Raw genomic sequence first — 121896 nt, 5'->3', positions numbered from 1 at the left:
TCACCATGAGTTGGAGTCCAGACTATGGCACCTGATAGAGATGATGGGGCAGGAGAAGGGCAGAATGACTCCGAACGGAAGCAAGGGGCAGGGGTGTCCCATCTTCTCTTGGCTCTGCCCCAAGCCCCTCGTTGTTCCAGTCTTGTATAAGAGGCACATCCAGAAGCCAGTGCAGCTTACACTGTGGTATGTCCTGAACACTTGCTGAATAAAGAAACGATGATGAGAATTTCTCCAAAAGCCCCATTTGACCTTGAAATCGTCTGAAGCTGCCCCAAATAGCTCCGACTTCAGCCATTGGCATCCCAGCCCCACCACCAGCATCGGCACTCCCGACACTGCCATCGTTGCCACCATCAGCACCACCCTCACCACCGTCATCAAAGTTCCTAATGCCATCATTCCCCGGGCACCCCTAACTCCATCCCCCATTGGTGGGTTTGGGATGCTGGGAACCAGGACTTGAGTCAGACCTCTGGGTGCATCACCTATAGACCAGAGTGTCTCAGTGATTTTGCACACCGCCCTCCCCGCCCCAGAGACATTTGGTAGTTCCTGGAGACATTTTTGGTTGTCACACTGGGGGACTGCTGCTGGCATATAGTAGATAGAGGTGAGGGATGCTGTGTGGCATTCTGTAACGCACAGCATAGCGCCTACAACAGAGTTATCCAGCCCGAGGTGTGCATAGTGCTGAGGCTGAGAAACCCTGCCTATAGATCCTGCATCCCTTACCCTGGCTCTAGCTTTCTCAGGCCCTCACTGCAAAGATGTCTACATCACACTTGGTTCCCGGACAAGAAGTAATCCTTGCCAATCCATCTTACGGCAACTTTGTTCTCTCTTATCGCATGTACTCCCTGACCTCCACTGCTTGTATGAAAAAATCAATAAGATGAAAATTGTGTGGGAAACACACAGGAACAATGGATGCATGGAGCACAGGGTACATTGGGATTGCGGTCATGCTTGTCCAGGGCAAGGAGGCAGGAACTGGGTGAGTCCCTGGGGTATAAAGGAAAAAGGGCTGCTCAGGTTGTCACTCCACTGCCACGGCAGGACTTGCAGTCTTTTCCTCTGTGGCAAGCTGGAAATTGGCATCATGAAGTGGATTGTGGCGGCCTTGGTCTGCCTCCAGGTCTTGGAGGCAGCAAAAGTCAAGTGAGTATGGGGCCCGGCTGGTGCAGGGAGCCTGGGCCAGAGACTGGAACCCTACAAGGGACAGCCTGGCCAGGGGATGTCCCACCTCTCTCTACTCTGGAATTTCTGATAGGGGCATGGAAGGCCCCCTTTGCTGGTGTTGAATGGGGTTCAGAGAAGGGAGGGGACTTAGGCCCTGCCCTGGGGGAACTCCCAATCAAAGGGAGAGGCACAGCCCCTTCCCTCATCTGAGGAGAAAAGATGGACCCAAGATGAGAGATACATAAGCCAAAGGAACAACTACGCCTGTGCCTGATTGGTGGGTGTGGTTTCTTCCCGCAAAAAAGAGCAATTATTTTTGGATATGGGAGCGCTTTCTAAAAATGTCCTTACCTCTAACTCCCTAACAAGTTGCTGTTCTGACTCATGGCGACCCCATGTATGTCAGAGTAGAGCTGCTCCTTAGAGTTTTCAGTGGCTGGTTCTTCGGAAGCAGATCGTCAGACCTGTCCTCCTAGGTGTCTCTAGGTGGGTTCAAACCACCAATCTTTTGGTTCATAGTCGCGTGCGTGCAACCATTTGCACCACCCAAAGACTCCTAAAAAAATGACCTTAGTGGCCCAAAATGTAATTGACCACTCTGGCAGATCCCCAAAACATCTAGGCAGAAACACCAGTAAATGTAAATCTCTGTGTGCTGAGGTGTCAAGCAAGAGAAAGGGAGTGAGGCCACCAACTCTGGTGGAGTAAGTGGCATCAGGGCTCACAGGGCACCAGGAAGGCTCCCAGCCGGCCCTGCTGCCTGTTATTCTACCATTAGAGAGTGACTCCTTAGGCTAAGAGATGGCTCCTCTCTGAACTTCTTTTAATGTGCAAATTCTGTAGAGGTGGTTAGCACTCTCAGTCTTCACATCTCAGAGTGAATGGGTTTATCAAAGAATTTGTGGAGGACTCCAGGTCCTAAGGGGATGGGAATTACTTAGATAGGGAAGGAGTGAAAGGAGCAGGAACCCCGAAGCCTGGATCAAGGTCTGGGTGGACTGCAGAGATCTTAGGCAATGGCAGCAAGCAGGTCTAGGAGGTGGATGGAGGGATTGTGCATACTGTGACGTGGTCAGAAGCTCACAGTTCCTAGGTCCTAACTCCAGAACTGATCTGGGCTTGAGATCACCCAGGCCCACATCCCCATGGTCCTGGCTTCCGGAGAAGAGCAGTGGTCAGCCCCGAGCCGTACAGTTAATGGCAGGGGCAGAACTAGAACTGTGTCCCCAAGTCTTGGTACAGGGCTGGTTCCCCACACTTGGCATGGCCACATCCAGCCAGGTGCCCAGTACCCACCACAAGGGGAGACTGTCTTTGGGGTGAATGCTGCCATCTCTGAAACCCTTTCAGAAAACCCACATATCCTGAGAAGGGCACTTCCTCTCCCTTTGCTGGGAAGGCATTTATGGGATATTTGAGATTGGAAAGCCCAGCGTTAGGAGGCCTCTGGGGATGGGGTGGGGGCATGCATGGGTGAAGGTAATTGTTTTCTGAATCATAGAGCAAGCTCTTAGAAGGGGTTAGAAAGAGGAGAGAGACAGAGGGAGAAGAGACAGAGACACAGAGACTGACTAAGACAGGGAGAGACAGAAAGACAGACACACATAGACACACACAAGAGACAGGCCCAGGGAGACAGAGCGGCAGAGAGACTGAGGCACACAGCTAGAGATGGAGAGACAGAGACAGGACTGTGGCTCTCAGAAGTGCTGTAGGAAGGAGAATAGGCACTGCTTGACTCTCAGCCCCTCTGCAGAATCCCCCTGAAGAAAATGAAGTCCATACGTGAGACCATGAAGGACAAGGGCTTACTGGAGGAGTTCCTGAGGACCCACAAGTATGATCCTGCCCAGAAGTACCGCTTCAGTGACTTCAGTGTGGTCTACGAGTCCATGGCCTACCTGGATGTGAGTGCTAACTCTCTCCCTGTTGCCAAAGGCTGGGGGCCAGGCCCGGGCTGTGGGCAGCAGCCCTCCTTGATACCACCCACCGCTTCCTCTCTCAGATCTCTCAGCCTGGACTTCACTGACTGTGGGCAACTGTTAGGGCAGAGGGTGGGGAGGGGCCCATGCTGACCCATCAGCCAAGCCCACAAAGACCTTTACAGCTGCCTTGGGCAAGCAGAGACTGAGGGGCAGGTGTGATGGTAAGACTTGGACTCCTGCTTCTCGTGTGGGCTGTAGGGCAGGGGCTGGTCCCTTTTCTGCATGCCCATGGAGGAGCCTGGGCCCCATGCTCCCCGGGGTCCTTCCAGACCTAACAACCTACCTATGCTCTCCTCCCCCTAGGCTGCCTACTTTGGAGAGATCAGCATTGGGACCCCACCCCAGAACTTCCTGGTCCTCTTTGACACCGGTTCCTCCAACCTGTGGGTGCCGTCTGTCTACTGCCAGAGCGAGGCCTGCTGTGAGTGCTGGGCTTGACAGGGAGGGGGGGCAGGCAGGGCAGGAAGGGACCAACTTCACGAGGGGTCCCTGGGAGGAGCTTCAGCCCGGGAGAAAGCTGGGGACTTCTCCAAGAGTACATGGCATGCCTGAGCCAGAGCGGGGAGGCTCTGCCTTGTAGCTGGATGGCCCCTTTGCCTTCTCTGCTCACAATAGTACCAGTTGACTCCACCGCATCCCTCTCACTCCATTCTATTTTGTTCCCCTGAACTCCAATCTGCTTGCTCCAGGCAATGCTATTCCATCCCACATGAATAATTTCCACTCTATTCCATCTCACTGAATTCTACAAGGTTCTATTCGAGGCCACTCCACTATTTACTAAATTCTCACTGCGTGTCTTCAAGGGACATGAGAGATAAATCTAGGATGTGGTCCCCGTTCTGTAGTCACATTGGGAGATAGGTGATGTTCACTTCCCTAAGGTTGTGCTGGCCCCTTCTAAATCCTTGGGGTTTGGGTCCTGATGCCTCTGGTCAAAGGCTTCCTTATTGGCCCCACCCTATGTTATCACAGGGTCCTGGTATGACCAGCTTCTCGATAGGGAGAGAGTTGGGGAAATGCTGGGAGGGACAAGAGGTTCATTCATTCCATTATCTGATGAGTAATTATTTGGCACCTGCTGTGTGCCAGGCCCTCTGCTGGGGGTCAGGGATATGAAGATGAAGTTTCTGTAACCCTGCCCACAGGGAGGTCACAGACCTGGGACAGCCCAAGATTCTGTAAAGCTCCCATGGGCCTTCCAATGCAGGGAACCTCAGCTGGCCACCCCCGACTCAGAGAGGGGCGGTGTGCTGAGGCCCAGAATGTGAGCACAGGCTGAGGCAGAGGCGGAAAGCCCTCTACTCACCAGCCTGACCTTTCGGTGTTGTCTTCTCCTTACCCCTTGCAGCCAACCACCCACGCTTCAACCCCCGTGAGTCCTCCACCTACTCCACCGACTGGCAGACCTTCTTTCTGCAGTATGGCAGTGGCAGTCTCACTGGCTTCTTTGGCTATGATACCCTGACCGTGAGTGGGCACTGCCTCCTGCGCCCACCATAGGATGTGGGGAATGTAGTCTGGGGCTGGCGGGTGAGTTCTAACCAGGACGTCAGAGTCATGGGGAGGCTTGCATGGAGAAGTGAAAATTGACAGAAAAACCCGGGACAGGAAATCAATACAAAAAAGCCGCTTTCATTTACTCGCTTAACACTTGCTGAGGGCCGTCACGTGTCCCACTGTGGACATGGCGATGAATGAGTGAGACAGACTTGGTCCTTATCCTTAAAGAGTTTAGAGCCTGCGGAGTTCAGAGAAGAAGGGGATGGGCCGGGGCGGGGGGCGATGTTGCTTGGAAGAGAAGGTGGCTCTTACAAGACTTGTCAGAAAAAGAAGAAGAGAGAGAATGAAGAATGGAGCCTTGGCGGGGGCCCTCGGGAGTCTGAGGAGGTGGGTGGAGTCAGCTTTGTCACCTCTCCTCCTCTCTACCCCCTCCAGGTTCAGAGCATCCAGGTCCCCCACCAGGAGTTTGGCCTGAGTGAGGATGAGCCGGGTACCAACTTTGTTTATGCAAAGTTTGATGGCATTATGGGTATGGCCTACCCTGCCCTGTCCATGGGGGGTGCCACCACAGCCCTGCAGGGCATGCTGCAGGAGAACGCCCTCACCAGCCCCATCTTCAGCTTCTACCTCAGCAAGTGAGGAACCACCCAGCCTGTCCCCACTTCTCAGCCTACTCCCCCTGCTGCCCTGGATAATCCCTCCCAGGCCCCTATGCCCCCCATCTGTCTCCAGTCCACTCCCACTTGGCCAGGACAGAATCTCTTCCCTTCTGTCTGGTTTACTTCCTGCCCAGGGCCCCAGTTAGTTCACTTCCTTCTGTCCAAATGTTTTCTACCTGTACACCTCTTTTGTACAGTAATCTATTGCTTCATCTCCTTCGATCTGTTGTTCTAGCCAGATCCTGGAGTCTTCTGGTCTAGGTCCACAGTTAACTTCTAACAAATTGTTATCACCACCAAACGTAAGCAAACAAGTCCTTTAGTGCCAAGGGGCCATGAGCCTGGGTGGTTGGAGGGGGTGAGCAGCCGGGGACGACTTTCCTCTCCAGAGTTAGCCAACTATCTTCAAGACACGGTTAGCATCTACTGTTGTCGTTAGGTGCCGTGGAGTCAATTTTCAACTCATAGTGACCGCATGTGACACAGTAGAACTGCCCCATAGGATTTTCCAGGCTGTAATCTTTACAGGTGAAGATTGCAGGTCTTTTTCCTGCAGAGCTGCTGGCTGGGTTTGAACCGACAACTTTTTGGTTAGCAGTGGAGTGCCTAACTGTCGGCCACCAGAGCTCCTCTAGCATCTGCTATCTGCGGCTTAATCACTTCCTTGAATCTAGCTGTCCACAACTCTATCCTGTTACTATGTTGCTGACTTAACCTCTGCTTCTGTTTACAATGACTCTGAGTGTAGCTTTTAGAAAGCCCACCCAGTTCTGCATTCAGATTCCCCTACCAGGGAAGACCTCTGAAAACACCACGGAATGGCCCTCCCTCTCCTCCACCAAGGCCCTACCTCCCCCCAGATCCCAGGAAAAGAGTAACAAGCTGGGCCCAGAATGGGGCTCCTGGCGACATGTTCCACCAGGAGCATGAAGTGGGAGGCATGGGACAGCTGAATGTGGGCAGAATGGGGAGACTCGACTCTGTGGGGCAGCATTATTTGGTAGCTGAGACACAGGGAATTCTGAGAAGCCCAGGCAGGGAGCCCTCGTCTGAGGAGACACAGCCCTGCCCTCAGGGAGCCCATTCTGAGGCGGAGACATAGCCCTGCCCTCAGGGAGCCCCATTCTGAGGGGGACGCACAGCCCTGCCCTCAGGGAGCCCCAGTCTGAGGGGAAGAGACACGGCCCTGCTCTCAGAGAGCCCCAGCCTGAGGGAAGACACAGCACTGCCTTCAGAGAGCCCCAAATCTGGAGCCAGGGCCAATCGCTATATGTCGACTCCAACTCATGGTGACCCCATGTGTATCAGAGTAGAACTGTGCTCCATAGGATTTTCAATGACTGATTTTTTAGAAGTAGATTTCCAGGCCTTTCTTCCAATGCAGCTCTGAGTGATCTCAAACCTCCAACTTTTGGTTGGCAGTGAGCACTTTAACTGTACCATCCAGGGACTCTGGAGCCAGGACTAGAGTTCTATTTTACACTGTTTCACTGTACCCAGCAGGAAAGTCCTTTTCCTGGGCTACTTGCTGACCCACCCTTCCCTTTGTCTCCTGCAGCTATCAAGGCTCTCAGGATGGAGGAGCCCTCATCCTTGGGGGTGTGGACGACAGCCTGTACTCGGGCCAGATCTACTGGGCCCCTGTCACCAGGGAGCTCTACTGGCAGATTGGCATTGAGGAGTGAGTCTGTGGCGGGGCCCTGGTGACCTAGGACAGGCTTTGAGGCACCCCATGTCACACATACATCCAGGCAATGCTGGGTGGGTGGGGATCAGAGGACCCTCCACCCCGCGCTCCCAGTCTGCCCCCAAAAAGTCACAGCTGCCCTTTGCTGAAGTGTCAAGGCCCAGCTCAGCCTGGAGAAGATAGGTGGGGCGGGGACAACATAGGGAGGGCCAGGACTTGTAATCCTGAACATTAGAGACCATGTAATTGAACTCTGGAGCCCTGGTGGCTGAGAGGTTAAGCGCTACGGCTGCCAATCAAAAGGTTAGCAGTTCAAATCTACCAGCTGCTCCTTGGAAACCCTGCGAGTCTATGAGCTGGAATTGACTCAATGGCAACGGGTTTGGTTTTAGTCCAACTCCATGGGATTACAGATTGGAAATTGGGGTGTGTTGGGGGACCAATTTGTTCCAAGCACTTACAGTGAATCAGTGGTCCTGCTTTTGATGTTTCTAGACCCTTCCTTGGAACTTTTTAGAAGGAGGATCCCACGGCCATTTAGGTGGCCTTGGGTAGACTCTGGTATGATGTGAGGCAGGAGAATGGCTGGATTGACCATTCAGAATGGTTACCTTTCTGAGGTACACCATGGTTATGTGGCAGTAGCTATCTTTCCCTCATCTGTCCTGAGCTGGTGGGGTGCTGAGGCTGTTCTCCCTCCTCACCACTCAGGTTCCTCATTGGCGGCCAGGCCTCTGGCTGGTGCTCCCAAGGTTGCCAGGCCATTGTGGACACAGGCACCTCTCTGCTCACTGTGCCCCAACAGTACCTGAGTGACCTTCTGCAGGCCACAGGGGCTGTGGAGGATGAGTATGGACAGGTGGGTCTGACAGAGGTATCCCCTTCTGCAGAAGAAACTGGGGTTTCTCCAGGGAGCATAAGAACAGATTAATTCTTGGGTTCCATGCCTCTAGTTACTCCAAGGCACTGGAGGTGTGTGGACTAGGGAAGACCGGGGTCGGGGCAGGGCTGGGGACTGGGGGCCGGTTTAGGTGGGGCCAGGTTTGTGCTGAGGGGGCAGGGGGAGATTATTACTAGGCAAGAATTTCTTCCGAGCTGCAGTCACTTGGAGGAAACAGATCAAATGCTTGGTGGGCTTTGGGATAAGAACAAAATAACTAGAATGCAGGGCCCTTACCTTCTTCACCTCCCTCACCTCTACAGGTCCCCACTACCCGTCTCTCTTGTGCTCAGCAAAGGGTTTGCCTAGATAACACATTCCCACTAACTCTGGAGGACCCATGGCTACTCTTCCTACAGATCTGTGTGTTTTAAAGGACACTTGCAGGGAAAGGGCAGAGAGAGTGAGCCTCTCCTGGGGGAAATTCAGGCCAAAGCAGTGTTTTCACAGTGGAGCTGGAAGGGGGGTAATGCTCAGGGCTCCCCAAATCCCTCCCACTGCCTGTGTGTCCACATGTGTCATGCACGGAGTTCCCTTGGTGCTGCACCTTCCATTCCAAAAGCAAGCCTTGGGGCTCAGTCCTGGGACCCCAGAGGGGTACTCTCAGGTGGGGGTTGAGCTAATCTGGCTCTTGTTCCTCTCTGCAGTTTCTCGTGAACTGTGAGGACATCCAGGACCTGCCCACCTTCACCTTCATCATTAATGGCGCACAGCTCCCTCTGCCACCCTCCTCTTATATCCTCGACGTGAGTCTTGGTCTATCTCTACAGGCTGAGCCAGCAAGGCACTGTGAGGGTGGGGGGAGGAAGGGGTGGGGAGCCAGGAATGGCACAAGTCCCCCCCCCATCTTGAGCCATTTCCCGACTCCTTGCAGCACTGATTTATTTGTCCCACTGATTCTAAACCCCCTCCTCTAGAACAAGGCTGTGAAAACGATGGGTGTTATCTCTTATTAGTTATTATTATTAATCGGTGGGGTGAGGCATTGGGCTGTATGAGTTAGCCACCATGCGAAGCACTTTGCCTACGCTATCCCGTTTAGTTTTTCACAACATTCGAGGAGGGATATAGTTACTTCTCTTTTACAAAGGGAAAACATGTAGATTCAGAGAGGTTTACGCAACCGACTCCAGGACGTACAGCTAATCTGGGTGAAGCTGGGGCTTGAATCCACGTTGGTCTGGCTCTAAGGTTTAACCACCAGGCCGGCCTGCTCAGGAAGGGAGGTCCATGAGAGAAGGTTCCCGTCACAGTGTGATGGGACCCTGCAGAAGGCCAGTGCAGCCCGCGTTCACCCATTTCAGAAATCCCTACCACCAGCCTTTGCCCTGGTGGCTCGGCTGATCTGTGAGCCCTCAAGGGCAGGGGCCCTGACTCACTCATCTCTGCATTTGTGATCCTGACCTGGGGCTCAGGGCTGAGCAGCACGTCAGTCCATGTGGGAGTGAGCGAATGAGTGCTGTCCTTCTCTGTCAAGCAGAACAATGGTTACTGCACCGTGGGGCTCATGTCTACCTACCTGGCATCCCAGGACGGCCAACCCCTATGGATCCTCGGGGATGTCTTCCTCAGGTCCTACTACTCTGTCTTCGACATGGGCAACAACAGGGTGGGCTTCGCCACAGCTGTCTAGGCTCACTTGCCTGAACTCTCTTTTTCCTCTTGCCCCCCCACCCTGTGGGGGCAGTGTCTCTGTGCTTCCTTTCTGGATTCAGCCTTCCTTTTCTGGACTGTGGACTTTCTCTAACAATAAATAGTTCTTCTCCATATTGGCCAGCCTGTTGTTTTTGGAGAGGGGACTGTGGCCTGATCTCAGGGAATGGATCTTGGGATGGACCCTCTACCCCTGAGGGTTTGGAGTCTGTTCACAGCTTCCCTCTGGAGAGGGAAGACAGTGGTGTAGCTGGGGCATCAAAGGCGATCTTCTTTTGTGACAGGTAAAAGGGCCCAATTGTGACAACCTGAAGTGCCCAGCTGACTTAATTTATCAAACTAGCACCAGAACAAGTAGCCCTGGTGGCACAACAGTTTAGCACTTGGCTGCTAACAGAAAGGCTGGTGATTAGAGCTCAGCCGGTGCCTCCATGGGAGAAAGGCCTGATGATCTCCATAAAGATGACAGCCTAGAAAACACTATGGGGCAATTCTACTCTATCACGTGGGGTAGCTATGAGTCGAAAATCGACTCCTCGGCACCTAACAACAGCAACAACATCAGCACTAACCCCAGTGACCTCGGGACACACATGCATGTCTACTAGCAGTATGACTAGGGATCTGACACATCCTGGCTTGAGGTCTGAGTTTCCTCATCTGTTGATCAAGCTTAGACTAGCACTATTCTCTGGAGAGCTTGGATGGCCTCTGTGCACTTGTAGGAGTCACATGATTCTTTAGGGAGGCGGGTGATGCAGCCAGAATCTATTTCCAGCAGGGCTTTAGAAGGGTCGGGCTGAGTAGAGCTGATAATATTTTCACGCAGACCTCTATGTCCCAGAGCCTATATTTGAAAGGCTCTTTGCCCTCAACTGTGGACAAGAGCTACTTAAGGCACTTGGAAATCAAGCTCACTTGCTCTGACCAACTCAGCAAGAGTTCTTGTCTCTCTGGACTGTATTCCTGTCCTCCTTAGGGACCTCCTAGTAAAAGACCTGGAAACCTGGGGCAACATGGTGTGGAGGAGGAGGAAGCAGAAAGAATGATAGCCCAGTACTCTGTGACTTCTAAAAGGGGGAGATGACATAAAAGAAAATCAGAAAAATTCTGTCTGGCAATGTGGGGAGGGAGAGTACCAGCAAGCTCGGATGATGAGGCTTAGGTGGGGAGGGGGTTTGTAAATGGAAAGCCTGAAATGGCGGGGGAGGTGGGCTCCATCCTAGAGTCATATTTCACTCTGTCCTTCACCAACATAGGAGCCCTGATGGCAGTTGTTAAGCACCGGGCTGCTAACTGAGAGGTGGGTGGTTGGAATCCACGAGCTGCTCCATGGGTGGAAGATGTGGCAGACTGCTTCCGTAAAGACTTACAGTCTTGGAAACCCTATGGGGCAGTTCTACACTGTCCTATGTGGATTTGACGTGATGGCAACAAGTTTGGTTTGGTTTTGGGTTCACCAGGCTGATCCAACCTTGCTCCATCTGCTCAGGGGCAGGGGGAAAAGCCTAATATCTGAGATCCAAGTTCCGCACCCCACTCCAAACAAGGAGGGCAACTGCGGTTTTCCATGGAAGAGTTTCTACGCCAACGCACACCATCAGAGACTCTGCATTTTTCCTAGACTCCCGGAAAGGCAGCCTGCTGCAGGTCACTCCTTGAGGACAGGCCATAGGCTGTATTGCAGTGAGCTCTGGTTCGGAACATCACTGACTTAGAGGAAAAAGAACACCTGCAAAAGGGACAGCAACGAAGTGAAACCAAGGTTCCAAGTCAAACACCAAGGCTCTGCAGGACGAGGCCCGAAAAGCGAGACTACAAGTCCCGGCGTGACTAGCGGCGCAGCAGAAAGGACTACGTTTCCCAGCGGGCGCCGCGGCAGACCGGTGGAGGGCGGGGCGGGGCGGAGCCGCGGGGGCGGGTGCTGCCCTCTGCCGGGCGCAGCGGGAAGTGGGCGCGGAGTGACAGCCGAAGCCCGGGCGCGGGGCTCGGTGACAGCGGAGGCGGCGGCAGCGGGCGGGACGCAAGGATCGGCAGCGGCTGCGGCGGCGGGAAGGGCGGACGGGGTGGGCCACCCAGGTGGCGTGGAGCCGGAGGAGGCTGGGAGCGGCGGCGGGCACAGCTCCTGGGCCGGGCACCTGAACTTGGACAAGTTGCCGGAGACGCGGGGCGCGGGCGGCGGACGGATTGACCTTCAGAGCGAGGTGAGGGGGGCCGAGGGGAGCGGGAGCGCGGAGGGCAAGGGACCCCCGCCGCAGACTCTCCCGACCCCATCCCGTGGGTCCTGGAGACAGGTGGGTGGGTGGGTGGGGGTGCCGGCTGAAGAGGGGACCAGGACCCAGTGCGCCGCACCACCACCCGCCCGCTGCCGGTACCGCTCGGGACGCCCGGCGCGTGGCAGGAACGGCGCTGCAGGCTGAGCCCGGGAGCCCCTCCGGCCCCTCCCTTCAGGCCCGGGCAGGGGGCGGCTTCTTTGCGACCTTATGTAACCGGGCGGGAGGGGCCGGGGCTGGCATGGGCCTTCCTGGCCCGGGAGCTGGGAGTCGAGGGGCGGGAAGCATGGAGGTGAACTTGTAAGAAGTTTTAGGGATGCGTGGGCCTTGCGTCCCCCCTCCGCCAGCCACCGGACGCGTCCTGGCCGGGTGATGCGGGGGAGGGGGTCAGGGCAGGAGCGGTGTGCGGGGGCTGAGTCCGGCCCAGCCAGGCCCCGCTTGGATGGTCCCGGGGAGTGGGAGGGCCACAGCGGCGCCACGCCCCGGGGGCTGGGTTGGGGCTGGTGGAAGTACCATCCCTTCTTCCCTTCTTGTCCCTTCCTCCCCCTCGGAGAAGGCGCCCATGCCCCAGTCACCTGGTGTCCCTGAGCGCAGCCTTTTTATCTCGCGCATTATTCCATGACCCTATGGAACCCAGCTCCCGAACGCGCCCTCCGCGCGTACCTCTTTCTGCTTTCCCCGCAGTTCCCAGCCACCTGCCCCCACCCCAGTCATTTCCCCCGCCTCCCTCTCTGTCCCGAATCCCGGAAAACACGCCCCCTTCCCCCTCTCCTCAGAGTCCGCGCCGCCCAACCCCAGGCTGTCGCGTCCCCGAAATCAGCGCCTCCTCATTCCCCACCCCTCCCAGCCCAGTACCCCGACCTGCCATCGGGCCGCAGCGAGTGCGCCAGCCTCCTGGAAGGGAGTGGGCAGAATCAAGCCAGGCCCCCGCCCTTCGACCCCCTCCCGGTCCGGGGTTCTGGCTTCACGCACGGCTGCCCCGAGCTGCTCTGGGCTGCGCGAGCAGGTTCGCGCCGCAGCCGCCTGGCGCTCCCGGCCCGCGCCCGGAGGAGGAAGGGAGGGCGCCCAGGGCGGGGCTCGTCTGCGCGAGCGCCTGCTCTGCCCAGCGCTCGCCCTCGACTCCATTCCCCGCCACCCCCTCACCCCGGCGCCCTTCCCAGACCCCGTCAGCCCCAACCGTCGTCCTCTGGTTCTGGGGACGGTTCAGCGGCGACTGTTTTTAGACTAAGCTTGATTGAGCGCAGTGCTTTGGTTTAGAACTCGCTGGGGGAAGTGTCACGTAATTACCACTCTGCCGCCCAACCCCGAACCGGGTGAGAGGGTGCTTAGTGGAGCGGGGAAGGAGGCAAGGCCGGTGCAGGCCCCGGTGACAGCTCCGGGATGTGGGCTCATGCCCCTGCACCCACCGGCCGAGATTGCACAGGCCGCACTTGGGCAGTTGGGGACTGGGGGCTGGTCTCTGTTTTCTTCCCAGGGCCTGGGGCTTCGAGGGCAGCCAGATGTGGTTGGGCTCAGATCAGAACTTTTCAGAGGCCTTCTCTGTGCCCAGCCTGGAAGGCACCCCCCGCCCCAGGCCCTGCCCTCAGGGAGCTCACAGTCTGATTAGGAGAAAGCTAGCAATGGAGCTGCAGGGCCGCCATAAGAGGCAGGGGAAGAGGAGGGCTCCCTGCCCTGGGAGCAAGCTTGGTAGCCACCTTGTGTGGTTTTCCCACTCCATGCCTCAGTTTCTCCAGCCCCGGACGAATAGCAACTTGCTTGGCCCCCTTCTTTCTGCCTCCCTCCTGGCCGCTGAGCCTGGGGAGAGCTTGGGAAGCGGAGGGCATCGATGAGGGCGGAGTTGTTTCAGGGTGATTAGTGCTCTGCTTTTTCCTAGGGGAGCCAATATTGCTTACAGTTTACAAGGCCTGCTGGTACAGCTGCAGTACTATTTTGTACTCAGCTCAGCTCTGTGAGGTGGTGCCAAACGGGAACTCCAGTCTCCTGGTTCCTGGTGCCATGGAAGGGGTAGGGGTGTGGGGGAGCAGGGAACATTTCTCCAGGTTAGCACTGACTCCAGGGAGAGGCAGCCGAGCTTCTGATGGATCATCTATGGCTGGATGAGTCACAGTCACCTGTGGGCAGGGGGTGTGCTAGGGTAGGCAGGAGCCCATCTAGGGGCCTGGGTTGGTGAAATGGGGATGCTCTGCCTACTGCTAGTCAGGCCTCCCTCTTGGCCTATTTCTGGGAAGCTGGGAAGTAGGTGGGAAGGAACTCCCACCTCTGAAGCCTAGCTGCCTTTTGAGGGTCTGGCTTCTGGCCCCATCCCTCCTGGGGCCATATTTACTGCGGTAATCGCATCATTAGCCAGAGTTTATAGAGTTACTTAGCACCTGCCCCGACAGGGAGTGGCTGGGCTGCCCCCCTCACCTCCTGGCTTCTGTCTCTTCCTTTTCAAAGTCAACTTGGTTTCTGCGGCAGCAGGCAGGGGTTTCCCGACCGCAGCTGGCATGAAAATCAGGCTGGGCCTTTGTCCTGGGGGTGGAGGGCAGTCTGCACTTGGGGCCCTGCTTGGGGCAGCCCTGGGGGCTACTGCGGAAATTGGATTGGCCTCAGATACAGAGGGAAGGAGTTCAGGCTTCCCAGAGCAGCCAGAAATGACTGCATCCCAGGATGCAGAGATTGTATATACATGTACTGTGTGTATCCTCCTTTGAGAACAGGGAGATAAAAACCCACTCACCTCATGGGGTTGGTGCGAAGATTAAGGGTAGTGAGCAGTGCATGGCAAGCATATGAGTAACTGCAGAGGAGTTGCTCTGTGTGCTGGTGTGGGGTTTGTGTAGTTAAGGTGAGTCTGTGTGTGTGGTTACAAGGTTCCAGGTATCTAGGTACATGCGTATTCATGAAATGTGTCCATGTGTGTCTAGGAAAGTGTATCCATAACACAATGTAATATTAATAGAATATTTGCCTGTTTTCTTTGTTATAATAAAACCATATTATAATAAAATTTAGTTGCTAACCGTAGTTGCCAACATTTATTGCATGTTTACTCTTTAGAGTGAGGTAAGATTTATTGTTTTCATTATACTGGTTATACTAACCACTTCATTATACTGATTCAGAGAAGTTAAACAAGTTGCCTAAAGTCACGCAGCCTGAAGGTGGCAGGACTGGGACTCCAACCCAGGTCCAACTGACTCCAAAGTCCATGTTCTCAATCCCTAAGAAAGACCACTTCCGGGTTTCCTAGGAGTTCCCTCTAAAAAGGTGGGAAGGGGGTCTAAGAACCCCTCTTTTCCCCATCCAGAGTCTCCCACTCTGTGCAAGGGTGGGAACTGGCTGAGTTCCCTGCCCCAGGACCACACCTATCTCCTTGGTTTCTTTCCTGAGCTGTCAACACACATGGGATGATCAAAGGACCCCCAGTGAGAACCTGCCCTGGCTGGCCAGGGGAAGAGATGGGTTCAGACAGGGCTTCCTGAGCCTCCTTGGAAACCTCAGATGCCCCAGGAAGGGAAGGAAGCACCCTTTCCTGATGGCCTCTGTGCCTGGCTTTGTGGCATGAACATCACATCCATTAGCTTAGCAGTGCACCCTCTGTAGACCTGTCTGATCAGATGTGGGGAATCGTGGGAGAGAAGGGGATAGCAGTGGAAGTCATGAGCAGAGCGCTGGACCGGGAGTCCGGGGACCCCACTCTGCTCTCACTGGCTTTGTAGCTGAGGCAGGTCCCCTGGGGACCTCAGTCTTCATATCTGTGATCCTAGATCATCCATGGTGTCCCCTCCAAATTGATGGCAAAAAAACCAGGATGGGAGAGGCTTCAACCAGGCAGGTTTATGGGTGTAGGGGGAGGCTGGGGGATTGATGAAGTCCACGGACTTAAGTTTTAGCTGAAGGCTAGGGCTAGTCTTGGCAGAGGAAACCCTGGTGGTGTAGTGGTTAAGAGCTACAGCTGCAAACCAAAAGGTTGGCAGTTTGAATCCACTAGGCGCTCCTTGGAAACCATATGGGGCAGTTCTACTCTGTCCTGTAGGGTCACTATGAGTCAGAATTGACTCAGTGGCAAGGGGTTTGGTTTGGTTTTTTGGTTAGCCCTGGTGGAACAACTAGGCCATGTTCCTTGAGACATAGGCACAGCCACCATGAGGCACTGTGCCTCAAGTTCCCTCTGGACCTTGGACCAGGCTGCCTGACGTGGAATCCCAGCTCTACCACTTAGTTGCTGTGTGATATTGGGAAAGCTGCTTCACTTCGGTGTGCCTCAGTTACCACACTTACAAAGTGAGGGTTATGGTGGTGGCGATGGTAGCTGCCGTTGAGTTGGCTCCCAACTCATGGTGACCCCATGCACAACAGAATGAGATGCTGGCTGGTCCTGTGCCATCCTCATGATCGGTCAGGGGTTGGGCCGTTGTGATCCACAGGGTTTTTGGTAGCACCTACCTAATAGTGCCCTAGTGAGAGCTAAGTCCCATCCATATAAGCCCAGCACTTCAATAGTGCCAAGCTCAAAAAATGTTAGCTGTTATCACAATTAACCTTTACAACTTGGCGAGGCTGGTCCTTTCCTTCTTGTTTTCAAGTGAGCAAATAGAAGCGTAGAAAGTTCTATGAAGTAAAGACCTGTGGGCTGCAACAGACCTCCTTGGTGTGTCTAATATCTTTTTTAATTGTCATACCTCAAACGTCATACCTTCTCAGGCTAGTGGCCACAGCCCCCATCACCCCCTGCTGCACCACACCAGCCTGGTCTCCTTATCTAACAAGATGGCATAGGAGAATTGGCATGTCCACAGCACCTCCACCACCTCTGCTCTGCCTCTTGGGATTCCTGGCCTGCAGCTCCCCACCCTCCTGCTGCCTGCCTCTCCTGCACTGTGCCCCAGAGATACCCATCCCCTTGGCCAGGATGTCACTGAGGGCAGAGATAAAATCCCAGCGATAGGGCAGGAGCAGGGACTTATTGTGCCCACAGGAAGTGCTTTGCCATGGGGGTGTCAGGGGTGGGTGAAAGCAGGGGGCGGTCACCAGAGGCAGAAGCAACAGGTGGGGACATCACCAGTTTTCTTCTCTGACTCTTAAGGGCGGGCATAGGAGGAGGAGAAATGAAGTCTGGCCACTCCCACCCCCTGCCCAGCTTCCTTGGGGGTTGGCCGGCTTGCTGGCTCTTACCCACACAGCGGAGGTCCCTGAGTAAGATGTGATGCCATGGGGATTAATCCAGGAATTCCAGCAGGCTCTGGCCAGAAACCCAGGGTACACATTCCCTCCTCCCAGCCATGTTCATGCTGGTCCCTCTGGCAAGCCTTCCCCTGCTGGCCTCGCAGTAACCAAATCCTATTCCCCATCAAGGCATACCTTTCCAGGAGACCAGGGGGCTGTTCCATCTGACTATAGCCCTCGCTGGATGTTATCATGGAAACCCTGGTGGTGTAGTGGATAAGTGCTACAGCTGCTAACCAAGAGGTCAGCAGTTCGAATCCACCAGGTGCTCCTTGGAAACTCTATGGGGCAGTTCTACTCTGTCCTTCCTTTAGGGTCGCTATGAGTCAGAATCGACTCAACGGCAGTGGATTGGGCATTATCATCATCTAGGGAGCTTGTGAAAAAATAACATTGTATCTGAATCTCTAGGAGAAGGGCCCAAGCACCAGTATTAAATTAAACAAAAAAATTGCCCAGATGATTCCAGTGCCCTTTCTTTAGGGCCAACCCAAACCAAACCCATTACTACTGAATTGATTTGGGCTCATGGCGACCTCATGCAGTACTGAGTAGAACTGTTCTATAGGGTTTTCTTGGCTGTAATCTTTATGGGAGGTACTTGGTGGCATAAATGGTTTGCTCTAGCCTACTAACCTAAAGGTTGGTGGTTTGAACCCACCCACCCAGTGACACTTTTGAAAAAACGCCTGGCCATCTGCTTCTATAAATATTTCAAACCAAACCCATTGCTATGGAGTCAATTCCGACTCATAGTAACCTTACAGGGCAGAGTAGAACTGCCCCATAGAGTTTCCAAGGCTGTACTCTTTACAGAGGCAGATTGCCACAGTTTTCTCCTGTGGAGCAGCTGGTGGGTTTGAACTGCTGACCTTTCGCTTAGCTGCTGAGCTCTTAGCCACTGTGCCACCAGGGCTTCTTCTGTAAAGGTTACAGCTAAGAAAACCCTATGGAGCAGTTCTACTCAGTAACACATGGGGCTGCCATGAGTCAGAGGAGCTGCCGTGTGGCGGGTTCTAACTGTCGGACTTTAGGCTAACCGATTACTAACTGCTTGCATCGCCCAGGCTAAAACCAAACCCAATGCCATCGAGTTGATTCAGACTCATAGTGACCCTGTAGGGCAAATTAGAACTCCTTGCAGGGTTTCCAAGGCTGTAATCTTTATGGAAGCTGACTGCCGGATCTTTTTCCTGCTGAGTGGCTGGTAGGTTTGAACCGCAGACCTTTCGGTTAGCAGCCAGGCATTTAACCACTGCACCACCAGGGCTCCTTCTCTCTGGTGCCAAAACCAAACCAAACCCGTTGCCGTTGAGTTGATTCCGATTCATAGCAACCCTACAGGACAGAGTAGAACTGTCCCCTAGGGTTTCCAAGGAGCACCTGGTGGATTTGAACTGCCAACCTTTGGGTTAGCAGCTGTAGCTCTTAACCACTACGCTGCTAGGGTTCCCCTCTCTCTAGTGCAGTGGTTCTCAGATTTGATCGTGCATCAGGATCACCTGGAGGATTACTGGGCCCCACCCCCAAGCTCCTGAATGAGCAGGTGTGGGGTGGGGCCAGAGCCCTGGTGGTGCAGTGGTTAAGATCTTGACTGCTGACCAGAAGGTTGGCAGTTCGAATCCACCAGGTGCTCCTCGGAAACCCTGTGGGACACTTATACTCTCTCCTATAGGGTTGCTATGAGTCAGAATCGACTGGAAGGCAACTGGTTTGGTTTTTGGTTTTGGGGTGGGGTCTGCATTTCTGATAAGTTCTCAGGCGGTGCTGAGCTGCTGGCCCGCAGACCACACTTTGAGGACCACCATGTTAGGGGCTTGCTGCTTCACAGCTATACTGGCAGGACTTTGCTTTCCCTTAGGAAAGCCATCTCTGATGGCTTTGGGCCTTTATGAAGCCAGGTCTCAGGGGCAGCGACCACTTCTGAGACCATTTGGTGTCCCCTGTACAGTCAATCCTCCCCTCTCCCCACCTGGCCTCTACCTTCCCATTAGTGACCACTGTCCAGCCCTGGGGTTCTTGGTCCCTTCCCTGGGACAAACCCATTGCCATCAAGTCTATTTTGACTCATAGTGACCCTATAGGTCAGGGTAGAACGGCACCATAGGGTTTCCAAGGTTATAAATCTTTACAGAAGTAGACTGCCACATCTCTCTCCATGGAGCAGCTGGTGGGTTTGAACTGCCAACTTTTTGGTTAGCAGCTGAGCACTTAACCACTGTACCACCAGGTCTCCTTTCTCTAGGACAAGTTCTTAAGAAATATTTGCTGCTTAAGACAGGGCGAGGTGAGCAAAGAAAGACAACATGGGCCCTGAGAGTCGTCAGGACACAGGGCAGGGCTGGAGCTCTGTAGCGGTGCTTGGGGCAGAGCAGCATTGTTGGGATGGCGGGGAGGTGTCTAAGGAGGCCCTGGCTTCTGTTATTTTACTTTCAGACCACGTGTGGGGCAAGGACTTGATCAATGTTTGAATCACATTTCTTGTTAATAAAAGTGATGAAACAGGCACAAGAAGAGGCTGTTCCCTTGTTTTTGTGCCCAGACTGGAGATGTTTGGGGGACAGTGGAAGCTCATCCTTGGAGGTCGGGGTCGTTTCCATCATCTTCTCAGCAGCCCGGAGCTTCCAGGGCAGCAGATAGCTGGGGAGCCTCAGGCTGCGGCCTGAGGTGGTGGGTTGGAAGCTGGAGGAGTTGAGGTGAAGCTGGTGGGAGGTGAGAAGAGACGGTGGGTGATCTCCACCCTGCAGAACAGGGAGAGGGTGAGCATGGAGTCCAAGCCAATCCATCAACAAATGAATGTAAGGCTTGAGCAGTGGCACGCAGAGGGCAGGGGTTTTGTCTGTTTTGTTCCATGCTGTATCCCAAGCGCCTAGAAGTTGTTAGCTGCCCTCAAGTCAGCCCCCGACTCATGGTGATCCCATGCACAGCAGAACAAAGCGCTGCCCAGTCCTGCGCCATCCTCTTGATAGGCTGTGGATTCAGCTGTTGTGACCCATAGGGTTTTCATCAGCTGATTTTCAGATGTAGATTGCCAGGCCTTTCTTCCTAGTCTTTCTTAGTCTGGAAGCTCTGCTGAAACCTGTTCAGCATCATAGCAACATGCCAGCCTCCATGGACAGATGAGTGGTGGCTGCTCATGACGTGCACTGGCCAGGAATTGAACCTGGATCTCCTGTATGGAAGGCAAGGATTCTACCACTGAACTATCGTTGCCTCACAGGGCTTAGAAGAGTGCCTGATATATAATGGATGCTCGATAAATCTTTGTGGAATGAATGAATGTGAATCGAACCACTAAAATGTGCCCAGAAATGAGGACACAAAAAAGCTTACCCATGGTCTCTACCCTGCAGGTGCTTCCCCATCTAATACCCAGGGACCTGGCACACAGCTGGCAAGGTCCTGAGCCCTCTGGCCCTGCCCTGACCCTTCCTTATACTCTCTCCCAGTAACCCAAGCCCAACCTCTCTCTGGCTTGGGGCTCACAGTCTGCCCCTACTCGCAAAAAGCTTGCCAGCACCCCTGGTGTCTAGCACTCCCTCCCACCACCAGTTCTACCAGTGAGTCTGTGGTTTGGGGCCCTGGTTTGTTTTCTCCTGTTTGCCAAGGGAAGTCACAGCTTGTCCTCTGCCTTGTTTATAATTGGTTTGGGGACAGCAGCTGCCTCAGCCCCCTACAGTCCCTGGGGGTTCGGAGTGGCCAGGAGGTGACACACTATACTGTCCACCCCTGCTGCCTCCTGTCCCTGCCCGGGCTCTAGCCAGGTGCTCTCAGCTGCCCCTGCCAGTGCAGCTCTGGCTTTGCTGTGGGGCTGACTGTGAGCTGTACAGCTGGGGGCCTTATAGGCCAGTTGGTGCTGCTCACATTGTTGAGAGAGTGGACTGAGGCACAGAGAGGGTGAAGGAGCCTTTATATATACCCCCTGGCCTTGAGCTCCATTGGGTCAACAAGAATGTCTGGAGCACCAAGTGCCTAGCACTGTGCCAGCCTCCCAGGGTGGGGAGAGTAAGAACTCTGCTCCTTCCTTGAGGAGTACCAGGCTAGGTAGGGCACTTAAATACACACAGAGGACAGAGAAAAGCAGAGTGATGTAAGGTGGTGCAGGATAACGCGTCAAATGAACACAGGCATGACTCCGCTGCCCTTCAGCTGGAGAGAGTTGCTACAAATGGTCCTGCTGCCAGCATGGAGACCTTGATGCCGTGGGTTTAGCTCCCATCATCTGGGCCCTGGAAAGGGCAGCTCTAATGCTTCCCAGGTCCTCTCACCTGGGGCCAGCTCTGCAGGCCCAGAAGGCTTCCTTCCTGGACAGAGTGGAAGGACTTCAGGCTGCAGAAAGGGAGGGAGGGGGCTGGTGGCCCCTGAGCCACCCACCAGCCACTTACGATAATCAGTTCCTTGCTTTTCTTTATAGCGGAAACACTTATCTCTGTATCCTTTAGCAACAGAGCTTAATTTTGCCTGATTTTGTATTTAATATAGGTGGAACAACACTGGAGCCCTGGTGGCATAGTGGTTAGGAGCTCAGGCTGCTAACCAAAAAGTTGGCAGTTCGAATCCACCAGTTGCTCATTGGAAACCCTATGGTGGAGTTCTACTCTGTCCTATAGGGTCGCTATGAGTTGGAATCAACTCGATGGCAGCAGATTTGGTTTGTAACAACACTGAACCTGTTCTATGCCATGTTTTCCCACTTAACAGTGTATTTGTGAGTTTCATCCACGCTGTTGCGTGTAGCTGTTGTATGTTCATTTTCATTGTGGTATGGCATTCTACTGCATGAACATGATGCCACATTTGAATCCATTCCATGGACATTTGGGTCACTTTCTGTCTTTGGCTGCTACCAACAATGCTGTAAGAATATCCTTGTACGTATAACCTTGTATGTGCTTCCTGCTACCTGTTAAACCCTAACTGCTGTTGAGTCGATCCTGACTCATAGAGACCCTACAGGGCAGAGTAGAACTGCCCCACAGAGTTTCCAAGGAGGGCCTAGTGGATTTGAACTGTCGACCTTTTGGTTAGCAGCCTTAGCTCTTAACCACTGTGCCACCAGGTGTCCTGCTTCCTACTGCAGTGGTGCATAAATTCTTCCAGAGTATATGTACTCAGGAGTAGAATCGCCAGAGCCCAGGGTATGCATATCATGTTACAGCTTTAGTAAATATTTTGGTAAATGGTTATACCAGTTAATTCCACACTAGTGACACATACGAGTTCCTGTTGCTCCACATCGTTGCCAACACTTGGTATTTGTTAGGCTGTTTAATTCTTGCCATGCTGGTGATTATGGAATGGTATCTAATCATGGCTGTAATTTGCATTATCCTTCTCATCTTTTTACTAGATCTGCTTTTGTGTATGCTTGCTGACATGCATAATATATTATTTTATATATATTTTTATGCATGGGTATATGTAAGCAATTTATTAGGAAATAAGCATCTATTAGAGGTGCTCAAACCTTTATACTGATGGGAGTGTGTAATCAAAACAGTTGAAAGACGACTGCACTATTGAATGTGGGCAGAGGGACCGTGGGTAGCTTGTGGGTGGGAGAGCCCCTAGAGACAGTGCCTGCCAATGGGCAGCCTCTGCTGAGAAGGCTCCAAGCCCACAGAGTAGGCACCAGCTCCTTCAGGCCCTCCTGCCTGGCACATCTGGAGGGGAGGAGAGGGAGACTTGAGGGCCAGAGCCCTCAGCAGATACCCTTCAATTTAGAATTGGCAGGTGCTCATCTTTTGGGTGCCTTGAGGGGAGTAGTTCTCAACTGGGGGAGATTTTGCCCCCGGGGGCATTTGACAATGTCTGGAGACATTTCTGGTTGTCACAACGGGGGGAGTGCTTCTGGCATCTAGTGGGTAGAGCAAAGGATGCTGTTAAACATCCTACAACGCACAAGATAGCCTCCACGATAAAGAATTATCTGGCTGCAAATGTCTATAGTGCAGAGTTGCCATGACCTTGCTGCGTGGCCTTAGGGAAGTCACCTACGTACTCCGGTCCTCATTCTCCTCATGTGAAAAGCAGGGGTGGCAAGAATTACTGCCCCTCCTCTCCATGGGGCTATTGTAAGAATGGGGGGGCTGATGAACGTGCAGACATTTGAGGAGGCGCCTCTGCAAAGGGCCCTTGTGGCTGTTGTGTTCCAGGGGAGGGAGGGCTTTCTAACACTGACTCTGCTCCCAGTCCACTGAGCGGGGAGTCAGGTGATCCGTGAGAGCCTCTGCTCTCCATGCCTCAGAGGGCTGGGGCTGCCCTGAAGGCCCCAGCCTTTTGATGAAGGCTGCAGAAATGAGGGGCTCTTCAGGGAACCCCGGGGCCCAGGCAAACCCATTTCTGACTTTGTCCTTAGCTGGGTGGGAGTCCAAGGCTGTGTGGGGTGATAAGAGGTGCTTATCATACTCCTTATCTGAGGCCCCACTGTAGGCCCAGCAGAGCAAGAGGTGGGGGCCCAAGCCAGCCTCCTAGTCACCTTTTGCATCCTTCTAAAGTTTGCCATCCCAACAGAGACTGGAGAAACCCTGAGAGTATGGCCCCCGGACACCCTTTTAGCTCAGTAATGAAATCACTCCTGAGGTTCACAGTTCAGCCAAAGATGAGACAGGACCATAAAACAAAATGAGACTAAAGGGGCACACCAGCCCAGGGGCAAGGACTAGAAGGCAGGAGGAGACAAGAAGGCTGGTAATTGGGAACTCAAGGTGGAGAAGGGGAGAGTATTGACATGTCACGGGGTTGGTAATCAATGTCACAAAATAGTATGTGTACTAACTGTTTAATGAGAAGCCAGTTTGTTCTGTAAACCTTCATCTAAAGGACAATAATTAAAAAGCAAATAAATAAAGCTTGCTATTCCAGGGAGGGCCAGGGTTGGGCTAGAATCTGGTCCAGTCCCCCCGGGCCTCCCTGACCTCCCCATTCTAGAACTCTCCTCACTCACTCAGAGGCATCTCCTGTCTTCCTCAGGGGCCAGGGCCTGCCTAAACTTCCCTATACTGCCCTCTCCCCTCCTGAAGCCTGCTCTAGGGAAAGAGCCGAGCAAACCCATTCACCCTGAGGTGTAGATGACGGATAACAGCTTAATGAGTGCTCTTTTTTCTTGACAGGGGGTATTTACCTACCAAAGAGGGGACTCCCTCAGCCACCAGAAAGGAGTGCTAAGTGAAATGTCAAGTCTCTTTAACAGGCTGTTAGAGAAGTACTCTGGGGGCTGGGGAACCTCTGAAATCCCATGTGGAGCCAGAGCAGTTTCCCACAGGCGACAGACTGTGTGGTGGCTTGGATCTCTCCAGAGCTTTGTGGGGGTATTCTTGATTTCAGGTTCATTTCAAGATGGCTGGCCATAGTTGGACTGAACTAGGTGTCCAGAGGCCCTGGGAACGCCTAAGACCGAGGTGGCAGGTGTGCGGCTAGTCAGGAAAGTGGTGAGTCGTGAGATTTCTGGCTAGGAGGATGCATGTCTGTAGGTCGGGCTGGGAGGATGTGAGGGCTAGGTCTACATCCACACTGGGCCTAGTGGGATTCTTGCCGTTCCGGGCCTCTTTGTCTTGGTACAGGAGGACTGTGGCCTGGGGCCCTCTGGGGCCAGACTGTGTGGGTGGCGGGGGCGTGGAGAGGCTCCATCTGGGTAGATGGAGGACCATGTAGATGCTGGAGTGCCGTATTGGTGAGATTGGAACCGGGAGCTGGTCCGAGTTGGTTAGGCTGTGGGTGTGAGGGGCCTTCCGGGCGTGCGGTCATGAGTAATCCTCGGCCACATTTGCAGCTCCCAGGGGATTGTGCAACTTCCTCTCCGGCAGAGGCTGCAGGGGGCTGGGTGAGAAACAGCCTTGGGGGAAAATGAGGAAACTGGGGCCGGCACTGGGGCAGGGATGCTGCCCTGGACTCCGCCCCCCGAGGAGCTGAGCGTTCCAGGGGGTCTCCTCCCAGGGGGCTGCCCTCTCCCAGGTAGGAGGGCTTGTGTGCCTGTGGGGGGTATGTATAGTGTGTGTGTGTGTGTGTGTGTGTGTGTGTATGGGGAGTGTGTATGGCATATGTGTGCTGTGTGTGAGTGCGTGCATGCACGTTGTATGGTACTTGTGCATGTGAGTGCATGGTGTATGTGGTCTGTGTATACCCATGTGTGTATGGGGTATGTGCATTTGTGTGTATGGTGTGTGTGTATAGTGTGTGTGTGTGTGTGTGATGCGTTGCATCTTCAAGGAGGTGGGAGAGTGATGACAAGGCCCTTTGGCTGCACTGGCATGGAGATGTCTTTTGAGGAGAGGTAAGGGGAGTATGAGCCAGGGACAAGGTGAGAGCAGGTGGGGAGAGACTAGGGAAGAAGGTGGCTCAGGGGAGCCCCCACCCAGGCTCCAAGAGGAGCATGAGATGGTGGAGGGCTTGTAAGATCAGGAGTCAGACAGACCTGGCTGCCAGCCCCACTCTTAATGAGCCAGGCAGTTTAACTAAGCACTCTGGGTCTCCGTTTCCTCACCTGTAAGACAGTGCACACCTCACAGGGTTGTTTGGAGGTTCTGGTGAGAAGATAAGGACATGATGTGCTTAGCACTCACCCACGTCCACCAGTGGGTGAGGGCATCTACTCTGTGGGTCTGCCTGGGTTTGAATCCCTGCCCTGGCTCTTTCCAGCTATGTGATCCTGGCAAGTCCTTACCCTCTTGGTGCCTTCATTTTCCTTATCTGTGAAAGAGGGATGACAATTATAGTGTTCACCTCATGGGTTCATTACAAGCATTAAAAGACTTAATCCCTATCAAGCACTCCGAACGGTGCATGGCACCCAGTAAGCGTTCCGTACAGCCTACCATCTTGCCTGCACATGAGTATGTTTGTGTGCAAACAGCAAAAAGCTGCCCAGGGTTCACAGTGATTGTTATTGGTGATGGGGATTTCAGTTGGAACTGGGAATAGTAATAACAGCTCACGTTTACTAGGCCTTCGCCCATGCAGGTGCTCTGAAGTGCTTTATCTGTGTCGGCTCCTTGAACCCTCACACTCACCATCTGAGGTGGATACTATTAGCATTCCCATTTCACAGATGGGAAAATGGAGGCACAGAGGTTTCAAGTGAGTTGTCCCAGGACATTGATGTCAGTGAGGAGGAATGGCAGAATGGGCCACCTTAACCCTTGGGCAGGCCTTACCCCCACCCCAGCTCTTTCCCTGGGTTCAGCTGGAGGTGGGCAGGCAGGGAGGAGGGAGCAGGGTTTGCCCTGAGGGGTGTGATGGCTGGCCTTGCTGCTTGTGCATTCTGGCCCCAGAGCCCTGTCTTCTCTCTCTCTCATCTCCAATCACATAATCAACAAATACAGTAAAACCTCTGAGGGCCGGAACCTGTATAAGGTGGAAACCTGTCAGAGAAGGAAAACTCAAATATTTTCCATTAATGGAGAGCGATAGAAAAGTGGTAGGACTGCACTCTGTCAAAGGCAGAAAACTTGCAAGACCCAGAAAAACAAGGCAGTCCTGTCAAGTTCCGGCTCTCACAGGTTTCACTGTATAAGGAATTAAGGAAGTATAGGCCTTTTCAGTAGTTGCAGTTGGAGTGAACGTCCTTGGGAGGTGAGCTTCCCGACAGTATATTTAAGAAAGGAACTGAAGACCACTCACCGGTGGGCAGTATGGTGCAGTGGTGATAAATATGGTTCCAGATTCAGACAGACCTGGGATTGAATTTTGTCTGAGCCATTTACTGTGTGACCTTGAACCTCAGTTTCCTCACCTGTAAAATGAGGATATTAACAGTCCCTGCCTCCAGGGTGATGGTGAGGATGAAATGAGATAGCATAGCAAAATGCTTAGCACAGGCCTGGCCGGTGGTAAGTGCCCAGCAAGTGGATGCTTTTCTTAGGTACCTGAGGTTGTAGAGGGTCATGAGAGGGAGCTGACCAGGCAGGGAGCTGGCTGTACAGATATCCTTGGAGGGATGTTTTTCAGACTGTGGGTCAGGGTCACTAATTGGACCCTAATCAGGCCGTGAAATCAATTTAGTGAGTCTCAATGAACATTTTTTTTTTTAAATAAAAAAGAATAGAATACAAAGCATCCAAGTGTATCATGAAAACAAAAACCCAAACCAAACCCAGTGCCGTCGAGTCAATTCCGACTCCTAGTGACCCTATAGGACAGAGATTGCTGCTTTGTATAAGTTTTTAAAATTTTTATTTGGTTTCGTGTGTGTGCTTACTGTGTGCACACGTGTGTGTTTACTGGGTTGAAATGTAGAATATATTTCTTTGAGTTGTGGTCAAAAATATTTGGAGGTTGCTGCCTCACAGATTATCTCCCAAACCCTAGTGGTATAGTGGTTAAGAGTTCGGCTGCTAACCAAAATGTCGGCAGTTTGAAGCCACCAGGCGTTCCTTGGAAACCCTGTGGGGCTGTTCTACTCTGTCCTTTAGGCCCGCTATAGTCGGAATTGACTCGACAGCCGTGGGTAGTGTGGTAGTAGATGCAGTATTTGAAGTTGGCTCAGTGGTAGAATCCTTACCTCCCATGCGGGAGACCCACGTTTGATTCCTGGTCAGTGCACCTCATGTTCAGCTGACACCCGTCTGTCAGTGGAAGCTCATGTGTTGCTATGATGCTGAACAGGTATCAGTGAAGCTTTCAGACTAAGACAGACTAGGAAGAAGGGCCTGGCAATCTACTTCCATCCAATTCTGTAGTGCCCTGGGTCTCCATGAGCCAGGGGCCAACTTGATAGCAGCTAGCAGCTTACAACAACAAACAGTGTTTATGGAGCACCTACTGTGTGTAAGGCCCAGCACTGTATACCGGGGTTCAGCATGTATGTCCTTGGCAAACATGACGCTCTGGCTGGAGAGTCAGGTTCCAATTCCTAGCAAGGTAGCTGGTGAATCTGTGGGCCAACGGGTGCTGTGGGGGTCAGCAGAGGTGGGGGGTGGTCAACAAGGGTTTCCGGGGTGATGGGTGGGGTTAGTGAGAAGAGATAATGCCTGGAGTGAATAGCTGGGTGGAGGTCTGGAGGCTAGAGAGCCACCATGGGCAGTGGGGCGCTCCCTGTCAGCAGAGGGCTGAAGTGCCCCATGGTAGCTGGAGCAGAAGATTGGGGTGGGGGTTGCTCAGGGTACTGGGTAAGGGCTGTCTGTGCCCATCTCCCCTGGTTGGGAGCAGGATGAGGGTTGGCCCTTTCCTTCCCTCCCCTTGGCACTTTGGGCTTCTCATGATCCTTCTCCTTCCCTTTGCTGCCCCAGCTGGCTCTGGTGGGCCTGGGCTGGTGCCTGGCTCTCAGCCCTATGCCCTGGTGCAGGAGCCAGAAGCCTTCCACTACTTACATCTCTGCTCTAGGCCAAGTCTTTGGCCCAGCTGGGGCCTTGCTTTCTTCATCAGTAAAGTGGGCATACTAACTCCTGAGCCGCCCCCCTCCTGGGTGCTAAGGCCTACCCTGTGACCCCACGTAAATGAACTGGCCGTTTGAACCGTGGAGAGCTCTGAGTGGGTCATTGTTGGTGCCTCTAAGGCTAGGAAAGGAGCCTTGGTGGCACAACAGTTAAAGCGCTCGGCTGCTAACCGAAAGGTTGGGCTGTTAAAACCCATCAGCCACTCTGTGGGAGAAAGATGCGACAGTCTGCTTCCGTGAAGATTTACAGCCTTGGAAACCCTCTGGGGCAGTTTTATTCTGTCCTACAGGGTCGCCATGAGTCGGAATCGATTTGATGGCAATGAGTTTGGTTTGGATTTTCTAAGGCTGGGAGGGCTGACGAAGGTCATGAGGATATCAGCTGCCTGCCTGGAGAGCCCCCCGCCTCCCGACCCTGTGACCTAGGGCAGTGGGAGGATAGGCAGGAAGAAGCCCGTGACATATGGCATGCTGGGGACAACCCCAACTCTGAGGGGAAGGTAGCCTGTGAGGCCTCAGGGAATGAGACCCAGGTCTGGAAACTCCCAGCCTCTAGAGCCCTCCTGCACAGAGTACCCAAGGAGCCGCAGCTTGTGCGTCTATATGCCAGGCGGAGGGGCAAGCCTTAGCACTGATTGACAGAGGCCCAATTTCCAGGCAGCCGTGGGTGACATCCAGCCGGCTGAGCCCAGAGCTCAGAGGCTCAGGCATGAGTTCCTACAGTAGAAGGTAACATTTATTGAGTGCTGTCTGTGCGCCAGGCCCTGTGCTAAGCACTTTCTGTATATTTTCAAATGTAATCTTCACAATGACTTAACAGGCAGGGTTTTTTTAATTATCCCACTTCGCAGATGAGAAAACTGAGTCACAGAGCGGTTAAGTCTCACACTCAGGATTAACTAGGAGAGCTGGACGGAGGGCGTGAGTTCTGGATTCAGGTTGCTGGGGTTCACAGCCAGGAGGTACCACTTACTAGTTGTGTGGTCTTGAACAAGCGACTGAATCTTTCTGACCATTAGTTTCTTCCTCTGTGAGATGGGGATAACAGTGCCTTCTTCAAAGGGTTGTTGTGAGAACTACAGGAGATAATGGATGTAAAAGGCTTAGTACAGAAGAAGGGCCCCATAAAGGGTATCGGCTTCATCATCTCCTCTACCTACATCAATAACCAGTTTGCTGGCCTCCGGGTCCCGATCTCCTTGGCTGTGTAAAATGGGGCAGTGACCTCCTCTCAACAGGATTGCTGAGGATCAGATGAAATCAAAGCCCTGGGTGAGTCCTGAGGGAGGGCTTCAACAGAACAGTTGTGCTGGTCTCCCCTAACCCCTAGGGCTGCCAAGGGCATTTCACAGCTTGCAGCTAATTGTAGGTCCAGATATATTTGTTTGGGCCTGTCTTAAGCTTTGATGTTTCCTGTTGACCCCTGCAGGCACGCGAATTTGTGTACCTACCTTAGAGTTTCTCAAGCTGTGTTCTGTGGAAGGGCTTGGTGGTCAAGCAGGTATGAAAGACTATGAGATGAAAAAAGCAAAATGGGTTTCTTTGCTGCAGGGCTTGTGAGAGCCTTCAGTAAGCTAATATTTGTTGTTCACTTCCCGTGTGTGGTCATGAGATATCCCAGGATATCTCAAGAGCATGGTCTTCAAAGTCCCATTTTCCAGATAGGGAAATTGAGACCTAGAGTGAAGCCAAGGAAATGATTTTCCCAGGGTCATGCAGTTATCTGTAGCAGAGCTGGGACTAGACTCCAGGACTCCTGATGCCCTGGCCAGTGCTCTGCCCAGGGTATCCCCTTCTTCCTGCCCCCACCATTCTCAGAGAAATGTGTGTTGTGCTGCTTCTTCCTGAGGGTGCCTCACCGTCTTCTGGCTCCCCTCTCTGGCTCCCAGCAGCATTAGGGGGTCACCTATTCCCTCGGGGCATTGCTGGGAGAGGGGCTGTGCCCAGCCTATGGGCCCCTGGGAGACAGCCCCAGCTGATGGATGGCACTAAGGCTTCACACCAGCTGCAGGGCCCCCTAGCAAGTTCATTCAGTTTTCTGAGCCTCAGTCTCCTCACCTGTGCATTGAAACTCTCGTCATCTCGTCTGTCTCCTGAAGTTGCCGACAGGTTCATCTCTGACGCCATATACGGATGTGCCGTGTTAGCTATCAACCCGTGTACAGATGTTCACAGATCTAACAATTCTTATCATTTCTGGGGGCAGTAGGGGAAGGACACAGAAGAAATGAGGGAGACCCCAGCATAGTTAAGACTCCCAATTCTGACTTGCCCCCACATTAGATATGTGCCCTTTAGTATATTGTTCCCCCTCTCTGGCCTCAGTCCTCCTGGTCACCTATAAAGTAGGCCTGTCTGGCTGACTCTAGGGACCTATTTCACAGATGAGACATGAGGTAAGGAGAGCTGGGAGCGTGATTTTCCTAGTTTTCTGCTGGGAGCTGACATTAGAGTTGAGAAAGAAACTCAAGCATCTTGACACCCCAGTAGGGAGGTGGCACCCTGGAGCAGGGAGGTGTTTTCCAGCCCCTGCTGGTGCTTGTGACACCCCACCCTTCGTAGAGGGACCTGCCTGTGTGACGGAAATGCATGTGGGGTGCATGCTGGCATCTCTGTCAACGCAAACAGTTGAGGTATAAACACCCCAGGCCCTCTGCTGGCCGTGGGGGGCTCCAAGTAAAAGGCCAGGGGTGGCCCAGGCTGGGGTGCAAGGTGGGAGGAGGTGGGGCCTCCCTGGCAGAGAGTGTCCTCTCCCGGAGAGCTGTTTGCCCGATTATTCTTAGAGCTGACTCATTACACAGTCTATTTTTAGCCCCCTTTCTAAGTATTGCTAACATCTGGTGCAGCCAGTACTGAAGGGAGTAGGGGTGGCAGGGGCGACCCCTTTGGGCACTTCTGGGGACTGGAGCCTCTGGCAGGAGAGCAAGAACGGAGCCTTCAGCTTCTGTACTTGCCACAACTTGAAGCTGGGCACGCAGTAGGCATCCTTACCTTGCTTTGGTGTTCATACCTTTTCCACGATCTCATCCTTCCAGCCCCAGCTCCTGGGGGTGGGTGGGCACAGAATGTGAGCTAAAGGTGTCCAGCGGTAGGCTTTCCCATGTCCAGATGTCCGGCCCTCAGGGATTCCTGTCAGCCCCTGACCCCTGCTGAGAGAGGCCTCAGGGAGGGAGTCAAGCCCCAAGCTAGGTGGTTACAGCCACCACTGAGGAGGAGCCATTCGATATCATAGAGAGGGAGTGTGCACAGTGGTTAGATGCGCAGGCTCTGGAGCCAGACTGCCTGCGGTTGAATCCTAGCTTTGCTGCTTCCTAGCTTTGTGACCTTTGACAAGTCATCCAAGCTCTCTGTACCTTAGTTTCCTCATCTATGAGATGGGAATGGGAGTATAGTGTTGTGAAGATTAAGTAAGTTAATAATGTATGAAATGCCTGCAATAGTAAGTAGTTTAAGCGTTATATAAGGAGGGAGGTGGTGGTGTTATTAGAGTTCCTGAGTGTTGCAAACAGAGTGCTTGGCTGCTAACCTAAAAGTTGGAGGTTTAAGTCCACCCAGAGGTACCTTGGAAGAAAGACCTGGTGATTTATTACTGAAAAATCAGCTCTTGGAAACTCTATGCAGCGCAGTTCTATTCTGGCACACATGGAGACACCATAAGTTGGAATCTACTCAATGGCAACTGGTTTGGTTTGGTAATGATTATCACTAATGAGAAGGTCTGTGAGTGCCATCGTGTTGGGGTGAGTTGGGTAGGAGGCATCTCAGCTTTTTTGTGAGTAAGGTGAAGCTTGGGATGGAGCCTGGAGGGAGTGGTTATACCCAGGTATTGGGGTGGTGATTTCTTCAAGGCTGCAGCGCGGGGCCAAGGGTATGGTTATGGAGTGGACAGGGTGGGTTGGAATCTGGGCTTTGCCACTTATAGGTTGGGTGACCTTGGATGAGTCACTTAACCTTTCTGAACCTCCATTTCTTTACAAGACGGAGATGACAGCAGAGTATGTAGACAGAGGGTGAGTGTAAGGAATGAAGCAGAAGATGTGCCTGGAGCACTTTGCCCAGTGCTAGGAGCATGGTAGCAGCTGAATCCGTGAGGTGTTTTTTTTTTCTTCTTTTTACTGGGCGTGGGGCAGGGTGTGCTGTGCTCCTTTCCCATGTAAGGGATGAGGTCTCTTACCCTGGGATTCGTGGAAAAGAGTTTGACCTGAAGAGTCCGGAGCTTGATTATAGCCCTCCCTCCCTGAGCTACATAATCCTATACGAGTTACTTGCTCCCTCCCGGCTTCTGTAACATGAAGAGGCCAGAGAGAAGTGTGGTTCTTAGAATCTACCTCAGAATCCCAGAAGGTGCACTGAGGACTGTCTGAGAACACAGTGGGGAGGCCAGGTGGCGGGGCACTGCCCCTCCCTACCACGCTGCTCACATTCTCGTGTTTTACATATCAAGGTTCCAGGTAGACATTGTCTGAAAATGGGGTTCTGCTGCTGCTAAAAACAGCTTGGAAATTTCTGGTGGGTGATTTCTGAGGTGATTATTGCCTGATGGTTGGTGGGCCTCTGGCTTGGCATTGACTCTGGGAGGTGGGGCTGAGCTGTGCAAAGGGGCCCTGGGTATCAGATGCCGGGGGCACTGGCTGCCAAGAGGGGCTTTCTGTGGTCTGGGGGTGCAGAGAGGGCTGCCCCTAAGACCTTTCAGGGGCGAGGGCCGCCACGGGCCACTGCCCACATACTGTGAGTGCCCTGAAGACAACACTCAGTCCCAGAATAGAGATCTCACAGGAGGAAGGGGTGGTATTGGGCAGATGTACAGTCATCACAGTGCTGGCACCTAGTAGGTGCTCAAGAAATATTAGAAAGGAATGAATGAAATGGCAATACTACCCAAACCAAAACCCAAACCAATTGCTGTCAAGCTGATTCCGACTCACAGCAACCCTATAGGACAGAGTAAAACTGCCCTATAGAGCTTCCAAGGGGTACCTGGTAGATTCGAACTGCCAACCTTTTGGTTAGCAGCTGTAGCTCTTAATCACTACACCACCAGAGTTTCCGGCAACAGTACAGCGTTTGGGAAAATGGCCCATCTGGTGTGATGGCACACCCTTCTTTATTCTTCCTTACCTCCTTCCTTCCCCCATCCCCTGCTTTGTTTGACCGGCTTTAAACTACCCCAGCCCTGGGTTCCAGGCTTAGCTTTGCTCATAACCTCAAAGACACTTCCCCAATCTGAGTCTCAGTCTGCTCATCTGTAACATGAGGGTGAAGCGCTCAGTTTCAAAACACTCCTACTGGCTCTCACAGCCTCTGTTCTCAGGGCAGTTGGATGATCTCCCTGGGCTGGGTGATGAAAGCTCCTTCCTTCAACACACACTGAAGTATCCCTGGCTGGGGAGGCCCTCTCCGCCTGACCAGGCAAGAGCCTTCAGAGCTGAGGCACCCCGAGACACGGCACGGGGCCCACAGGATCCAGTGTGTGGCCCATTCAAGCTTGGAGGTGGGGGCCTGTGGGTGTGAGGGAACGAGTGGCCATCCAACTGTGTCCACTGGGCTGGGGCCGCCAGCGTGCCTTTTATGTGTGACCTTCTGGGAGTGTAGGCAGACGGCTGTAGAGGCACATATTTATGTCGTTGTGAATGGATGGGAGGGAGTATGTGAACATGTAATCAAGCTGGCGAGGGAGAAGGGCCGTTATCTGCTGTTGCTGGGTGCTTCTCGGGCTCTGAGGATAATGGAAGATGAATCCCTCTCCATCTGACCACAAAGCCCAGAGCCTGTCAGCCTGAGGTATAAGTGGCCTGGCTTTCTCCCTTTCCTTACGACCCACCAGATGCCCCGTTCTCCCCCCTTCCCTTGCTTCAGACCCTGTTTCTCACTCAGGAGTTGGTGGCTGCATTTGCCACTCAGGGGCATTTTGGGGGTGGAGGTCCATGCCTGCAGCTATAGGAGTCAGTGTAGGGACTGGGAGGGCATCTGGCCCCCCAATCCTGGGAACAGGCAATTCCCTGCCCCAGAGGAAGCGGCCTGCTGAGGCCTGGGCTGGGATGCTGTGGTCAGCACCCGATAGCAGCCAAGTGATTTCCAACTCAAGAAGACCTGCCTGGAGGGAACAGGAGAGGCTCCACCTGCCCACCGCCCGCCCTGCTGTCCTGGCTGCAGTGGGCTGGTGACTCATTCCCCTGGGGAGCCAGCAGCTCCTCTCCCAGGGCACCCTGGGTCCTAGTGCAGACACAACTACCGGAAGTCCTGGGGGCCTCAGAAGACGTATGCTGAGCCCAGGGTTCTGACAGGCTGGGGAGAGGGGAGCAGGGCCCTCAGTGGGGAGTGGGTGCAACTGGGGACTTCTCTTGTACCTTCTCCTGGCCTCTGCAGACTCTTCCCTCCCTTTGCCCACAGGAGAGGCTTTGGCCCTAGATTACGTAATTCATCCAAAATGCCTCACAATTGAGCAGCCCAGCTGGGCGGCTGGATTTAGGAGTCCCCGTTCCCCAGTGGCCACCACCAGGCCATGTTCCCTTTCCCCTCCCAGGGCACGGTGGGGGAGTGGGTGGTGCTTGCCCACCCCAGGAAGGGGCTGTGCTCCCTGAGAGGGGGTAGGGAGGCTCTCCAGGGAAATAGATTCCTGGCCTGACCCCAGACGCCGGCCTGCCCAGCTCTGCTCCAGGGTAACGCTGGGTGCACACACTGCCCCATTGTGTGCCTGGGCTCCTTGCCCACCGTGGGCCTGGCACCAACTCTGTCAACAGCAGTGGCTCCATCCACTCTTCAGCACCTCTGCCAGGGCCTGAACCTTTGGGCCCTAGTGAGGACGAGGAAGGAGGACTGGTAGCTAGGATGTGAGTGTCCTGAGTAAAGGGGCCGGAACCATTCGGATACCTGTGGAGCCAAATGAATAATTTGTTTCTCACAGGAACTGTGAGATTCAAGAGCAGGGAGTATTATCCTCAGTTCACAGATGAGGAAACTGAAGCATCAAGAGACTTCAGTAGCTTGCCCAAGAGTACACAGCTAGTAAATGGCAGAGTTGGGGTTTGAACCCAGGCAACCTGGGGCCCAGAGTCTGCGCTCTGAACTGTGTACCATATTTCTCACCTAAACAAATGAATGAATGAACAAAGGACCCCTTTTTTTCACAGCCCAACTTTGGGGAGTGAGGCGATCTTTTTTCCAAAAAGTATGGGTCCTAGAATGGCAGGGTCTGGAGTCCCTGTTGGCTTGTAAGAAGTGTGATGTTTAACTTTGAAGGATAGTGCTGCTGGCTGGAGCAGGCAGAGCAGGTCTCCAGAGTTGGAAGGCTCTGAGCCTCAATTTCCCTGCTTCACCTGCACCGTATATCCCCTGTGGCTTGTGGGAGGGGATAGCAGTGTAGAAGTGAGGTGTGGCCAGGGCTGGGACCTGGATCCAGCCTCTTTTCTTTGGGCTCTACAGGCTGGCTGGGAAGCCCTCCTTCTCCAGCCTAGGCACCCCTGATTTATTATGGGGTTTATCAGGGAAGTAAACAAACAAACAAAAACCTATAGCTGTCGAGTCAATTTCGACTTATAGTGACCCCAAAGGACAGAGTAGAACTGCTTCATAGGGCTTCTGAGGAGTGATTGGTGGATTAGAACTGCCAACATTTTGGCTAGCAGCCAAGGTCTTAACCACTGCACCACCAGGGCTCTATTAGGGAAGTAACAGGTTGCAATTCAGGTTCAGGAATGCTCAGGGTACAGTTCTTTGATCAGGACCACCTCTTCTCCACTGCAGGCACATCTCTCTCTGGCTCCTCGGTCTCTCAGTCCCCTCAACCTGGCCTCTGCCTTTCTCAGGCAAGTGTTACAAAGCTCTGTTAGCTTACGAAGCTCTATTAGCTCTGCCTTTAAGTGTCCGGAGGCACCCCAGTCCTCCAGTAAGCCTTGTGTCCAAAGGCACTCAGCTTTTTTGCTCCTTGGGCTGGGAAGCCCACCTCGCTGTCTCCTGCTGGTCTCTTGCTGGTCTCCTAGTTCTGCTGCCACTACTTCACACTGTCTCCAGTGTTACAGCTCTCCTTCTCTCTCCTGGTTCTGCTGCCTCTGTTGCCTCTGTCTGTCTTCCATGTTACAGCTCCTTCTGTCTGGCTCCTGGATCTAGGAGGTCCTCAGGGCAGGGGTCTCAGGTCCAAAGGTGCCAAGACCTCCTGTTGCTTCTATTCTGAGAGTCTGCCCTGAGCTTTCCCATTTCCTCAATTTTCCAGCCTGTTGAGGCCTCTGAGGCAGGGTGAATCTGCCGAGGGGCAACCCAGTTCTAGGCAGTGAGGGTCCTACCCCTGCTTAGTGCCCATGCCCACAGGCTGAGGTAGAAGATGTCCAGAGAGGAGCCTCCTGGCTCTGTACCATTTCTCACCCTAAGAGGCCCAACCCCATGGGGCGAGGCACAGCTGAAAGGGCTCCTCTCCTTTCCCCTGGCCCACCTTTCTTGTTCCCCTGTCTGTCCTGGGCACAAGGCCTGGCTCTCTCCTTCAGCACCACCTCAGCCCTCTTAGCAGAAGGACAGAGCATTCTGCAGTGACCACAAGATTGTCAAGTGCCAGGCTGGGCCACAGGGACAGGTGGAAAGAGAGAAGCTAAAAGGTGACACCTGGGCAGCCCCCTTCTGACCCACCCTGGAGCCTTGCTTCCTTCTCCGCCCAGCTTGGGCTCACCTTCCTCCATTTGTACAATTCCCATTCCTACCAACCAGTCAACATGTATTCACTGGTGGACACAGGAGTGGGCACATTGAGCCTGGAGTGTGCGAAACACGGCAGAGCCCAGAGGGTGGTGCCTGAGTGTCCTCTGCCTGGACAGGAGATGCTGAGAAAGAGAAAACCTGGGCACAGCCCTCAGGGAGCTTACACCCTAGCTGAGAAAACCAGACAGAGTAACTTCTCTGTGCCTCAGTTTCTCATTTGCAGAAAGGGGACACTGATAGTTCTTGTGAGGCACTCATGGTTCAGCTGTGGAATTCTCGCCTTCTATTCCTGGCCAAGACGCCTCATGCACAGCCATCACCCATCTGTCAGTGGAAGCTTGTGTGTTGCTATGATGCGAACAGATTTTAGTGGAGATTCTAGGCTAAGATGGGCTAGAAAGAAAGGCATGACGATCTACTTCTAAAAATCAGCCAGTGAAAACCCTGTGGATCACAATGGTCCAACCCACAGCCGATCATGGGGTTAGTGCAGGACCTAGCAGCGTTTTTTTTCCATTGTGCATGTGGTCGCCCTGAGTTGGGGGCTGACTAGGTGGCGGCGAACAATAGTAACAATGGTCCCTACATCTCAGTGTTGTTGCAAAAGTCAAAGGAAGGAATACAAACAGGGTGAAGCCCTTAGAAACAGTTTCTGACAAATGTTAAGTGCTCAATACAGTATTTTATTACTAGTAGCGATAGTTGTAGTGGTCATAGTAGTAGAAGTGCGATATATGCTCCTAGGTAATGATGTTTTTCCTAACCTAGACTGTGAGTACCTTAGGGAAAGGACTATCTTATTGATCTCTGTACCCCTGTGTCAGGCATAGAGCCTGGCTTGGAACAGATAAAGTAATTGTTCTCAAATAGTGGCACAGTGGTTAGAGCGATTGATTGCTAACTGAAAGGCGGGTGGTTTGAAACCACCAGCGGCTCCACAGGAGAAAGATATGGCAGTCTGCTTCTATAGAGATTCCCGGCCTTGGAAATCCTGTGGCATCACTGTAAGTTGGAATTGACTTGATGGCAGTGGGTTTGGTTTTTGGTTTGGGGATTAGAGGAGAGTGAAATCAGGGTGGGCTGCCCGGAGGAAGAGGCACTGGAGCAGGACTTCCAGGGACGAGTAGGGATTGGATAATCTTTTGGGGGAAGAGCCAGACATGTGGGGGCCCAGGTTGTGTTGGGGAAAAAGAGTGAGGAGACCCCCTATCTGTGCCCAGGGCTTGTTTAGAGGAAGGAGATCCCAGAGGCCTTGCAGACCCAACTGGGGAGTTTGGACTTTATCTGGTGGGCAGTGGGGAGCCACTGGGGGTGAAAGAGAAGGGGAATGGCCTTTCTTTGTTCCTTGGTCACTTTTGTTTCTGTTCCATTGTTCTCTCTGGGCTATTTTCTTTCTCCATCTCTCCGAAGAAAATCAGTGCTTCTCTCTGCTCTTCATCCCCTTCTCTCTGATCAGTACTCACTCCTTTCCCTAATATTCACACTTTGTTATTGGCTTCCTCTTCTCAGCCATCCTGGCCTATTCCCCCTGCCCAGCTTTTGTCAGTCTTCCCCTTCCTCCCCCGGCCCCTTCCCACTTTTCCTGGGGTGGGAGTTGGGTGGAGTTGGACCTGAGGGGAGATGGTGTGGCCATTGTGTGATCACACAGTGGGAGCTGGTGTGATGGTGGCTGAGCCAGAAGTAACCCTCTGTCCTGGCACAACCCTCTACATCCTACAGAGAAAAAACCCTCCCCCAATAACAGGGCTAAGGCTTAGTAGGAGGGATCTTACTTTGTGTTTGTCAGCCTGACAAGTAAAAATACAGGTTTACATAACAGATAAATTAGGGGATGATGGGTCACAGTTTTCTTGTTTGTCAATGTAATGGAAAGGGAAATTGGACCAGACTGTGAGCTCTTTGCAGACAGCTACTCTGACTCCATTCAAATACCCATCCATCCGTCCGCCCGTCCATCCGCCCGCCCGCCCGTCCGTCCGTCCGTCCGTCCGTCCATCTGTCCATCCATCCATCCATCCATCCATTATATCCATCTGTACATCCATCCACTCACAATATCTATCCATCCATGCGTTTATCTATGCGTCTAGCCATCTACACATCCACGAAATATTTATTGAGCACTTACTTCTCTTGTGCCAGGGACTATGTTAGATACTTTACATCGAATCCTTATAGCAACTCTTTAAGATGAACATTAGAATCTTCATTTTACATATGACAATACTGAGATTCACTGAGGTTAAGTATGTTGCTAAAGGCCACACAGCTGGTAAATGGCAGATCTGGTGTTCTGCCTGCTTCAAAATGCATGGTGTTAGTATTGAAACAAATGGTCTCCCTTGGTGGCCCTAGTGCCTAGTTAGTTCTGAGAGTGGAACATAATAGCTGTGTTTTTTGAATGAGTGAGCACGCTAAGGCTCTGAAATACTGGAGTTCTATAGTTCCTATCCTAGGAGCAGCCTGCGGGGGTGCCATCACCACCCCTGGTAAGGAGGTTTCTTCTCTACATGGCTTGCAACCCCAGCACATCCTTATTTCTTCTCACCACATTCCCAGCTCTGCTTCTGAGGTCAGTCTGACCTTCCTACAGGTTGGAAAGTTATAGGTGAGCACTTAGCCATTGTATCCAAGGTAACCAGCCTTCCCCTGGGATCAGGCTGTTACACACCTGCCTTTCAGCTTCCCCAAGGGGGAGACTAGCTCCCTGTTTTACTCTGGCCCCTTTATTGACCTTTCTAAATTTTTGAGTTGGCTGCTCAATTTCAGGTCAAAACTGCCTCCTCAGACCCAGTGGCTGAGACATAAATGTAAGTGTAAGTAGTTTAGTTGGGAGGCTACCCCAGGAAGCACTAGTAGCAGAGTGGAAAGATGAGACAGGGAAGGGAAGGAAGCCAGTAAAACTTGGGTTAACAAGCAGATTGCTAATGTAGGACCTGAAACTCAATCACACTGGGGACTTCTGTAGAACATGCTTAACAGTTACCCAGCAGGGGCAGGATGAGGGGATTGGGGTATTTATTCACCAGCTCCCATCAGTCTTTGGCTAAGGGCTGCTGGGGGGAGCGGGGGTTCTAACTCCATTGGCTCTGGCAGGGATGCAGGTGCTGGCAGCTGGAAGTGCTCGGGTGGGCAGGCTGTGGACTGTGAGTGCCCAGGGCATGTGGCTGGGACACTGATAGCCTCTACTGTAGTCACCAAGCCCAGGCCTGGTGGTCCAACCAGTTGGTCAGCTCTCTTCTCATCACTCCTTTTCTATGTCCAAGAAGCTGCCACCCCCAGCTGCCCCTGGCAGTTCCCCAGTGGAGCCAGCCTCATTATGTGCAACAGATATTTAAGGAGCAAGGAGTCCCTAGGTGGCACAACTGATTAAGCACTTGACTACTAACCAAAAAGTTGGCAGTTCGAATCCACCCAGAGGCCTGGCGATCTGCTTCCAAAAGGCCACAGCTTTGAAAACCTTGCAACACACTGGGTCGCTGTGAGTCGGAATCAACTTGACAGCAACCGGTTTGGTTTGATTTGCTATGTGCCAGGTGTTGAGGATGAAAAGAAGCTAATAGGATCCCTCTAGAAGCTCACAGCAGAGGGAAGGGATGGAACATGGATGAGGCCTTATCACAGGCAGACACTGACTACCCTTCCAGGACTCGTCTGAGGCTTTGCACCCTCTCCTAGAAAGAGGTACGGACAGGCTGGGTGGCACATAGCCTGCAGCCACTATCGGGGCCCCTCCCAGCTCTAGCATCCTGAGACTTTGATTGTAGTGGTTTTTCTGACTTCCTTTACTTTCCCTCGCTGCCCCTGTCTTCTTCCCTCCTGGGCCACGAGCCCCATGGCTGCCACATGATTGCTTTTTGTCAGGCGGGAACTGAGCCTTCTAGTACCCTCTTTGTGTGTCTCTATTGGAAATGGGATGCAATTCATGGCGCAATGGGAAGGGGTACCAGTTTATTCAAGGGCACCCTTTATCCCTGAAGGCTCTGCCCATCCCTGCTTCCTGGAGAGGGGTCTCCTCCCCCTTGACTCCTCTACTTCCCCTCACCCCCTCCCAGCCACACACCACAAATCTCACGCCTTGTGGGGCAGAGGGATGGGAAGGGTTAAAAGACGGAAGTGGTGTGTAGGTAAGGCCACCTGGTGTGGGGGCTGGAGGGGCCAGAGGGGCACCAGACTAGGACCAGGCCAGTGCCTGGTCTGGTGGGCAGGCGGGCATGCCAAAGCACTGCCACTTTGACTCATCTCTCCACCTGCCACCCACAGCCTTTCCACTTAATGTTTGCACTTCCAAGCCAGGTTTGGTCAGGGTGCAGGTGGTGGGTGGTGGGGCAGGCGTTGTATCTGCTTGTGCCAGCCACCTCAGTACCCTGGACTCACTACTAGTAAGTACCCCCCACTTACCTGTAGCATTGATTCTCCACTGGTGGGCAGAGCTGCCACGGGCAGGGCCAACACCTATCATGTCCCCACACCTTCTGGGGTAGAAAGATGGCTGTGGTTATTCTGTGCAGGTGTGTTGGCGTGAGGGCCGGAAGGAGGCCAGAGCTGACTTGTGCAAGGGTTGAGAGGTGGAGTTTATAGTGAGGATTCCTGGTTTGCGCTTGAGCATCTTTGATCCAGGCAGCTGCTTCAGGTACAGTGGAGCAGCTCTGAGCCTTGGAGCTGGGGAGGCAGAGGGACACGGACATAAGATGGGTGGTGGTGTTTAAAGGGGAAGAAGGTACTGCTGCTCCCCAACCCGCACCCCCCCCCCCCCGCCAAAAAAAAGAAAAGAAAAGTCCAGGGCATTTGATTCCCTCCTGTCCTGCTAGGCGCCAAGTGCTTCTTGCGGTGTTTAAAAACAGAAAAGAAGGGGTGGGCGTGTCTTGTGTGTGTGTGAATTTCGAGAGCAAGGCCTTCATTTTCCTCTCATGCCTGTGTGCCGGGCAGGGCGGGGAGATGGTGGGTGTCTCACTCGCTCCGTGGCATGGGCGGGGACATGGCTGTGGGAGGTCGTTCCTCCTCTGTCGGGGAGAGGTAGGCTTTCAGGAAGGTCTTCTCTGGCTTCCCTGGTGGGGACGTAGGTCCCAGGGTGGAGATGCCAGCGGGGTATACCTGGGCAGGGGAGGAACAAAGTGGAGTTCCAGGTCTGGGGCAGCTGAGAAGCCCTTGGGTGGGTTAGGGCTGGGCTAGGACCCAGAGAAGGAGCCCCTAGAACTGGATTTTTGCCTGTGTTGACTGTTTCCAGAAGTTCAGTCCATTGGTGAGGCAGAAGAGGGGACATAGGGGGCAGGTGAGTGTAGTGAGGGGGAACAGCCACCCAGCTATGAGTTCCTGGGCCACAGCCCGTGGTTGTCCAGTGGCTTCTGCCCACGCCAGCCGCCCCATCCTGCCCCCGCCAGGCGTGAGTCAGACCGAAAGCAGAAGCTGCCAGACATTGCGCAGGGTGAAGCGAGGCAGAACTGACTGTGCTATTTTGGAACCTGGTTAATTCCCCTCCTGTCCCCACCTCCTCTCTTTCAGGGCTCCCACCCCCTCCTAGTCTCTGGCACTTCGGCTCCTCAAGGAGACAGTTGGGATACAACTCAGTTTCCCCTGGGGTGCATGTGGAGGGGGGTGCTTAAAGCTACCCCCTTGCTGGGCACCCCTTCCCTGACTTGGCTTCTCTGGGAGTGTTTGAGAGGGCAAATGCCCCCTCCTGGGTGGGAGCTTGCAGGCAAGCAGCCCTGGCAAGGTGAGGGTCACTGGCTTTCAGCACTACCAGTCTAGCCCTGGCACGCACCCTCCCTTGCCCTGTCTTTTGGTACCTTCAGCCCAGCTGTCAGCGGCCTCTCCTGGGAGTGTGAGCTGACAAGGGCTTCAGGTAGGAGCCTCTCCCAGCTGAGAACCTCAGAGGGCTGAGGGATTTCCGGACCCAGAGGGGAGATATTTTGGGGCTGCGGGCCTTTCCAGAAACCATGTAATCACACACCCTATGGCCCCAACTGACCCCCTATCAGTGGTTCTGTCTTGGACATCCTAAGCCTGCTCGGGGTCCTGGTCCCTCATTTTAGGGATTCTTTGGAGCCCACATGAACCTCGGGGGCCCCAGCAGTCCAGTCCGAGATGGTGAAAGAGGTCAGTGGTGTGTTTCTGAACTGAAGATGGGTTGTAGAGGTGAGAGCTGTCACCCACCAACGGGCAGGGTGGACAAGGGTCTTTGTTCCTCCTGAAGCTGTGTGGTCAGGGAGAGGTTGGGCTTTGCCATTGTTCTGTGTGTGCATGTGTGCGGGGGATGGGCACCTGCCTCTGGGTGTTGCTGCCTCCCTGGGTGGACCCCTTACCCCTGAGGTCTAGGCCTCCACCCTGCTACTTACCCCCCAGCAATGGGGGAAGTGGGTTCAGCAGGCATATTGTAGGTGACCAATTAAAATTTGGGTCCTTGCCAGCCCTGGGTGAGCAAGACTTGGCTTTTCGTTGCTCAGTTGGATTTGGGGTTTAGGCAGGTGAGATGGAGGGGCAAAGTAGTGTGGGGAAAAGTGGGCTCCCAGGCTTGCTGCAGGTGGGGCAGAGGATTTCAGCACCCCCAAATACACACGACAGGTGCACAGGCACACACTGTCCTTAAGAGTACCTGCTCTCTGCTGGAGCTGTGCTTTGGGCAGCCAAGTCCTGGGGCAATGTGTGATGGTGAGTGTGTGTGAGCGTGTGTATGTGTGCCTGTGATTGTGTGTGAATGCGTGAGTGTATGAGTGTGTGAGCAATGGTGAATGTGAGTGTGACGGTTAGTGTGTGTGAGGCAGTGTGTGTGAGTGATGGTGAGCGCATGTGGTGGGAAGTGTATGTATGATGGGGAGTGTGTGTGTGTCATAGTGTGTGTGTGAGATGGTGAATGTATGTGTGATGGTCAGTGTGTATGAAGTGGTATGTGTGAGTGGTGGTGAGTGCATGTGGTGGGAAGTATGTAGGTATGTGTGATAGTGACTCTGTATGTTGAGATGGTGAATGTGTGTGATCATATGTGTGAGTGTGTGTGTGATGGTGAGTTTGTGTGTGGCGATGTGTGTGTGTGTGATGGTGAGTTCGTGTGTGGTGGTGAGTTTGTGTGTGGTGGTGTGTGTGATGGTGAATGTGTGTGATGGTGAATGTGTGTGTGTGATGGTGTGTGTGTGTAATGGTGAACGTGTGAGTGATGGTGAGTGTATATGAAGGACAGCATGTGTGTGATGTGTGTGATGGTGAGTGTTTGTGAGATACTGAGTGTGTGTGTGTTGGTGAGTGTGTGTGAGGATGTATGTGCATGTGTGTATGCAACAGTGAGTGTGTGTGTGGGGGGGTGAGTTTTTGTGTGAGGATGTGTGTGATGGTGTGTGTTCGATGTGTGTACACGTGTATGTGAGATGGTGAGTGTATATGTGTGTTCCATGGTGAATGTGTATGATGGGGAATGTGTGTGTGTGATAGTATTATGTTTGTGTGTGATGATGTGTGTGTACATGTGTGTGATGGTGAGTGTGTGTGTGGTGGTTTACGTGTGTGTGAGATGGTGAGTATATATGTGTGTGTGACTGTGAGTGTGTGTGTGTGTCTCACACGGCCTGTTTGAGTTTCCCACAATCAATCATATCAGCTTCAGGCTGCTTCCCCACAGACCTTTACTATTTCCACCTCCTGCCCCAGCCAGAGCCCCAGCACTGAGGAAGCCCACCGAGTACAGAGCGGACCAGAGCCCTGCGCACCAGCCTCCACCTTTGCTCCTGGGACAGAGGGTCAAGGCTGTTTGCTTAAGTTAACTGTAGGGCTCGGAAGAGTATCTCCCTTCATCGCACCTCCCTGCTGTCTCCTCCCGGCTGTCACCAGTTCTCATGTTTAGAAAGCTGAAAGTAAACATTACGTTAATGTGCACACAGGTCACCAGGGTAGCTGGTTAAGATGCAGATCCTGATTCAGTAGGTCTGGACTGCGCCCTGAGACGCTGCATTTCTAATAAACTCCCAGGGGGTGTGATGGTCTGTGACTCATGCTTTGAGTAACAGTTGGCATTGAGTTGACGCCAATTCTTGGAGGCCCCCATGTATGTCAGAGCAGAACTGTGCTCCATAGGGTTCTTACTGGCTGGTTTTTCAGAAGTAGACCACCAGGCCTTTCTTTGAAGTGCCCCTGCATGGGCTTGAACCTCCAACCTTTTGGTGGGAGGTCGAACACATTAACCATTTGTACTACCCTGGGACTCTATGCTTTGAGTAGCAAGGACTTAAAGACTCTCTCCCGTCTACACTCCAAACCAGATCAACGGTTGTCACCTGGGCAGGGAACTAACACCCACAGACCACTCCCTGAGGTGCCATGCTCTTCACACAATTCAGCTTGTTTGATCCCGTCACCTGCTCTGAGGAAGGCGGCATTACTCGCCCCATTTTACAGATAGGGAAATGGAACCTCTGAGAGGTTAAGCACCTGCCCCAGGTCACACACTCTGGTCTGCTGGTGTTCCACTGACCCCAACGGTGTCTCAGAGAGCAGACTCAGAACGGAGGAGAAGCAGCCAGGGTGGCAGTGGGGTCGAATGCAGCTGTCAGGGAACTGCAGGGGCACCTTAAGGGACGGAGGGACTGAATGGGGGAATGGTTCTAGAGGAGGCAAGAATCAAGTGGGGCTGGAATTCTGTCGCCTGCCTGCCAAGCCAGAGGCCCCTCCACTGGTGAGCTTAACGCCCCTTGCCTATCCTCAGGCCCTCTCCAGACTTCCCAGTGGGTGTCCAGCACTGTGGTGCTTAGTGCTTTCACGAGCCTGTGTAGGCACGGTTTGGGTGTGCAGACTCCCAGCCCAGGTGCCCCAGCTCCACTACCTACCAGCTGTGTGACCTTAGGCACATTTTCAGCCTCTCTGTGCCTCAGTTGCTCCTCTTTAAAATGGAGGCTATAACGGTACCTCCCTCATGGGTGAAGGATATTGTATTGAGGATTAAATCAGCAAGACATATCAACTCAGAACAATGCATTGTAAGCACTGGGTGTTGTTGCTGTAGGCCACTAAATCAATAATGACTTATCGTAACCCTATATGACAAGGTAGAACTGCACCATAGGTTTTCCTAGGCTATAATCTTTACAGGAGCAGATCACCAGGTCTTTTCTCCCACAGAGCCATTGGGTGAGTTTGAACCACCAAGCCTTCAGTTAGCAGCCAGGTGATTAACCATTGCACCTTTAGGGCTCCTTAAGCACTAATTCATTGCCATTGAGTTGATTCTGACTCATAGCGACCCTACAGGACGAAGTAGAACTGCCCTGTAGGGTTTCCAAGGAGCAGCTGGTGGATTTGAACTGCCGACCTTCTAGTTAGCAGCTGAGCTCTTAACCACTGTGCCACCAGGGTTCCCCTTAAGCATTGGGTACGTGTAATTAATTATTAGTGCCCGTCGATTTGTCATTTGACAATAGGCCACCTCTGTGACCTTAATGCAGTAGTCCATGCTCAGAGGTGTTTTCCTTCCTTTGTCCTTCCTCCTCCTTTTCTTCTTCCTCTTTTTTTTTTTTTTTCTATTTACCAAAGCCTAGATATTTTAGTTATAAAGTGGTTAAATGGTTGTTTTCAAAGTTCTCAGAGGCAGATGAAACTCTTGAAAATGAAGGCAGGCAAACCAAAAAAAGAAAACAAAAAACCAAACCAGTCAATTCTGACTCATAGCACCCCTCTAGGACAGAGTAGAACTGCCCCATAGGGTTTCCAAGGAGCAGTTAATAAATTTGAACTGCTGACCTTTTGGTTAGCAGCTGAGCTCTTAACCACTATGCCACCAGGGCCCAAATGAAGGCAGGCTGTTGATGTTATGTGCTGTCAAGTTGGTTCCGACTCATAGCGACCCTATGCACAACAGAATCAAACACTGCCCTGTCCTGCACCATCCTTACAATTGTTGTTGTGCTTGAGCCAATTTTTGCAGCCATTGTGTCAATCCACCTCATTGAGAGTCTTCCTCTTTTCTGCTGACTCTGTATTTTACCAAGCATGATGGCCTTCTCCAGGGATTGATCCCTCCTGACAACATGTCCAGAGTATGTAAGATACAGTCCCTCCACCATTGCTTCTAAGGAGCATTCTGGTTGTACTTCTTCCAAGACAGATTTGTTCATTCTTTTGGCAGTCGGTGGTATATTCAATATTCTTTGCCAGCACCACAATTCAAAGGTGTCAGCTCTTCTTCAGTCTTCCTTATTCGTTGTCCATCTTTCACACGCGTATGATGCGATTGAAAATGCCATGGCTTGGGTCAGGCACACCTTAGTCTTCAAGGTGACGTTTTTGCTTTTCAACACTTTAAAGAGGTCCTTTGCAGAAGATTTACCCAATGCAATGTGTCCTTTGATTTCTTGACTGCTGCTTCCGTGAGTGTTGATTGTGGGTCCAAGTAAAATGAAATCCTTGACAACTTCAGTCTTTTCTCCATTTATCATGATGTTGCTTATTGATCCAGTTGTGAGGATTTTTGTTTTCTTTATGTTGAGGTGCAATCCATACTGAAGGCTGTGGTCTTTGATCTTCATCAGTAAGTGCTTCAAGCCCTCTTCACTTTTAGCAAGCAAGGTTGTGTCATCTGCATAATGCTGGTTGTTAATGAGTCTTCCTCCAATCCTGATGCTGGGTTCTTTGTCATACAGTCCAGCTTCTCGGATTATTTGCTCAGCATACAGATTGAATAGGAATGGTGAAAGGATACAATCCTGATGCACACCTTTCCTGACTTTAAACCACTCAATATCCCCTTGTTCTGTCTGAACAACTGCCTCTTGATCTATGTAAAGGTTCCACATGAGCACAATTAAGTGTTTTGGAATTCCCATTCTTCACAATGTTATCCATAATTTGTCAGATCCACACAGTCGAATGTCTTTGCATAGTCAGTAAAACACAGGTAGACATCCTTCTGGTATTCTCTGCTTTCAGCCAGGATCCATCTGACATCAGCAGTGACATCCCTGGTTCCACATCCTCTTCGGAAACCAGCCTGAATTTCTAGCAGTTCCCTGTCAATATACTGCTGCAGCCGCTTTTGAATGATCTTCAGCAAAATTTCACTTGCATGTGATATTAATGGTATTGTTCAATAATTTCTGCATTCGGTTGGATCACCTTTCTTGGGATTAGGCATAAATATGGATCTCTTCCAGTCAGTTGGCCAGGAAGCTGTCTTCTGTATTTCTTGGTATAAATTACTGAGCACTTCCAGTGCTACATCTGTTTGTTGAAACATCTCGATTAATATTCCATCAATGAAGACCGGCAGTAGAGGTTAATTTGTAGAGGACAAGCCACACAGGCAGGTTGGAGAGGCTGGGGTTGGCGGATGTCTTAGTTATCCAGTGCTGCTATAACAGAAATACCACAAGTGGGTGGCTTTAACAAATGGAAATTTATTTTCTCACAGTTAGGAGGCTAGATATTCGAATTCAGGGTGCTGGCTTTAGGGGAAGGCTTTCTCTGTTGGCTCTGGAGGAAGGTCCTTGTCTCTTTTGGGCTTCTTCCTTGGCAGTCTTCACGTGACTTGGCATCTGTCTTTCCCTACCTCTGCTTCCTTGCTTAATCTGCTCTTTTATATCTTGAAGGTGATTGGTTTAAAACACAGCCTATACTGATATGGCCTCTTAACAAAGAAAAGCCATTCCCAAATGGGATTAAAACCACAGGTATAGGAGTTTATAACACATATTTTTGGGGAGCACAATTCAATCCATAACATTGGGGCAACAGAAGATAGAGGAGACGAAGCAGCACAGGAACAGGGGGCAGAAGCCAGGCACTGCGGAGGGTCAGGGTGCTCTGTGGCCCTGGGACAGGGACGGCTGAGGGAGGGAGGCTCAGGAACTGGGTGTGGGGCTGGGACCCTTAAAACTATTATCAGCCTTCTCAGGAGGACAGAGAAGGGAGGCCTGGGAGGGGCTGGGGCCTGGGTTTGAACCAAGACCTCAGACTAGAAGTCTGAAAGCTGTCCTGATGCCAGCTGTAGGCTCCTTTGTGTACTCCCTGTGTGGTGTCCTCACACGTGGAGTCAGTGAGACTTGCCCTAAGCATTTGGCAGAAGAGGCTGGGTACCGACTACTCTCTCCTGAGGAGATGCAAAAGGAAAGGCTCGCTTGTCCCTGTGGCCGCTGCTGCTGTGGAGAGGGGGATGTGAGGTGGAAAGCCTGGCTCTTCCCCTCCCAGCCCTGCATGCAGACACCACGGGAGCCTGGCCTTGGATACATCCGTGTTGCCCGAACCACAGCTGCTGGGACAGAGCTGGCAGGGGCCTGAGACAGGTTCATCGTGGGGCAGCCAAGGCCCAGAGAGGGAACAGGGCCTGCTGAGGTCAAACATGGGGCGGCGGTGCAGCCAAGTGCAGGTCTTCCCATCCCACTCTGCCTTGGGCATGGCCAATTATGCTGGGCTGGGGCTAAGGAAGCCCTTTCAGGACAGACTCATCCCAGGGGGCTGAATCCCTGATGGACATGACCACACAGTGACCAATTAGATGGGAGCCTTGGGCCTCATATTCCCTGGGGAGGGGTGTTAGTCACCGAATGGGTTGGCAGCCCATCCATGAAAACTTAGCTGCTCTTCCCTCAGAAGGGAGAATGGAGCAGGCCGGCTGGGGTGGGGGTTGGGGGTGTTAGATAGGGCATGAGAGCCCTTGGAATCCCAGCCCCTGGGCCCCTTTCCTGTGGGCTGAATCCCCCCCCACCCTCTACCACACACAGCTATGGGTCCAGTGCCAGGTCTTTGATCCATGTACTTGCATTTCTGTCCTACCAGCTTGATGTAATTCCCCCCCGAGACCATCTCATAGCCCATGTTAACCGCTCAGTGAAATCCGGATATGTTGTCTCCCCTGGCCCCTGGACATGGATCAGTCTGGGCTGTTTAGCAGAAGAGAGTTCTGCAGGTGGGGTAGGGCCTGAGTTCTGGGGTTTTCCGGGAGGGCTGCAACCTGAAGGGCCTCTCTGGACAGGTGGTGCCCTGGGGACCCTCTGCAGGATTCCCTGAGGGAGATGTGGGGTGGGGGGAGGGCAGCAGGGCTGGGAGTGAGGGGGACAATAACATCTGCATGGGGGGTCTACCTTGTGGGCCCCTGGTTCCTTCACCTCTGTGGGAGCTAGTGGTGGCCACACCCCTGAGGCCACATGGAAAGAGAGAACTGGGGCTAAACCCCCATTCCTCTATGTTCTTGCAGTGTGACCTTGGACAAGTCACTTAACCTTTCTGAGCATTGGATTCCTCATGTGCCAAAGGGGATGATGCTATTTGTCTCCTGAGGTGTTTGTGAGGGATGAATGAGACCCAAGGGGGGTTGCATGCATAGCCCAGTGCTTGGCTCGTAGTAGGGATGGGGTGGGTATTTGCTGAGTGAGTGAGCTGATGATAACTGAGCAGGTGCTGGGTTGTAGTACAAGCAGGGCCCTATGCCTCGTTCTGGGAAGTCCCATGGCTTGGATGCGGGGGGCGGGGGGGGGGGCAAGAAGAAAGCTGGTTTCTCTGGAAGCTTCCTGTAGCTATAGTTGGTCAGGAAATGACTAGAGAACAAAGCAGTGTGGACATAGGCAGGATGCTCAAGTGGACAGAGTACCCAGGAGGAGGGCAGGAGGAGCAAGGGAATGAGAGAGGATTTCAGTCCTCTTGCCCCCACCCAAACCCAGAAGAAAGGTTGCCCATCAAGGGGAATCTTAGAGGGATTTGGGAATGTGTGTATGTGTGTGGGAGAGAGGCAGAGAGAGGGGCCTGCATATGTGGCTGGGGGCACTGAGTCCATGCGTGCCGCCGGGGTGGGACACCCTAAGGACCTCCTCCCCATGTTTCCCTTAGCTACATATCACCCTGTCCCCCATGTCCTGCAACGCCCACTGGCAGTGCTCTTGGGGTAGGGGAGACAGGACTGGCGCCTCTCTGGTCCGGACTTGCCTTTGAAGCTGCCCCCTCTGCTGCACAATTGCCTTGGCTTGCCCTGGGCCAGCAGCCCGGCCAGCCGGGAGGCGCCAGCTCCCACCCTTTCCTGTGGGATGTGAGCCGGGACTTGGGGCTGATGGGCTTGAGTTGTGGGAACTGGAGGCCAGCTAAGCGGGGCAGGAGCTAGTGTAGTTGCCCTCCTCCTCCTCTCTCCTTCCTTCCCCTCCTCTGCACCTCCCACTGGTACTCGGAGATTTAAAAACAAGCCCCAGCCCCAACCCTGCAGTGCCCTGCAGTGGACCGGGAGAGGCAGTGGCTGAGTGAATGTGTCCTGGGTTTGAGTCTGGCTCTGTGGCCACCGATGAGATTTGTGCAAGTCACACTTTGGGAGCCTCAGCTTCCTCATCCATAAAGTGGGAATAAAAAATACCTGCCTTTTTGGGTTCTACAGCGTAAGCAACGGGCTTAGCCCAGTGCCTGGCGTGTTGGAGATGCTCAATAAAGGACACATAATAAAGCAGATTATTATTATATTATCTGGCCCAGTGGTTCCCTGGAGGTTATGAACGGCAACAAGAGGCCCTCTGACTACTTCCAGTATTGAAAAATAGCTAACAGGAGTCACGCTCGCCCCTGGTAAGTGACCAGTACGCACTGTGTGGTTGCAGGGTCCATGCTGGGAGCAGGAATGAGGTCAGGGGTAACAAGACTTTCACATTTTTATTCAGTTGCTTTTGGCTTTTCCCCCTTTTATTGAGGTGTAATTTACTGCAGCAAAGCTCCCAGATTTGAAGTGTACGGCCCATGACATTTTACGCGTGTGTACCCCTGTGTAACCACCACCTAGATCAAGATGAAGGACGTTTCCATCATCCCCAGAAAGTTCCCTCCAGGACCCTCCCCTGAGGGAACCTCCAGTCTGACCCACACCCCTCAGTCTCACGTAGTGCAAACAGCAGGTCCAGGCTACCTGCAACATGTGGTCTTCTGCGTCTGGCTTCTCTATGCAACACAAGCAGTCTGCGAAGTGGGGATACATACGTTATCTGAGGCTCATCAGACTGCCATTTGTGATATTGTTGTTGTGTGTTGTCAAGTTGATTTTGACTCATAGTGACCTTATAGGACAGAGTAGAACTGCCCATAGGGTTTCCTGGGCTGTAATCTTTACAAAGCAGATTGATAGTTTTTTTTGTCCCAAGGAGCCACTGGGTGGATTCAAATTGCTGACCTTTTGGTTAGCAGCTGAGCTTAACCATTGCACCACCAGGACTCTTTGTAATGAATAAAGATTGGGAAATAAATAGTGAATTACAGGGCATATAAGCTTTGGAGGAGCCCTGGTGGTATAGTGGTTAATATCTCGGCTGCTTTTTTTTTTTAACCAAAAGGTCAGCAGTTCGAATCCACCAGCTGCTCTTTGGTAACCCTATGGGACAGTTCTACTCTGTCCTATAGGGTCACTGTGAGTCGGAATTGACTCAACAGCAATGGCTTATAAGCTTTGGAAAATAAAATCTTTAAAAACCCAAGGCTTTGGAGGAGAGACATAGGGCGTGTCTGAGGATGGGAAAAGCTGGTCCAAGGCCTTCCTGCTCCAATCCAGTAAGAGACAGAGACTGGGCCACCGCTAGGCTGCTGTGCCCAGCCTGGGGCCTTGATACCGTGTGTGTGTGTGTGTGTGTGTGTGTGTGTGAATGGATGGGTGTTTAGATGAGACCTTTTTCCCAAAAGGAACTTAGAAGGAGCAGAGAGGGGACTTGTCCAGGGATGCCCCCAGTTGGAGCAGACAAAGCAACAGTGAACAGTGACAGGGGTGGTGACATCTCCCCTCTCTCTGCCACACTCTCAGCCTTGCAAATAGCATCTGCACCCAGCCATCGCAACTCAGGTCTTGACAGCTCTGAGGGAAGGTGGTCCCTGTTAGCGAGCCCCACTTGGCTGATGGGGAGACTGAAGCCAGATCCAGCCAGCCATCGAGTCAGGCACAAAACTGGAACTCAAATCCAGGCATCCTGATGCCAACCCCCCTGCCCTGCCAGCACCTCAGCAGGGGCCGAGGGCTCCTGGGTATCTTATGACACCTCCCCTGGGGCGCTGATACCCCTGGGGCGCTGCAGGATCTGCCTTGCTGCTCTGGAATGGCCTCGTCCTGAGGCATGGGGATCAGATAGACATTCCTGTTCTGTTTCCTCGTTCGTCAGGCCTTCGTCTGCTGCCTCCTCCGCCAGAGAAGACAAAACAAATTCCACACCTTGACTCTCCCTCTCTTCCCTTCCCAAGGCTGAAAGGCTGCCCAGGAGGTCACGGGGTCCTTCCCCCTGCCTCCGGGAGCCTGGGCACCTGTTCAAGACGCCTTCCTTCAGGGGTCGGTTTGATTTCCCCTCCGCCACAGCAGGGGCAGCTCCTGTACAACCGGTAGTTTCTGTAGCAGACTGGATCAGAGGAAAACTTCTTCCGACCATAGAGGCACAGGACTTAATAAGCGGCTTAAACAGCCGTCCTGGTCACCAGGCTTACACGCTTTGTTGTTTCAGCCGCCAGACATGTGTTTTTCTGGGAAGGCAGGAAATTATCTCTCCCCTTTGAGGAAGGGCAGAGTTTTTTTCTCCTCTGTGTTTGGGGATTCTAGACTGTTCCATCATCCAGGGCACACTCTGGTCCCCGAACTAGATGAAAAAGATCGGTTGCTGAAGCTCTTTGATCACAGCGGGGGCTTCTTCAGTGGAAACCCCTAGAATAAAATGTAGCAACCCTCCCCCAAGTACGGGACTGACGCCAAACTCCAAGCCCCAGGGTCATGCAGTAGAGCCAGACTGCTGGGGTCCACTCCTGAGCTCTGTGACCTTTGGCAAGTGACAACCTCTCTGTGCCTGTGTTTGCTTATCTGCAAAATGGGTGCAATAAAGGTGCTGGGGGACATCCTGAAGTTGTTGTGATAATTGAATACACTGCTTTGGATAGCACCTGGCACGGAACAAGTGTTCCATAAACATTACCTATTGGTAGAAAATATTTTTTATATTTTATTAGAAAGACATACATGCTTTTATAGAAAAAGAACAACATTCCAAAAGGTAAAAAGAAAACAACAATAACTACGAAAGACTCAATGATTGCCAGGTCCAAAGAAGTTAGTAACATTTTTGTACATTTCTCTCAAGAGATTTTTCTACACATATTTTTACGTGGTGAAGATCAAATTTTGTAAACAATATAGCGTCCCGCTTTTTTGTCACTTGACATACCACCATGTTATTTATTGTCAACATTCCGTCAGGAGTGACACATTGTTGTTTTTTTTTTTACCATCCACAAAAAAACAAAAAAAAATTTTTTGTTTTATTGATGGAGTCCCTGGGTGATGCCAACGGTTAAGAACTCATCTGGTAACCAAAAGGTTGGAGGTTCATGTTCACCCAAAGGCGCCTCAGAATGGCAGGGTGGTGTGCTTCCGAAAAATCAGCCATTGAAAACCCTGTGGAGTGCAGGTCTACATGGTGACACATGGAGTCACCATGAGTTGGAATCAACTTGATGGCAACTGGTTTTTTTATTGCTGAATGCTGAGATTATCTCTGATTTTTCTCTATATAAGAACAACAAGGTGGTCCTTTTGTATGCATAAGTACCTCTTCTGCACTAAGTATTATTTTCTCAGGCTAATGAATATTTTTAAGGTTCTTGGTACATATTGCCAAATTGCTTTTCCAATGGGGTTGTACCAAGCTACGTTCTAGCAGTTGTATTGGTAGCAAGGGCATTTGAAAGCCATAGCTGTACTTTTCAGGGTGGGAGTGGGGTGCAATTTGCTTAGCTTTCTTTTAGGCTATTTCAGGTCTGCCCTCATTCTTATGTAAATTTTTATGTAAGTATAAGACATGGAAAAGTGTACAAATCGTAAGTGAGCAGCTGGATGAATTTTCGTAAACTAGACACTCCCATACAACCAACAACAAAAAGCCTAGTTGCTGTTGAGTCAGCTCTGACTCGTGGCCATCCCATGTGTGTCAGAGGAGAACTGTGCTTGATAACGTTTTCAATGGCTGATTTTTTGGAAGGTTGCCAGGCCTTTCTTCTGAGGTGCCAGACTCGAACCTCCAATGTTTCAGTTAGCAGCTGAGCACGTTAACAGTTTGCACCACCCAGGGACTTGGTATCACCAGCACCCACAGCAAATTATAGAACATCCCCAGTGTCCTCCCCAAGCTGTCCTTGTGTCCCCTCCCAGTCACTCCCCTTAAGGCTAACCACCATCCTGATTTCTAACATGGTAGGTTCATTTTGCCTGTTTTTGAACTTTACATACATAGATCATGCTATGTGTATTTCTGTGTCTGGCATCTTTTGTCATGTTCCATGTCGTTGTGTATAGCAATGGCTCATTCACTTTCATTGCTGAGTAGCATTCTGTTGTACAGATATACACACTTTCTTTATCCATTCTCCTGTTGACGAACATCCGGGTAGTTTCCAGTTCTTGGCTACTATCCGTAATGCTGCTATGAACATTCTAGTGTATCTCTATTGGTAAATGTGTGGATGTTTTTCTGTTGGGCATATACTTAGGAGTGAAGTTGCTGGGTCACGGGCATATGTATATTCAGCCTCCTGCTCCAATTTTTGAAGGCTCACCTGGAAGGCAGAAAAACCTCTGGAGCAGTTCAGGCTCCACAAGTAATTGAAGGGACCTGCCTCAGATGAGAGCAGTTTGAGGGACACTCTATGAAAATTGTGCCCCTTCTGAAGGCTCCTGTCTGCGCCTCTAGGGGAAACAGAGCTGGGCTCTGGTTGCTGGTCCTCCAGTTCCAACTAGTGTGTGGCTTCTGACCCTTGCCCTTGCCTGTGGTGCGCACTCAGTGTCCTCACCCTGCATTGAGGAGGCCTTTCACCAGACTCTTCGTGGAGGTGGAGGGGCCCCTTCCCCTTGGTGATCCATACTTGGAAGCAGATTTGGGCCCCCTCACAAACCTGTTGTTTTAGAAGGATCACACAAGCAGCATGCATTCCCATTGTAGGAGGTAAGTGCTACAAAGTGGAATGAGAAATTATAGAACCCCTCTTTACCACCTGCCCACTCCACCACCTCTTCCCCCTCCCTCCCCAGAGGTAACCACTCTCAACAGTCTGGTGTACTGGGAGAGCCCAGAATAGTAGTTAAAGAATGGGGGCTTCTAACCAGGCTGCCTGGATCAAACCTCCATTCTGCTACTTATCAGCTGAATAAACTTGGGCAAGTTGCTTAACCTCTCTGTGCCTCTTTCCTCCTGAAAAATGGGGATAATAATAGTACCCACCTCATAGGGTTATTGTGAGAAATAGATGAGTTAATATTGGAAAAGCATGCAGATCGGCCCTGACCCATGATAAGCATTCAATAAATGTTTAGCTACCGGTACTATGATCCTTTGAGCCTTTTTCTGCATTTACCTATTTCCTGTCTAAATGGGCTCAGGCTGTACATTTTATTTTGCAGTTTACTTTTTCCATGCAGCATTATGTCTTTGAGATCTTTCTTCCTGTGTCTGTGAGTATTTCCTGTTCTGGGGTATGCTTTTTCCAGTGAGTCCAGGGATTTCTCCCCATTTTTCTTCTCCCTCTGACCAAATCTTCCCTAAGGAAAGGCTCTCTCCAGCTGGTTCATACCAAAACTACACCCATTGCTGTCAAGTTGATTCCAACTCGTAGCAATCCTATAGGACAGAGTAGAACTGCCCCACAGGGCTTCTGAGGTTGTAAATCTTTACAGAATCAGACTGCCAGGTCTTTCTACTGAAGAGTGGCTGGTGGGTTCAAACCACTGACCTTTCATTTAGCAGCCAAGCACTTAACTGCTGCGCCACCAGGGCTCCTTAACTCGTTCATACTCAGGCATAAATGACTGATTGGGCAAGCGGGGCGGGGGGGTGCACACGCAAGGCTCACATGAAACCAGCTCTGACCCTGACCAGAGGGGCACCCAGTCTTGAAGGCGAGACCTAGTACCTACCCCTTACTGAATGCCTAAGGGTTTCCACACATTCACCGTGTCTTGAGTCCTCACACAGCCCCACGAGGCAGGTACCATGATTATCTCTGAGGCACTGAGAGTTAATTGACTTTCTCAACGTCACCAGGCAGTACTGGGCCGAGCGGGGCCTCAGCCCACACCTGTTGCACTGTGAAGCTCATTTTCAAAGCTAGAGCCCAGACTCAGCTTTGGGCAGAGGCAGTCAGGTGAGAGGTTCTGGTGAACACTGGCAGAAGGTGGGCTGGTGAGGGAGATGGCCCTTGTTTCCTCATTGAAGGTTTCCATGGGGCTGGGGAGGAACAGGAATTCCCTGAGCGTCAGACTGCCAGTCCCTTCAGAAGAAGAATGTTACTTGCCTGCCTGAGTGGGGTCGGGGCAGGGGAGAAGGGTCTTCAGGGAAACATGGTCTCCCTGGTATCTGGCATGTAGCAGGCACTCGAGACCTGGTATTTACTGAATGAGTGAATGGTGAACTCTTTCCAGGCAGGGTGGGTCTGGAGGTCCAGATGGTGGGGCATTTTGGTTCTCACCTACTCCTCCTCTCAGTTCTTCCTGGTCAGACATTGGGGGAGGCTGTGAGTGCCCTCTGGCTTTGAGACAGAGCAGGTGCATTTCAGGGCTGAGTTTCCTTATGTTTAGGTCTCTCCTGACTGTCCCTATCCTCCTTCAGGTCCCCTAAAGTCCCTCCTTAACCCCCACACATTTATCCCAGGCCACACTCATAGCACCCCTGGAGTCGGGAGTGGGGGTATGTGAGAAGGCTAGAACTTCACCAGAAGCAGCAGCTCTGTGAGGGGGGTCAGCCTTGACAATGGGGGGAGGAGCCTCACTCTGCCCTGCCCCTGCCACCTGAACCACCCTCTGTGCAGAGGACAGGGGCCCAGGCGTAAGACTCCCTGTTCACAGCTCTCCAGCATCCTTTCCCGGGGGCTCAGGCAGACCCCAGGCAGCTGTTAGGACAGGGTATCCCATGTCTGTTTTACAAATGGGGAAACTGAGGCTGGGAGAGGGGACAGGGCCTCTGCAGGGTGGCCCCGTACATGAGAGGCTGAGCAGGGCCTAGCCCAGGTTCTCCTCCCAGCAAAGCCAGCGCCAGCCCAGTCCAGGACAGGCGCCTAGCCCTTTGTCAGAGAAACAAGGGGCTCGTTCTACCCCAGCCCTACCCGTGCCGGCTGGCACTGCCAGGCCCGGGGCCCACCCCTGCCTCCTCCCACCCAGGCCCAACTGAAGTCAGATTGTTCCCCACTGGGAGGGGCTACCCCAGTGTGGGGGGGTGCAGCTGCAAGGGGAGCGAACCAGTGGGGTGGGCCGGGGTCAGACCTGGTAAGGTCTGGAGGGCTAGTGTGTGTGGTGGGCAGTGGAGGGGGGGGCAAAGACAGGGGAACCCCTCTTTAGGACCCCCCGGAGAAGGGGCGGGTGAAGGCCTGGGTAGAAGCTGCAGCTGTGTCTCTGTTGCAGGATGGTGGAGGGGAATGAAGGGGATGGCTGGTTCTTTCTCCCTGGGGACTGTTGTGAGGTGGGCAGAGGGACCCCTGGGGCTGAGGCAGCCGCTTCACAGATCATGGCCTTAGGCAGATAGAGAAGGGAGGATGGAAGGCAAGGTGACCCCTGAGTGTGCAGATCTCGAGGGGGTGGTGTTTTCCCACTTTGAAAGGCAGCCACCTGGCAGAAGGAGCACAGCTGGGGATCTGGAGATTCGAGCTCTGTTCCGGACCCCACAACCTCCATCCCAGCTGTGCTACCTGGGACAGGCTCCTTCCAACTCTATATGGAGATACGGTCGTCTCCAGACGCCCCTGAGCGTGGGCTGGGGAGCCAGACTGCCTGGGATTGTGTCCCTGCTCTGCCTCTCCAGCAAGCTTCCTAACCTTCCTGCGCTTTGTTTCTTCTTATCTGTGAAGGGAGAATAATAATCAAAAGTACCTCTTAGGGCCGTTTGAGGTTAAAGCCCTTGGAACAGTACTAGGCACACAGTAGCTGCTCAAATAAATGCAGGTTATTATTATTTCTGTGATTCTGTGATTTTCACTGGATATTTGCCAGTACCTTCTGCTACTGCTTAGTCTGATGTCTGGCCTTAGGCAGAACATGTTAGCCTGTGCGGCTTTCCCCTACCACCCATAAGGTCTGGGCTCATTCTTAGGACCTTGAGACACTGCTCTGCCCTCTGGTCTCCATTGGTCAGCTCGCCTGGTCAATTTTGTGCGTATCTATGGCCCACCAACTCAGCTGGCCATGAACCACACACTGTGTGAGAGGTGTAATTTTTACTTAATATTCTCACCAACCTTTTGAAAGGAGCCCTGGTGGCACAACGGTTAAGGGCTCAGCTGCTAACCAAAAGGCTGGCAGTTGGAACTTACCCAGTGGCTCTGTGAGAGAAAGACCTGGCAATCTGCTCCTGTAAAGATTATTGCTTAGAAAACCCTATGGGGCAGTTCTACTCTGTCACGTGGGGTCGCTATGAGTTGAAATTGACTTGACAGCCCCTAACAATCACAACCAACCTTTTGAAGTAGAAACTGCTTGTTGTTAGGTGCCGTCAAGTTGGTTCCGTCCCATAGCGACCCTATCTATGTACAACAGAATGAAACACTGCCTGGTCCTGCACCATCCTCACAATCCTTGCTGTGCTTGAGTCCATGGTTGCAGGCACTGTGTTGATGCATCTCATCGAGGGTCTTCCTATTTTTCGATGACCCTCTACTTTACCAAGCATGATGTCGTTCTCCAGGGATTGATTCCTCCTGATAACATGTCCATAGTATGTGAGATGTAGTCTCACCATCCTTGCGTGTAAGGAGCATTCTGGTTCTCTTCTTCCAAGACAGATTTGTTTGTTCTTTTGGCAGTCCACGGTATATTCGGTATTCTTTGCCAAGACCACAATTCAAAGGTGTCAGTTCTTCTTTGGTCTTCCTTTTTTATTGTCCAGCTTTTGCATGCATATAAGGCGATTGAAAACACATCGCTTGGGTCAGGCGCACTGTAAGGCTTCAAGGTGACATCTTTGTTTTTCAACACTTTAAAGAGGTCTTTTGCAGCAGATTTGCCCAATGTAATGCCTCTTTTGATTTCTTGACTGCTGCTTCCGTGGGTGTTGATTGTGAATCCAAGTAAAATGAAATCCTTGACACCTTCAACCTTTTCTCCGCTTATCACAATGTTGCTTATTGGTCCAGTTGTGAGGATTTTTGTTTTCTTTATGTTGATGTGTAATCCATACTGTGATCTTCATCAGTAAGCGCTTCAAGTCCTCTTCACTTTCAGCAAGCAAGGTTGTATCATCTGCATATTGCAGGTTGTTAATGAGTCTTCCTTCAATCCTGATGCCCTGTTCTTCTTCACAGAGTCCAGCTTCTGGGATTATTTGCTCAGCATACATGTTGAATAGGTATGGTGAAAGGATACAACCCTGATGCACACCTTTCCTGACTTTAAACCACTCAGTGTCCCCTTGTTCTGTTTGAACAACTGTCTCTTGATTTGTGTACAGGTTCCTCATGAGCACAATTAAGTGTTCTGGAATTCCCATTCTTTGCAATGTTATCCATAATTTGTTAGATCCACACAGTCGAATGCCTTTGCATGGTCAATAAAACACAGGTAAACATCCTTCTGGTATTCTCTGCTTTCAGTCAGGATCCATCTGACATCAGCGATGATATCCCTGGTTCCACGTCCTCTTCTGAAACCGGCCTGAATTTCTGGCAGTTCACTGCCGATGTGTTGCTCCAGCTACTTTTGAATGATCTTCAGCAAAATTTTACTTGCGTGTGATATTAATGATATTGTTTTATAATTTCTGCCTTCGGTTGGATCACCTTTCTTGGGGAATAGACATAAATATGTATAGATCTCTTCCAGTCGGTTGGCCAGGTAGCCGTCTTCCATATTTCTTGACATAGACGAGTGAGCACTTCCAGCGCTGCATCCGTTTGTCGAAACATCTCAATTGATATTCCATCAATTCCTGGCACCTTGTTTTTCGCCAGTGCCTTCAGAGCAGCTTGGACTTCTTCCTTCAGTACCCTTGATTCCTGCCATGTGTTACCTCCTGAAATGGTTGAACGTCGACCAGTTCTTTTTGGTATAGTGACTCTGTGTATTCCTTCCATCTTCTTTTGATGCTCCCTGTGAAGTTTAACTTTTTCCCCGTAGAATCCGTCACTATTGCAACTCAAGGCTTGAACTTTTTTCTTCAGTTCTTTCAGCTTGAGAAATACCAAGCGTGTTCTTCCCTTTTGATTTTCCGTCTCCAGCTCTTTGCACATGTCATTGTAATGCTTTGTCTTCTCAAGCTGCCCTTTGAAATCGTCTGTTCGGTTCTTTTACTTCATCATTTCTTCCTTTTGCTTTAGCTATTTGACATTCAAGAGCAAGTTTCAGAGTCTCTTCTGACATCCATTTTGATCTTTTCTTTCTTTTCTGTCTTTTTAATGGCCTTTTGCTTTCGTCACATATGATGTCCTTGATGTCATTCCACAACTTGTCTGGTCTTCAGTCAGTAGTATTCAATGTGTCAAATCTATTCTTGAGATGGTCTCTACATTCAGGTGGAATATATTCAAGGTCGTACTTTGGCTCTCGTGGACTTGTTTTAATTTTCTTCAGTTTCAACTTGTACGTGCATATGAGCAATTGATGGTCTGTTCTGCAGTTGGCCCCTGGCCTTTTTCTGACTGATGATATTGAGCTTTTTCATCTTCTCTTTCCACAGATGTAGTCGATTTGATTCCCGTGTATTCCATCTGGCGAGGTCCATGTATATAGTTGCCATTTATGTTGGTGAAAAAAGGTATTTGCAATGAAGAGGTCGTTGGTCTTGCAAAATTCTATCATGCAATTTCTGGCATCATTTCTATCGCCAAGGCCATATTTTCCAACTACTGATCCTTCTTCTTTGTTTCCAACTTTCCCGCTCCAATCACCAGTAATTATCAATGCATCTTGATTGCATGTTCGATCAATTTCAGACTGCAGAAGTTTGTAAAAATCTTCAGTTTCTTCATCTTTGGCCCTAGTGGTTGGTACATAAATTTGGATAATAGTCATATTAACTGGTCTTCCTTGTAGGCATGTGGATGTTATCCTATCACTGACAGTGTTGTACTTCAGGATAGATCTTGAAATATTCTTTTTAACAATGAATGCAAGCCGTTCTTCAAGTTGTCATTCCCGGCATAGTAGACCTTATGGTTGTTTGATTCAAAATAGCCAATACCAGTCTATTTCAGCTCACTAATGCCTAGGATATCGATGTTTATGTGATCCATTTCATTTTTGATAATTTCCAATTTTCTTAGATTCATACTTCGTACATTCCATGTTCCAATTATTAATGGATGTTTGTAGCTGTTTCTTCTCATTTTGAGTCGTGCCACATAAGCAAATGAAGGTCCCAGAAGCTCGACTCCATCCACGTCGACTCAACTTTGAGGAAGCAGCTCTTCCCCAGTCATCTTTTGAAACTGCTTACAAATGAGGAAATTGAGGCTCAGAGAGGTTATGTGACTTGCCCAAGGTCACAGGGCAAATAGGTGGCAGAGCTGAGATTCAAGCCCATGCCTGTTCAGCTCTACAGCCCTTGCTCACCCACAAAGCCGTACTGCCTCTTGCAATGCCAATGTCCCTGAGAGGGCCCCTCCAGCCCCTTCTTGGACACTTGTGGAGTCAGGGGCACCCCCAGGGGCTCTGAAACTCTCAGGAGTCTCAGTCCATCCCAGCTAGGAGGGACTTAAGAGGTCACCTGGTCCAACCGTTCCATTTTGTGCATGGGGAGACTGAGGCTCGAAGAGGGGAAGGGACTTGGCTGGGGTCACTCAGTGAGCTAGTCCTGTCCTTCCTCGTAGGCTTGGGTGCTAAGTCCCACCTGTTCCCATGAGACCCATGGGTGATGAGGACTGATGTGCTGGGTGATGGAGTGACTGGGAGTAGTCCTCCGTGTGCCCAGGGTTATCATTGCCTGTGGCCTTGGCTTTCTTGTTTCCGAGACTGTAGACTCTGCAAGCTCAGGGACTACACTTGGTCTCTGCTTTGTCTCCAGTGCCTGGTTTGTACGTAATATTCATTCACTTCACACATTTATTGAGCATCTACTATATGCTAGGCACTGGGCTACAGGCTGAGGGTATACCAGCGAGCAAGACAGACAAAATGACTGCCCTCAGAGGGAGTTTGCAGTCCTGATGAGGAAGAGACAATAAATGAAATAACTACGTAAAAATGCATGGTAATAAGATGGTGATAAGTAATATGGAGGAAAATAAAAGAGGGAAGGGTCATGGGAATGTGTGCTTGTGTGGTGGAGAGGGTTGCAATTTTAAATAGGGTGGTCATGGAAGGTCTGTCTAAGAAGGTGACATTTGAGCCTTGAAGGAGGTGAAGAATTGACTTATGATGATACCTGGAAGAAGGGCATCCTAGGCTGAGGGAACAGCAAGTGCCAAGACCCTAAAGTAGGAGCATGCCTAGTGTGTCTGAGGAACTCTTAAGAGGTTGGTGTGTCTGGAGCAAGAAGGGGAGCATGGGGTGGGGGTGAATCACAGAGGGCCTTTTAGGCCATTATAAGGACTTCAGCTTTTCCTTTGAGTCGATTGGGAGCCGTGGAGGGCTCTGAGCAGAGGAGGGTCATGATCCAACTTGGGCTTTAACAGGATCCTTCTTGCTACTGAGTTGAGAGCAGAATGTTGTGGAGAAAGGTAGAAGGAAGAGTCTGAACATGAGGAGGCCTCTTCAAGAATGAGAGATGGTGGAGGCTGGGCCCATACTGGTGGTAGTGGATGTGTGGTGGCGGTCGGTGGAGGGTGTATATATATATTTTAATTATTATTGTGCTTTTATATATTATATATTTTAAGTGAAAGTTTACAAATCAAGTCAGTCTCTCATACAAAAATTTATATACACCTTGCTATATACTGCTAGTTGCTTCCCCCCTAATGAGACAGCACACTCTCTCTCCACCCTCTATTTTCGTGTCCATTCAGTCAGCTTCTGTCCCCCTCCGCCTTCTCATCTCCCCTCCAGACAGGAGCTGCCCATATAGTCTCATGTGTCTACTTGATCCAAGAAGCTCGGTCCACACCAGTATCATTTTTTCTATCTAGTCCAATCCCTGTCTGAAGAGCTGGCTTTGGGAATGGTGCCTCCTTGAGCTAACAGAAGGTCTGGGGACCATGACCTCCGGGGTCCTGCTAGTCTCAGTCAGACCATTAAGTCTGGTCTTTTTACGAGAATTTGAGGTCTGCATCCCACTGCTCTCCTGCTCCCTCAGGGGCTCTCTGTTGTGTTCCCTGTCAGGGCAGTCATTGGTTGTAGCTGGGCACCATCTAGTTCTTCTGGTCTCAGGCTGATGTAGTCTCTGGTTTATGTGACCCTTTCTGCCTCTTGGGCTTATAATTACCCTGTGTCTTTGGTGTTCTTCATTTCCTTTGCTCCAGGTGGGTTGAGACCAATTGATGCATCTTAGATGGCTGCTTGCTAGTGTTCAAGACCCCAGATGCCACTCTCCAAAGTGGGATGCAAAATGCTTTCTTAATAGGTTTTATTATGGGTGGAGGGTATATTTGAGTTGAGATCTGACAGGATCAGAATGTGAGAGAAAGAGAGGTGTTCACTCTAAGCTTTTGGGGTTGACCAACTGTAAAAAATGTGGGGGCAGCATCTGACCTTCTTTAACTTTACAAGAGGGAAGGAAAATCAAGATCAACAGACACTCAGGATACAGTTCTTCAGTCAGGACAGCTCCTTCTCAGCCGTGCCTGCAGGCATGCCTCTCTCTGGCTCCCAGTCTGTGCCCTGTTTGGGCAAGTGCTAAAAAGCTGTTTTAGTTCTGCTGATAAGTACCCTGAGGTACCCCAATTCACCAGGAAGCCTCGGCCTGAAGATGCTCAGCTCTAGCTCTGTGGGTTTAGCTCCACCAAGTACCTAAAGGTCTCTTGCCTCTGCTGCTGCTGTTTCTTTGCCAGCTGCTTCTCACTCTCTTTGGTATTATAGTTCTCTCTCTCTCTCTCTGTCTCGGTCTCCTCTCCCAGGAGATTCTCAGTGCAGGAATCCCAGGTCCAAAGGACATACTCTGCTCCAGGCTCTTCTTCCTTGGTGGTGGTGAGATCCTCCCTTCCTACCTCTGGTATGGCTCATTTCAAGCCTAGTCGGATGGCAAAACTGACCAATCCGCTTGGTGGGCCACAATTACCTTATTTGCACAGTCCTACTCAGTCTCTTGGGTGGGAGTTACAAGATCATGGTAAGATAGGCCACAGAAAAGCAACCCGTTACACCGCACCAACTGAAAACGGTGAAGAAGAGGGAGTCTACATTTTTGGCCTGTTAGGTTGTTAGGTGCCATCAACCAGTTCCAACTCACAGTGACTCGATGTACAACAGAACGAAACACTGCCCGGATTCAAGTCTTTGCTCTGTCACACACTTGCTTGGTGACCTTGAGCAAATCCTTCCCCTCTCAGGGCCTCACTGTGCTGTCCTGTACAACGGCTATGATCCCATTTGCCCTGGCCCCCTCTCACAAGACCCAGTGCTTTGAAGAGATCAAGAGCCTCAGAGGGGGGCAGTTGCCCCAGGCACAAGTCCAAGGGTACACCAGATGAGGCACAGAATGACACTCTGAGGCACCAGTGTCATCACTTGGGGGTGCAGACCACACCAGGTGAGAGTGTCGAAAGGGGTGATACCACACAGTCCAGAGATATGTCCAAGACCAAACTATGTAGGACTTGAGCTGCTCCAGAAGGCTGGCGCCTACTTTAGCTATGCCCAGTGCTGCTCTCTGCTGCTGGGGCTCTTGGTGTCTGCTGGGATGATTCACCTGCCTGGAGAAGCTGCTTGCCCCGTCACCTGCCCGTCAGCCTACCCGCCTCCCAGGACCCGGGCGTGGTGGGAAATCGCACTTGGGTTGTGGGTCTACCAGCTTCTCCTTTTCATCACCACTATCAATGTCTATTCACCTTGAAAATTTTGGGGGGGTGCAATTTAGAGATTGCCCCTGGGTGCTCGTGACCCTCGCTATGCCCCTAACCCTCACAGACGCCCTCCTCCACAGGGAGCCGGTGCCAGCAGCCGCCATGGCGTCACGCATTGGGCTGCGCATGCAGCTCATGCGGGAGCAGGCGCAGCAGGAGGAGCAGCGGGAGCGCATGCAGCAGCAGGCCGTCATGCATTACATGCAGCAGCAGCAGCAGCAGCAGCAGCAGCAGCTGGGGGGGCCACCCACCCCGGCCATCAACACCCCCGTCCACTTCCAGTCTCCACCACCAGTGCCTGGGGAAGTGCTGAAGGTAAGATCTGCCCCTCGCGCTGCCCCCATGGGTCCCAGGCCCCCCCTAGATCTTTGTTTTCCCTCTCTCCCAGGTGCAGTCCTACCTGGAGAACCCCACCTCCTACCACCTGCAGCAGTCCCGGGACCAGAAGGTGCGGGAGTACCTGTCTGAGACCTACGGAAACAAGTTTGCTGCCCACATTAGCCCAGCCCAGGGCTCCCCAAAGCCCCCTCCTGCTGCCTCCCCGGGGGTGCGGGCTGGACATGTGGTGTCTTCCTCGGCCGGCAATAGTGCTCCCAACAGCCCCATGGCCATGCTGCACATCGGCTCCAACACTGAGAGGGAGGTGAGTGAGGAGCTGGCCCTTGGCTGCTGTGGGCAGAGCTGGTGCCAGGTGCTCTGCTCCTGGGACTCCTAGACTAATGGCAGAGACAGGATGCTGCCCTCGGGGAATCCCAGTCTGAGGGGAGACACAGCTCTGCCCTCAGGGAGCCCCAGTCTGAGGGGAGACACAGCTCTGCCCTCAGGGAGTCCCAATCTGAGGGGAGATACAGCTCTGCCCTCAGGGATCCCTAATCTGAGGGGAGACACAGCCCTGTCCTCAGGGAGCCCGAGTCTGAGGGGGAGACACAGCCCTGCCCTCAGGGAGCCCCAGTCTGAGGGGGAGACACAGCCCTGTCCTCAGGGAGCCCCAGTCTGAGGGAGAGACACAGCTCTGCCCTCAGGGAGCCCCAGTCTGAGGGGGAGACATAGCCCTGCCCTCAGGGAGCCCCAGTCTGAGGGAGAGACACAGCCCTGCCCTCAGGGAGCCCCAGTCTGAGGGGGAGACACAGCCCTGCCCTCAGGGAGCCCCAGTCTGAGGGAAAGACACAGCCCTGCCCTCAGGGAGCCCCAGTCTGAGAGGGAGACACAGCCCTGCCCTCAGGGAGCCCCAGTCTGAGGGAGAGACACAGCCCTGCCCTCAGGGAGCCCCAATCTGAGGAGGAGACACAGATTTGCCCTCAGGGAGCCCCAGCCTCACAGAGAAAACACCATACCCACTTTTGAAAGCCCTGCTAGGGAAAAGCAGGAGACTCACAAAAGAAAGCCCAGCACGCCCACAAAGCCATGTCCAGACATACGTAGGTAAAGGAAGCTCCCTGGGCAGCTTGGTTCCTTGGGAAGAGTCCTGGCCTGGGCCTTGGGGCCTGTGGAGCCTGGGCAGCTCATCCCATCTCTGGGCCTGTGTGCTCCTTCCCCAGATGAATGGACTGGGTGAGGTGGGCCTCATGGTCCCTCTAGCTCTGTGGCTGTCCCAGGGCTCCTGCCCCTGCCCTGCCCCTTCTCCCAGCAGGCCCACCCAAGACAGACTCTTTCTCTTTTCAGTTTGATGATGTCATTGACAACATTATGCGTCTGGATGATGTCCTGGGCTACATCAATCCTGAAATTCAGATGCCCAACACGGTACTGCTGGCTGGGTTGGGCAAGTGTGCAAGTGGAAGGGTGGTGGTGGGCAGAGCTCCCACAGTGGCTCTGAGATGGGGGAAGAGTTAGAGACAGGGTCGTCACCTGGGCAGACCTGGCATCTTGCTTCAGAGGTGAGAGCCACCCTATCAAACGGTGTGAGGAGGCCCGGGCCAAGCAGAATGATGTCTCAGAAAAGAAGCCGTGGGGAGGCCCTGGTGCATGATGGGAATTCAGAGGGGTGACTGGGCAGTGGGGGAGCGTTTCCTGGGGTTGAGCAGGGAAGGAGGTACTGGTGCTGGGCCTCAGCAGAGGGGAGGCGGGGCAGCATTCCAGGAGGGGAACAACCTATTCCTGGGACAGGAATGGGCCTGTGTGTCCACAGGAAGACTTGGGCTGATGAGTTCCTTTGGAGGGCTGGGACTCCCCTCCTCTGCCAAGCCCAGTGCTTCTCACTCCATGGGGCCAGTGATAAGGGGCTGGCCTTGTCTCCAACCACAGGATCCCTCTCTCTGACACATCCTGGCAGGGGTGAGGTGGCAGGTGTAAGGAGCCAGGCTTAGAATCAAGAAGCCTGGCTTCAGCCTTTTGATATGACCCTCAGGAAGGCCTTCAACCCTTCTGAGCCTCAGTCTTCTCAGCTGCAAAATAGGGGTGATGCCATCTACCCATAGGATTGTGGGCAGATTAGATGAGGCAAGAAATGGTGGGTCTGCTCTGAGTAAGGGTGACAAGTGTTCACACTGAACAGGTGGAATTGCTAGTTGTGCTGTCCCCCCAAACTGTTTTGGCGGTCCCAAACCTCAACTGCTCACTCCTGCCCCTTGGGCCTGGGCTCCACCTGCTGAGCCTGGTGGCTTGATTCTGACCCCCTTCCCATGACACCAAGGGAAAGTCCCCAGTTCCTGTGGTGACATTGCCGAGTCAGTCTGCAGGAGCTGGCTGGGACCAGTTGGGTCTGAAGCCTGCAGCCACCTGGGAAGCAAGGGCTGGGAACGGAGGGAGGGGGCTAGAGTGTGTGTACTGTGTGTGGTTCTGGGCCTGCCATTTACCCTGTGTGTTTCTGTGGCAGGAGCTGGGGAGATCCACCCAGAGCTCAAATCTGTCCCTGTCAGGCCCTGCTTAACCCTTACTGGCACCCTATTCCAAAATGCCACTGTCTTTGCAAGTCAAACAAGACATTCCAGGGCCCAGTGGCACATCCTACCCCTGCCCTCATCACACCATCCTGCTCCACACTCCTGCCCGGGAGCTGTCACTGCCACCTCTGTTGTATCAGCTCCAATTCATGGCGACCCCATGGGTGTCAGAGTAGAACTGTGCTCCATAGAGTTTTCAGTGGCTGATTTTTCAGAAGTAGATCACCAGGCCTTTCTTCTGAGGTACATCTGGGTGGACTCAAACCTCCAACAGTTCTTTAGCAGATGAGTATGTTAACCTTTTGTGCCGCCCAGGGACACTGCTCGTACTCTACCCCCTGCCCAAGTGCCTTCCTCACTTCTCCGCTCAGGACTCAGTTCAAGTTCCCTGTCCTCCCTGGTGGCACAGTGGTTAAGAGCTCGGCTGCTAATCAAAAGGTCGGCAGTTCAAATCTACCAGCTGCTCCTTGGAAACCCTCTGGGGCAGTTCTACTCTGTCCTATAGGGTCTCTATGAGTCAGAATCAACTCAGTGGCAACTAGTTAGTGCTTAAGGAGCCCTAGACGCAATAGGCTTGTTTTTGGTTTGGTCTTCCAGGAAACATTCCAGAAACTCCAGAGTGGATTAGGTGCCTCTCTCTTGTGCTTCCACAATGCTTAGTGCATAATCCTATCACCAAGTTTATCACTGGGTTTGATTCCCAGTCACCCTAGACTTGTTGCTCCTGAGGGCGGGGTCTGCATCTGCTCTGGACTGCAAATTTTCAGTTCGCGTGCAGGGTGCAGGGGCCCAGGGTGAATCCTGATGTCCCTGGAGCTGACTGCAGATCCCTTAAAACCTAGACTGTGGCCCAGTAGACACCAACATGGCTTGCCCCAGGTGTCTCTAGGCCCTCATGGAGAGGAGGCTGCTCACCCGGTCCCCCCGCTACATTGCCCCACAGCTGCCCCTGTCCAGTAGCCACCTGAACGTGTACAGCGGCGACCCCCAGGTCACAGCCTCCCTGGTGGGTGTCACCAGCAGCTCCTGCCCCGCCGACCTGACCCAGAAGCGAGAGCTCACAGGTACCACCTCCCGGCTTGCCCAGCTTCGCCCTTCCTCTCTCTCTTTCTTGCCCCTGCCCAGCTCCTCTCTCCTTCTCCACCTGCCTCCAGATGCTGAGAGTCGGGCCCTGGCCAAGGAGAGGCAGAAGAAAGACAATCACAACCTAAGTGAGTCCTGCCCAGCCCCTCCCCCTGACGTCCTTCCCTCTTCCTCCTGCTCACCTGGGCTGGCTAAAAACCCATTCCCTGACCAGCACAGGTCCTAGGAGGAGCCCTAGTCAAGACCAAGGCCCTTGCAGATGCCTTAAGTTCTCCCATTGGTGTGACTCAGGTGGGCTCTCATTGCCCCCTCTCCACCAGTCTTCTTTAGGATGGGGTGGGAGAGGAGGCTTCCAGGAAGGGATAGCCATTCAGAGTGAATGAGTTTATCAGATTGGCTGTTTTTAGGGAGCAGGGGCATGGAACCTAGGACTCCAGAAAGAATTCTGTGTAGTGGGGAAGGGCTCTCCCACAGGCCCCTTTGCTCAGCTAATGGCCTGACCAGGGGTGGTTCCTCCTTGCAGTGCTCCTTACCTCTGTGTCTGGCCTGTGTCCCGCACCCACCTGGTAGAATCCCTGTTGGTTGGCCACCCATTACATCCCAGAAGGGCTAAATCTAAGCTGCAGGTTGCCCCTGAGGTAGCTCTTCCTGGGCTGGGCCCCTCTTCCTAGATGGGTCTCATCCCTCTAATTGCTCCCTCCTGAATCTGTTACCTGTAGTTGAAAGGAGAAGGAGGTTCAACATCAATGACCGCATCAAGGAGCTGGGAATGCTGATCCCCAAAGCCAATGACCTGTGAGCTTCTGGGGGGAGGGGAGGGGCCTGGGGAAGGGCAGTGCCACACTAGCTGCTAGAGGGAAAGGATGGGGAGAAAAGCCCTTGGTTGCCAGCCTTCTGGGAGTTTACCATCTAATTAGGAAGATCCCTCCTCCCCCCAAGTCAGAATGGCTCAAGACAGAAAGGGGCAGATGTCGGGGAAGTCAGGGGTCAGGGAAGCCTTCGTGGATGAAGAGCCATGCTGAGAAGGTTTGGCAAGGGCCTTGGGCTGAGGGAGAGGAGAGAGGCAACCAGGGGTAGGGGAGTGAGAGCCAAGGATAGAGTTTTGGTGGCTGGGATGGCAGACCTTGGGAAGGAGGCTGCTCCAAGTCACTGGGTTCCACAGGATCAGTGAGGTGATTGGTGGCAACAGAAGTCACTTGGGAGGGCCTGTTCTGGGTAGGCTGAGATCTCCTTCCACCACAAACAGAGGGTGGCTAGGTCTGGGGCTTTTGGGCAAGGCCAGGGCAGGCAACAGGCTCCCACCATGAAAGTCAGACTTGGATGTACCTGCCGAGTGCCTGACAAGGCTCCTCCGAGCATGCCGCTCTGACTGTGTGCTGGCCGGCTGCAGGGACGTTCGCTGGAACAAGGGCACCATCCTCAAGGCCTCAGTTGATTACATCCGGAGGATGCAGAGGGACCTGCAGAAGTCCAGGGAGCTCGAGAACCACTCTCGGCGCCTGGAGATGACCAACAAGCAGCTCTTGCTCCGCATCCAGGTCTGGCCCCTCACCTTGGACCTCCTGGGTAACTCTGACCTCTGATCCCTGACCCCAGGGATAGTGCTTGACACCTCTGGTATTGAAGACATGGGAATAGTGCCCATGAGGAGGGGCTTATATCAGTCAGGATGAGCTCTGTGATGTGTGGTAACAAACGATCCCCATATATCAGCACCTTTCAGCAACAAGTATCAGCTGGGGGCTCTGCTCTGCAAGACCCTCATTCTGGGATCCGGGGTGATGGACAGGCACATCAAGGGCTGGCTCTTAAAGCTCCCACAGAAGTGATGTGTGCCACTTCTGTTCAATTTTTTTGGGTCAATGCAAGTACACAGCCACACCTAACCTCAAGGAGGCAGGAAAGTGCAAACCTACCATGTGCCTGAAAGGCAGAGAGCTGGGACTATTTGGTGGATAGCATTAAGAACCAACACGGGGAGCAGGAGGATGCAAACTAAAGAACAAGGGCCTGGGAGAGTCAGTCCCACTATCTGGAGCCCCAGATTCTAGTCCTGGCTCTGCGTTGGGGGCTTCTGAGGCTGGCCCGCTATACAAAGAGTGAGTAGATGCAGCTTTCAAATATTTTCGACTGTTTCCCATGCTAGTTATTATAATTTACATTACAACTCAGCATACACACACACTCACAACCAAAATCAAAGTCTATTGAAAGAACACTCACCCTTAAGAGAAGCAGTGCGTTCTGATAGCTTCAATTTTAGTCTAGTCTAGGCAAGCCTATTTCAATTAAAACAGAGAGAGAGAGCTGGTCAAGACTCACTAAGTGGTTTCACAACCTACTAATGAGTTGTGACTTGTAGTTTGAAAAGAATCTAGACTCTAGAGCTACCCTATGCTTTCTTCCAGCTGAGACAGTTGGTGGTGTTGGGTGCCACTGGAGCCCTGGTGGCGCAGTGGTTAAGAGCTTGGCTGCTAACAAAAAGGTCAGCAGTTCGAATCCACCAACCACTCCTTGGAAACCATATGGGGCAGTTCTATTTTGTCCTATAGGATCGCTGTGAGAATTGACTCCACGGTAATGGGTTTAATGGGGTGCCAGTAGGAGAGGGGGCAATGGCTGTGGCCTGGTCTGGGGGCGGGAGGGGAAGCTTGGCAGCTGGTGCCCATGGCATGTGCCTCTAGCCCTCTGTCTGCTCCCTTGCAGGAGCTGGAGATGCAAGCTCGAGTGCACGGCCTCCCGACCACCTCCCCATCAGGCGTGAACATGGCTGAGCTGACGCAGCAGGTGGTGAAGCAAGAGCTGCCCAGCGACGAGGGCCCAGGGGAGGCGCTGCTGCTGGGGGCCGAGGTCCCTGACCCTGAGCCGCTCCAGGCTCTGCCCCCCCAGGCCCCACCGCCCCCGCCGGCCCAGCTGCCCCAGCAGCAGTCCCCATTCCACCCCCTGGACTTCAGCCACAGCTTGAGCTTTGGGGGCGGGGGCAACGAGGGGCCCCCGGGCTACTCTGAGGCCCTGGGGCCTGAGCATGGATCCCCATTCCCTGGCCTGTCCAAGAAGGATCTGGACCTCATGCTCCTGGACGACTCACTGCTACCACTGGCCTCCGACCCTCTCTTCTCTACCATGTCACCCGAGGCCTCTAAGGCCAGCAGCCGCAGGAGCAGCTTCAGCATGGAGGAGGGCGATGTGCTGTGACCCTGGCTGCCCCCGTACTGGGGAACAGGGGCAAGCCTGGGGGCTGGGAGGGCCAGGGCCACCTCCCTCCCTCCCTTCAGGCTGCACTTGTGTGTGAAGTAGCCACCTGCCCTGCCTCACTCCCCATTGGCTCCCTGTTTGGACTTAGTGCCTGCCTGGCAGCCTGTGGGGTCAGGAGAAACCCCCCACCCGACTCAGTGCCTCCCAAAGGCAGCCCCCTGGGAGGGGCTGGGCAGGGACAGGCCTTTGACCCAGTTCCTGGAGGCAAAATCAGGAGGGGAAGGGAGGAGACAGGATGTGCTAGAGGTAGGAAGGTCCTGGGGGTCCTGTCATCTGAGCCTGATACCCACCTCCCCTAACCAATGAAGGAGGATGCGCTGGAGCACGGGGTTCAGGAAGCTTCTTTTTTGAGGCAGCGACTGGTCTGGAGGTGCCCAGGCCTGCCTTTCTGGGACTCAGATTGCAATACGCCGGTCCCCAGCCTGGTACTCTCCCCTCACACAGGTGGGGCATCCCACCCCCCTTTGGTGCTAACAGTTCTCCACCAGGTGGTGTGAGGGTGGGGGTGGCCGGTGAGAGGAGGGGCTGGGCTCGGGTTAGAATGGGGTCACTGCCGGAAGAGCAGCTCCCCTCCAGGCTTCCCACTTTGTGCCTTTAGTAAACACTGTGCTTTGTACCGGCTTGTCCTGTCTCTTTGGAGTGGGTTTAGGGTTGACAGAGAACAGGGGAGGATTCGACTCGGTGGGCTCCTCTCTGGATTCTGAGTTTGAATGTCCCCTGATGGAGGCCAGGGTGGGGGGATACAGAGAGGAGGGGGCAAGCTCATCACTCGGTTCCCCCCAATACCCCAGCCCCTGCCCTATGAGAAGATGGAGAGGTAGCCTTGCTGTAAGTTACTGCAAGGGTTGTGTGGTGTTGGGGTTGTTGTCCCTCCCTATGGCCACAAGATGGCGCTGCAGCCATGCCAGTCCCACACATTCTGCTGTGGCCTGAGACCCTGAGGCAGGAAGTTGCTTATAAGCTGTCCCCAGCTGCTTTTCTTTAGCTGGCACCCCCTTCCTTGGCCCAGGCTATACTGGCTCGAGGTGGATGCTTCTACTGTTCCCCACCTCCAGTTCTGGTGGTGACCACTCCAGATTCTTTCCCTCACTAGGTGGACTGAGACCCCAGCTGGAGGTCTAGAGCTCGTGTTCTGTGAGGCAAGGCCAGCTCCTCTCCTCGCTCACTGATGGTGTTTCTAGCAAAATGGGCTTCCTAGTAACTGAGGGGCTGTGTCCTTTGGATCTGGACCCAAAGGTATGGATAAAGGAGGAAAGACAGGGACTAATTTGGGAAGAGTCAAGTACACAGCTTCTCCTCCCTGCTCCGATGCTGTCAGGCAAATCCTTCCTCTCTCTGGGCCTCAGTCTCCCCACCACACAAAGTTCCCATAGTAGTTCCTTTGGCTCCAAAGTGCTGGGACTTTATGATCTCACCCAGGATGTGGAGATGGGCTTGGGGCATCTGCATGAGCCAGGTATCTGGAGGGAGGGAAAACCAGGTGCTGTGGAGTCAATGCCAACTCATGTGTATCAGAGTAGAACCGTGCTCCATATGGTTTTCAGTGGCTGGTTTTTTGGAAGTAGATCATGAGGCCTTTCTTCCAAGCCACCTCTGGGTGGACTTGAACCTCCAACATTTCCTTTAGGAGCTAAGAGCTGTTGGTGGGAGGGTCCCTCCCCCCCCCCCCCTTCTCCAGTTCCTTGGGGTCTTCCACAGTCTTCAGGCAGAGACCAAAATGGCTTCCCCACCTCGCAGGGTTCCTGGAGGCAGAGGGGGTTTAATTAAAAAAAAAAAAAAATCCCAGGATGAAAATGGCTAAGAGGGCAATTTCCTCTGTGCAGGATAAGAGATCAGATCAACATTGGTGCAATTAATGTGTGAGGGGAGAGAAGGAAAGCAGGCCGGGCAGTATGGGCGCTGGTGGCATCCGGGCTGGCAGAGGCGGCAGGATTAATCTCAAGGTCAGACCGAGCGGTGGGTGACCTTGTGGCGCCTGAGCCAGCTGGACGCTGGTGCCTTCTTCCAATTCGAGGCCTCGCCCCACCGCCCCGGTACCCGCGCTGCCCTGGGAACCCCGCTCTGAGGCCTTCCTGGCACAAGCCCTGGACTCAGGCTGGGAGACACCTGGTGGGCCCCGACTTGTGCTGCCTTGGCCCCAGAGGGGGTGAGGGAACTCCCAAGGCCCGTCCTTCAGGCAGTTGGGAAATCTCTCCCTGCCCACTTGAATACTCAGGATTCTGGGTGCCTCCCTAGGGCTTTCCCTTTTCCCTCGGGATTCACTCATTGGAGTGGAGAGCACATCGCCCGAGCCCTCATCAGCCCTTCAGGGCCACCTGTATCCTCTACTCCACCCACCTGGGCTCCTTCAGCCCTGTGTCCACCATGTGCAGTTTAGGTGGGCCTGGGAGTGGAGCCTCCAGACAAATTGGGCAGGACCGAGGGTGCCAGTGAGGTTCTTCCCACAAGAGGGCGCCGCAAGGCAAGGACCCAGCAGTTGCCTGCCCCGGTTGGGGGTGTAGGGTTGGTGGGGGAGTCTCAGTTTTATTGTACATTCCAGGCTGCTTGCCTCAGAGCGTCCACCCTTGGAGTCCAGCAGGTCTGGCTAAGGCAGGCACAGGTGCTACTTTCAGCGTTTCAACAAGTCACCAGAGAGTGTACCTGTATCTGAAACTGGCCCTCAGGGCCCTTAGCTTATGGCTGGAATAGCGTCTCGCTGTCAGCTTTGCACTGTGGTTATATCTCCAATTAAATAAGAGTGGAAGGCAAAGGCATTTTTCATACATGTTCTTTGTTTGATAGACAACACCTTTCCAGATGTCGGATCCAGGGAGAAAATTATTTTTAAAAACGTGGAGTGGATAAGTTGAGCTTCTGTGAAAGCAGGGATGGACTTGACCACACCCCTTCCTCCCAGGCCTTTAGAATGAACAAAAGTGTGAAAAGAGAATGGGGTCTGATGGAAAGGGAGTCCAAGCTAGGGGAAGGACAAGCAGCTGTAGCCCCCTTGGTCCTACATGGGGCCCAAAGCTAGAGCCAGGGTGCTGGGGGGCGGAGACTGTTACGGGCAAGGATGCAGACAGCACCCAGTCCCTCATCCCAACATCCTCAGCTCCAGTTCCTTCCTGCATTTGCCTGTCTTTACCACAGGCCAGCCTCTGGCCCCTTGTACAGTGAGGGAGCGGGGATCCGGGCCCACAGAGACATGTTCACAGATATGCACACACAGGAAGGGGGGGTTTCTGTCCCTGCCATCTGCTGGGCCTTTCCCCTTCCAGTTCAGACAAGGCCAGGAGTTTACTGTGACCCTGCCTCGCTGGCCCAGGGGCAGCACTGGTTCTCTGTTTCTTACTGGCTACCTCTTCAGCCTTGGCAAACCCAAACCCAAACCAAACCCAATGCCATCGAGTCAAAGTCCTGAATATTCAGCCACATCTTCTTGAGGTCTGCTCCACCGTTTATGAACATGGCAGAACTAGAGTGGAAGCCTGGGAGGGAAGAAGGTGGAACTCAACATGTACTGCTAGGAATTTCTCAAGTTTCCATACCCACCATTCTGTCAAATCAGGGGTTCTTTACTGTCTGGGGCCACCAACTCCCATGAGAGTCTGATACATACTATGAATCTTTTCCCCAGAAACACATGGCTGCCTAAAAAAAGAACTCCAAGCTTAGCACTGGGGCTCCCACCCACATGTTTCCCTCATCTCAGAGCCCATCCCCCTCCCCCACTCCTCCAAGTCACCTTCGAAGTTGAGCATCAAAGAAAGAGCACCTTGATCACTTCCTGCCCCTCACCTTCTGGGACCCCCACCTCTCAGTGGTCCAGTCCCCATTCCCCTTTCAGGCTCCTCCAGCCTCATCTTTTTTCTTTGCTCTCTCTTTTCCAAGGTGGGGGGTGGGGAGTGGAATTTATACAATATTTAAGCAGCCAGAGCTGAGTCCGGGAAGATATTACTAATGTAAAAGGGACGGGCTGCAAATGCTTTTGGACCTGGTTACAATTAGAGGGTGATTTTTCTAAAGGTCAATGAATTCAGATAATATCCACAGGGGGGAGAGAAATTTAATACCTTTTTAGTGAATTAATTAATTATAATATTATATCGGCTTGGGGTTCTTTTCCAGAGTGATTAAGGGAGCGATCCGTCTTCTGTGAGGCCGGAGAGCGGCGCCTGCTGCCTGCAAGGACCCTGTCTCGGCGCTCTGGATGGGGGCCCTTCCCTCTCCTCTCACCCCTGAGGTGGTTGCGGAGCTGGAGGGCTGTCGGGGCGGGCGGGGAGGCAGGCAGGGCCTGGTTGGGCCGAGGGCAGGCACAGTGATTGGCAATGCCCTCTCCCCTCAGCCTGTGCCTAGTCAGGCTCCCCGACCCTTGGCTCTCTCCAGCTGCCATGTCACTGAGCCTCACACAGTAGCCTGAGAAGCCTAGCTGTGGGTTATGGCCTCCTCCTATATACTTGGAGAAACTGAGGCCCCCAGGCTTCAGGGTCTTACCCTGAGTCCCACTGAGGGGACAGAACCAGAGTAGCAGAGCTGACTGGAAGTAACAAAAAGGCTTCCCCCACCTCCCAAACCAGGCCTTCTGGAAAATCTTCCCCACTAGCCAGAGGCTGGAAGCCCCGGTGGCCTAGTGGTTAAGCGATACATCTGTTAACCAAAAGGTCTGCAGTTCAAATCCACCAGGCTCTCCTTGGAAGCTCTGTGGGGCAGTTCTACTCCACTCTATAGGGTTGCTATGAGTCAGATTGGACTTGATGGCAATGGGTTTTTTTTTTTTTTTTTTTTTTTAGTCAGAGACCTATGGGGCTGTCTGTGAAGTTTTCTCCTTTCAGAGACTCTTTAAGGGGCACGGGATATGCCCAGGCTTTGTGCTTTACATGAAAACACCCCAAGAGTATTGATAAGTGAAGTGGCTGCAAGGCCTAGTGAGGAAATAGCTAAGATTTCTGACCCCGGAGGAACCGGAAAGCACCCAGGAGAGGCTCTTGTCATCCATTTGTCCATTGGTTCATTCAGCAAACCCTGAGCACCAACTTTGAGCTGGCCCCACGCTGGGCCTGGGAATACTTGGGTGAATAAGGGCCAGTCCCTGCCCTCTATGAGCTGGTGCTGGATGCAGGGTGAGGGTGGGGGAGACAGACACATGAACAAGCAATGAAGATACAGCGTGGGGCTTAGAGAAAGGGGGCGAGGTGATATTAAGGTGATGAGAGATGGGGAAGGTGCATGGGGGGAAAGGGACATGGATTCCAGGCACCGGAGGCCCAGCATGTGAAAAGGCCTGGTGAATGGGGGCACCTGCAAATAGGAGGGCAGGGGGCAGAGTGCCACTGGCAACAGATGGAGCTGGGTGGGTGGCCACCCCTGCAGCCCACCCCAGGGTCCAGGCATGCTGATGGGAAGACTGTACCATGAGGCCACAGGTTCTGGGTTCAGGAAGGCAGGGAGCAGCAAAGCCAAGCAGGCCTGCACTGGAATGCAGGCACTGCCAGGGTTCCCTGTGATGGAGCCACCCTGTGCCTCAGTTCCCCATCTGTAAAGGAAGATTGTAATATATACCTCCCAAGGTTGTTGTTGTTGTTAGATGCTGTCGAGTCGATTCCGACTCATAGTGACCTTATGTACAGCAGAATGAAACACTGTCTGGTCCTGTGCCACCCTTACAATCCTTGCTATGTTTGATCCCATTGTTCCAGCCACTGTGTCAATCCATCTCTGAGTGTCTTTTTCCCTGACTCTCTTCTTTGCCAAGCATGCTGTCCTTCTCCAGGGACTGGTCCCTCCTGATAACATGTCCAAAGTATGTGAGAAGAAGTCTAGCTATCCAAGCTTCCAAGGAGCATTCTGGCTGTACTTCTTCCAGGACTGTTGTGTTCGATCTTCTGGCAGTCCAGGGTATATTCAATAGGCTTCCTCAACAGGGTAACACAACCCAAGGTTGTGGTGGAGATTAAAGGAATAAGGGAAGGGAAGAACTTGGCACAGCGTTTAGCTCGGCATGGGGCTCCAGACAGCCTCCAGATGGCCGCAAGGGGGCGGGTCTGTCAGGTCCCCGCCCCTGGTTGTGCCTTTAATTCTGTTTGCCTCCCCAGTGGGTGTCAGTGGAGACTAGCCCAGGGGACCTTCCTGGGGCAGGGGAGGGGACGAGCGTTTTCCTCCCCTCCTCGCTCAGCCTCTTCCTTCTCCCTCCCTGCCTCTGTCCCTCTTCTCCCTCGGTGCCCCTCGCCAGGGCTGCCCCCACCTCCAGCGCGCCCCTCCCCCACCCTCTCCTCCCTCTCCGTGTGCGGCGGGCTGGAGAGGGCCTTCCCATTGTACTATCTTTGGGCCCTAAATTAAAATTGATGACATCTTGAAATGAGCAGTGAGGGTAATTTTGCTTCTGAGCCGGGATGCTAATGAGGCCCCTTAATGGTGCGAACACCGAGCTGACGGGTCGTGTGTCACGCGCGGGGGGGTAATGGCCGCGGTAAGTGCCGGTAATTACACCCTGTCTCGCTGTATTTTGGCAGGCCTGGCGGGAGAGCAGGGGCTCCATCACCGCCGGCGGAGGCGCCCCCCACCCACCGCAGGGCTGACAGCCAGAGATACCCGCCTCGGCCCAGCCCGGCCCTCAACTCCAGCCTGACCTGGAATGCGGGGCTCCGGGCCCAGACCTCCTCTCCCCTCCCCACAGTTGCACGTTACACCCTGGCACGCACACCCAGGGTGAACAACAGACGCGCACAGGCATGCTCACCCTTAATGCTCTCCCCACACCCCCACGTATACACATTAGCACCCTGTGCACACACACAAAGACATTCTCAAATAGTGCGCCTGTATTAAGCGCCCACTGTGCTTCACATTTGAGGAGCTCTGGTGGTGCAGTGGTTAAAGTGCTCGGCTACTAACCAAATGGTCGGCTGTTCAAACCCACCAGCCACTCCAGCAGGTGAAAGATGTGGCCGTCTGCTTCTGTAAAGATTTATAGCCTTGGGAATGCTACTGGGCAGTTCTACACTATCCTACATAGTCCTATGAGTCAGAATCCACTCACTGCAACGGGTTTGGTTTTTTTTTTTTTTTTTGGTGATTCACATTTATTACCGATAACCATCTCTTCTGAGGTTGTTGTTGAGTGACATCAAATCGATTCTAATTCATAGCGACCTCTGTGACAGAGTAGAACTACCCCATAGGGTTTTCTAGGCTGTAATCTTTACAAGAGCAAATCTCCTGGTCGTTCTCTCTTGGAGCTGCTGGGTAGGTTTGTACCACAGCCTGTTCAGTCAGCAGCCCAGCGCTTAACTGTTTGCCCACCAGGGCTCTTAAAATAAACATTATTTTCATTTTATGATGCAAGGCCACACAGCCAGCAAGTGGCAGAGGCAAGACTGGAATTCAGGTCTGTGTAACTTTGCAATCTTTCCACCCACCATGTTTTCTTTTATATACACATGCATGTATGCACTTACCTCTCAGTGTACATATACACACACACAAGCATGTATACACGCAAGTACTTAGCACATGCAGGTCACATACGTCCTCTGTGCACCTGAATACAGGTATATATGCACCATGCAAATATGCACCTATGCACTGTTGATATGCAAATGCGTGGGTATACTTAGCATGCACACACACGTATTCACGTGAGCATACATGATCACGTCACATAATGTTCACACTGCATGACACGCAGTGCTCAGTGTATAATGGAAAAATGACCTCGATTCCTAAAGAAAGGGAAATCAGTCCCATTCCACTGCTAGCAAGGAGCCCTGGTGGTACAGTCGTTAAGCACTTGGCTGCTAACCAAAAGGTCAGCGGTTTGAACCCACCAGCTGCTCCCTGGGAGAAAGACCTGATGATCTGCTCCTGCAAAAATTAAACCCAAAACCTGTTGCTGTCGAGTCAATTGCAACTCAGAACGACCCTGTAGGACAGAGTAGAACTGCCCCATAGGGCCTCCAAGGTTGTAAATCTTTATGGAAGCATACTGCCACATCTTTCTCCCGACGAGCGGCTCGAAGCCCTATGGGACAGTTCTGCTGACTGTCCTATAGGAATCAACTTGATGGCACACAGCAAGCAGCCACTACCAGCATGATCTATTGTCAAGGCAGAATGACTGCCACACAAAGGAGCGTGCCTTTCTACAAACCACCTGCACACACACCTTGTGTGCACACACACCTTGTGTGCACACACACTGTACATGTGGCGTCTAAGCTCTCTAGTCACACACGCATTCCCTCTTTAGACATCTGTGCATGAGTGTTGTACAAGCGTGATGAATATCCACATCCAGCACTGGTGTACAGCCCTGAGTGTACATAACAGTGAGATCTGAAACTCGACAAAGCCCTGGGTACTTGGTCTTTCGTAGATCCTGCCTACGTTTAGAGTAGAGAATAAAAGCATGGACTTGCTAGTTTGACTGTATGGGTTCTTGGCCTGGGTCCATTATTTTACTTGCTGTATGGCCTTAGGCAAATTACTTAACCTCTCTGTGTGTCATTTCCCTCGCCCTGTAAAATGGGGATTATAATAGTGTGTTGTTCTTAGGTGCTGTTGAGTTGGCTCCAACTCATAGCGATCCTATGTACAACAGAGTAAAACACAGCCCAGTCCTGCTCTATCCTCACAATCCTTGTTATGTTTGAGCCCATTGTTGCACCCACTATGTCAGTCTATCTTGTTGAGGTCTTCCTCTTTTTTGCTGACCCTCTACTTTACCGTGCATAATACCCTTCTCCAGGGACTGGTCCCTCCTGATAACCTGTCCAAAATATGTGAGACGAAGATTCACCATCCTTGCTTCAAAGAAAACAAAAATTCTCACAACTGGACCAATAAGCAACATCACGATCGTGATAAATAATAGTGGTATTGTTGTTGTGTGCCACCTAGTCAATTCCAACTCATAGTGACCTTATAGGACAGAGTAGAACTGCCCCGTAGGGTTTCTAAGGAGCAGCTGGTGGATTCGAACTGTGGACTCTTTGGTTAGCAGCCTACGCTTTTAACCGCTTTGCCACCAGGACTCCAAATAATAGTGTACCTACCTCAAAAGGACATTGTGAGGATTAAGTGAGTAAACAGATGTGAAGCACTTAGCACAGTAAGTCCCTAGTAAGTGTGGTGCAACATTCAACCACTTGGTCAATGTTCAATCATATCAGGAGGTAGCAGATGATCAAGAACTGATAATACTAAAAGAGGAAGTCTGAGCTGGACTGAAGGGAATGTCGAAAAACAAGGCTCCAGGAATTGAAGGAATGCCAACTGAGACATTTCAACAAATGGATGAAGCGCTGGAAGCACTCACTATGCCAAGAAATTTGGAAGACAGCTACCTGGCCAAACGACTGGAAGAGATCCATGTTTGTGCCCATTCCAAAGAAAGGCGATCCAACAGAATGCGGAAATTATCAAACTATATCATTAATATCACACACAAGTAAAATTTTGCTGAAGATCATTCAAAAGCAGTTGCAGCAGTGCTTCGACAGGGAACTGCCAGAAATTCAAGCCTTATTCAGAAGAGGACATGGAACCACGAATATCATCGCTGATGTCAGATGGATCCTGGCTGAAAGCAGAGAATACCAGAAGGATGTTTATCTGTGTTTTATTGACTATGCAAAGGCATTTGACTGGGTGGATCATAACAAATTATGGATAGCATTGAGAAGAATGGGAATTCCAGAACACTTAACTGTGCTCGTGAAGAACCTGTATGTAGATCAACGGGCAGTCGTTTGAACAGAATAAGGGGACACTGCATGGTTTGAAGTCAAGAAAGGTGTTTATCAGGGTTGTATCCTTTCACTGTGCTGATTCAATCTGTATGATGAGCAAATAATCCAAGAAGCTGGACTATATGATGAAGTACATGGCATCAGGATTGGAGGAACACTCATTAACAACCTGTAAAATGCAGATAATACAACCTTGCTTGCAGAAAGCGAAGAGGACTTGAAGCACTTATTGATGAAGCCTTCAGTATGGATTACACCTCAACATAAAGGAAACAAAAATCCTTACAACTGGATCAATAAGCAACATCATGACAAAAGGAGAAAAATTTTAAAATTTTCAAGGATTTCATTTTACTTGGATCCACAATCAATGCCCATGGGAGCAGCAGTCAAGAAATCAAGTGAGGAATTGCACTGGGCAAATCTGCTGCAAAAGACCTCTTTAAAGTGTTAAGAAGCAAAGATGTCACTTTGAGGACTAAGGCGCTCCTGACCCAAGCCATGGTATTTTCAATCACTTCATATGCATGTGAAAGCTGGACAGTGAATAAGGAAGACCAAAGAATTGACACCTTTGAATTGTGGTGTTGACAGAGAATGTTGAATACGCCATGGACTGATAGAAGAACAAACAAATCTGTCTGGAATTCTAAAATGCTCCTTAGAAGCAAGGATGGCGAGACTTCGTCTGGTGTACTTTGAACATGTTATCAGGAGGGATCAGTCCGTGGAGAAGTACATCATGCTTGGTAAAGCAGAGTGTCGGTGAAAAAGAGGAAGACCCTCGACGAGATGAACGGACACAGTAGCTGCAACAACGGGCTCAAGCAAAGCAGCAATTATGAGGATGGCACAGGACTGGGCAGTGTTTCATTCTGTTGTACATAGGGTCACTACGATTCAGAACAGACTCGATGGCACCTAACAGCAACTAACAAAACTGTGTATATCCATGATCACAGGCACACAGCAAGGTATGGCCAACATCAAGGAGTGGGCAGCAGAAGGCAGAGCAGAGTGTCCTTCTAGGGCTGCGGTGGTCAGGGAGGGCTTCCCGGAGGAAGAGGGCTTTGGGCTGGCCTTGAAGTAAAACCTACCCTGTGCTGAGCCGTGTGCTAAGCACCTTGTATGGCTTATCCCAGTGAGTCTACTCTGCGAACCCCCAGGGGATGAGTACTATTATGCGCATGTCACAGATGAGGAGAAAAAGGCTTGGCAAGGCTTGGTAACTTTTCCAAGGACAGCTAGCGCTGACAGGAGAGAAGGGGCTGGCACTGGAATTCCAGGTGGGATGAGCAGCATGTGTCAGAAATAGAGCAACAGATGGGAAAACACACCCAGAGGGCTTTCCTTGATACGTACGCTGCCACCATTTCCAGATAATGAGAAGTAGGGTGAGCATCTGCAGGGAGGGGGGGCTGACCTAATTGCAGCGCCTCCTGCAGCGATAGCAGCGCTCCGGGTGGGGGTGGGGTGGCTGGCACTGCCCACAGCATGCCAGTGGCAGGGGCGGGTGCTGGGCACAACAGAGAGATGGGTCATCCTGCAAAGTTCGGCCCTGGAGACCAGGTCTGGCTCTCTGCATGGAAACCTACTCCAGGAGGGCTTGGGGAGGGCGAGAAGCCATGGGAGGAGGTGGTGAGCAGGTGGGGGGAAGACCTCTGTCCCTCTGGTCCTGAATCAGTGTTGCTGCATCTCAGGGGGGCGGGCCTCTTCTCTGCTGGGCTCTGGGCTGCATAGAGGCCCTCCTGTCCCCCACCAACTCCCCCCACACTGGCACAGAGGGCTTCGCCCTGCTTGCATTCTCCAAATCCAGCTCAAACACTTCTGAGGCCTCAGGCCTCCCAGGTGAGGTATAAGTCACTTACCTGGGCATCCAGGGCTTTCTTCAAACATACCACAATATCTCCCTTCAGCCTCATGTCCATTACTGCATTAAATAGTCCTGGTACCTGATAAGCTGGTCCACTTACCACTCCTCAGGAAATCGTAGATTTTTTTTTTTTCTCAGTGTTTTTACTTGGGCTGTTTTCCACTTGCTCTGTATTTTTCAAAACTCAGCCAATGTAAATGCCCCAATTCCAGGAAGTTCTCGGTTCAAGCACTGTGGGGCCCTTCCATCCCGGATACCTCAGATCCTTTAGGCCAGTAGCAGGACACGAATAAGGGGATACACCTCATTTAGTTCTTTGAATACTTGGCCTATGCCCCCTGCCCGGATCCCCAGTAGATTGCAGAGGTTCTTCCCTCTTGCCTGTTCCCCAGCCCACTCGGTCACCTGCCCACCCTCTTCCTCACCATCCTCAGCAGGCAGCCTTTACCTCAGATACTGATTTGCTGTTTCCAGAACATGGGTCTTAGCCATCTCTTTGCTCACCCTGATCGTTCTGCCTGTAATCCCTTTCCCTGTATCCAATATGCCCCAACCCTGCCCGCCCCCAGGCCTGGCTCAGAGGCTATGCTCCCCACAAGTAGCCCCTGTCCCTACCCCACCCATAGGTACCCTCAGGCTCTTGTTTTGTAGCCTGCTTGCCAGCACCAAATGGAGCACCATGGGACAGAAGGAGAAGGTGTGTGGCCTTCCGAGGGCCCCAGATGTCAATCATTGTCCCCACTCCTCCCCTTACTAGCAGTAGGAACTTGGGGGGTGCCCTCTGTCGATACCTAGGTGCCTTTCTTTTCTCCTCTTCTGCCAAGGGGTTGACAGCCCAACCTCCCGGGCCTAGGGTTCCCTGCGATTGGCTCGCGTGCATCTGCCATGGCACCTGGCCCACCGGGGGTGTCCAGTGAGGGACTGTATGAGTTTCCTAGAGCTGCCGTAACAACATACCACAAACTAGGTGACTTAAAACAGAAATTTATTGTCTCACAGTTATGGAAGCCAAAAGTCTGAATCAAGGGGTTGGCAGGGCCGTGCTCTCGCTGGAGGCTCTAGGGGAAAATTCTTTCTTATCTCTTCCAGCTTCCGGTGTTGCTGGCAGTCCTTGGCGTTCACTGGCTTATAAGGTGCCTCACTCCAATCCCTGCCTCCATCATCACATGGTAGTCTTCCTGTGTGCCTGTCTGTGTCTCTTCCCTGGTTCTTATAAGGATACCATCATATTGGATTTGGGCCCACCCTAATCTAGTATGGAAACCCTGGTAGTATAGTGGTTAAGTACTACGGCTGTTAACCAAAAGGTTGACAGTCGAATCCACCAGGCGCTCCTTGGAAACTCTGTGGGGCAGTTCTACTCTGTCCTATAGGGTCGCTATGAGTAGGAATCGACTAGACGGCAACGGGTTTTTTTTTAATCTAGTATGGCCTCATCTTGATTATATCTGCAAAGACCCTATTTCCAAACAAGTCACGTTCACAGGTGCCAGAGGTTAGGACCTCAGCATATCTTTTTGGAGTTCAATTCACAACAGGGGCCATATAATAATTTATTGTCCAAATCCAGACATTCTGTCAATCACGTTTATAATGGTGTCCTCCTTTGTTCTCAGGCCTCTGGTAGACTGGGCTGGATGTCTGGGTGCCCTCATTGGCCAGATGGGACCTGGCCACCAAGGGGGCCTACTCAGGAAGCAGAACAGGCTGGTGGGGGAGGGGTGTTATATAGAGAGGGTCACACCCAGTGACAGAATCGTGGGAAGGGGAGGTGACATCCTAGGGACAAGAAAAGTGGAGCTATTGGGAGTGGCCTCCAAGGATAAACAATGGAGAGGAAATCTGAGGGGCAGGAGAGAGGAATGAGGGGGCCCCAAATCCCAAGACATCCTCCTAGACGTACGAACAACATCCATTACAGATAATGGTAACAGGCACTCTTATAAAGCGCTTGCTTTGTGCCAGATCACTCCTCTAAGCACTTGTCAAGCATTGACTCATCTAATCCTCACAACAAGCTGATGGGGAGGGGGTGGCTATCTTTACCATTATTTTATAGATGAGGAAGCTAAGGCACAGAGAGACTGAGTAACTCACCCAATGTCACACAGCTACGAAGGGCAGAACTGGGATTTGAACCCAGGCAGCCTGCCTCGTTCCCTCAGGGCCCTGCCCCTGGCTCTACAGAGAAGTTGAGCTGTGTTGCTGGGACAAATGGCTCCACGGGAGGGGGCAAGTCAGTTTCCCAGCCTGGGTCCAGGTCATTGTGGGGATCTGGGAAATTCTGCAGGAGGCAGTAGGACCAGCAGAAAGGAGCTTAACTTTGGAGTTGGTCCCGGCTTTGAACTTGGCTCCATCCTCCATCCCTGTACAAACCTCCTGGGCACATTTCTCAGTCTCATTGAGCCTCAGTCTCCTCATCCGGAAAACACCTGTCTCGTGGGGTGTCGGTAGGTACAACGTCTTAAATCGTGAGAGGTGACTGGCCCAAGGTGGGTGTTTTGTGAATGCTCGTTCCTTTTCCTCTCACTCGCTGACCTGAGCCTGCCTTGGGCTCCCCTTACTCCAAGGAGGCAGAGCACACACACACCAATCCTGACCCTGGGCCTGGGGTGTGAAAGAGGAAGGCTGCAGGAGTCCAGATCTGCTCAACATGGTGGAAGTTCCTATTATTTGTATTGTTATTACTGGAGGGTTCTAGAATTCAGGCCAGGGACTTTTGAACAATTCCAGGCTGACCCCCTCTAGAATCAGGATGAATTCATGTTGGGGCCTGGGGGCTGCTGCCTACCTACAGGCCCCTCAGGTGCCTTAGTTGGTGGGTTCTAGAAAAGGGGAGGGGGAATGAGGGGGTCTGCTTCCTAATGAGCAATTAGTGTTGGCTGCGTGGCTAATCATGTGGTTCCATGTAATCAAGAAGCTAATTAGTGCTGTGTCAATTAAGGTTTAATTAGTCCCTTCTTCAGAGAAGCTTAAGAGATCCTCATGCTGGACGCTTCTGGAATGGAAGATGGGGGACAACTGGTGTGGGGGGATCCTCACTTCTTGACTCCCTGCTCCCACTTTTGGGATCAGTGGCTTGCTGTCCCTCCAGCCCCAACCCAATGGCTTCTGGTCATGGTGATTCTGGGACCACCCCTGAGGCTTCCCCCCGCCCACCAGAAAGGGGTGCAGGTATGTGAGGGAGCAGAGCCTGCTCAATCACCCCAGGGTGATGATACCCCTGCACAGCTCTGATGGAAGGCATTAGACCCCATTCTTCTCACCTGCTTTAGGGTAACTTCAACTGCTCACCTGGAGGAAAGTGAGGAAACTGGGGCCCAGAGAGGTTAAGTAACTTGCTCAAGGTCACACAGCCAGTTAAGTGGCAAATCTGGGATTCAACTCCAGGTCTGTCAGACTCCAAGACCTGCTATGAAAACCTAAGCCAGGAAGACAAATGAACAGACACAAGGAGTCAAGTGTGATCCTGCCTCAGAGTCTTGGACTCCACTGTTCCCTGTGTATGGATTGCTCCCCTCTCCCTCAATATCTGCCAAGCTCACTGCCTTGATCATTCAGGTCACCTGATGCTGCTAAAATGTCCTTTTATATCTGAGAGGACTTCTCTGAGCGCCGTATATAAAATAGTACCTCCAGCCTCCCTGTCCTTGTTCCCTTGTAGTGATTATCACCATCTGACAAACTATGTATTTACTCATTTGCCTGTGACCTGTCTCCCTCCCTGAGAAGGAAAACTCCATGCAGTCAGGGAATTTGCTGCTCTCTTCCTAGTGCCTGCCCAGTGCCTGGCAGTAGTAGGTACTTAATAAGTATTTGTTGAATTAATGAACACACATGTTGTCATGCTTGTGTTATTGTGTGCTGTCGAGTTGAGTCTGACTCATAATGGCCCTACAGAACAGAGTAGAACTGCCCCCATAGGGTTTTCCAGGCTGTAATCTTTACAGGAGCAGGTTGTCAGGCATTTTCTCCTGTGGAGTCCTTGGGTAGATTCGAACCACTGACCTTTTGGTTAGCAGCCGAATCCTTAACTATTGTGCCACCAGGGCTGTCACACCCGCAGTGAGGGTTAAACAAGATAAACAAGACATTTAGAGTGTTGGGCACGAAGAAGGGAATGGAAAAGCATTTCTTTCTTTCCTCTTTCCTCCTCTGCCCCCCACCCGAGCAGAGCTTCCCTTGGGACTCCCCGGTTCCCAACTGTGGACATATGGACGGAGGGCCAGAGGGACATGGGCAAGCCTCTTCACCTCTGGTTGAGTTCCTGGCCTCGGCCTTGCAGAGCCCTCCATTCCTGCTTCTTTCCTCTTGCTTTTCCTCTGTCCCCTGCCTGGGCACTGCCCTCTTCCTCTGTTACTTGGCCATGACCTGGCTGGGTGTCTGGATGCAGAACAATGCCTGTGACCCTCCGGCAGACAGGAGGCTGCAGGCTGAGCAGCCTCCATGCTGAGCTGAGCATCAGAGCCCCATGTGCTTGACTGTTGACGAAGAAGTCACCTAGGATGATAGTTGTCCTTGGAGCGTCACCCCTGGTGGGTTTTCCTTCTACCCCTCAGCTCACAGGCAGCTGGTTGCCTGAGGCTCCCCCGTCTCCTGCCACTTCGTCTCACTCTCTGAACATAGGGGCTTCTTCTTCTATCGCAGGGCAGTGTCGTTTTCTGTTGGGGCCCCAGGTCCATGGCATCCTGCAGAAACCTTCCTCGCAGTGCACAGAATCTCCAGAAGCCCCACTGCCCTGTTCAACAATTTCCAATAGTTGAGATATAATATATCAACATGAAGTTCACCCATTTTTAGTATACAATTCAATGGTTTCAATGTATTTACAGAGTTGTGCAACCATCGCCATTATCTAATTTTAGAACATTTCATCACCCCAAAAAGAAACCCTATATCCATTAGCAATCGCTCTCTAGTCCTCTCTCTCTTCCCACCTCCTGCCCCTGGCAACCACTAATCCACTTTCTGTCTCTACGGATTTGCCCATTCTGGACATTTCATGTAAATGGGATCGTACAGTATGCCGTCCTTTGTGTCTGCCTTCTTTCTCTTAGTGTAACGCTTCCGAGGTTCATCCATATTGTAGCATGCCACAGTACCTAGTTTCTTGTTTTTGTTTTAATAATTTTTATTGTGCTTTAAGTGAAAGTTTACAAATCTAGTCAGTCTCTCACACAAAAACCCACATACCCCTTGCTACACACTCCCAATTATTCTCCCCCTAATGAGACAGCCTGCTCTCTCCCTCCACTCTCTCTTTTCGTGTCCATTTCGACAGCTTCTAACCCCCTCCATCCTCTCATCTCCCCTCCAGGCAGGAGATGCCAACATAGTCTCAAGCGTCCACCTGATCCAAGAAGCTCACTCCTTACCAGCATCCCTCTCCAACCCATTATTGTCCAGTCCAATCCACGTCTGAAGAGTTGGCTTCAGGAATGGTTCCTGTCCTGGGGCAACAGAAGGTCTGGGGTCCATGACCACCGGGGTCCTTCCAGTCTCAGTCAGACAGCCTGGTCTTATGAGAATTTGGGGTCTGCAGCCCACTGCCCTCCTGCTCCCTCAGGGGTTCTCTGTTGTGTTCCCTGTCAGGGCAGTCATCGGTTGTAGCCAGGCACCATCTAGTTCTTCTGGACTCAGAATGATGTAGTCTCTGGTTCATGTGGCCCTTTCTGTCTCTTAGGCTTGTAATCGCCTTGTGTCCTTGGTGTTCTTCATTCTTTGATCCAGGTGGGTTGAGACCAATTGATGCATCTTAGATGGCTGCTTGCTAGCGTTTAAGACCCCAGATGCCACTCTTCAAAGTGGTATGCAGAATGTTTTCTTAATAGATTTTATTATGCCAATTGATTTAGATGTCCCTTGAAACCATGGTCCCCAGACTCCTGCCCCTGGTACCCTGGACTTCGAAGCATTCAGTTTATTCAGCAAACTGCTTGTGGTTTAGTCCAATTGTGCTGACCTCCCCTGTATTGTGTGCTGTCTTTCTCTTCACCTAAAGTAGTTCTTTTCTACTGTCTAACTAGTGAATGCCCCTCTCCCACCCTCCCTCCCTCCCCCCTCGTGTAACCACAAAAGAATGTTTTCTTCTCAGTTTAAACTATTTCTCAAATTCTTATAATAGTGACCTTATACAGTATTTATCCTTTTGCAACTGACTAATTTCACTCAGCATAATGCCTTCCAGGTTCCTCCATGTTATGAAATGTTTCACAGATTCCTCGCTGTTCTTTATCGATGTGTTGTATTCCATTGTGTGAATATACCATAATTTATTTATCCATTCATCCATTGATGGGCACCTTGGTTGCTTCCATCTTTTTGCTATTGTAAACAGTGCTGCAATAAACATGGGTGTGCATATATCTGTTTGTGTAAAGGCTCTTATTTCTCTAGGATATATTCCAAGGAGTGGGATTGCTGGATTGTATGGTAGTTCTATTTCTAGCTTTTTAAGGAAGAGCCAAATCAATTTCCAAAGTGGTTGTACCATTTGACATTCCCACCAGCAGTGTATAAGTGTTCCAATCTCTCTGCAGCCTCTCCAACATTTATTCTTTTGTGTTTTTTGGATTAATGCCAGCCTTGTTGGAGTCAGATGAAATCTCATTGTAGTTTTGATCTGCATTTCTCTAATGGCTAATGATCATGAACATTTCCTCATATATCTGTTAGCTACCTGAATGTCTTCTTTAGTGAATTGTCTATTATATCTTTTGCCCATTTTTTAATTGGGTTATTTGTCTTTTTGCAGTATCATGTAGATTTTAGAGATCAGGTGCTGATCAGAAATGTCACAGCTAAAAACTTTTTCCCAGTCTGTAGGTAGTCTTTTTACTCTTTTGGTGAAGTCTTTGGGTGAGCATAGGTATTTGATTTTTAGGAGCTCCCAATTATCTAGTTTTTCTTCTACATTCTTTATAATGTTTTGTATACTGTTTTTGCCATGTATTAGGGCTCCTAACATTGTCCCTGTTTTTTCTTCCATGATGTTTATCGTTTTAAATTTTATATTTAGGTCTTTGATCCATTTTGAGTTAGTTTTTGTGCTTGGAGTGAGGTATGGGTCTTGTTTTATTTTTTTGCAGATGGATATCCAGTTATGCCAGCATCATTTGTTAAAAAGACTGTCTTTTCCCCATTTAACTGTTTTGGGGTCTTCATCAAATATCAATTGCTCATATGTGGACGGATTTATGTCTGGATTCTCAATTCTGTTCCATTGGTCCATGTATCTGTTGTTGTGCCAGTACCAGGCTGTTTTGACTACTGTGGTGGTATAATAGGTTCTAAAATCAGGTAAAGTAAGGCCTCCCACTTTGTTCTTCTTTTTCAGTAATGCCTTATTTATCCAGGGCCTCTTTCCCTTCCATATGAAGTTGGTGATTTGTTTCTCCATCTCATTAAAGAATGTCCTTGGGATTTGGATCAGAATTGCGTTAAATGTATAGGTCGCTTTTGGTAGAATAGACATTTTTATAATGTTAAGTCTTCCTATTCACGAGCAAGGTATGTTCTTCCACTTATGTAAGTCTCTTTAGGTTTCTTGCAGAAGTGTACTGTAGTTCTCTTTGTATAAGTCTTTTACATCTCTGGTAAGATTTATTCCTAAGTATTTTATCTTCTTGGGGGCTACTATAAATGGCATCGATTTGGTGTTTTCCTCTTCGATGTTCTTTTTGTTGGTGTAGAGAAATCCAACTGATTTTTGTATGTGTATCTTGTATCCGGATACTCTGCTGAACTCTTCTATTAGTTTCAGTAGTTTTCTGGAGGATTCCTTAGGGTTTTCTGTGTATAAGATCATGTCATCTGCAAATATAGATCCTTTTACTTCTTCCTTGCCAATCTGGATGCCCTTTATTTCTTTATCTAGCCTAATTGCTCTGGCTAGGACTTCCAGCACAATGTTGACTAAGAGTGGTGATACAGGGCATCCTTGTCTGGTTCCCGATCTCAATGGGAATGTTTTCAGGCTCTCTCCATTTAGGGTGATGTTGGCTGTTGGTTTTGTATAAATGCCCTTTATCATGTTGAGGAATTTTCCTTCTATTCTTATTTTGCTGAGAGTTTTTTATCATGAATGAGTGAACTTTGTCAAATGCCTTTTCTGCATCAATTGATAAAATCATGTGATTCTTGTCTTTCGTTTTATTTAAGTGGTTAATTACATTGTTTTTCTAATGTTGAACCATCCCTGCATACCTGGTATGAATCTCACTTGGTCATGGTGAATTATTTTTTTGATATGTTGTTGAATTCTATTGGCTAGAATTTTGTTGAGGATTTTTACATCTACATTCATGAGGGAAATAGGTCTATAATTTTCTTTTCTTGTGGTGTCTTTTCCTGGTTTTGGTATCAGGGATATGGTGGCTTCATAGAATGAGTTTGGTAGTATTCCGTCCTTTTCCATGCTCTGAAATACCTTTAGTAGTAGTGGTGTTAACTCTTCTCTGAAAGTTTGGTAGAACTCTGCAGTGAAGCCATCCTGACAAGGGCTTTTTTCTGTTGGGAGCTTCTTGATTACTTTTTCAATCTCTTGTTTTGTTATGGGTCTATTTAGTTATTCTACCTCTGTTTGTGTTAGTTTAGGTAGGTAGTGTGTTTCTAGGAATTCATTCATTTCTTCTAGGTTTTCAAAATTTGTTAGAGTACAATTTTTCTTACTAATCTGATGATTCTTTTAATTTCAGTTGGGTCTCTTGTAATATCGCCCCCCTCTTATTCTGGTTATTCCCTTCCTCTGCTGTTTTTCTTTCGTCAGTTTGGCCAGCGGTTTATCAATTTTGTTGATTTTTTCAAAAAACCAGCTTTGGTCTTGTTAATTCTCTCAATTGTTTTTCTGTCTTCTATTTCATTTAGTTCAGCTCTAATTTTTATTATTTGTTTTCTTCTGGTGCCTGTGGGTTTCTTTTGTTGCTCTTTATTTGTTCAAGTTATAGGGATAATTCTTTGATTTTGGCCTTTTCTTCTTTTTGGATGTGTGCATTTATTGATATAAATTGGCCTCTAAGCACCGCTTTTGCTGTGTCCCAAAGGTTCTGATAGGAAGTGTTTTCATTTTCATTGGATTCTCTGAATTTCTTTATTCCATCCTTAATGTCTTCTCTAATCCAGTCTTTTATGAGCAGGGTATTGTTCAGCTTCCAAGTGTTTGATTTCTTTTCCCATTATTGATTTCCACTTTTATGGCCTAATGGTCAGAGAAGATGCTTTCTAATATTTCAATGTTTTGGATTCTGCTAAGGCTTGCTTTATGACCTAATATGTGGTCTATTCTAGAGAACGTTCCATGTGCACTAGGAAAGAAGGTATACTTGGTTGCTGTTGGGTGAGTGTTCTGTATATGTCTACAAGGTCAAGTTGGTTGATTGTGGCATTTAGATATTCCGTGTCTTTATTGAGCTTCTTTCTGAATGTCCTGTCCTTCACCGAAAGTGGTGTGTTGAAGTCTCCTACTGTTATTGTGTCTATCTCACCTTTCAATGCTGATGGAGTTTGTTTTATGTATCTAGCAGCCCTGTCATTGGGTGCATAAATATTTAATATGGTTATATCTTCTTGATGTAAAAAAAAAAATATATAGTGTCCTTCCTTATCCTTTCTGATGGCTTTAACTTTAAAGTCTATTTTGTCAGAAATTAATATTGCCACTCCTGCTCTTTTTTGATTGTTGTTTGCTTGATATATTTTTTTCATCCTATGAGTTTTAGTTTGTTTGTGTCTCTAAGTATAAGGTGTGTCTCTTGTAGGCAGCATATAGACGGATCTTGTTTTTTAATCCATTCTGCCACTCTCTGCCTCTTTATTGGTGCATTTAGTCCATTTACATTCAGGGTAATTATGGATAGGTATGAATTTAGTGCTATCATTTTGATGTCTTTTTTTGTGTGTTGACAGTTTCTTTTTCCCACTTGCTTTTATGTGCTGAGTAGATTTTCTTTATATATTGTCCTTTCCTCATATTTGTTGTTGTTGATTTTGTTTCTGCTGAGTCTGTATTTTTCCCTTGTATTTTATTTTGATGAGTAGGATAGTTTGTCTCCTTTGTGGTTACCTTACTGTTTACCCCTATTTTTCTAAATTTAAAACTAACTTTTATTTCTTTGTATCACCGTACCTTCCTCTCCATATGGAAGGTGTATGGTTACATTTCTTAGTCCTTCTTTATGATTTTAATGTTGTCTTCTTTTATATAATAACATCACTGTTACCTTGTTTTGGGCTTTTTTTTTTTTATAATCTTGCTTTGTTTTTTTGGATTTCCCTGTCTGGGTTAACTTCTGTTTGCCCTTCCCAGTGTTCTAGTCTTTGGTCGATACCTGATATTTTTGATTTTCTAACAAAGAACTCCCTTTAGTATTTCTTGTAGTTTTGGTTTGATTTTACGAATTCCCTCAACTTGTGTTTATCTGGAAATGTCTTAATTTCACCTTCATATTTAAGAGACAGTTTTGATGGATATATGATTCTTGGCAGGCAATTTTTTTCCTTCAATTTGTTCAATATGTCATTCCATTGCCTTCTTGCCTACATGGTTTCTGCCAAGTAGTCCGAGCTTATTCGTATTGGCTCTCCCTTTTAGGTGACTTTTCGTTTATCCCTCGCTGCTCTTATAATGCTCTCTTTATCTTTGGTTTTGGCAAGTTTGATTATAATATGTCTCGGTGACTTTCTTTTAAGATCTACCTTATGTGGAGTTCGATGAGCATCTTAGATAGATATCTTCTCATCTTTCACAATATCAGGGAAGTTTTCTGCCAACAAATCTTCAACGATTGTGTCTGTATTTTCTGTTATCCCTCCCTGTTCTGGTACTCTAATCACTTGTAGGTTATTTCTCTTGATAGAGTCCCACATGATTCTTAAGGTTTCTTCATTTTTTAAAATTCTTTTATCTGATTTTTCTTCAAATATATTAGTGCCAAGTGATTTATCTTCGAGTTCAGAAATTCTAGCTTCTGCTTGCTCAATCCTGCTCTTCTGACTTTCTACTGAGTTGTCTAATTCTGTAAGTTTATTGTTAACCTTCTGAATTTCTGATTGCTGTCTGTCTGTGGATTTTTCCAGCTTGTTAAACTTTTCATTATGTTCCTGAATAATCTTTCTAATTTCTTCAGTTCCTTTATCTGTGTGCTCCTTGGCTTGTTCTGCATATTGCCTCATTTCCTTCCTGATGTCTTGAAGGGTTCTGTATATTAAACTTCTGTATTCTGCACCTGGTAATTCCAGGAATGCACTTTTATCTAGAAGATCCCTGGATTCTTTGTTTTGAGAGTCTGTTGAGGTGATCATGGGCTGTTTCTTTATGTGACTGGATATTGACTGTTGTCTCCGAGCCATTTATAAGTTATTGTACTAGTTTATGCTTGTTTACTGTGTTGTAGCTGCTTGCTTTGTTTTGTTTTGGTGTATCCCTATGGGTTGCTTGAGTGAGTTAGCTTGATTATTTTCGCCTTTGGAGCTCTGGTGTCCTGTCCCCAGCTGGCTAGAGCTGTTGCCAGGTATATCAGTCTAGGAGCCCATTCACTTTTCTTGTATGAATTCAGCTCACATTTCCAGGTAGCTGATCATCAAGTGTGTGCTACAGGCTCTGTCCTACAGTCTTAGAGGGGCAGGGGTGATTGGCATATATACCAGTATCTGATTGCAGCAGGGGCTCATGCTCTGAACAAGACAGGGGGCTGAGAACCGACCCCCAAGTGTCTCTGAGGAAAACGCATCTCTGTCCCCTAGAGTGTGCTGGTGGGTGGGTTCTGCAGATGGACCATGGGCACCCAAAGTTTTTGGTTGTAAGGACTGAGAGGTATCAGTTATCTTTGGACCCGTGTTGCAGGTGGTTGGGTGACCTGAGTGGAGCTACCAGTCCTTAGGTCCCTGATGTGGGTAGGTGAGGACCTTGTTTAATAGGCAAAGCAATGTCAAACGTCAAACACCCACCTCTCCACTGCACAGCTGATATGGTTGGAGTTTGCCAACAAGGGCCTATTCTCCCAAAATAGGCTCATACAGGTCCATGCGGAAGGGAAAGGTGCTCAAGGTCCACGGAAGGCTTATGCCTGGCCAGGAGCCACTTCTGTCCTGAGCTCCCCCGGTTAATGGAGCTAGCAAATTATCTTTTCCTCCCATTTGCAAATTTTTTCCTTCCCCAAGGCCAGGAGGATGGCTCCAGGTGCCCATCAGGGTCTATCTCAGGCCCAGGGATTCAGCCGCTGAAGCCAGCTTTGGGGTGGGGTGGGGAGGGGCGCGGTAAAATATTCTCAAGTACTTAGCTTTTGCCAGAGCGCCCTTCTCCTCAGGTTCCAGAGTGTCAGTGGGCTGCGTGGCCGGCTGCTTCTCCCTGAGGAAATCGCGACCGAACGCTAGTACCAGCCCGCTGCCGCCACTGCTGCTCCGGGAATGGTGCCTGAGGGCTCCCCGCGATTCAGGTCCGGTAACTCCTCTCCGCTTCTGAACAGCCTCTTCCTCCCCCTGCCCCTCAGTTCATTATGTAAGATTGCCTTTGATGCTCAGGGCTCCTAGCTGGTCACAAACATACTCGTTTCTCTTGTTTTTTCTGGTCTTTGTTGTAAAGAGGGCTCCATGGAAGCGTCTGTCTATCCCGCCATCTTGGCTCTGCCTCGTTCCTTGTTTTTTTGTAGCTTTTCAAATATTGTGGTAAAATATACATAACATGAAGTTTACAGTTTTAATTATTTTTAAATACACAATTCAGTGGCACTAAGTACATTCATAATGCTGTGTAACCATCACCACTATCTATTTCCAGAACTTTTTCATCTTCCCTTACAGAAACTTTGTAGCCATTAAAGAATAACCCCATTCCTGTCCCCCCGTTCCTGGTAACTACTATTCGACTTTCTGTATCTATGAATTTGCCTATTCTAGATATTTCATAGGATCCCTAGGTGGCACAAATGGTTAAGTACTTGACTACTAGCCAAAAGGTTGGTGGTTCAAACCCACCCAGGGGTATCTTGGAAGAAAGTCCTGGCAATCTGCTTCTGAAAGATCAAAGCTTTGAAAAGCTCTTGGAACAGTTCTATAACACATGAGGTTGCCATGAGCCAAAACTGACTTGACAGCAACTGTTTTTGGGGGGTTTAGACACCTCATATGTCTTAGTCATCTAGTGCTTCAGTAGCAAAAATACCACAAGTGGATGACTTTAACAAACAGAAATTTTTTCTCTCACTGTTTAGAAGGCTAGAAGTCTGATTTCAGGGTGCTGGCTCTAGGGAAGTCTTTCTCTATCAGCTCCGGGGGAAGGTCCTTGTTCCTTGGCTCCTTGGTGACCTTCATGTGGAGTGGCATCTCTCTTCCCTCATTTCTGCTTGCTGGCTTGCTTGTTGAATGTCCTTCTATATCTCAAAAGAGTTGGACTCAAGACACACCCTATACTAATCCTGCCTCATTAACATAACAAAGACAACCCATTCCCTAATGGATTATAACGAGAGGGATAAAAAAAAAATGAGAGGGATAGAGGTTACGATTTACAACACATTTTGGGGGGACGAAATTCAATCCCTAACGTTCTATCCTTTGGCCCCCAAAATTCATGTCCTTGGCACATGTAAAATACATCCACCCCATCCCATCATCCCAAAAGTCTTAAATGGACTCCAAGCACAAAATCTCATCTTCTGAATCATCTAGATCAAATATGAGTATAACTTTACGTGTATTCTATCCTGGGGCAAAATTTCTCTTCATCTGTGAGCCTGTGAAACCTAGACTGTAAGTTATCTGTTTCCAAAGTACAAAGGTGGAACAGGCACAAGGCAGACATTTCCATTACAAACAGGAGAAATTGGAAGGAAAGAAGGGTTCATGGGCACCAAACAAGTCCAAAACCCAGCAGAACAATTTGCATTAACTCTCAAAGCTTGAAAATAATTCTCTGTTCTTTGGGATCATCTGGGCAATGGCTCTGTCCTCTAGACTCTGGGAGTTGGCCATGCCCTCTGGATCCTGAGTGGAGGCCCTCGGTCCTGGGTTTAGCTCCACCTTCCAGGCCCACTGGGATTGCTGCTCTGCTCCCTTGGCTTTGGATGGCTCCATTCTCCTAGTCCATCTAAGTGGCAACCACCCTTACCCCAGCAGGTCCTGTTCTTCTGCCCCTTAGGCATGGCAGCCCCGCCCCCTCAGCTTTGGGCAGCGGCCTCATCCCCCTCATCCCACACTCCAGAACCTAACTGGTGAAGATCTGACTCTTTTAAACTTAGGAGGCCATGACTCCACCCTTTGAAACCGATGTAGCCCTGCTTCCTGTGCTTCTTCCAACAGCTCTGTTGATCATCTCTGAGCTGTTCCAGGGATGGTGCTTTTCTTTTCTCAGAGGACAACAGATGCAGCTCCTTTGGTCTGTTTCCTGCCTATAGAATTCCAAGAGGCAGGCAGCGTTCTTTCCTTTTGTTCTTTCTCTGTCCCCTTCAGTCTGAGCTGATGGGTTTTCTGCTGTGCTAGTTGGTTAGATCCATCAGTCACAGGCTTATGGCTTTAACAAAAGTTGTGTAGCCATGTCCTTGGTGAGAATTGTAGGATGCATGTCCTTAGTTTGTATAACAGAATTTTCAAAATCTTTAAGTACTGTTTTCATTTTGCACAGTTCATTTTTAAGTCTATCTCTTTTGTTTAGCATTTTACTATAAGTGCCAAGGAGATACCATTTGGCCCCTTTAAGATCTTGTTTAGCTGTCTCCTCAGCCAAATATCCAAGTTCTTCACTTACAAGTTCTACCTTCCACAAACATTTGAGCATAATTCAGACAAGTTCTTTGCCATTGCATAAAAATGATTGCCCTTCCTCCATTGTCCAATCACATGTTCATCATTTCCTTTTAAAGCCTCCCCAGAAGCACATTTAATGCTCACATATCTAGCATATGTTGCTGGCACCATATACATTCTTTAAGATGATAGAGATTGGCTCTATGGCTCTCCTCACTTCCTTCTGAAGTCTCACCAGAATTGCCTTTGACATCTATAATTCTACCAACAGTCTCTTTCAGGCAGTCTAGGCTTTTACTATTAGGTACCTTAAAACTCTTCCAGCCTCTACCCATTACCCAGTTCCAAAACCACTTCAATATTGTATTTTTTTTTTTAGAGCAGCACCCCCACTTCTCAGTACCACATTCTGTCTTATTTATCTAGTGCTGCTATAACAGAAATTTCACAAGTGGATGGCTTTAACAAACAGAAACTTATTTTCTCACAGTTTAGGGGGCTGGAAGTCCAAATTCAGGGTGCCAGTTCTAGGGGAATGCTCTCTGTCAGCTGTGGGGGAAGTTCCTTGTTCCTTAGCTCCTTGGTGATCTTTGTGGGGTGTAGCATCTCTCTTCCCCCACCTCCACTTGCTGGCTCACTTGTTTAATGTCTTTTATATCTCAAAAGAGATTGATACATACTGGGGAAGCCAGCACAATTTGTACAAGGCAAGGTCATGGAAGCTCCATAGACACATCCAAATTCCCTAAGAGGCCAAATTATGGGGCTGAGGGCTGTGGGGACCATGGTCTCGGGGTCCATCTAGCTCAATTGGCATAACATTGTTCATAAAGAAAATGTTCGACATTCTACTTTGATGAGTAACATCTAGGGCCTCAAAAGCCTCTGAGCAGCCATCAGAGATACTCTACTGATCTCATACCTTCAGGAGCAAGGGAGAATGAAGAAAAAAAAAAGACACAAGGGAAAGTTTAGTCCAAAGGACTAATGAACCACAATTACTACGGCCTCCACCAGACTGCGTCCAGTACAACTAGATGGTAGCTGGCTACCACCACTGACTGCTCTGACTAGAATCACAGTAGAGGGTCCCAGACAAAGCTGGAGAAAAATGTAGAACAAAATTCTAACTTATAAAAAAAGACCAGACTTACTGGCCTGACAGAGACTGGAGAAACCCTGAGAGTATGGCCCCCGGACATCCTTTTAGCTCAGTAATGAAGTCACTCCTGAGGTTCACCCTTCATCCAAAGATTAGACAGGCCCATAAAACAAAACGGAATTAAAGGGGCATACCAACCCAGGGCAAGGACTAGAAGGCAGGAGGGGAGAAGAAATCTGGTAATAGGGAACCCAAGGTCAAGAAGGGAGAGTGTTGATATGTCATGGGGTTGTTAACCAATGTCATAAAACAATGTGTGTACTATTTAATAAGAAGCTAGTTTGTTCTGTAAAACTTCATCTAAAGTTCATTAAAAAAAAAAAGGGATGGACTCATGACACACCCTTCACTAATCCTTCCTCATTAACATAGGAAAGACAACGCATTCCCAAATGGGATTATAACCACCAGCATGTTCTTGTTGTTAGGTGCCATCGAGGTGGTTCTGACTCAGACCCACCCTATGTGCAACAGAACAGAATGAAACACTGCATGGTCCTTCACTATCCTCACAATCATTGTTATGCTTGAGCTCATTGTTGCAGCCACTGTGTCAATCCATCTCTTTGAGGGCCTGCCTCTTTTTTGCTGACCCTCTACTCCACCAAGCATGATGTCGTTCTCCAGGGACTGGTCCCTCCTGATAACATGTCCAAAGTATGTGAGACAAAGTCTTGCCATCTTTGCTTTTAATGAGCATCGTGGCTGTACTTCTTCCAAGACAGATTTGTTCATTCTTCTAGCAGTTCACGGTATATTCAATATTCTTCACCAACACCATAATTTAAAAGCACAAATTCTTCTTTGGTCTTCCTTATTCATTGTCCAGCTTTCACATGCATATGAAGCAACTGAAAACACCATGGCTTGGGTCAGTTTTACCTTAGTCCTCAAAGTGACAGCTTTGCTTTTTTTTTTTAGCGCTTTAAGGAGATCTTTTGCAGCAGATTTGCCCAATGCAACGTGTCTTTCGATTTCTTGACTGCTGCTTCCACGGGTGTTGATTGTGGATCCAAGTAAAATGAAATCTTTGACAACTTCAGTTTTTTCTCTGTTTATTGTGATGTTGCTTATTGGTCCAGTTGTGAGAGTTTTTGTTTTCTTTATGTTGAAGGCTGTGGTTTTTGGTCTTCATCAGTAAGTGCTTCAAGTCCTCTTCACTTTCAGCAAGCAAGGTTGTGTCATCTGCGTATTGCAGGTTTTTGATGTCTTCCTCCAACCCTAATGCCCTGTTCTTCACAGAGCCCAGCTTCTTGGATTATTTGTTCAGCATACAGATTAAATAATTATGGAGAAAGGACACAACCCTGACTCACACCTTTTCTAACTTTAAACCACTCAGTATCCCCTTGTTCTCTTCAAACAACTGCTTCTTCCTCTAAGTACGAGTTCCTCATGAGCACAATTAAGTGCTCCAGAATTCTCATTCTTCCCAATGTTATCCGTCATTTGTTACTGGTACCCAATTGGGGTCTGTGCCCTGGAGCAGTCTAGCCAATGAAATGTACTCCAAGTCAGAAAGAGAAAAAAAGTTTATTAGGAGATGACGACAACAGGAGCACCCTGGCAGCAATGCAGGCTGTCCTTTATGGAGTCCCCCTAAAAGCAATTTTTACGTCAGAGCTTATGTATCATTTTGGCAAGGATTACCTAATGTTTTTAAGCTCGTAGGCCACAGATGGTCATATACATCACAAAAGAAATACAAGAAACTATCAAACTAAAGATATGCATGTCGGACATCTAGACTCTAATCTGTACGTTTGTAACAGGCTGAAAAAAACTTACATAAAAATCTTTCGGCTAGTGGAACTGGCCTGCCAAGTCCACTCTGACTGAGATAAGGAGCAAGAAAGAAAGTTGCAGACCAAAACTCCTAGCTGTTATCTTGCAGGCTGAAGGCCATTTCTCAAGAGAACAAAGAAGAAGAGAGAGACCAAGGCCGCAGAAGCTAAGAGGGCTCCACGGCCCTTTGGAAAGAGACCAGTGCAGCTGGTATGATAAAAAAATGCTTATAGATTACTAAGAGTATCATTATGGTATTAGTTATGTCAAGCTCTCAATCACCCATTTTGAAAAGGGGAAAACATGTTGTGAGGTATTAGGGTCACATTACGATTCACATAGTCGAATGCCTTTGCATAGTCAACAAAACACAGCTAAACATCTTTCTGATACCCTGTTTTCAGCCATGATCCATCTGACATCAGCAATGATATCCCTTGTTCCACGTCCTCTTTTGAATCCGGCTTGAATTTCTGGCAGTTCCCGGTCGATGTACAGCTACAACCTCTTTTGAATGATCTTCAGCAATATTTTACTAGTGTGTGATATTAATGATAGTTTTCGATAATTTCTGCATTCTGTTGGATCACCTTTCTTTGGAATGGGCACAGATATGGATCTCTTCCAGTTGGTTGGCCAGATAGCTGTCTTCCAAATTTCTTAGCACAGATGAGTGAGAATTTACAACACATATTTTGGGGGGAGATGATTCAATCCATAACATCATATAAGAGGAAGCATGTCTTAGGCTGGGTTCTCTAGAGAACACCAGTAAATTATATATATATAGAGAGAGAGAGATTTATATCAAGGAAATGGCTCACACGGTTTTTAGAGGCTATAAGTCCTAAGTCCGTGAGTGATGAAGAAAATTCGGATTCATGTAGCTGCAGGGGCTGACGAACCCAAGATCGGTAGGCTGGAGAGCAGCGCTGCCACAGGCTGTGAAGATCGACTACCATAGGCAGGCAAGATGCTGGCTATCCCAAGTCCCAAGATCTGGAGGCCAGGTGAATGGGAGCCAGCTCCAGGATCTGGAATAAGCAAAAGCCCCAGCAAGGTGAGCAGGTAGGAAATAGGCCGAGGAGGGCAGGGAGATAACGGCTGAGGGGGTAGGGAGTCCCCATAGGCCCCGCCCCCACCAGTACCACTCAGCAGATTCCATCCTGGGGGCCATCACGTATCAAATTTCAACAGGGAAGTGATCACAACATTATACAACTGCCAAAACACTGAGAATCATGGCCCAGTCAAGTTGACACACAATCTCAACCATCACATATGTAATATTTGTCTTTTTGTGGCTTTCTTCTTTCACTTAGCAAAATATTTTTAAGGTTCATCCATGTTTTGGCAAGTGTCAGTACCTCTTTCCTTTTTATTACTAGATAATATCCCATTGTATAGGTATACCGTATTTTGTTTATCCATTCATCAGTTAATGAATATTTGGGTTTCTACTTTTTGGCTGTTATGAATAATGCTGCTATGAACCTTCATGTACACGTTTTTATGTACCCTGTTTAAATTTTAATAACATTTGTTATTCTTTCCTGAATAAGAAGGGTAGCATGTTCACTGTGGAGCATTTGGATAACACAGAAGAGCTCAAAAGAAGATAAAAATCATAAAAAATGTACCCAAGGAATAACTACTTCTGGTCCTTTTCCTATGCACATGACTTAAAAAAGAATAAAGTTGTGAACGTACTGTTTAACAATGTGCTGTTTTCATTTAACATTCTATCATGAATATTTCTCATATCCTAGGGTCTTTTATACTGTTTATAAAGACTTTTATTCATTTTTTAACTTCTTATTGAAGTACAGCATAAATAGAGATGTACACAAATCATAAATGTACATTTTGATGAACTTTCACCAACTGGACATGTTCACTGATGAATGACTGTGTAAATGGCTGCATCCAGAATGTGGATGTGGAATACAGTTAAATGAACAGTTGGACATCTAGAAGGCTTTTTTTTTAACCATTTCTTTTTAATAAAAACTTTATTGAGATATAATTCACAAACCATACAAGTCACTCATTTAAAGTATATGATTCAAGGATTTTTTATTTATTCACAGAGTTTTGCAACCATCACCACAATCAATTTTAGAACATTTTCATCATCACTCCAAAAGCCCATGCTCGTTAGTAGCCACTCCCCATTTCCCCAAGCTCTAGGCAACCACTAATCTACTTTTTGTCTCCATGGATTTGCCTCCTCTGGACATTTCATATAAATGGAGTCATACAATATTTGATAGTTTGTGACTGGCTTTTTCACTTAGCATGATGTTTTCCCTATTCTTTTTCATATTATAAAGAACACTGTGATGAACATCCTTGAACACAAAGACTTCAAGCACATCTTGAATAATTTCTTCAGGGTAAATTCCTAGGTAATTAAAAAAAAAATTTTTTTTTTTTTATGTAATTACTGGCCAGTAATTCTACCAGGGTGAAATTTAGGGAAGAAATACATTATCACATTTAGGTTTTATCTGTCTTAGGGGCTTTGCTCAGAAAGGGAGCTCTATGTTCCGAGCTCTCTCTTTTGCCTCTGCTCACAACACCCCCCCCCCGCCCCAATTCTTCCACATCTTTCTGCTGGTCTGTATACCCTTCCTGGTCCCTGAGCCCTAGGAATACGTGGTTTGATTTACCCAACCCTCACTGCTTTTACCATCTAATCAGAGCTGTGTTGGGTCATCACTTCCCTGACAGCCTCCCTTCTCTAGTTCCTTTATGATCCCCCACCCCCCTGGAGTCAACTCACGCCTCCTTTTCTGCCCCCATCTCTCTCCTGTTGAGTCTATTATGAACACCAACTCCAGCTTCAACTTCCAGTAATCTCTTCACTGATGGTTCTCCAATGCTTATGGGATAAAGCTCTCATTCTTCGGTGGTCCTTCCAGGAACTTTAAGGCCCTTCAAGGTTTATCACATTCCCCAGTCTGGTCTTGGCTGCATCCCTGCATACCCCCAATAATTCAGATCTCACATGCCCTGAGCTGTCCCACTTTGAGCCTCTGCCCACTCTGACCCTCTGTCATTTCTTCAGTTGACTTTTCCTTGCAACTCCAAATTTTCCAAACAGAACACCAGCTGCCCCCTAAATAATCCCCTGATCCTTCAACCCAAAAGTGATGCCATGCCTCCTACCAGGCCTCCTCTGCTGAGACATGGGGAGCTCGGGTAGGGCAGGATGGCATTTCTGGCCTATGACAGGATATTGTAAGTGAGGGCCATGCAGTAAGTCCTCTACCCTGACATGCAGCACCATCACCTGAGGCTCCTGGGCCTGAGAGTTATCATTTCATTTCAACAATCATTTCTAGGCATTTGCTGGATGCCAGACCCTAGGCTATTCCAGAAACAGAGCCATAACTAAGACAAACCCTTGCTTGCAGGGATCCTGTTGTTTAGTTGAAGAGAAGACAAATAAAGGAGCCCCTAGAAAACAACATGGTGCGTGTCACCCTAGCTGCCCAGGGCAGGGCTCCTGGGAACACAGAGGAGAGGACCCTAGTACTACTGGGCTGGCACTAGTGATGGTGACGGGACTCCCTACCCCCCAGCCCTTCCCTTATGTCTCTATTTCCCTGCCTCTCAGGAGCAGGGGGAGCAGGAAGTTCCAATGGGGGAAGGGAAAGCAGAGAAATTTGTCTTGAGGAAATGGAGTGGAGAACAGAGATAATTGTTCTCATTTGACAACTTTTTCTAATTAGGGACCATTTATGTCCTCAGGTACCTAATTGGGGTCCTGGTAGATTCTCTAATTTGCTAGGTAATTACTGGCCAGTAATTCTACCAGGATGAAATTTAGGGAAGAAATATGTTATCACAACACTTAGGTTTTCTTTCTCTTGGGGGCTTTGCCCAGAAAGGGAGCTCTATGCTCTGAGCTCGCTCTTCTGCCTCTACTCACCTCCCACCTCCCCATCCCCCCACCCCCAATATTATCCTTTATATATTTCCACTGGTCTGTGTCCTCTTCCTGGTCCCTGAGCCCTTGGAGCTCATAGACACCCTTCTACTCCTAGTTTGCTGAGAGTTTTTATTAGAATAGATGTTGGATGTTGGGTTTTGTCAAATGCTTTTTCTGCATCTTATTAGGAGCCCTGGTGGTGTGGTGGTTAGGCACTCGTGGGCTCATGGTTTGAACCCACCAGCTGTTCTGTGGAAGAAAGATCTGGCAGTCTGTTTCCACAAAGATGACATCCTTGGAAACTCTATGAGGCAGTTCTACTCTGTCCTGTAGGGTTGCTATGAGTTGAAATTGACTTGATGGCAACGAGTTTGGTATTTTTTTTTGTAATTGAGATGATCATATAGTTTTCTTTTTTTTAGTCTGTTAATATGGTGGGAAAGGAGCCCTGGTAGTGCAGTGGTTAAAGTGCTCAGCCGCTAACCGAAATGTCAGTGGTTCAAACGTACCAACCGCTCTATGGTAGAAAGATGTGACAGTCTGCTTCTGTAAAGATTTACAGCCTTGGAAACCCTATGGGGCAGTTCTACTCTGTCCTACAGGGTCTCTGTGAGTCGGAATCGACTCAATGGCAATGAGTTTTGTTTTTTTTTTTAATAAGGTGGATGACACTGACTTATTTTTTATTCCTTTCTTGCAATGTCTTTGGTTTTGGTATCAGAGTAATGCTCATCCCACAGGTTGAGTTGGAAACTATTCCTTCCTCTTCAATTTTCTGAAAGGGTTTGTATGAAATCTGTATTATTTCTTCCTCATATGTTTGGTAGAATTCACCATTGAAGCCATCTGGAGTTGTCTTTGTGGGAAGATTTTTAACTACATATCAAATTCCTTTAATAGATATAGGACAATTCAGGTTACCTCTGCTTTTCATCTAAATTGTTGAATTTATTGGCATAAAATTGTTAATAATACTCCCTGGTTAATCTTTTAATAACTGTAGAATCTTTAACTATGAATATCTCTCTTATATATGATATTGGTGTTTTTGGACTGATTAAAAAAGACACACTGCTGTGGAGTTGATTCCAACTCACAGCGACCTTATAGGACAGAGTAGAACTGCCCCATAGGGTTTCCAAGGAGCAACTGGTGGATTTGAACTGCCAACCTTTTGGTTAGCAGCTGATCTCTTAGCCATTGCGACACTAGGGCTCCTTGGACTGATTGGGGCTTTCTTATTTTATTGATATTTCTCAAAGAATTGGAATCTGGTTCCATTCATTTTTCCCTATTGTTTTTCTGTTTTCTATTCCCTTGGTTTCTGCTCTGATCTTTATTATTTCTTATCTGCTGCTTATTTTGGGTTCCATTTACTTTTCTTTGTCTAGTTTCTCTTGGTGGACATTTTGATCATTGATTTGAGACTTTTCTTCCTTTCCAATAAAGGTGTTTTAAAAATTTCTAAGTACTGTTTTGGCTGCATGCTACAAATTTCGATATGTTGTGTTTTCATTTTCATTCAGTTCAAAATACCCCCCTGGAGTGTGGTGGTGGTGTGTTTTGGGAGAATGTAGGGTTAAAAAAAAAAAAATTTTTTTATGTAGGGTTAGGAAGCCATAAAAGGGGCTCTTTCCCTCCCTCCCTGGGGACTGCTTTCTCCTGGTACCTAATTGGGGTTCTGGTAGATTCTCTAATTTGCTTGGTAATTCCTGGCCAGTAATTCTACCAAGATGGAATTTAGGGAAGAAATACATTATCACAACACTTAGGTTTTCCCCTTGGCCTGCTTCCTCTCTACCCAGAGTGCTTTCTGCCTTCTCAGCCAGGCTGCTGGGTGCTCTGCCTTTGGCAGCTGGATTTAGAGAAAGCAGCAGCTCAGATACCCAGAACTGAGGGTTGCCAGGTTGAGAGAGAATATTAGTGATGCCTACCAGAGGGTGGGGGTCCACCGTGAGACCCTCAGGAATGCGCAGACACAGGTGGGTAACCACTCGAGGGCTCCAAGCTTCCAGGACGGAGATGTCAGTATCAGTCACCGTTGAGGTGATTCCACCTTTTGATAATTCCATGTGTGTCAGAGTAGAACTGTGCTCCATAGGGTTTTCTTTATTAATATAACTAATTTTATTTTTGTTGTTGTCGAGAATATACACAACAGAACATACACCAATTCAACGATTTCAACATGTACAATTCCGTGACATTGATCACACTCTTCGAGTGGTACAACCATTCTCACACTTACTTTCCAAGTTTTTCCTCCCTCATTTACATAAATCCACTGCCCCCTAAGGTTCCTATCTAATCTTTTGAGTTGCTGTTGTCAATTTGATCCCATAGATGTAAGAAAAAAAGAAAAACCAAACCCATTACCATCGTGTCAATTCCAACTCATATCACTGCCCCAATGGTTTCTAAGGAGCGCCTGGTAGATTCAAACTGCTATCCTTTTGGTTAGCAGCCGAACTCTTAACCACTATGCCACCAGGGGTTCCTGATCCTATATAGATAGATCTTAAAAGAGTACAAAGCTCAAGGCAGACATTTTTACTAGTTAAGCTAGGGGAGAAGATCAGATGAGGCCAGTTGGCCACTGGGCCTGTAATTGGCCTGTTTGTCCCCAGATCCATTCCTTGCCTTTTCTCTGCTCTGCACCACAGGGTCAGTCTGCATTTCTCAGGCTCCTGTATCAGCTGGCTTCTATCTGAGTTCAGCCAATACAGGCCTCTGGAAGGGGACTGTAGAACAGAAGAAAAGGAGAGGTCAGGTTGTTTATCTCCCTTGCCCTTTACCTCGGGTGGCCTCTCAAAAAGCAGCTGTGTCTCCTCTGTCTCCAGCCCCTCCAGACACAGCCCTTCTCCATGGTCCAGCATCTGCTGGGCTGCCCCTGCTGTGGTTTTAGCTCCTTCCAGATGGTTCTGGCTTCTGGGCTCTGGTAATACCACCATCTGTTTTTCCTCTGTCTCCTCCTGGTGTTGTTAATTTCTGGGATGCCTCACTATCCCATTTGGCTTCTCAGCTTTTCTATCACCTGTGTACCCCATTCACTGTGTTAGCCACCCCACTTCCCTCTGCACACACAGAATTTGAAATACTCTGAATTTTCCTAATTGGCCCTGACTGATAAAGCCGCCATCCAAAATGGGGTATCCTCTTTGGCCAGAGCTTTGGCCAAAAGCCCTGAGAGGTGGCTGGGCAGCTGGCTTCCTTCGTGGCTCATGCAACTATCCCTGCTCCAATCAAGTATGATCAAGTTCAGGGCTTTGCCCAACTTCAAGGATTATCATTCACACAGAATCAATGTGAATGGTGCCCAGGGCTCAATTCAGACATATGAGGGCCCCAAGCATTGATAATCTGTGATGCCCCCTCCTCTGCTCATACATGCATTTGAATGGGATATATGTGAGTTTTATGTATATATACATATATATATATATATGCGTGTGTGTGTGTGTCTTAGCTATCCACGATGTAACTTCTTTTTAAATGTGACTGTAATATTAGCAGAGCCCTGGTAGCACAATGGTTAAGAGTTTGGCTGTTAACCAAAGAGTCTGCAATTTGAATCTACCAGCCACTTCTTGGAAACCCTATGGGGCAGTTCTACTTTGTCCTATAGGGTCGCTGTGAGTCAGAATCGATTTGAAAGCAATGTTTTTTGTTTTTTTTTTTAAATAATATTAGCCATTGAACGCAAATGTGATGTATGCCATTTCAGGGGAATGAGATGAACTGGATTATAAAATTTTTAGTGGATGTGGGGTACTAAGATACTATATACCACATTTTCTACAAAAAGAGCATCGCACATACTCTACAACAAAGAAAGTGAGCCAGTGAACTTAGTAGTTTCAACAATCAATGTTCAATTCTGTTAATCTCCCACAACGAAAAATTAACTTTCATGAATTTTGCTTTAAATGGCTCATACTTCAATTTTGATGCTTTTTTGGTAATAAATACTATAATTATAAATGAACAAATGAAAAGATGTCATAAAAGAAAATTTAATGATAAGAAAACAAATGTTATAACAAATTAACGTATGTTGTTTTTAGATAGATTTTTCATCTTTAACATGTTATAATTACGAACATTTCTTTCTATTCTTTGCTCGTAACAAATTTGTCAATGATTTCATCACAGTTAAGCTGCCAAACAATATCTACTTCCATACATAATAGGGATAACGAATTGAGTCTTTCTTGAATCATTGTTGTACACTTAGGGCTTTCAAGTCTCTTGAGGGAAGAAAATGAACCTTCTGTTTTGCAGTTTGTGATCATTAAAGTTAGGAACATGGGTAAAGCAATTTCAACATTGGGAAATACGCATTGTATTTTATCTTCTAATATGGAATCGTAAGTGCCTATATGAGTAAAATTTGTTTTTCCTGAATCTGTAAACTTAGTTTGCATGTAAGAATGAAATTGTCGCCCTTCTCCGTGAAGGTTTGTATTTAAGTCATTGGGATAAGCCTGCACTTACTTCTTGGGTGCCTTCAGGCATTCTTCATCAGGCATACCCATGCCCTTTGTTGCTTTCTCAGAAGACATATTCAGATACACACTCATTGTTGCAAAACAGAAACATATTTTGCACGATAAATATTCAGTTTTTCATCTACTTAACGTGTCTAATACATCATTTATTAGCATATAGAGAGTAGTATCAAGCACTGTGTCCCCTGCAACAGACAATAAAAAATGAAAGTCACCTGATACATAAACTAAAACTTTTCGCATTAGATAAATATTAATGTTTCCAGTATTTTTGGATGTTTGCTATGTTAGTATTAAATTATTACCCATGCTAGTATTACATTAAATGTGTGCTACATTGTGTCCAAATGTATGCCAAACATATTTTAAAGTTATAAATATTATTGTTTACAAAACTTAGGACACAACTCTGTACGTAAATGCTATACAGTTAAAAAGTGACTTGACTGAATTCATTGCAGTGGTTGACCTATCCGAGTTCCCTAGCTTTTGCACGTCATCTGGGACTAGAGTCCCCGTTGGTTGTTTACCAGGACGTGTGCAAGAGCATACCCTTGGGTTTGTATCATGGCAAAGGGCATTGCTGGACTTCCTGGCTGGAGATGCTGGATCAGTAGACTTGGATGTACAAGACGGCTCTCTCAAAATGGATTAGAGACTTGTTACCTACTAATGTAATCCTCTCATGTTGGATCCAGTTGCATATTGGGTGAATGTAGCAAGACAGCCCACCCACCTCTTGTTTATTAGAAAGAAATAGTGTACTCAGAGACCCACTGAGATAAAGTTAATTACGCTTGAGGGGACCATAGGAGACAGATGCCAGTGAAGGTGTTGAAGTGGTAGGGGCCTTATAGCTTAAACATCCTTGCGTGTGGGTGACCTCATGACCACGAGTGAACTTTATTTCCGGCCAGCACATTCTCACGCACTGGAGCTGCTATCAATTTCATTTAGTGCCCTGCCGGTTCCCTTCCACTGTGGCACTCACTTTTCCTTGTGTCCTATTTCCTTGGCATCTATGGGTCTTTGCTTTGGACAGCTGATGTTCCTGTTTTGCGGATGCCTTAAGATGTGCTTACCTTGCTTATTGAGTAATCTGTCCCTAACGATGCCCCAGGAATTTTCCATTGGGAAGCCCATCCCAGGATAGTGGGGCTGATTTCACTCGATGTACATAGCAAGACGTATGGCAACTTTTGACAGAAAGAATCACTTGGGGCCCCTTTCCTGGGGAGGGATGGTGTGTGCCTTAAGTATCTGTTTTGTTTTGTCTTCCTAGCAATCTCTTCCTGCTGCTTCTGAAACAGTACCCTCTCCCCCTGAACTTTGGGGGAACTCCTCCTCCTCTCCATGTGGGTCTGATAAAGCTGTCAATTATCATAGCCCCCTAACCCCCAGGAGTAAACAGATGACCCAGACCTGACCAATTGACATGTTCAATGCTCCTGGCGACAGTGACTCATCCAGGGGATAGTCATGTGATCCAGGAGAGTCCTCCCGAGTCCTGTCCTGGAAATGATAACCATGCAAAGAAGCCCCTTCCCACTGGGGTTGCCAGTACCTTTGATTCCTTCCCCCTTTGCTCTCTCTCCACCCACCACATGTGGAGAGGATTTGTATAATAGGAGACACTGAGGCCAATGCACACAGAGACACAGAGATGAGACAGAAGAAAAAAGAGAGAGAGAATTCTGGTGGCATTGATCTTCAGTTCCTATCCTGGTTCCTGAAGTTCTTTTTCTAATTTTACAAATACCACTGTGTTCCTTCCAGCTATGAGAGCCAATAAATTCCTTTTTTGCTTAAGTTGGTTTGCATAGGATTCCTGTCACTAGCATGGCAGACATAGAGCTCTTTGGATTCCTAGCCAGGAAAGTGAGACTTTGAGGCAACTTCTCCATTCCTCAGATAGAGAAACTAATGCCAAGAGAAGGAAAGTAGATCAGTCAGGATTTTTTGGCTACAAATAATAGAAAAATCCAATTAACGTGGCTTAAATAAGAATGATCACGTAAGAGGGAGTTTGGAGGTTGTGTGGCTCCAAAGTCGGTTAATTTCTCAGCTCAAAAGTATCGTAAGAAGCAGATATTTTTCTTCTTTCCACTCTGGAATCCTTGGGGGATTGTCTTGACCTTCTGACTGGTTCCTTTCATAGTCGTAAGGAGGCTGCTTCAGTCTACATTATACGCAGAAAACAACAACCAAAGGCAGAAACAGGAGTGTCCTTGTCTTATGTCCTAGAAGCTCTCTGAAGACTTACCCTCATGTCTCATTGGCCAGGGTGGGTCACATGCCCATTCCTAAACCAATCACTGGCAAGGGGAATGAGGCCACCATGATTGGCTTAGATCCATGGTGATTCATCCCCCTGGAGTTGGGGCCTGCTGATCTTAAAGCTCACGATTCTTAGAGGAAAGTGAACTAAATCAGGAAAAAAAAAAAAATCAGGAGTCTGTTAAAAAGAGAAAGGAGTGAATGGCTATTGGGTAGAGTAGTTAGATAGCTAGTTGTCCCTCAATATCCATTGTCTATTTGTTCCATAATAATATAATTTTTATCTGGACATATGGCCACTCAGAATGAAGATTACATTTCTCGGTTGAGTGTGACCATGTGACTAAAGTTCTGTCCAATGGGAAGTTAGCAGAAGTTTCACACAGTGGCTCTGAAATCTTCATCAAGGGCTGGCATGAGCCCTTTGCTGTCTTTTCTGCCTGCATCTGCTGCCTGGAATGTTGAAGCCACCACACTGGGCCATGAGAACAAGGGCAGGGCAGTCAGCTGGAAGGAGGCTGGGACTCTGAGAACCTTAAGGAGCAGAGTGCTATCCCAGCTCTGTACCACTATCTCCAGACCTATTTACGAGAGGGAGAAATAACCTTGTAACAGACATAACCCTGAAGAATACAGGCAGGCAGCCAACATTGTCTGCCATGGGAAGTATCTGCCCAGGGTGTCACAGGAAGTTACATGAAGCCTGAATCAGAACCCAGAACCGCAAACTCCCAGTGCAGGGCACATTCTGCAGAATGTGACGAGATGAAACAAACTCAGAAATTTAAGCCAGAGGACCTGAGTTCCAGGCCTGCCTCCATGCCTCACTGTAGGTATCATCTTGAAAAGTCAGTTAACTTCTCCAAGTCAATTTCCTTGCCTGTAAATGGGAATAAGGATTTCTACCCACAGGCATCATAGCCCTTGAGTGGACCTGGCATGTTGTTGAAACTTAACATGAATTTCTAACAACAGATATTTGAGATTAAATAGGATAGGGAGCCTAGTTCATAATATGGTAGCCAGCCTCCAAGATGGTGCCCAATGGTTGTTAACTCCTGTACTCAGGTATTCAAGCCTTGTATAGCTGATCTATGTAATCAAGAGGATATTTCAGAAATAATAGTGTGTGATTCTAAGAAAACTAGTTGCCATCAAGTTGATTCCAATTCATGATGACCCCATGTGTGCCAGAATAGAACTGTGCTCCATACAGTTTTCAATGGCTGATTTTTTTGAAAGTGGATTGCCAGGCTTTTCTTCTGAGGCACCTCTGGGTGGACTCAAACTGTCAACATTTTGACTAGACGCTAGGCATGTTAACCATTTGCACTACTCAGGGATTCTGTGACTCCAAGAGTAGATCATAAAAGTTATTGTGGCCTCCACCTTGATCTCTGGGATCGCTCGTTCTGAGGAAAGTTAGCTGTAATGCTGTGAGGACCCTCAACTCTCTATCAAGTCAGTACATGGTAAAGAACTGAGGCCTCCTACTAATGGCCAGCACCAACTCATGAGGGAGCCACCTTAGAAGTGGGTCCTCCAGCCTAGTCAATCTTTCAGGGGACTGTACCCCTGGACAACTTCTTGCTTGCATCTTCATTGTAGATTCTGGACCAGAGTCACTCATCCAGGTAGGTTGTGTCCAATTTCCTGACACAGAAACTATGCGAAATATAAATGTTCATTGATGATCTAAGCTGTTAAGTTTTGGGTTTATTTGTTATGCAGCAATAGATAGCACACATAGTATTTACTCACTTAATATTAGTCCCTTCTTCCTCTTTCTGGAAACCCTGGTGGCATGGCGGTTAAGAGCTACGGCTGCTAACCAAAAGGTTGGCAGTTCAAATCCACCAGTCGCTCCTTGGAAACCCTGTGGGGAAGCTCTACTCTGTCCTTTAGGGTCACTTTTTTTTTTATGAGTCAGGATCAACTTGATGGCGATGGGTTTGTTTTTTTGTTTTTGTTTTCTTCCTCTTTCTGGTAAGACCTTTCTCTGCACTACCCTGTCCTACCATGTTATTCTCATTTCTCAGAAATGCTGCCAGTGAGGATTTAGGATGTCTGTAGGTGTAATTCATCACCTGGCATCAAAAGGAAGGGGCCCTGGTGGTGCAGTGGCTAAAATGCTCAGCTGCTAACCAAAAGGTCACGGTTCTAACCCATCAGCTGTTCCATGGGAGAAAGATGTAGCAGTCTGCTTCTATAAAGATTTATAGCCTAGGAAACACTATGAGGTAGTTCTACTCTGTCCTGTAGTGTCGCTATGAGTTGGAATTAACTCGGCAGTGGGTTTGGGTACCAAAAGGCTCTCTGCCACTTGAAGGAGGAAAGAATTCAGAAACAAGGCTCATCCTCAGAAGGCACCTAAACCCCATGCCGTCTTCAGAGCACACGTTGTCACACAGGTGAGGTAGAAATGGAAAACATGTCAAGCCAGGCATTGAGAGACCTGGGTTCTCGCCTGGTCAGGGGATTAACCAGACCTATGATCTTGGCTGAGTCACTTGGGGTCCCAGGTTCTTCACATGTGATACAAGGGCCAGTCCAGATCATCTCCTTGCTTCATTTCTACTCTCATATGTGAGTCAGGGAGGTGTTTTTTGTCTTCGTTTTTTAACTTTTTCTTGAAGGGTTACTTTTATACATGAAGTTGCATATATCATAAGTATATAGCTTGATGAATTTGTACACGAAGAACACTCATCTACCCAGCACCCAGACGAAGAAACAAAAGTTTACCAGCCCCACAGAAGTCCCGCACACCCCTCCCAGCCCTCCGCCCAAGGAGATCAATGGTAACAGTGGTCCTGACTTCTAACTCCACGGACTGGTTTCTCCTGTCTTTTGTACTTCCTGTAAAAAGAATCATACACTGTTCTCTCTCTTGTGTGTAGCTTCTTTCACTCCCCTCCAGGTTTGTGAGATTTATCCACGCTGTGTGGGTGGCTAGAGAGTGGCCATTCTCACTTCTCTGTAGAATGCTATCACGTGAATGTTCTACCAGTTTTTATTTAGTCTACAGTGAGTGGACGGTTCTTTTTTCCATTTGGGGGCTATTATCAACAGTGTTGGTTTTTTTTTCACTGTGACCCAGTCTGGGCAAAGACGTAAGTAGAAGCCTGCTAGGGGCTTGTGGAAATGTGGGTTTTTGTTTGTTTTTCTCTCTGCTAAAAGGTGCAGGAGAAGGCCTCCCTTGCCCACCTGCCCTTTTTGTTCTGCGTGGGCTGCTGTTGTGTGAGGACACAATGCTTGGGGCTGTGGTAGCTATTTTGTGGCCATGAGGGGAGACACAGACCACACGCTAAGGATGAAGGAGCAGAAAGATGGGAGTCAGGCTCTTTGATGGCAACTTTGAGTCTCCTGATCAGCTCTGGGATCCTGGACTGCTGCACTTCTTGTTAAGGAAACAATAAATGTACTTATGAATTAAGCCTATTTATTTGGGCTTTTGCATCAAAGATTGATACAGGCCTTGGCCCAGAGGTGTTAATTACCTTTGGGCTTGACATCCCTCCACTGCCACCTTGAAGGCCCTGGTTGGTGGTACCAGAGAAGGGCTAAGAGACAGGCTTGGGTAGGGTGGGAGTGAAAGGCGAGCCACAGGCTTGAGCTCCACAGGTGGCTGAGGACCTGGAGCAGAGGCCCAGGGTGTGAGAAGGGGGAGGGACATGTAGACAGTAGGTATCTGGGGCCCCAAGGACAGGAGGTGGGGGGGCAAGAAGGCAAGTCCCCCATTAATCTGTCCCAGGGTGAGCATTGTTATTGTTATTATTATGAAGCATCTCAAAGCCTCTCTCGTCCTGGCCTGATCGGGTCCCCCTAATGGCCCATAAATCCCGGCCATAAAGAGTAATGGGGGGAGACAAATGAGATAATTAGGAATAAATCTCACCGAGGTCTCTATTCATCAGCGTCCCTGGAACTGGCCAATCTTCCGAGTCATTAGCCAGGCCTCTAATTAATGCTGAGCTGCCGAGCTCTGCAGAGGTCCCACACACAGAAGGGACCTGGGCTGAGGGGCACCATTGCCCCCCGTAGCCTGTGCCAGGCGACCTTGGAGGAGCCAAGGTACCAGGCTGCTTCGCCTTTCTGCCTCTGAAGGCCTACAAACGCTTTGTCTACATCGTCAGGTGGACCTCCCTGTCTCTTTGCCACCTTTTCTTCATCTTCCTCCAATCCCGCCTACCTTCAATCTCTGCTCTCTTATCAGACGGTCCCAGTCTGCATGGCGGAGCCACGGAAGGTCTGAGTTAGAAGGGATTTGTGGGGTCGCTGTAACAACTTTCCCCTGTTTGTCCTCCCTGACACCCACTCAATACCAGGAGAGGAAACCCATCTACACTGCCCACCCCCAGAACGGTTCTTGGAACAGGGAAGACCCCCCACCCCACTGGCGTAGCCATCCCACTTGGGGCAGTTCTTACTATTAGACAGTCTCTTGCCTGAGCTGGGAGCTCTCTCCCTGTTTTCTCTGCTTCCTGGTCTTACCTCTACCAGTTGCAGCCTCCAGAATAAGACTCACTATCTTCCCCCAAAAAAGGTCCCTGGGGTACAAACAGAATCAAAAGTTTGGCTGTTCAAACCCACCCAGTGGCATCATGGAAGAAAAGCCTAGCGATCTGCTTCTGTAAAGATCACAGCCAAGAAACCCTTATGGAGCAGTTCTACTCTGTAACACATGGGGTCGCCATATGTCGGGATTGACTTGATGGCAATGGGTTTGGTTTTGTTTTTGGTTAGTCCTCCCCAAGTTGGCCCTTCAGATATTTGAATCCTGCAGTCCTCAACTTCTCTTCTCCTTGCCAAATGTCCTGAGTCTCCCCCACCCAGGCATCTCCTCTGGACCCACCCATCGTAATCTCTCAAGACCCGTAGTGACTTCTGTTGCTTTAATATGTTGACCTTCCTCTTTCTTTTGGTTACAGCACCTCTGCTTCTTTGGGGATCTTCCCCTTTTGATTCCACACGGTTTGGGGCCAAGTAGCCCACCCTCGCTTGCCACAGAGTGCTGCACATGACCAAGGCCTGGCCAATCACAGCACTCCATCTCCTGGTAGAGTAATTGGTGCAAGGATTAGCTGGTAGAGGGTGTTGGGCCAATCAGAGATCTTCCCTGGCCTTTACTTCAGATGGTAAAACTGAGACAACTCCAGATAGACACAGTGGGTGAACACTGCCTCCCCTTCCTACTCCTAGCCCCCCATCTGTCTGCAGTAGGAGGCAATGAGGTAGTTACCCAGGAAGAAGCACACACCAAGAGATGTCAGGAATTGTGGGACATAAATAGAGGCTGCTACTGGGTTGTGTAGGTCCTTGGATGGTGCAAACAGTTTGTGCTTGACTACTAATTTAAAGGTTGGTGGTTCGAACCCATGCATCAGTACCATGAAAGACTGAGGATCTGCTTCCATAAAGATTAAAAAAACAAAAAACCATTGCCACCGAGACGATTCCAACTCATAGCAAGACCCTATAGGACAGAGTAGGAGTGCCCAATATGGTTTCTAAGGAGTGGCTGCTGGATTCAAACTGCTGACCTTTTGGTTGGTAGCCAAGCTCTTAACCACTGTGCCTCCAGGGCTCCTCCATAAAGATTACAGCCAAGAAAACCCTATGGAGCAGTTCTACTCTGTAACACATGGAACACCTTGAGTCTGAATTGACTCGATGGAAATGGCTTTATAGGGTGGTGGAAAGGTAGTAAAAACAACAAGTGGGAGCTGGAGGAGCCTTTTCTCTGGAGGAGGTAGAAGATGAGGCCACAGACACCATCCCATACGGAGCATCCTTGTCATCCTCAGGATGTCAGAATTTGGAAAGGAGCATTAAAACAGAGACCGCAGGGCCAGGTCTATGATCTCTGTCCCTCCTGTGGCACCACCTGTGACTGGAGGCTCCTGTCCCTGCTTCTCTCAGCCACCTCCTAGCGCCAGGCCAGGCCTGAGAGAAACAATGCTGCTTTCCCATCTGTAGTGGGTCCTGGTGCCCATCACTGCAGCCACCATCCTGAGAGCCCCAGGGTCCAGTCCCCTCAACCCCCATCCTGACTCATCTCTCAGGGGGAGGAGGCGGTGAAGGCCCCAGGGCATGCCTGGCAACGCACAGGGGTGGACCTGCTCAGTTCACCGTGAAGGTTGCTTAAAGTTGTCCTGTCCTCACAGCTCCAGAGCATTGGGGGTAGTGGGGCCTGAGACTCAGTTTGTTCAGTGCCAGGTATGAGAACTGGAAAGTGCCCCTTTAATGTTTCAAAGAATAGGAAACTTGGTATAAACATACAATGGAATATTGTTCAGCTGTAAAGATAAATGAAGTCCTGGTACATGCCACAACATTATGCTGAGTGAAATAAGTCACAAAAGGTCAAATATTCTATTATCCCACTTATAAGAAATATCTAAAATAGGCAACTGTAGAGAGACCAGAGTTTATTAGTGATTACCAGGGACAGGTGGGACAGAAGGGGAAAGGGGAACTCAATGCTTAGGAGAGACTGAGCTTCTGTTAAGGGGGATGGTATAATTTGGGAACAGTGGATAATGGTGATGGTTACACAGCACGATGAACATAATTAATGTCACTGAACTGTACATGTGAAGGCTGGTGAAATGCCAAATGTTTTGTTACATATACATTTACCACATCAGAAAAATTTTAATTTCTGTAAATCTAAAACTTTTCTACAACTAAAGTTTATTTAAAAAAAAAAAAAAGAACAGAGAGAAGCTGGTGGAGACTATGGTGGCGGCAGGATGGGCTGCCCACCCTGTTCTTCTCACAAGCCCTCCCTTGGCTCAGCTACTTGCTCTGTCTTGGGGCAAAATCTCTTGGGTTTGGCACACAAGGTCACTGAGTGGCCATGGGCACTGGTGGCCAGAGACAACGTCACCTGATCTGTTTAGCCTTAATGACTCATTGAGCTTGGGACTTCCTCTCCACTTAGAGACCAGGGGTTGGCCTTTCCAAAAACCAAAAAAAAAAAAAGTTGCCATCCAGTCGATCCTGACTCACCATGACCCTATAGGACAGAGTAGAACTGCTCCACAGGGTTTCCAAGGCTGTGGCACAGTGGTTAGGAGCTCAGCTGCTAACCAAAAGGTTCGGCAGTTTGAATCCACCAGTGGCTCCTTGGAAAGTCCTATGGGGCAGTTCTATTCTGTCTTATACTGTCGCTATGAGTTGAATCGACTCGATGGCAATGGGTAATCTTTACAGATACAGATTGCCACATCTTTATCCCACAGAGCAACTTGTGGGTTTGAGCCACTGATGTTTCAGTTAGTAGCTGAGGACTTAACCACTGCACCAACAGGGCTCCTACGGAGTTGCCTTTAGGACTTCCAAACCTGGGAGTAATTTATAGAAAGTTCAAGGACAGGTAAAAGGAATCTGTAGCGTTAGGAGTCAGGACGGAGGGCAGACAGTGGCGGAAGGGAGCCCGAGGTGAGGCGGTTCTAGGGCTCAAGGAATGTTCTTGCTCTGGATGTTCATCACATGGGTGTGTTCACCTTGAAAATCCACGGGTACTCTCCTGGGTGTGAGTTATACTTCAATAGAATATTTTCTAAAAAAAACTGGGGAGTGGGGTAACCTCTCCTCTCAGGAGATCTTCCTGCTTCTGGGCTTCAGGAAAATCAGCTCCTACATACGACAGAGCTTCCCCTCCAGCTCTTCTCCCCTCTCTGGCTCTTCACAGTTTTGAGGCAAAGACTCTGGACCAGGGGTTGCCAAACTTTTTCTGTAAAAGGCCAGGTAGTGATCTTTTGGCTTTGCCAGCCATTAGGCCTCTGTTGCAGCTGCTAGACTCTGCCATTGTAGAGCGAAGGCAGCCATAGCTAATCCATGAACAGATGGGCGTGGCTATGTGCTCAAAAACTTTGTTTATAGACAGTGATATTTGAACTTCACATAATTTTCATGCAATATTATTCTTCTTTAGATTATTTTAACCACTTGAAAGTATGAGAACCCTCATCGTTCCCAGGCTGTATAGAGACAGACAGTGGACCAGTTTTGGTCAGTAGGCTATAGTTTGCCGACTCTTGCAGTACAGTATAATAGTTAAGACTGTGGGCTCTGGTTCTAACCTCAGCTCTAGTGACCTTGGACAAGTCACTTAACCTATCTGTGACTCAGTTTCCTCATCTGTAAAACAAGCCTAAGAATATCTCCTTGTGAAGTTATTGTGAGAGTCAAATGGAAGTGCGTGGTATACAGTAAGTGGTCAATAAATGCCATTGAGATCATTTGAGCCCGGACAGCCTTGATCTTAAGCATTGTTGACACCTTGGAAGCAGTTAGCCAGCAAGGAATCTAAATTCCTTCGCTTATTAACTACATGGCCTTAGGGAGCTCCTTGGACTTCAGTTTCCACCTCTATGAAATGGTGAACTTAATATTAGGAATGTTGTGAAATTAAAATAAGACAAGGAAGGCAGATAAGGCAATTTATACAGGGAGATGGTCAACATTGAGGCTGTGGAGCCAAGCAGATCTGGTTTAAACTCCTCTCTAATCATGTTTCCTTAGGCAAGTTTCTTCATCCCTTTATGTCTCCGTTTCTTCCCATGTGATGGGGATAATCATAATGCTTACCTCACAAAGGTGTTGGGAATTAAATGAGTTAATGCATCGTAAGGAATGAGCATGGTGCCT

The 121896-nt window shown here is 49.8% G+C and overlaps 2 protein-coding genes across 2 annotated transcripts; both read left to right on the top strand.

The window, feature by feature from the left end:
* The first annotated feature begins 920 nt into the window (after positions 1–920).
* PGC (progastricsin) lies at positions 921–10004 on the top strand. The gene is made up of 9 exons (XM_003403921.4): positions 921–1161; positions 2939–3089; positions 3471–3588; positions 4519–4637; positions 5106–5305; positions 6888–7010; positions 7728–7875; positions 8604–8702; positions 9437–10004. The coding sequence occupies exons 1-9, from the start codon at positions 935–937 to the stop codon at positions 9587–9589; spliced, it is 1338 nt and encodes a 445-aa protein (XP_003403969.3). The 5' UTR covers positions 921–934; the 3' UTR covers positions 9590–10004.
* Positions 10005–24942: 14938 nt separating this feature from the next.
* On the top strand, positions 24943–77435 carry TFEB (transcription factor EB). The gene is given in 11 exon segments (XM_064285828.1): positions 24943–25043; positions 66096–66330; positions 66404–66526; positions 66528–66609; positions 66612–66658; positions 67678–67758; positions 69841–69961; positions 70052–70108; positions 70700–70775; positions 71371–71518; positions 72687–77435. Coding segments are annotated over 10 exon segments (1437 nt in total). The 5' UTR covers positions 24943–25043; positions 66096–66117; the 3' UTR covers positions 73176–77435.
* Positions 77436–121896: the final 44461 nt, after the last annotated feature.

Source organism: Loxodonta africana, chromosome 1, assembly GCF_030014295.1.
Source record: "Loxodonta africana isolate mLoxAfr1 chromosome 1, mLoxAfr1.hap2, whole genome shotgun sequence".
Lineage (NCBI taxonomy): Eukaryota > Metazoa > Chordata > Mammalia > Proboscidea > Elephantidae > Loxodonta > Loxodonta africana.
This window is presented reverse-complemented; position numbering and strand designations above follow the sequence as displayed.

Bases quoted from the DNA above. Each gene is read 5' to 3' on its own strand.
- PGC (XM_003403921.4), top strand. From the start codon at position 935: ATGGAGCACAGGGTACATTGGGATTGCGGTCATGCTTGTCCAGGGCAA. The intron at 1,162-2,938 runs GTGAGTATGGGG...GCCCCTCTGCAG, and splicing joins TTGGAGGCAGCAAAAGTCAA to AATCCCCCTGAAGAAAATGA. The intron at 3,589-4,518 runs GTGAGTGCTGGG...TACCCCTTGCAG, and splicing joins CTGCCAGAGCGAGGCCTGCT to CCAACCACCCACGCTTCAAC.